The sequence below is a fragment of the Aegilops tauschii genome, chromosome 3 (assembly GCF_002575655.3).
Source record: "Aegilops tauschii subsp. strangulata cultivar AL8/78 chromosome 3, Aet v6.0, whole genome shotgun sequence".
In the NCBI taxonomy this organism is placed as follows: domain Eukaryota; kingdom Viridiplantae; phylum Streptophyta; class Magnoliopsida; order Poales; family Poaceae; genus Aegilops; species Aegilops tauschii.
Window position 1 is genome coordinate 444,855,217 of NC_053037.3, and position 144,179 is coordinate 444,999,395.

The following is a 144,179-nucleotide window of genomic DNA, read 5'->3' on the forward strand; positions in this document are numbered from 1 at the left end:
TCTCTGTTGCAAGAGGGCTAGTTGCTGTTATCTTCTGGTTCTTAGCAGAACTTGGAGATTTGTCATTTTTGTATCATTTAATCTGTGCATGTTATGGGCATGAGCTCTACATGTGTTTTGTTGTATGCCATGCCATCTTTCCAAGGGTGTATGCCATGTATTTTTGTGATCTCTGTGGTGACTAGCACAAGCATGCAAACTAGGCTCCGTAATGTTTCTGATTTCAGGGACTGATTTCTCTAAGTCTTTGTCTGCTGTTATTTTGTTGTCATATAAACTTGATGCTACAGAGAGATCCATGCATATTTTGAGATGTTCAGTAAGGATGTTTTGTAGATATAGTTGTAATTGATCTATTCCTGCCCTTTTTGCAATTATGGAGTGCCATAGCATGACTCAATCTTGCTCTACTTTTGCTACAAAATATTTCTGGCAGATTCTTAACATGATATGCAATTTTGCCAAGCTTGTTGTAGTTGATCCATACATGCTATGCTTTTGTTCTTGCCATGGTTAGCTTCATAAAAATGCCATCTTGATGTAGGTATGCTTGTTTTGTCATTCATTGCTTTGTGGTGAGTGCATCAAGCTCACCAACATGCCTTCATATTATTATTTCTGCCATGCTCTGTTTTCTGCCAAGTCCGGAACCTGATAACGAAACTTGCTATGTTTACATGCTTGCCATCATATCTTCTGGTTCTTTTTTGCTTATGGTCATTAAGGGACTTTTGTCATATGCATTTAGTAGAACACTTGCATGCCTTGTTTTGCTATGTTAAATTCCTGTAGCATGTTGATTTCGTGATCTGAACATTGCTACCTGATGCTGTTCTCTGCCATGTCCAGTAATTTCACCGTCTGTGAACCTGTTATCTTTTGCACTTTTGTCATGCTTGTTTGAGCTTGTTATGTTGTGAACTAGCCGTAGCTCAGTGTTCATCTTTTGTCAAGCATCTTCTGTAGATTACTGACATATGCTTTGTTGCTATGTTGGAGTGCTGTAGCTTTGTTATTTGTTGCATTTTAAGTGCTATCATGCTGTTAAACACAGATTCGTGTCATTCTTGTTTTGCTTGCCATTTGCAAACCGTGCATCCGTTTCCGGTGATCTTTATATCGATTTCGACCGAAATCATATCATCTTTCCAGTGGCATGCTTGGTTTGCCAAATTACTGCCTTGTTCATCTTTTTCCTTCCGGAGCACGCATATGCATCGCATATCATATCTCGCATATCATACATGTTTTGCATCATGTTGCTTGTGCATTTCTCGTGATTGATTGTGGTTCCGTTGCTTGTGCTCTTGTCTTGGGTAGAGCCGGGAGACAAGTTCGTGAACGAGGAACCTGTTGAGTACGCTTACGAGGATCAAGCTTTCGACAACTCTGAGAACCTTGCAGGCAAGATGACCACCCCTCGAAATCACTTCTATCTTTGCTTTGCTAGTTGTTCGCTCTATTGCCATGCTGTGCTACCTATCACTTGCTATATCATGCCTCACATATTGCCATGTCAGCCTCTAACCATCCTTTCCTAGCAAACCGTTGTTTGGCTAAGTTACCGCTTTTGCTCAGCCCTTCTTATAGCGTTGCTAGTTGCAGGTGAAGTTGAAGTTGTTCCATGTTGGAACATGGATATGTTGGGATATCACAATATCTCTTATTTAACTAATGCATCTATATATATTTGGTAAAGGGTGGAAGGCTCGGCCTTATGCCTAGTGTTTTGTTCCACTCTTGCCGCCCTAGTTTCTGTCATACCGGTATTATGTTCCTTGAGTTTGCGTTCCCAACGCGGTCGGGTGATTTATGGGACCCCCTTGACAGTTCTCCCTGAATAAAACTCCTCCAGCAAGGCCCAACCTTGGTTTTACCATTTGCGACCCAAGCCTTTTCCCCCGGGTTTTCTAGAGCCCGAGGGTCATCTTTATTTTAAACCCCCGGGCCAGTGCTCCTCTGAGTATTGGTCCAACCTGTCAGTCGCCGGTGGCCACCAGGGGCAACTCTGGTCTGGCCTATCGGAAGCTTGGACAATCCGGTGTGCCCTGAGAACGAGATATGTGCAGCTCCTATCGGGATTTGTCGGCACATTCGGGTGGCTTTGCTGGTCTTGTTTTACCATTGTCGAAATGTCTTGTAAACCGGGATTCCGAGACTGATCGGGTCTTTCCGGGAGAAGGTTTATCCTTCGTTGACCGTGAGAGCTTATGATGGGCTAAGTTGGGACACCCCTACAGGGTATTATCTTTCGAAAGCCGTGCCCGCGGTTATGAGGCAGATGGGAATTTGTTAATGTCCGGTTGTAGAGAACTTGTCACTTGACCCATTTAAAATACATCAACTGTGTGTGTAGCCGTGATGGTCTCTTCTCGGCGGAGTCCGGGAAGTGAACACGGTTTGAGTTATGTATGACGTAAGTAGGAGTTCAGGATCACTTCTTGGTCATTGCTAGATGACGACCGTTCCGTTGCTTCTCTTCTCGCTCTCTCTTGCGTATGTTAGCCACCATATATGCTTATTGCTGCTGCGCTCCACCTCATTACACCATCCTCTCCTATAAGCTTAAATAGTCTTGATCTCGCGGGTGTGAGATTGCTGAGTCCGCGTGACTCACAGATTCTACCAAAACAGTTGCAGGTGCCGACGATGCTAGTGCAGATGATGGGATCGATCTCAAGTGGGAGTTCGATGAGGAACGTGGTCGTTACTATGTGTCTTTTCCTGATGATCAGTAGTGGAGCCCAGTTGGGATGGTCGGGGATCTAGCATTTGGGGTTGTCTTATTTTCATTTGGATCTTGACCGTAGTCGGTCTATGTGTGTATTTTGGATGATGTATGGATTATATTTATGTATTGTGTGAAGTGGCGATTGTAAGCCAACTCTTTATCCCATTCTTGTTCATTACATGGGATTGTGTGAAGATGACCCTTCTTGCGACAAAACCACTATGCGGTTATGCCTCTAAGTCATGCCTCGACACGTGGGAGATATAACCGCATCGTGGGCGTTACACTCGGTCATGTCTACATAGTTCTCGAACCCGTAGGGTCCGCACGCTTAAAGTTTCAATGATAGTTATATTATGAGTTTATATGTTTTGATGTACCGAAGGTTGTTCGGAGTCCCGGATGTGATCACGGACATGACGAGGAGTCTCGAAATGGTCGAGACATGAAGATTGATATATTGGAAGCCTATGTTTGGATATCGGAAGTGTTCCGGGTGAAATCGGAATTTTACTGGAGTACCGGGAGGTTACCGGAACCCCCCGGGGGCTTAATGGGCCATAGTGGGCCTTAGTGGAAGAGAGGAGAGGCCGCCAGGGCAGGGCCGCGCGCCCCTCCCCCCTAGTCCGAATAGGACAAGGAGAGGGGGGCGGCGCCTCCCCTTTCCTTCCTCTCTCCCTCCTCTTTCCCCCTCCACTCCTAGTCCAACAAGGAAAAGGGAGGGAGTCCTACTCCCGGTGGGAGTAGGACTCCTCCTGGCGCGCCCCTCCTGGCTGGCCGCACCTCTCCCCCTTGCTCCTTTATATACGGGGGCAGGGGGCACCCTAGAGACACAACAATTGATCGTTTGATCTTTTAGCCGTGTGCGGTGCCCCCCTCCCCCATAGTCCACCTCGATAATATTGTAGCGGTGCTTAGGCGAAGCCCTGCGTCGGTAGAACATCATCATCGTCACCACGCCGTCGTGCTGACGAAACTCTCCCTCAACACTCAGCTGGATCGGAGTTCGAGGGACGTCATCGGGCTGAACGTGTGCTGAACTCGGAGGTGTCGTGCGTTCGGTACTTGATCGGTCGGATCGTGAAGACGTACGACTACATCAACCGCGTTGTGCTAACGCTTCCGCTTTTGGTCTACGAGGGTACGTGGACAACACTCTCCCCTCTCGTTGCTATGCATCACCATGATCTTGCGTGTGCGTAGGAATTTTTTTGAAATTACTACGTTCCCCAACAAAAAGCAACCAAACAAACACCGTAGAAATAGTTATATATATGGTTGAACGCGTGAGGGATCGCACCTTCACGTCGGATGAAGCTGAGCTTGGATGAAACGAACAACAACACCAAACACACAATTGACAAATGACGATGAAGTGCACTAACCTGGCTAACAGTGAACAAATATGAGCATAAAGAGGGGCAACCGTGCTTGCGTACAATTGTAGTTGGATAACATGGTTGTGCATCAGCATATCACACTACAAAGAACAAAAAAGAAGAATAACATAGGATAGGCTTTCGTTGGTTTTCTGTTAGTTCAGATGCAGGATCATCACATGCCAACTATTCTTGATCATAATTAAACATTAACATCAACTAAATTCTGAGACTGTTTCAATCATAAGTATTAGTTGTCGTAGAAATGTTAGAAGCCCTAGTGCACAGAAGTAATGAAATCATGGTTTTGCACATAAGTACAGAACTATGGCCTATATCATTACATCAAATTTTGAAGGGGACACGACAAGTGCTACAAATGCTGGATGAAAGACATTTCTTGTTCTAATTAAACTTGAATATATGACATGGATGATAGGTCTCCAATAATCATGTGTACACTTGCATCTATTTGACAATAAATTACACCAGTATGATGGAATGGAAAAAACAGAAAGAAAATGGAACAATATGATGGAATGAAAAAACAGAAAGAAAATGGAACAAGTGCCATGGCACACAGACTGGTCTCGGGTGTATGTTGCATACCTTGATTTACAAACTCTTTTGGCTTGCTCCTACTTCTAGCTTCATGTCGAAGGTTCTGTTTTCCAAATTGCATGCCTCCTTTATTAGAAAAGGCACCATATTCAAACTATATAAACAAATTTCTAGAATATGTAGGTTGTCACTTTAAACTGATAACTAGCTGACCCAAGAATACATATGAACTAAGATGTTTTGGAGGTACCTAGTGGATGATTTTGTCATTGTGGATGGAGTGGTTGATCTTCACCTCAAGCACAATGCATCCATGTAGTATCTAAAAGGTGTCTATAGGAGGTTGAATAGACAACTAGCAAGAGCCAACAAGCAATTTTAACATGTTTGACACATAGATAGATTTTGGCACAAGCTAGAGTAGACCAAGCACGCCCTACACATGCATATCTAGAGTATAGGAAGTGGAAACTAAAGGACATGCAAGGGCAAGAATTTAAGGAGTAGAGTTTAGGACATTCGCAAACGCAATGGTGACATGAAAGGTTTTGGCATGGTTTTGATAGGTGGTGCTATCGTACGCCCATGTTGATGGAGGCTTCAGTCTCAAGGATCCAATATCACAAGGATTAAAATTTTGGATTCCACGGAGGAATCTAATCGCTGGAGGGGCTCACACCCACAAAGGGTCCACGAAGAAGCAACCTTGCCTATCCCACCATAGATTACGTCCACATAGTGTTGATCTTCACGAAGTAAGCGAGCCCTACATGGACGTAAGCCATGGTGGGGTCTGCAAGGTTTCTTCTTAGATCCTTCATGGAATCCGTAATCGTAATCGTTGTGATCTTGGATCCTTGAGATTGAAGCCTCCATCAACGTAGACGTACAATCACTACCTATTAGAAGCACGAGCCAAAAATCCTCTGTGTTTGTGAATCTCCTAAACTCTATTCCTTACTTTCTTGCATGTGCATGATCTTTACTTTCCGCTGCCTATAATCTAGATATGCATGTGTAGGGTGTGCTTGTTGTAATCTAGCTTGTGCCAACATCTGCCAAGATTTTAAAGAACTTAAAATTACTCATTGGATCTTGCTTGTTATCTATTCACCACCCTAAAGACATACCTTTCAATCCTACAATTCATAAATACAGTAAGCTAGCTGAAACCATTAGAGGTGGTAGTAGATTTAACTTTGGGGAGTAGCACTTAGCCGTAGACCTGGCTAGATGATGGATTACATATACGGTAGTTGGTTCAAAAGTCAGGCAAGGAAATTTGAATTATAGAATACACGATAGAAAATTATATGTTGCACAAACTTTCAATACAAGTTACTGAAAGAAAGATTTAAACTGATCACATTTCCAATTAGGCCATTAGTTCCAGAAGTTGGTCGAGGTTCTCTATTGTATTCCTCACTTTGACTATTTGTTGGAGCAGATATCGTGTAGAAGCACTTGACTGATAGAAGTAACTATGAGCAAGCTGATAAGAACCTCTCTAGCCAGATGAATAACCATTAGCACTACATTCAACATGAAATAAACTCCTCAAATAAGATTCTTATTTGATAAAAGCACAACCTCATGTATCCCACAATCGAGAGACCATTTGATGGATTGCCCATCTTCTCCCCATGATTATTGTGAATAGCATGCAAAAGAAAAGAGTGTTTAACACGTTTAAGGAATGATTGACATAATGCAATGCTCCGTGTGATATCCAGGCTATGAAATATGCTCGAAAAGCATTTACTATTCAATGAACTTGTACAAAAAATTTTAGAATAATAGTGAAATATAGGTGGAGTTTTGTAGACTAAAATTTATTATGCTCTTTAATATGATTAGTTTCAGCAATTACTCCAGTTTTAGGTGTAGCTTTTATACAAATAGTAACTAATGAATGCATATAATAGAGCAAAACATAAAACATGTTTATGCTCGCCTTTCTTTACTTCGATTGGGTGAGTGCATATCTTGATTTTTTTTTGTCTGTTTCAGTTGACAAAGAGCATGTGTCTCCAGAAATTAGCATTCTTGAATGATTGATCCTCAAATCAGCGGTGAAGGTTAAAATATATTTGTCGAGGAAAGTTAGCCAAGAAACCAACAAAAAAACTAAAAAAAATAAGAGGTCTTAACCTTGCCGTCTAGAGTAAAATATCAAGATCCACACATAACTGTACCTTCAGTGATATACTTGGATGCTCTCTCCAAGTTAGTGAATACATATTCATAATTGTTATGTTAGGATCAATTGTCTTCCAAAAATTAACATTCCTGAATAATTGATCCTCAAGTATGCTATGGAGATTATAATATATTCGTTGAGGAAAGGTAGTCAGGAAACCAGCAAAAGATTGAATAGGTGAGGTCTTGACCTTGCCATCTAGAGTAAAATATCAAGATCCACACAAAATTGTACCTTCACTGAAATACTTGGATGCTCTCTCCAGTTAGTGAATACATATTCATACGCAATCATAGAAACTCAATTCTCCAGGATTTGTCAATATAAAAAGTGCAGAATTTTGCATTTTATATGGAACCCTAGTATCTGGAGTATGAATCATATGAGCAAAGGATCCATCCGTTTGAGGTCCACTTGTGACGCCCATCTTACTGACTTAGATGATTCCACAATAAGAACCTACAAGAGAATACAATTTGTTTCACTGAACAAGGTAATTTTTTTCACACACAAGCTCTAAAAAAATACATTGTACCTCGCATATTTTTTTATGCTCAGAAAAGTAACTTGCTAGATACATGATACACATATATTTGTAGGGCAAAAGTCCAGATACATAGTTGCTCACATCTGAAGAAAACATATCTACCAAGTGGTTTCGACTTCCAAATTGAATGCCTCTAAGGCATACACTCGTGTCCTACCCTGTGTACACATGTAGACATGCAAATTGATTTAGTCGCTCTACATTAACATATCATGTAGCCAGATGAGCCAAATGTGAGTCTTCTAATTAAGTTCAGAGGTGTTAGAAATTGTTTCTTGTAAGTTGGTTAAGGAGCAAACATAACTTGAGTACATTTTTTGATTTGATCCATGTTTACTCGTCTAAGTTCATAGTTCAATGTATGATATGTGGTGTCCCCTCGAAGCTGAGGTTTCCTCATAGAGTTCCATGAACCAGCCCCTTTCTATATGCTACAGTCATGTCATCATCCTGGATTACAAGAAAGCAGGCTAGTTAATTCACTCAACGGCCTAAATAGCAGCAAATCGAGCAGCATCGACTAATACATAGCGTCCAGGCAAGCATCAATGTTCTAGTATGACATTCTTAGAAATAAGAGTGTGCACTACAAATCATGCCAAATCAAGCAAGAGATAAATGGTGTCCACTCTCATGCGCGATCCAAGACAAATCCGAGGGCGGGGACATTGGATTGAAATAGGAAGACGGGTTGGATTCGATCTCACCTTCTCCTCCCTCTCGGCGTCGTGAGCCTGAGTGGAGGTCGACGTAGATGAGGAGCTCACGCATCTGCCGCACGACGTCGGTCGGCGTCCACGACTTCGACTTGAAGAGGTCCTTCATCTTGGTGTTGTAGTCCGCTGCTGCTATGGCGGTCGCGTGCGACGACGAGGGCAAGGGTACGGCGGACCTCATATGCCCCGCCGACCCAAAGGCGAACCAACCACGGAACGGCACCACGTCCACCGAGCTAGCCGTGCGATGCCCCTCCTAGGACGCCTTCCTCCTCCTCCGCTTGGGGGCGGGCGTGGTCCGACAGGACCCTCCTGCCAATGGTCGTGAATAGGGAGAGCCAGATCGTGGGAATGAGAGGTTGCCTGTTGGGGAGAGAAAGGGGAGAGGGAAGGAGAGATGAGTGGGGCTCAAGGCGTGGGGTAGTGAAGGCAGTTACGACCAATCCCTTATGTTCTGGCCACAGTAAATCAATCGTCGCTCTGCATCGCTTTGCACTTACGTGGACATCGTGAGAGGCCCCCCTTCTCTATGATCTTATTATGTTTGATTGTGTTTGATGTGTTAAAATCACCAGCATGGACGTGGTGCACCAGTAACACGAAACTAGTAACGCATAGAAGCCGATCGTGCTCCACGAGGTCGCCCATGCAAATCACTCTGTTGTGGCCAAAAAATCTTCTACACTATACACTCCTACGTAAGTACATACAATATACATTCGCAAAAAGTACATACTGTGTGTGTGTGTGTGTTTTGTGAATGAAGTACATACTATATAGGTATATCCTTTCACATCTACACAAGAAAATACAACCAATTATAGAGGCATTTGTTTCTAGTGTATGTATTAAACAAATGATCGGTTCAAATGGTATTGAAGTAAATTAACGGTATGCGTACAAGTGAAAGACATAGAGAAAAGATGAAATTGGTGCATGTGGTACATATATGTGAAAATGTGGAACGGTAGATTTCTATCTATGTAGAAAGAGACAAAAAAATGGAAAAGGCTAGGAAAAAAGTTTGAAAATGACCTTGGATGTACACATGTGCCATACATATTTTCCCCCTTTCTTTCTTTCTTTCTTTCCTTGTATCGACTAGAATTTATGTATTAAATTAAGTTTACCGTGACTAGTCGTGATTTTTTGTATTGCTTCATGCAAGACTTTGGGCCAGTTCTTTTGGTGGCTGCTTATTTTAAAAGTAGGCTTTTAGAAAAATATTTTTGATTGGACTTCTAGAATAAGCTAGGTAGTGGGTAGTTTATTCGAAGCCTGCAAAAGAAACTGACATGTAGTATTATAGATGATTGTATTTATTAGATTATAGCCTTATTTTACTTTAAGTTGCGTTATGTTACATTAACATATTATATGTACTTCAAACACCTCATGGAATGTGCTATGTCTGATTGGGATTCACCGAGCTGAGGGAAGCTGAATTTCGGTGATTAGATTCGTTTCCAAGCGGCGGAAGTCGCCAGTCATCCTTCCGTGACACGTCTGGCTAAGAGGCATGACACGTGTGGTAGATCAAGGTGAGACCGGCATAAAATGTCCTCCGCCAACAGTTCCGGCAAAAACTATGCCAGCAGCTGATCCGCTGCCCGTGCTCTGCTCTGCTCTGCTGCCGTTGCCGCCGCTAGTCCGAGTACGAGTACAGAGATGATCCCGACGCGGCTGCTCTGCTGCTGCTACTTGCTGTCGTTCATCTTCATCGCCGTCGCCCCGCGCACGACCGATTCCAAGCTGGTGACCAGCCTCCCCGGCTTCGACGGCCGCCTCCCCTTCCGCCTCCACACTGGGTGGGTACCTTCGTCTCCATCTCAAGCTCCACGAGCTAAGGTCTATCTACTTCTTGGATTCCTATAAATCGACATGTCCATGAATGAATTGAATCGCAAGGTACGTGGAGGTGGACCCGGGCACGGAGCTCTTCTACTACTTCGTCGAGTCGGAGGCCGGCGGCGAGGGCAACCCTTTCCTTCTCTGGCTCACCGGCGGCGACCGCTGCTCCGCCTTCAGCGGCCTCGCCTACGAGATCGGTCTCTCTTTTCATTCAGTTAACTATCATTAATTGCGGGGTCGATCGCCTCTACAGTCTCCATCTGCAACATGATCACATCATTCATGTATAGTGCAGGTCCCGTCAGGTTCGTCCTGCAGCCCTACAATGGCAGCTTACCACGCCTGCACATCAACCCAAACTCATGGACAAAGGTCTTCCAAGCTTCTCGTTCCATCTGAATATGTATGTACGCATGCTACTTGCACGCTAATACTAAGGTAATGTCCACCGGCGCAGGTGGCACACATCTTGTTCGTCGATTCGCCGGTCGGTGCTGGATTTTCCTTTTCCAAGCAACCCAAGGGATACGAGGTCGGGGATGTGTCCTCCTCGTTGCAGCTCCATAACTTCCTCATCAAGTGGTTCAGCGACCACCCCACATACCTGAAAAATCCTTTCTATATCGGTGGAGATTCCTATGCCGGAAAACTTGTGCCATATATCGCACACATCATTTCACAAGGTACATATATATATACCCCGTGCCCTGTTTGGCAACTCCATCTGTGTAAATCTGTGTGCAAACTAGTACATGATCAATTGTTTCAATTCACTATAAGCTCTATCTGAAGTTCTGAACTGTATATGAATTCATGCTCACTAGCTTCCCTCTTCAGGTATTGAAGCAGGAAATAGTCCCCACATTAATCTTAAGGTACCACAATGACATAATCATCGCTGGTTGTTTTAGCGATAACACTAAGTATCATAAGTCATTATCATATACTCCCTCCGTTTCAAATTACTCGTCGCTGAAATGGATGTATCTAGAACTAAAATACATCTAGATACATCCATACGTGCGACAAGTAATTCGGAACGGAGGGAGTATGTATGTTTGTTGATTTCAGGGATATCTAGTAGGCAACCCATCGACTGGTGAAAGCATCGATATAAGCTCTAAAGTGCCATATGCTCACGGAGTTGGTATAATATCAGATCAATTATATGAGGTAACTAGACTCGAGCCTCCTCGCAGCTATGTATATAGTCCATTTTATCGCAATCAAAGGGGCCATTAATATGTTGTTTGCTGATGATATATGTAGACCATATTGGGGCATTGCCAAGGACAGGACTACATGTTTCCGACAAATGATTTGTGCGCCCAAGCTCTGGATGATTTCAATCATGTAAGAAGAAGAAAGAAACATCTTATGCTAGAATTGACTTGACCGTTCGCAATGCAATTTTTGCAGCTTTTGTCCGAAGTTCAGCAGGCCCAAATTTTGTTGGACACCTGCGTTTTTGCGTCCACTCCAGCCCGGCCAGAAGCTGATAGTGGGACCGAGTACTCGGGTGGTGCTGGTAGGAGGATCCTAGTTGGAAATCCACCACCTCGCCCTCCATTTGGATGTGTTGTAAGTAGTAATGTCTCCATTCCTCATGTAGTACAATGCGAGTTACTCCCTCCGTTCGTAATTACTTGTCGCAGAAATGGATGTATCTAGACGTATTTTAGTTTTAGATACATCTTTTTCCGAGACAAGTAATTCTGAACGGAGGGAGTAGATAGTTTTCATCGCTTTTAACAATTTATTGCTCCCTCTGTCACAAAATAACAAAGTTGAGTCACATTTTTTGAAACGGAGGGAGTAGTAATTAGCCAAGAAAAATGCAACTTATACCCAATATTGTGTAGACTTATGGGTACTACCTATCGTATTTTTCCATCACTTTGACAACTTACAAGTAATTACCCGAGAATAAAAGTAACTTACTAGTGCTATGCATACCAATATTGTGGCAGACTTACAAGTACTACCTATCGTATTTCTGGGCAAACGCGGAGGTGACCCGAAATGCTCTTGGGATCAAGGAGGGGAGCGTGGGGGAGTGGGTGAGGTGCCACAACGCCGATCTGCCCTACACAATCGACCTCAGGAGCAGCATTGAGTACCACCGGAACGTCACGGCCAATGGTGGCTACCGTGCGCTTGTATACAGCGGCGACCATGACGCAGTGGTGCCGCACCTGGGGACACAGGCGTGGATCAGGTCACTTGGCTTCCCTGTCGCCCACCATTGGAGGGCATGGCATCTCCATGGCCAGTCTGCTGGGTACCCACACCATCGTTGCTAGCTATTATCGCTATTTCTTGCTTCATGCTTGCTGTATATCCTTGTTGATGCATGTATTTCTTGCAGGTTCACCTTAACTTACTCCAACAACATGACATTCGCAACCATCAAGGTAACACTTGCCTTCTTAATCTGCCTGGATGCACAAGCTGGCTCTAATCAAGTTCCATTCGGTTGCTGCAGGGTGGCGGGCACACCGCGCCGGAGTACGAGCCCGAGAGGTGCTTCGCCATGTTCAGCCGATGGATACTCGACAAACAACTCTAGTACTCCTAACAGCCACGATCAAGTAGAGAAGGAGGCAAGCCAGACGATCAGAGTATTGGGTACCTCCCCACTCCACTATTCAGTGGTTTCGCCTACATATCAACTATACTGCCTGGCAATATAGTTCGTACTAGAACATATAGGCGCGCGATGCCCTCCGTCTATATTGGAGAAAAACACTTAATATATTTTAGAAAATACGGATACTACAAATATCTTGTTAAGTATGGTACAGATATATGAGACAAAGAAAATTCTAAGAAGATACAATAAATCTGCATTTTGGTGCAGCAGACAGATTTTACAAATGCAGGGTTCAGAGGGATCACACCGATGCTATTGCTATGTGTTAGGATTTAATTAATCCTATTAATCCATGCTTAAGGAATAGATCGCGGTTGCCATATGGAAACCGACGTTTTCCTAGCGCCTTCTGGAACAGACACCTTTTCACTTGGTGTCTTTTGTAACTCTATATATAGATGTATTCATCATCAATAAAGATTACCCCGATTCATTTGTTCGACTCTCTTGTTCGTTTACAATCGATCCTTCACACTATGTACAAATTGTCGTCATGTTTACATACGCTACTGTTCAGAACTAAAGATACAGTGATCTCACATTAAATTAACACATGGCTATGGCTGTTGCTTTTCCAATTTCAATTAAATTGACATATGGTTATGGCCATTGCTTTTCCAATTTCAGTGCCGCCTCCTTGCACGCCATATTTAAATTGACACACGCGACCTTAGGTCGCATTAACGAGGCCCCACGGCTTTCTTATTCAGATGAAAGAGCATTTTGTGTGTCAATTCCCTAAGGCCAACTCCACCGCGCCACCCTATCCTGTCCGGCCCCGTTCGTTTGGGGTAAAAGGGACAAACGAAGCGGCCCAACGCGCGACGGCCCGGACCCATCTTATCCATTTTGTGTCCGGACCGACTCATTTCGAGCGCAAACTTGCGCCGGGTTTGGGTCGCGGCGAACACCAAACGGACGCGCGCCTCGTCCGCGTCGGGGCCGCGTGCAGGTGGCCACCTACCTCCCACCCGCCCACATCAATGCGCACGAGCGGGCGGCCCCACCTGTCATCCGCACATCGAAGGGTCGCCGTCCTTCCTTAAGTGGGAACCATGGACCGGTCGTCGTCCACACTGCCCCACGCCATCCCGCGGCCTCCTCGAAATCCGACAGCGCCGAACCCTAGCCCTTCCTTGTCCTCGAGCTCGCCGGCCGGCCACCTCGAAGCCATGGGCTTCTGGAACCGCAAGGGGAAGCACGACCGTGAGGCCGGCTCCTCCTCGGGGCGCCGCCGCGGCTCCGTGAAGAAGGAGGAGCCCGCGTCACCGCCGCGCTCCTCCCGTCGAGCCCCCGCGCCGGCCCCCTTCACCATCAGCCCTAGGCCCGCCGGCGAGCGCGACCGGCAGTACCTCGCGGCGGACGTGTGCCGGCGGTACTGGGATACGAGGACGCCGGTCCCGTGGAGCGACGCCCACCTCCCCAACGGATGGCACCTCAGCGCCGACCGTGTGCCGATCCCGCCGGTGCCGGCGAGCGGCCGTGCGCGCCGCGATGAGATCGAGCGCCGCCGCCGCCTCCTCCCCGACGACCTGTTCTACGACGACAGGTACGGCCCCGACTCGGTGCTCTGGGACACATGGCTCCAGGACGAGCACGACACGCGCCGCGTGTCCTACTTCGCCGGCACGGTGTCGGGGCCGCGGCGGCCACGTCGGGAGGTGCGCGGGCGTAAGCGGGTGCGCGGCCTCACGCCCACGCCGTCGCCTTCCCCGTCTCCGTCACCCTCTCCACCTCCTTGTTGGGGAACGTAGTAATTTCAAAATTTTCCTACGCACACGCAAAATCATGGTGATGCATAGCAACGAGAGGGGAGAGTGTGTCCACGTACCCTCGTAGACCGAAAGCAGAAGCGTTAGCACAACGCGGTTGATGTAGTCATACGTCTTCACAATCCGACCGATCAAGTACCGAACGCACGGCACCTCCGAGTTCATCACACGTTCAACTCGATGACGTCCCTCGAACTCCGATCCAGCCGAGCTTTGAGGGAGAGTTCTGTCAGCACGACGGCGTGGTGACGATGATGATGTTCTACCGACGCAGGGCTTCGCCTAAGCACTGCTACGATATTATCGAGGTGGATTATGGTGAAGGGGGCACCGCACACGGCTAAGAGATCCAAGGGATCAATTGGTTGTGTCTATGAGGTGCCCCCCTGCCCCCGTATATAAAGGAGCAAGGGGGAGGCGGCCGGCCAAGGAGGAGGGCGCGCCAAGGGCCGGGAGTAGGACTCCTCCTTTCCTTGTTGGAGTAGGAGAGAAGGAAAGAGGGGGAGAGGGAGAAGGAAAAGGGGCTGCACCCCTTGTCCAATTCAGACCAGAGGGGGGTTGCGCGCCTCCTTCCTTTTGGCCTCTCTTCTCTATTCCCGTATGGCCCAAGAAGGCCCAATACTTCTCCCCGGCGAATTCCCGTAACTCTCTGTTACTCCAATAAATACCCGAATCACTCGGAACCTTTCCGAAGTCCGAATATAGTCGTCCAATATATCGATCTTTACGTCTCGGCCATTTCGAGACTCCTCGTCATGTCCCCGATCTCATCCGGGACTCCGAACTACCTTCGGTACATCAAAACACATAAACTCATAATATAACCGTCATCGAACTTTAAGCGTGCGGACCCTGCGGGTTCGAGAACTATGTAGACATGACCGAGACACGTCTCCGGTCAATAACCAATAGCGGAACCTGGATGCTCATATTGGCTTCCACATATTCTACGAAGATCTTTATTGGTTAGACCGCATAACAACATACGTTGTTCCCTTTGTCATCGGTATGTTACTTGCCCGAGATTCGATCGTCGGTATCTCAATACCTAGTTCAATCTCGTTACCGGCAAGTCTCTTTACTCGTTCCGTAATACATCATCCCGCAACTAGCTCATTAGTTGCAATGCTTGCAAGGCTTATAGTGATGTGCATTATCGAGTGGGCCCAGAGATACCTCTCCGACAATCGGAGTGACAAATCCTAATCTCGAAATACGCCAACCCAACAAGTACCTTCGGAGACACCTGTAGAGCATCTTTATAATCACCCAGTTACGTTGTGACGTTTGGTAGCACACAAAGTGTTCCTCCGGTAAACGGGAGTTGCATAATCTCATAGTCATAGGAACATGTATAAGTCATGAAGAAAGCAATAGCAACATACTAAACGATCGAGTGCTAAGCTAACGGAATGGGTCAAGTCAATCACATCATTCTCCTAATGATGTGATCCCGTTAATCAAATGACAACTCGTGTCTATGGCTAGGAAACATAACCATCTTTGATCAACGAGCTAGTCAAGTAGAGGCATACTAGTGACACTCTGTTTGTCTATGTATTCACACAAGTATTATGTTTCCGGTTAATACAATTCTAGCATGAATAATAAACATTTATCATGATATAAGGAAATAAATAATAACTTTATTATTGCCTCTAGGGCATATTTCCTTCAGTCTCCCACTTGCACTAGAGTCAATAATCTAGTTCACATCGCCATGTGATTTAACACCAATAGTTCACATCATCATGTGATTAACACCCATAGTTCACATCGTCATGTGACGAATACCCAAAGGGTTTACTAGAGTCAATAATCTAGTTCACATCGCTATGTGATTAACACCCAAAGAGTACTAAGGTGTGATCATGTTTTGCTTGTGAGAGAAGTTTAGTCTATGGGTCTGTCACATTCAGATCCGTATGTATTTTGCAAATTTCTATGTCAACAATGCTCTGCACGGAGCTACTCTAGCTAATTGCTCCCACTTTCAATATGTATCCAGATTGAGAATTAGAGTCATCTGGATCAGTGTCAAAACTTGCATCGACGTAACCCTCTACGACGAACCTTTTTGTCACCTCCATAATCGAGAAACATATCCTTATTACATTAAGGATAATTTTGACCGCTGTCCAGTGATCTACTCCTAGATCACTATTGTACTCCCTTGCAAAAATCAGTGTAGGGTATACAATAGATCTGGTACACAGCATGACATACTTTATAGAACCTATGGCTGAGGCATAGGGAATGACTTTCATTCTCTTTCTATCTTCTGCCGTGGTCGGGCTTTGAGTCTTACTCAATTTCACACCTTGTAACACAGGCAAGAAACTCTTTCTTTGACTGTTCCATTTTGAACCACTTCAAAATCTTGTTAAGGTATGTACTCATTGAAAAAACTTATCAAGCGTCTTGATCTATCTCTATAGATCTTGATGCTCAATATATAAGCAGCTTCACCGAGGTCTTTCTTTGAAAAACTCCTTTCAAACACTCCTTTATGCTTTGCAGAATAATTCTACATTATTTCCGATCAACAATATGTCATTCACATATACTTATCAGAAATGTTGTAGTGCTCCCACTCACTTTCTTGTAAATACAGGCTTCACCGCAAGTCTGTATAAAACTATATGCTTTGATCAACTTATCAAAGCGTATATTCCAACTCTGAGATGCTTGCACTAGTCCATAGATGGATCGCTGGAGCTTGCATATTTTGTTAGCACCTTTAGGATTGACAAAACCTTCTGGTTGCATCATATACAACTCGTTTTTTAATAAATCCATTAAGGAATACAGTTTTGTTTATCCATTTGCCAGATTTCATAAAATGCGGCAATTGCTAACATGATTTGGACAGACTTAAGCATAGATACGAGTGAGAAACTCTCATCGTAGTCAACACCTTGAACTTGTCGAAAACCTTTTGTGACAATTCTAGCTTTGTAGATAGTAACACTACTATCAGCGCCCGTCTTCCTCTTAAAGATCCATTTAATCTCAATGGCTCGCCGATCATTGGGCAAGTCAATCAAAGTCCATACTTTGTTCTCATACATGGATCCCATCTCAGATTTCATGGCCTCAAGCAATTTTGTGGAATCTGGGCTCATCATCACTTCCTCATAGTTCGTAGGTTCGTCATGGTCAAGTAACATGACCTCCAGAACAGGATTACCGTACCACTCTGGTGCGGATCTCATTCTGGTTGACCTACGAGGTTCGATAGTAACTTGATCCGAAGCTTCATGATCATCATCATTAACTTCCTCACTAATTGGTGTAAGCATCACTGGAACTGATTTCAGTGATGAACTACTTTCCAATTTGGGAGAAGGTACAGTTACCTCATCAAGTTCTACTTTCCTCCCACTCACTTCTTTCGAGAGAAACTCCTTCTCTAGAAAGGATCCATTCTTAGCAACGAATTTGCCTTCGGATCTGTGATAGAAGATATATCCAATAGTCACCTTTGGGTATCCTATGAAGACGCATTTCTTCGATTTGGGTTCAAGCTTATCATGTTGAAACTTTTTCAGATAAGCATCGCAACCCCAAACTTTAAGAAACGACAACTTTGGTTGCCAAACCACAGTTCATATGGTGTCGTCTCAAACGGATTTAGATGGTGCCCCTTTTTACGTGAATGCAGTTGTCTCTAATGCATAACCCCAAAACTATAGTGGTAAATCGGTAAGAAACATCATAGATTGCACTATATCCAATAAAGTATGGTTATGATGTTCGGACACACCATTATGCTGTGGTGTTCCAGGTGGCACGAATTTGTGAAACTATTCCACATTGTTTTAATTGAAGACCAAACTCGTAACTCAAATATTTGTCTCCGCGATCAGATCATAGAAACCTTATTTTCTTGTCACGATGATTTTCCACTTCACTCTGAAATTCTTTGAACCTTTCAAATGTTTCAGACTTATGTTTCATCAAGTAGATATACCCATATCTGCTCAAATCATCTGTGAAGGTCAAAAAATAACGATACCCGCCGCGAGCCTCAACACTCATCGGATCGCATACATCAGTATGTATTATTTCCAATAAGTCAGTTGCTCGTTCCATTGTTCCGGAGAATGGAGTCTTAGTCATCTTGCCCATAAGGCATGGTTCACAAGCATCAAGTGATTCATAATCAAATGATTTCAAAACCCATCAGCATGGAGTTTCTTCATGCGCTTTACACCAATATGACCTAAACGGCAGTGCCACAAATAAGTTGCACTATCATTATTAACTTTGCATCTTTTGGCTTCAATATTATGAATATGTGTATCACTACGATCGAGATCCAACGAACCATTTTCATTGGGTGTGTAACCATATAAGGTTTTATTCATGTAAACAGAACAACAATTATTCTCTAACTTAAATGAATAACCTTATTGCAATAAACATGATCAAATCATATTCAAGCTCAACGCAAACACCAAATAACACTTATTTAGGTTCAACACTAATCCCGAAAGTATAGGGAGTGTGCGATGATGATCATATCAATCTTGGAACCACTTCCAATACACATCGTCACTTCATCCTTAACTAGTTTCTGTTCATTATGCAACTCCCGTTTCGAGTTACTACTCTTTAGCAACTGAGCCAGTATCAAATACCGAGGGGTTGCTATAAACACTAGTAAGTACACATCAATAACATGTATATCCAATATACCTTTGTTCACTTTGCCATCCTTCTTATCCACCAAATACTTGGGGTAGTTCCGCTTCCAGTGACCAGTCCCTTTGCAGTAGAAGCACTTAGTCTCAGGCTTAGGACCAGACTTAGGCTTCTTCACTTGAGCAACAACTTGCTTGCCGTTCTTCTTGAAGTCCCCCTTCTTCCCTTTGCCCTTTTCTTGAAACTAGTGGTCTCGTCAACCATCAACACTTGATGTTTTTCTTGATTTCTACCTTCGTCGATTTCAGCATCACGAAGAGCTCGGGAATTACTTTCGTCATCCCTTGCATACTATAGTTCATCACGAAGTTCTACTAACTTGGTGATGGTGACTAGAGAATTCTGTCAATCACTATTTTATCTGGAAGATTAACTCCCACTTGATTCAAGCGATTGTAGTACCCAGACAATCTGAGCACATGCTCACTGCTTGAGCTATTCTCCTCCATCTTTTAGCTATAGAACTTGTTGGAGACTTCATATCTCTCAACTCGGGTATTTGCTTGAACTATTAACTTCAACTCCTAGAACATCTCATATGGTCCATGACGTTCAAAACGTCTTTGAAGTCCCGATTCTAAGCCGTTAAGCATGGTGCACTAAACTATCAAGTAGTCATCATATTGAGCTAGCCAAACGTTCATAACGTCTGCATCTGCTCCTACAATAGGTCTGTCACCTAGCGGTGCATCAAGGACATAATTCTTCTCTGCAGCAATGAGGATAATCCTCAGATCACGGATCCAATCCGCATCTTTACTACTAACATCTTTCAACATAATTTTTCTCTAGGAACACATCAAAAATAAACACAGGGAAGCAACAACGCGAGCTATTGATCTACAACATAATTTGCAAAATACTATCAGGACTAAGTTCATGATAAATTTAAGTTCAATTAATCATATTACTTAAGAACTCCCACTTAGATAGACATCCCTCTAATCCTCTAAGTGATCACGTGATCCATATCAACTAAACCATGTCCGATCATCACGTGAGATGGAGTAGTTTCAACAGTGAACATCACTATGTTGATCATATCTACTATATGATTCACGCTCGACCTTTCGGTCTCCGTGTTCCGAGGCCATATCTGTTATATGCTAGGCTCGTCAAGCTTAACCTGAGTATTCCGCGTGTGCAACTGTTTTGCACCCGTTGTATTTGAACGTAGAGCCTATCACACCCGATCATCACGTGGTGTCTCAGCACGAAGAACTTTCGCAACGGTGCATACTCAGGGAGAACACTTATACTTTGAAAATTTAGTGAGGGATCATCTTATAATGCTACCGTCAATCAAAGCAAGATAAGATGCATAAAAGATAAACATCACATGCAATCAATATAAGTGATATGATATGGCTATCATCATCTTGTGCTTGTGATCTCCATCTCCGAAGCACCGTCATGATCACCATCGTCACCGGCGCGACACCTTGATCTCCATCGTAGCATCGTTGTCGTCTCACCAATCTTATGCTTCTACGACTATCGCTACCGCTTAGTGATAAAGTAAAGCATTACAGGGCGATTGCATTGCATACAATAAAGCGACAACCATATGGCTCCTGCCAGTTGCCGATAACTCGGTTACAAAACATGATCATCTCATACAATAAAATTTAGCATCATGTCTTGACCATATCACATCACAACATGCCCTGCAAAAACAAGTTAGACGTCCTCTACTTTGCTGTTGCAAGTTTTACGTGGCTGCTACTGGGCTTAGTAAGAACCGTTCTTACCTACGCATCAAAACCACAACGATAGTTTGTCAAGTTGGTGCTGTTTTAACCTTCGCAAGGACCGGGCGTAGCCACACTCGGTTCAACTAAAGTTGGAAAAACTGACACCCGCGAGCCACCTCTGTGCAAAGCACGTCGGAAGAACCAGTCTCGCGTAAGCGTACGCGTAATGTCGGTTCGGGCCGCTTCATCCAACAATACCGCCGAACCAAAGTATGACATGCTGGTAAGCAGTATGACTTATATCGCCCACAACTCACTTGTGTTCTACTCGTGCATATAACATCAACGCATAAAACCAGGCTCTGATACCACTGTTGGGGAACGTAGTAATTTCAAAAATTTCCTACGCACACGCAAGATCATGATGATGCATAGCAACGAGAGGGGAGAGTGTGTCCACGTACCCTCATAGACCGAAAGCAGAAGCGTTAGCACAACGCCGTTGATGTAGTCATACGTCTTCACAATCCGACCGATCAAGTACCGAACGCACGGCACCTCCGAGTTCATCACACGTTCAACTCGATGACGTCCCTCGAACTCCGATCCAGCCGAGCTTTGAGGGAGAGTTCCGTCAGCACGACGGCGTGGTGACGATGATGATGTTCTACCGACGCAGGGCTTCGCCTAAGCACTGCTACGATATTATCGAGGTGGATTATGGTGGAGGGGGCACCGCACACGGCTAAGAGATCCAAGGGATCAATTGGTTGTGTCTATGGGGTGCCCCCTGCCCCCGTATATAAAGGAGCAAGGGGGAGGCGGCCGGCCAAGGAGGAGGGCGCGCCAAGGGCCGGGAGTAGGACTCCTCCTTTCCTTGTTGGAGTAGGAGAGAAGGAAAGAGGGGGAGAGGGAGAATGAAAAGGGGCTGCACCCCTTGTCCAATTCAGACCAGAGGGGGGTTGCGCGCCTCCTTCCTTTTGGCCTCTCTTCTCTATTCCCGTATGGCCCAAGAAGGCCCAATACTTCTCCCCGGCGAATTCCCATAACTCTCCGTTACTCCAATAAATACCCGAATCACTCGGAACCTTTCCGAAGTCCGAATATAGTCGTCCAATATATCGATCTTTACGTCTCGGCCATTTCGAGACTCCTCGTCATGTCCCCGATCTCATCCGGGACTCCGAACTACCTTCGATACATCAAAACACATAAACTCATAATATAACCGTCATCGAACTTTAAGCGTGCGGACCCTACGGGTTCGAGAACTATGTAGACATGACCGAGACACGTCTCCGGTCAATAACCAATAGCGGAACCTGGATGCTCATATTGGCTTCCACATATTCTACGAAGATCTTTATTGGTTAGACCGCATAACAACATACGTTGTTCCCTTTGTCATCGGTATGTTACTTGCCCGAGATTCGATCGTCGGTATCTCAATACCTAGTTCAATCTCGTTACCGGCAAGTCTCTTTACTCGTTCCGTAATACATCATCCCGCAACTAGCTCATTAGTTGCAATGCTTGCAAGGCTTATAGTGATGTGCATTATCGAGTGGGCCCAGAGATACCTCTCCGACAATCGGAGTGACAAATCCTAATCTCGAAATACGCCAACCCAACAAGTACCTTCGGAGACACCTGTAGAGCACCTTTGTAATCACCCAGTTACGTTGTGACGTTTGGTAGCACACAAAGTGTTCCTCCAGTAAACGGGAGTTGCATAATCTCATAGTCATAGGAACATGTATAAGTCGTGAAGAAAGCAATAGCAACATACTAAACGATCGAGTGCTAAGCTAACGGAATGGGTCAAGTCAATCACATCATTCTTCTAATGATGTGATCCCGTTAATCAAATGACAACTCATGTCTATGGCTAGGAAACATAACCATCTTTGATCAACGAGCTAGTCAAGTAGAGGCATAGTAGTGACACTCTGTTTGTTTATGTATTCACACAAGTATTATGTTTCCGGTTAATACAATTCTAGCATGAATAATAAACATTTATCATGATATAAGGAAATAAATAATAACTTTATTATTGTCTCTAGGGCATATTTCCTTCACTCCTCGCATGACAGCGGAGGAGGAGGCCCGGCTCGTGCAGCGTGTCATGGATGACTCCATGTACACCCACGACGAGCGCCAATGGGACGGCTTGGAGGAGGCGATGGCACTCTCTGCCGCCGGCGACGTCGCCTTCCCCGAGCTGCAAATGGTGGCCGTCAAGGAGGAGGAGAGGAGGGAGGAGGCGATGGAGGAGGAGCCGGTGGCCTCGTTCCACCTGGGCCTGGTGGGCCAGGGGTGGGGCTGGTCGTGCACTGCACAAGAGATGGCCGACGCCGTGGGGTGCGTGAACTGGCGCCCCACGCCGCCGCGGTCACCGGAGCGGGAGGCGTCGCCACGGGAGGAGGTCATGCAGGCACCTCCCGCCGCCCAGCCCGCCCCCGTCTACCACGCACTGCCGGCCCACCTCTGGACGCCGCCGGCCTACGTGGACCTCGTCAGCGACGACGACGACGCCGGCGGCCACTGAAGACGGCAACGGCGACGGCATCGACGGGCACGGGCAGGAGCGCGCAGGCGGCGGCCCTTTTTATTTTCCTTTTTATGTTTATTATTAATTATGTCAAATTCGACGTGAAAACTGGGCCGTTTTGTGGCCGTGACCCCCTAACTAAGTTTTAAGTTTATTAAACTGCATTTATTTACTTTTTTAAGTCATTTTATTTACGTTTTGCTATATTTTTAAATCATGTCCAACGCGGACGTGATTTGGGGTGCGGTCGCGCGGGGGCGTACACACGACCCAACGGACAGAGGCGGACACGGGCGAACCCATTGGCGCCCCAAAGGGACAAAATCCGGCCAAAACGGACGTTCGTTTGGGGTCGCGCGGTGGAGATGGCCTAAGGGCTTGGCTTGAGGTCCTGAGCTGGAGCTACATGGTCTTTTCAAATTGCTCCTTTATAGCACGATTCCAGGAAATAAAAAGTACAAATAGGAGTGAGTTTCCAGAACATTTATGTAATGTTTTTGTTGTAATTGTTTTAAATATTTATACAAGGTAGATTACTGTTGGACTTAAATTTGAACTGAGTGTAGAGAGCGTAGATGAAATTCCTATGTTCACCATTTCGTATGGATCGAACACCCAATCCTACAAAATTCCTATGTTTCCACAATCTCATGTTTTGCGCATAAAATCCTATTAAGTTTTAGACATACAATCCTATTATGTTCCTGTGTTTCTATCCCTACTTTTCGGAATCCTACAAATCAAAGAAGCCTTTATTCTTGTCCATTGTTTGTCCATCCATCAGCCCAAAGCAGGTGTGCACTCCGTTCATGGGAGATATTAGTGTCCCTCAAAAGACTTTTAGTATAATTTTTTAGATGATTAGAATCCCTGGCAACTTCTCCTATTCAACAATTTGATTTGATTTGTAGGATTGAGTTAAAATTTGCGAAGGATTCATTTGTACTACAATCAGTAGGACATTTAGCATCAACTCCAAAAAAAATCCCTTTGATTTCCTATGATGCAATCACACAAATCTTGTACTCCCTCCGTAAACTAATATAAGAATGTTTAGTTTATAGAGGGAGTAGGATTTTTTTCTTTCCGAAATGGTAGTATTCCTACATTTATTAAGAAAATCTTGTAGGATTTTCATGGGCATGACATTGCAAATCCTACATATTTCCTATTCATGTACTCCCTCTGTAAATAATATAAGAGCGTTTAGATTACTAAAGTAGTGATCTAAACGCTAGTTTACAGAGGGAGTATTTCGAATGAATGGAAGAAGCCATTACCGTTCGAGTCTTACGTCAGTCGAACTTCAAAGCAGATTCTGTTTAAAACAAAAACTGGAACAGTTCAACCCATTATCAGTGCTGCAGACCCGCATAGCGAGACACCAGCGCCGATCGAGCGGTTGAGTGTTAATCTATTGCTACGGACGCAAATACCTGACAAGGTCCAAATTGGTCAGAACCGCTCGATGAAGCATTCCTTCCAGAAAGACAAGCAAATCCGGCCAGCAAAATCATCGTATTACAAACAAACCCGACAATTCATGCAAAATAAGTTAAAGAGGATGGAAGTAATATGACCGATAAAGACAGAAATACAATGGCACGCAGCAGATGAGTGAACGGGTATAAACGGAAGATCCGAGTATAGAAGGGAGAAATGATAAAGCATCACCAGCCATCAGCATCAGGCAAGCGAGCAGATAACCGCTTCGCTGTTTATGCAAATAGAGAAGTTGCGTGACACGGAGGAAAGGAAGACATAATACCACTTCAGATCAAAGAGATAGTAGGCCATCACTCGCATGTCAAAGTGCATTCTGACTGGGCATCAACAATCCAGTTCCATACTCCACAACGATGCTATCTATGTCAGTCCTATCACCAAATGGCTCCCAGCCTCCCATGTTCTCAGGCACCATGTTTTTCTTTCTTTCTATTTGGAGAAAATTCACCACTGATATGTGCCTCACTATCTTGTGCTGATCCATAGATAGATAGAAGAAACAAAAGGTAGCACAATGGTCATGCACGACGCTCCTACCACCATCATGATGGAGAATTAATCTTACAAACCACTCTCCAATCCACACAACTTTATGGATAGGATTTTGAAGCTCGCATACTACACCACTTTATGGATAGGATTTTGAAGTTTGCATATGGTCAGCAAGTTCAGTTATCTTAACAATATGAATCAAACATGAAGAATGAGGGAACCAAAATAAACCATTATTGTTGGTTTCATGAAAAGCCCGGTTCCAATTAAGCGTAGTTACAACTTCCTGGTACCCTCTTTACATAAAACCATCTTCACTCATCCCTAGATAGCTGGTTTTTGCCCTATGATTTGTCCCACCCTCTTTACATAAAACCATCTTCACTCATCCCTAGATAGCTGGTTTTTGCCCTATGATTTGTCCCTGGTACCCTCTTTACATAAAACCATCTTCACTCATCCCTAGATAGCTGGTTTTTGCCCTATGATTTGTCCATTGTCACGCCATTCAGTCAGCCCTAGTGTAATGAAAATGACCAGGCTCTAATGACACATACAAATCTTGCAAAATTATACTAGAATTTTGAATACCATGTAACCAAGTTAATTTCTGCAAGCTAAGGCAAGAAGACATCATATTGATATTTCTTCATTAGTTTCAACAGACCAAAACAAATCCTAGAAACAGCATATATCTAGACATAAAATCGATTCAATTCAATCAAGTAAGCAACAAACTGGCAACATGGCATATTTTACTAGCACGGTACAAGAGAGCGTGCATTCATTTCAACAAGCTTTGCTTCCTAGCACGGTGATAAAAAAACATAACAAGGATGACTTCTAATGGTTGCAACTTGCTACAAGTATACCAAATTAAAAAGAATAAGATCACTGGTAAAGAAACAATGTTATTACAAAACAGGAACATACTGATTTTCACAACTACTTCAGAAACATATTCCAACACAATTGAGTATAGAAGCTGAAAGGAATGCATCAGTAATGGTTTACCATGCACTCTTCCTCAAATTTTACCCATCTCTTTCTCTAACAACAAAGCTAATTGTGCACATTTATTAGATATTTCTCTGCCTAAATTATAGAAGTGCATAACAGGACCAGTCCTGTAACATGAAAATAATAGTGCAGTTTATCTCCCAAACTCCCACAAAAAACTGGTCATCTCCACTCCAACCATGCTTAAGAAATCAAAATTGCATCTGCACGATTGCTTTTCTAAGTGTCACGACAGTCATCATCAATTCTACTACCTCTGTCCCACAATATAAGAACGTTTTTTACACTAGTGTAGTGCCAAAATCGTTCTTATATTATGGGACGGAGGGAGTACATGGTTGCTTTTCTAAGTGTCACGACAGGGGAAGAATAAGAGCATCAACAATCATGAACTCCTCAAACTGGTAAAGAGAATAATAACTCGATATCACAATGCTAACCTCCACTCTTACCACTAAATCACTAACCATGAGCCAAGAATGATAGGTAGTATAACAAACACAGTAAAGAAGAACAGGATTTTGCAGCAGAATGAGAACTTCCTTTATGTTGCATACCACAGATCAGTCCATACTGCGCATTATTGTTAATTACAGATTACAACAGGCAAGCACAATAAACTAGAAACAAGAAAACTAAATAAAATCCTGGCAACGCCATGCTCTTCTTTAGAACAAGATCCAACAGCACAGCTAGTATTTGGAAGGAGCAGGCGAGTGAGCAGCTTACGAATCTCACAGGTTCTCCATCTGGATATTGCTCTTGAGCGGCACGTACTCGCCAAGGTAACCGCCGAGGTGCTCGTACAGCGCGGTCCTGTCGATCTCCTGGTTGTGGTAGGCCTTGCAGGCGTAATAGAAGACGCTCTGCGCGAGCAGCCCCAAGAGATTGACACAGACGAGAACAGAGACGAGCAGAGCGCCGACGCCTATCCGGCCGGCCAAGCTCATGTCGAGGCTCCCCTCCTCGCCCCGCGCCTTGACGACAGCCGAACGGAACATCCCCGTGATGAGCCCGCAGATGGCGAAGTAGGAGAAAACGAGGACCGCGGCGGTGCGAGTGCGGCCCTGGAGGAGCTGCCTGCTCTTGGACATGGCGGCGAGGCCGCAGAGGGGCTCGAGCACGGAGATGACGCTGGCGAGGTGCCAGAGCGCGGAGATGTAGACGTGGATGGCGAGGAAGAGGAAGGCGACGGCGAGGAGGGCGAGGAGGAAGGAGAGGGGGGGCGGGGTGGAGGCGGTCATGGGCGGGTCGAAGAGGAGGATGAGGAGGACGACGGTGACGACGAAGCCGACGTGGTAGGCGAGCATGAGGAGCGAGACCCAGAGGAAGGTGCGGAGGAGGCGGGGCAGGATGGGCGGCAGCGCGGAGAGCGAGGAGGCGATGGAGGCCGGCTTGGCGGCGTAGAGGGAGGCGACGGTGAAGACGGCGGCGGCGGTGGAGAGGAGCGAGAAGGTGAAGAGGAAGATGAGGTAGAGGAACTGGTAGGCGAAGAGCGCCACCCACTGCGCGGAGGTGGCGGTGTAGTCGGAGGTCCGGATGCGGCGGAGGATGGGGTGGGTGAAGAGGGAGTGCGCCAGCACGGCGAAGGAGAGCGGGAAGACGAGGCAGGCGGTGAGCAGCGCGAAGGTGCGCGGCGCGGCGCGCGGGATCGCGGCGGAGACCCGCACCAGGTCCGCCGCGCCCAGCGCCGCGAGATCGCGCGTCGCCAGCTCCATGGGCGGTGGAGGTGGAGGGGGATCCGGCGATTGATTTGGTTCGGGCCCGCCGGAGCTGCGGTGTGGTGGGGAAGGCGCGGTCGGTGGGGTGGGGGCGTCGGGCTCAACTCAATCAAATCGGGGAAGGGATAGGTGGAAACTTGGCAGGGTGTTTGGGTGGATGGATGGACCCCGTGTCGAGCGTGTTGTGTACGCGCGTGGCGCCAGGCGACGAGGGCAGGCGGTCCGGGATGGATGAAGATCCGCGAGGCGCACGGGAGGCGGCATGGCTTGGGCTCATGTGGTAATCACCCGCGCTGCGCGACGGACCACGAGTGAGGGCCGCGGCAAAAAAAAAAATGTGAGGGTCGCGGGTGACTTCGACGCCAAGTATCACCAAACGGGAACCACGTGGGGGCGCTCTAGCGATTTTCTATGACCCCTACCTGAAAAAATGTCAAAATAAATTGAAGAAATATTACTCAAAAAGATTCCCTAAGGTCCCTCCTAGTATTTATATTTAGAGAAAGGTGGGTGTCGGAGTAAATGGCACGGGTAGCCATACCGACTACCCCTGGCTCTTCGGAAAATTTATCAGGCCTTTGGGCCTTCAAGCACTCCAAGCATTTGTGCCGCCTTCTCTGGCCGGCTACCACTAAAGCCGACTCCCGGAAGGCGACCCAGCCTCACCGACTCCTCCCCAGGACGACTACGGGGTGGCCGACTCCAAGAAGCCGACCAGGAAGGACGCCGACTCCTAGGAGCCGGCCAAGATCACAACCGCCCCTCCATAACGGCGACGTGACGGGGTGTGGCCACAGTGCGGCCCATGACCCCCGAAGCCCGAGGCGGGCATGGCTACAGGAGGCCGTACGGGAGGGACGTCTCCCGTGCGGCTCGGCACTGTAGCCACGCTAGCCTCGACGTCATCCACGACCCACTCCTGTACGGCCCAAGGACTGCGGGCCCCTTCAGCCAGAGAGAGGCGTGAAGGCGGCCCGGCTTTTCCTAGTCGGCCAAGAGTATAGCCGGCCTCCAGAAGCCGACTACTCCCTTCCTCGAAGCAGGAGCCCCATTAAGGAGACAAGACGAGGTGAGGCTACAGTGATAGCCCCCGAGGCGGCCCACTGTAGCCACGCTCACCTCGTCTAAGCCCTCATCATCAGAGGCGCGGCTACAGTAAGCAGCCGCCGACAAAACCCTAGGCGGTGGGACCGGCCTGTCGACCAAGTAGCCGGCAGCCGGCGGGACCCACCAGCCGGCGGGACCCAGCAGCCGGCGGAGAAGCCGGCGAGCGTAGACACTGACGGCTGGGACCAGTTCCCAGTCGGATTACCATTGTACCCCCGGGGGTAGGCAAATATAAACCCCCCGGAGCACCCATGCAAAGGGTTGGCTTCTAGGTTAACACCCACGCATAGCACACACACCATAGATAGAGAGAAGCAAGAGCTAGCCTTGTTCTTCTTCTCCCTTGATCTCAACAGCTCTAGGAGCGATTGTAGCTACCCTTTATCGATCTAGTGATCATGCGGAGACCCCGCAGAGCAGGACTAGGGGTGTTATCTCCTCGGAGAGCCCCGAACCTGGGTAAGATTCGCCGGCGTGCATGTCTTCGCCTCATCCCGTTTCCGGGCACCGGCGACGTTTTATTGGCTCCCACAATGATAAGCCATCCCTGGCATATGTCGCACCAACCACCCGACATTTGGCGCCCACCGTGGGGCCAGGTGCACCGTCGTCCGGAGACCTGTTCTGGACGGGAACCCTCTTCCTCCCCCGCGAGCGCAGCCAGCCTGCTGCGCCCGATGGCGTTTGCCTCGACGCGCTGCAAGGCGTCGACGACGCCTGCGCAGCGAGCCGCCTCGCCGATCTGCTCGGCGAGACTCGCATCTCCGACGAGCCTGCGTCCGACGCAGGCACCGACTACCCCGAGAGCCGCCTCGTCAGCCTCCTCGACCAACTTCACGTCTCCAGCGAGCCTGCTGCGGACATGGAGTCGGTCGGCTCCACCGACCCGATGCTCGTCGACTCCGACACCGCGTCGCTCGACGCCTACCCCTCCGACGTGGTGGTCTTCGACGACCCCCTCCCTCGAGCTGACAGCGGCAGCAGCGCTGTCACCGAAGTGCTGGTCATCAGCCACGTCTCCAACTCGGGCGAGAACGCCCGCGACGCTCAGCAAGCGGCGATGCACGACCTGTCCGTCCCCACCACGGCCGACGCCGACGCCGAGACCCTGGAAGCACGCCGCCTTGCCCTCATCGCGGAGGGCAAGAAGATAGCCTCGATGAGACGCCTCACCGAGGCCCACCAGCGCGAAGTCGACCGCGTCGCCTTCGGGACGCCGCCGCCTAGCGGCCCGAGCCGAGCCGGCTTCGTCCAGAAGCGCGGCGCAACCGTTGCCAGCATGCTGGGCGCAGATCGCCCCGTCTACGCCACCCCGCTCGAGAATCTGCGAGCCGCTCAGGCGGCTGCAGAGGAGCTCAATGGGCTGGGAGCCGACGAGCTCCCCTACATGATAAGACGGATCCAGCAGCTGATCGACGCGGCTGCAGAACGGCACGAAGCCGGCGCCCGAGCTGATAGCCATCCCCGCGCCGGGAGCACGCCGCGACGTCCCGCTCGCCAACTGCGAGCGGCGCGCGCCAGAAGAAAGACAAGGAGCCGGCTGCCAGCCGCAACCGGACTCGCATTATCATCGAGCGCGACGCGGATGGCCGCCCTCGAGCTGTAGAGCACCAGGGAAACCTGCCTCCTCCCCCGCCTCGAAGAGAAAGACGCCTCACTCCACCGCCTGTCACCCATCCGACTCTTGGCGACCGACTCGGCCGCCGAGAAGGAGTCGGCGAAAACGACGCCCGCCACAGGATCGACCGCCTTGCTCGATCCTTGGCGCTAGAAGAAGAAGACGATGTCAGCCCGCCATGCTTTGGCCCCCACATCCGCGACGAGCCCTTCCCCAAAGGGTTCTCGCTTCCCAGAGACACACCCAAGTACAACGGCTCGGTGAAGCCGGAAGATTGGCTCATCGACTACTCCACAGCCGTCAGCATCGCCAACGGCAATCGGCGCGTCGCCGTGAAGTACGTCCCCCTGATGTTGCAGGGCACGGCGCGCACATGGCTCAACAGCCTCAAGCCCCACAGCATCAACAGTTGGCTGGACTTCACCGAAGTTTTCGTCCGCAACTTCACCAGCACCTACAAGCGGCCTCCCAAGCCTCGCCAGCTCTCCCTCTGCGTCCAGGGGCCCAACGAGTCGACCCGCGACTACCTCACGCGATGGGCCGAGCTCCGCAACTCCTGCGAGGGAGTGCACGAGGTCCCGGCCATCGAGTATTTCACTGCCGGGTGCCGAGAGGGCACCCTCCTCAAGCACCGACTCCTCTGCGACGAGCCGGCTACCCTCGATGAGTTGCTGATCACCGCCGACAAGTATGCCACTGCCGACTCCTCCATGAAGACCGAGCTCCGAGTGGACGCCTCGGGGAAGGTAATTGCTCCGGCTCCCAAGACGCCGGCTGGCGACCCTAACCGGCGCCCCTACCAGAACGACCACAAGCGCAAGGGCCCCATGCCGACTTCCTCCAGTCGGCAGGTGGCCACCATTGAAGACGAGCAGCCCGAAGAGCGGCCCGCTCCCAAGAAGAAGGGTGGACGGCCGCCTTGGCAGCCGTCTTTCTCCTACGAACAAGCACTTGATGCTCCCTGCAAATTCCACAGCGGCGCGAAGCCGTCCAACCATACGACACGGAAATGCCACTGGCTCACCCGCATCACCAAGGGCGAAGGGATGGTGCCGCCTCCGCCTCCCGGCCCGCCGCCTCCAGCTCCCCAGCAGCCGGCGGCCCGGCCGGCAGTCGGCGCCATCCAAGACGAGTTCCCCGAAGCGCACGACGCCTACGTCGTCTTCACAAGTCAAGTCGACGACAAGCGCAGCCGACGCCGGCAGCACCAAGAAGTAAACGCAGTCGCCTCTAGCACCGCCGAGATCATGCACTGGTCGGAAAAGCCCATCAGCTGGAGCCAGGCTGACCACCCAGAGGTGATGCCTTCGCCTGGCTCCTATGCTATGGTCTTGGACGTCACCCTTGCGACGGAGAGGCGAGCTGCACAATTTTCCCGCGTCCTGATAGACGGCGGAAGCAGTATCAACATACTGTACCGCGATACCATGGACAAGCTGAACATCAAAGCGAAGCAGCTCATGCCAAGCCGCACCGTCTTCCATGGTATCGTACCCGGCCTATCTTGCTCTCCAATCGGCAAGATCAAGATGGATGTTCTCTTCGGAGACAAAGATCACTTTCGCCGGGAAGCAATATGGTTCGAGGTGGTGGATTTGGAGAGCCCCTATCATGCACTGCTTGGCCGACCTGCGTTGGCCAAGTTCATGGCCGTGCCCCACTACGCCTACCTGAAGATGAAGATGCCGAGTTCGAAGGGGATCATCACGGTAGCCGGCGACTACAAGAAGTCCATCGAGTGTGCCATGGCCAGCAGCCGGCTGGCCGAGTCCCTCGTGGTGGCCGAAGAGAAGAAGATGTTGGATCGGGTTGTGGCCATGGCCGGCAAGCAGCCGGCCTTGTCCCCCAACCCCAAGGACTGTGATGCGCAGGGCTCCTTCCAGCCTGCCAAAGAGACGAAGAAGATACCTCTAGACCCAGAGCACCCGGAGAGGTTCGCCGTGATTGGGGCGAACTTGGACAGTAAATAGGAAGGCGAGCTCGTCGACTTCCTCCGTGAGAATCGAGACATCTTTGCATGGTCCCCAAAGGACATGCCGGGTGTCCCGAAGGATTTCGCCGAGCACAAATTACATGTCCGAGTTGATGCGAAGCCGGTCAAGCAACCCCTCCGCCGACTATCAGAAGAGAAGCGAAGAATCGTGGGAGAAGAGATAGCCCGGCTCCTTGCAGCCGGCTTCATCATGGAAGTGTTCTTCCCAGAATGGCTTGCCAACCCAGTTCTGGTTTTGAAGAAGAATAACAAGTGGCGCATGTGTATAGACTACACAAGTTTGAACAAGGCCTGCCCAAAGGATCCGTTTGCTTTGCCACGGATTGACCAAGTGATAGACTCCACAGCCGGATGCGAGCTGTTAAGTTTTTTGGATGCATACTCAGGGTATCGTCAGATCAAGTTGGACCCGGCTGACCGCCTGAAGACTGCCTTCATCACACCCTTTGGAGCTTTCTGCTACCTGACAATGACATTCGGCTTGAGAAACGCCGGTGCCACTTTTCAGCATTGCATGCAGAAATGTCTCTTGAAACAACTCGGCAGAAATGCCCACGTCTACGTAGACGACATTGTGGTGAAGACAGAGAAGCGCGGTACCTTGCTGGAAGACCTGAAGGAAACATTTGCCAACTTGCGCCAATTCCAGATCAAGCTTAACCCCGAGAAGTGCATGTTCGGAGTGCCAGCCGGCCAGCTGCTAGGCTTCCTGGTCTCCGAACGCGGCATTGAGTGCAACCCTGTCAAGATCAAGGCCATTGAGAGGATGGAGATTCCCACCAAGCTGCGAGATGTGCAGAAATTCACTGGCTGCTTAGCCTCCCTGAACCGTTTTATCAGCCGACTAGGAGAGAAGGCTCTCCCCCTGTACCGACTCATGAAGAAGTCCACTCACTTTGAGTGGAATGATCAAGCCGACCAAGCCTTCCATGAGTTGAAGAAAATGTTGACCACTCCGCCTGTCCTGGCCGCGCCGACTGAGAAGGAGCCCATGCTCCTCTACATCGCCGCGACAAGCCGAGTCGTCAGCACTGTTGTTGTGGTCCAGCGCCCGGAGGAAGGCCGAGCCCAGCTGGTCCAGAGGCCGGTCTACTATCTCAGCGAAGTACTGTTCAGCTCAAAGCAAAACTACCCGCACTACCAGAAGATGTGCTATGGGGTGTACTTCGCTGCCAAGAAATTGAAGCCCTACTTCCAAGAGCACCCCATCACGATCGTGTGCACTGCCCCGCTCGCCGAGATCATAGGCAGCCGGGATGCATCCGGCCGGGTGGCCAAATGGGCCATTGCCTTGGCGCCCTACACGATTTTCTATCAACCCCGCACCGCCATCAAGTCGCAAGCATTGGCCGACTTCCTCGTCGACTGGGCCGAGACCCAGTACTTACCGCCGGCTCCTGACTCTACCCATTGGCGGATGCACTTTGACGGGTCCAAGATGCGCACCGGCTTGGGAGCCGGCATTGTCCTCACCTCTCCCAAAGGCGACAAGCTCAAGTACACGCTGCAGATCCACTTCGCCGCCTCCAACAACGTGGCCGAGTACGAGGCGCTCGTACATGGGCTCCGGCTAGCCAAAGAACTCGGCATACGCCGGATCCTGTGCTACGGCGACTCAGACTTGGTGGTCCAGCAATCATCTGGCGACTGGGACGCCAAGGACGCGAACATGGCGAGCTACCGTTTCCTCGTCCAGCAGATGAGCGGATGCTTCGAAGGGTGCGAGTTCCTTCACGTGCCAAGGGCCGACAACGACCAAGCAGATGCCCTAGCACGGATCGGCTCCACCCGACAAGCCATACCGACTGGCGTCTCCCTCCAGCGCCTCCTCAAGCCGTCCATCAAGCCGTCTCCAGAGTCGGATTCCACCTTCATACCGCCTGCGCCAGAAACAGCCGGATCCGGCTCAAGAAATCCCGCAGGCGGCACGGGGACTTCGACGACTGCCCCGGGGACTGACGTAGTCGCACCCGGCCCAGGGACTTCAGAACCCGGCCCGGGGACTGCAGCAGTCGGCCCGGGGACTGCAACGACACAAGAAGCGGTGGTCGACTCCAATGCAACACCCAACCCACCCACCCGAGTCATGGTGGCCACATTAACAGCGGAAGAAGTCACAGCTCCCTCATGGGCCCAGCCTATCCTCAAGTTCCTAGTCAGCAGAGAGCTGCCGGCTGATGAGATCACAACAAGACTAGTGCAACGACGAGCCGCAACATACACAATAATCAACAGGGAGCTCGTGAAGCGCAGCGTCACTGGAGTCTTCCAGCGTTGTGTCGAGCCAGAAAAAGGAGTGGCAATCCTCAAAGACATCCACCAAGGCGAATGCGGCCATCACGCCGCCTCAAGATCCCTCGTGGCCAAGGCTTTCCGCCATGGGTTCTTCTGGCCGACTGCCTTGGAGGATGCTAAAGAAATAGTCAAGAGCTGCAGAGGATGTCAAGTCTTCAGTTCCAAACAACACCTGCCGGCTTCTGCCCTCAAGACCATTCCCCTCACCTGGCCTTTTGCCGTCTGGGGACTGGACATGGTGGGCCCTTTCAAGACAGCCCGCGGTGGCTTGACACATCTACTCGTTGCGGTGGACAAGTTCACAAAGTGGATTGAAGCCAAGCCAATTAAGAAGCTGAACGGGCCGACTGCCGTGACATTCATCACCGACATCACTACTCGGTACGGCGTGCCGCACAGCATCATCACCGACAACGGCACGAACTTCGCCAAAGGCGCACTGGCACGTTTCTGCGCGATGCAGGGCATCCGACTGGACTTAGCGTCCGTTGCCCACCCACAGTCAAACGGCCAGGTCGAGCGAGCAAATGGACTTATCCTCTCCGGCATCAAGCCCCGACTGGTTGTACCACTGGAGCGATCGGCCGGCTGCTGGCTCGAAGAGCTGTCGGCTGTCCTCTGGAGTCTGCGCACTACACCCAACAAGTCAACCGGCTTCATTCCATTCTTCCTTGTGTACGGTGCCGAGGCTGTCATCCCAACAGACATCGAGTTCGACTCGCCTCGGATCACCATGTACACGGAGGAAGAAGCCAAAGAAGCAAGAGAAGACGGCGTCGACCTACTGGAAGAAGGCCGGCTGTTAGCCCTCAGCCGGTCCGCCATCTACCAGCAAGGCCTGCGCCGCTACTACAACCGCAAAGTCAAGCCAAGATCCTTTCAAGAGGGCGACCTTGTGCTCCGGCTGATCCAGCGAACAGCCGGCCAGCACAAGCTCTCGGCCCCTTGGGAAGGCCCCTTCGTCGTCAGCAAGGCACTCGGCAACGACTCCTACTACTTGATCGACGTGCAAAAGCCAAGAGCACGCAAGAGAGATGACTCCGGTAAGGAGTCGGAGCGACCATGGAACGCAAACCTCCTAAGACGATTTTACAGCTGAAAAGCAGTATGTATCACGTTCCCCTTTTTTGTATTAAGTACAAACCAACAGGCCCCCCGACCAGTACTCGGGGACTGCCTTTTTGTTTATCTATGAATGACGAGTATCATATCCATGAATGTATTATTACATTTTGAATTCTTGTATGGCACCGGGTCCGACTAGTCGGCCCTGGGACTGGCCGCCTTGAGCTATATTCAAAGTTCTTCCCGAAGTCAGCAAAGTAGTGCGCCGGCTCCCAAGTCCTCTCTTGTTGAAAGTCGCAGCTCAAAGAACTGACTGTCCGACTAGCAAGAGAGAAGACGGAAAGGACGCCCACACGAAAAACGGCTAAGGAACAACTAACCTATATAGCAAAGAGACGGCCTCCAAATATGCCTGCCGGCTGTCAAAGCAGCCGGCTGGCCGGCTTCCTAAAAAAACTTAGCTTAAGTCCGGCAGAGCTAAAAGTACTTCCCCCTCCCCAATCGGCCAGGCACCCCCCGGCCACAGATTGCAGAGCAACTGTTTGACTGGGGAGGCGGCAACCAAGGGAGGGCGGCAAAGGAAAAAAGCAGAAGGACAAAAAGCGAAAGTACAAGGAAAGACCGATTGCATAACTTATATACATAAAGCCGCCCACAGGCCGGCAACAGACTTGAGTTTGAATACACCCAGTGGGTGGAATTGTGCAGACTTAACCAAACATTGTTCAAAAGTAACAAGACAGGAAAACAAAAGAAAGAAGACTGAGGCGCGACAGGAAGGCCGAGCTGGTCGGTGAAGGCGGCCTCGCCGGCTGAAGGAGTGGCCGCCTAGCTGGTCCCGGCTTGACCACCTCCCGCGGCAGGAGACGCACTCGCACGCGACGTAGTGCTGGAGGCGCGGTCAGGCTGGCCAGCTACTCCGCCGGCCGGCTCGGCGTCTTCACCCTCCTCCTCCTCCTCTTCGCCCTCGTCGCTGGAGTCGATCTCCTCCGCCGAGTCCTCGCCGTACGCCGGGTCCAGCCCGAACCAATCTTCCGGCTGGGCGACTCCATTTTCGTCCACCTCGGGGGCGAAGACGTTGGTGTCGGTGTAGTCGGCGATCGCTGAAGCCCGCCGAATGATAGCCGGCCGCGCCGGCTCCAGCTCCGTGTCGGCTTGCTGCCGCCAGGTAGCCAGCTGGTCCAGGTTCAGGCCGGGATACCAGGCCTTGACGAACTCCAGCGCCCGCCTGGCGCCGGAGCGAGCTGCTGACGCCTTCCAAGCCTCGAAGCGGCCGACTGCCACCTCCAGCCAGTCGGCGGTCCGACTGGGGGTGCGAGGGACCACTTGGCCGGGCCAGAGGGCGACCAAGACCTGCGATCCCGCGCGCTGAAGCCGGCAGAGCAGCCTGTGAGCCGGCTGGATGCGAGCCTGGATCGCCAGGAGCTGTTCTTCCAGCGAGCGGCCGGCGGTTGGCGAGATCTCAAAGCCGGCTTGCCTCTTCGCCTGGCGATGGGCTTCGATGGCCTGGTTGGCGGCAGTTGAGTAGCCAGGGAAGTACTCTGCGTGAAGGAGAAAAGAAAAGAAAAACACCGAAATCAGAAAAACAAGCCAAAGTGGTAGATGGCAAGAAAGGACAAAGGGGTAGACGACTTACCGTCAACTAGATCCTCAATCTGGCCATAGCCGGAGACCAGAGTCTGCCTGGCCTCTGCCCAGCCGGCCGCCTCCGTCTCGAACTCGGCCTCGAGGGTGGCTTCGCGATCCTGCGCAGCCTTCAGCGCCGCCTTGTGGCCTTCCTCCTGGTCGGCCAGCCTCTTGACCAGGCGGTCGCGCTCCTGCACCAAGGCGGCGAGCTCCGCGTCCTTGGCACGAAGAGCAGTCTGGGACTCCCCCAGCTGTGCCCTCAGACCGGCGTTGGCCGCTGCAGAGATAGAAGAAGAAGAAGAAGAACAATGAGAAATCATCAAGGAAGATCCGAGCCGACTGCTCAGCAGTCGGCCCGAATCTCGGGGACTACACCCAGTGGGTGCGCTGACGCGCCCCCACATGAGATAAAGATCAAGTCACATACCTCGGCTCTCAGTAAGATCGGCGGTCTTCTGAGTCAGCTCCCGAGCCTGGGAGTTGAAGGCGGCCGCTCGGAGGTTGTGGTAGTCCTGCAAGACGGACAGAAGACCGAAGTGAGAACAAAAGCAGCAAAGACAAAATCTCCAAGAAGTTCCAAGCCGCCTGCTCAGCAGCCGACTCGGAACTCGGGGACTACACCCAGTGGGTGCGCTGACGCGCCCCCACGAGAGAAATCAAGATCAAGAAGAGAAATCAAGATCAAGAAAGAACAAGATAGGAATACTAACCCGGATGGCTGCCCACGTTGCGAGGAATTCGTCGGTGAACTGCCTCAGCGCCGCGGCTTGGCTTTGGAGCCGGGTCCGGACGTCTTGTGCAGCGACGTTCACCACGGCTGTTCCTCCGCCCGGCGTCCACCCCGAGGTAGCGCTGGCCGCCTCCGCGTCTCGGGCCGACGAGCTGGAGCCCACGGCCGGCTGTGGCTCCGACGCAGCCTTCTGCGGCTCCGATGCGGCCTTCCCTGCACGCCGGCTTGGCGGAACCCGGACCGCCACCTCAGCTCCCGCGGCCGGCTCGCCCTCCGCCGACTGTGCGGGCGCAGGCTCAGGCTGGCCGCCTTGGGCCGCCCTAGTCGGAGGAGTCGGCCCCGGCACCTCCCCCAAGATGATGACGTCGTCGCCGCTTCCTCCCAGCCCCGGCTGGGAACCGCTGGCTCCCCCTGGCGAGGGATCCACGTCCCCTGGCGCCATGGTGCGCAGGGGGGTGACCATCAAAGCGTCCCCTGCCGCCGCCTCGGCCTCGGCCTCTGCCTGGGCCTTGGCTGCGGCCTCGGCGAGCGCCTTCGCCGCCTCCTCCTCCCGAGCTGCCTGGGCGGCGGCTGCCCTCCGTGCCTCCGCCTCCCGCGCTTCCTGCTCCTCCCGCACCTCCCGCGCGTTCCTTTCCGTCGCCTCCAGGAGGGCGGCGCGGGGATCTACGCGGTGGGTGGTGCTCCCAGAGCCCCCTGGCGACTCGACGACGGAGCCGGCAGCCGCCCGCTCAAGTGACAGCGGAGCTCTGACCGTTGAAAAAGAAGACGAAGGTTCAAGAACCACCAAGAAAAGAAAGAAGGAGAGTACATAGAAAGAGAGAACTTACGCCGACACAGTCTGCGGCTGCTTCACCACTTTGCGGAAGCGAGCCGCCTTCGCGGCCGCCTCTTCCCGCCTGGTGGCTGCCGCCCCACCCCTGGGCTTCTTCGTCCGGCTGCCGAACATGCCCTGGGCGGCGCGACGTTTCTGGCCTCTACCCCGAGCAGGCTGCGCGCCGGAGGAGCCCGCGCCGCGTCCGGATGCCGGCTGGCGGTGCAGGACGGCTTCGGCTTCGTCCTCGTCCGGCCAGTCGTCGAAGGTAGCGGTGAACCCGGAGCCGCCTGCTTCGCCGCCGGCTTGGGCACCGGCCGGCTCGACGGCATCCTCCATATGGACCGCCCCTAGGTCGGGGTGCTCCTGGTCGTGTTCGGTCCGGTCGGGGACGAAGCGGCGCTCCACGTCTGTCCCGCCGGCCGGCCGAAGCAGAGGACTCTGTCAAAAGAGCAAGCCGACTGAGTTAGAGTCGGCCCAGAGGAACTCGGCGACAAAGCTGAGAGAGAGAGAAAAAAAGAGACGAGGGGAGCGTACCGTAGGCGGAGGATTGGCACGGCTATATGGCTCCTTGCCGAATTGCCAGTCTTCGGAAAGTTGGCAGTTGGCGAGGTAATTCACCATGTCGGCGGCGTCGTGCTGCGGCATCTCCTTGGTGCACATTCGGCTCGGATCGAGCTGGCCGCTCATCTGACAGATCAGATGAGGCCGGCTCTGGAGCGGAAGGACCCGACGCGTGACGAACGCGGCCAGGAGGTCGGGCCCCGTCAGGCCCTCCGACTGGACCATCACCCGCAGGCGGGCGATGGCGGCGTTTCCTCCATGCGACAGCGTCACGGCCCGGAAGGACCACTGGGGAAGCCTGCCCGCCGGTGGGCCGGCTACGTAGGCCGGCAAGTTGAGGTAGTCGCCCCGGGGAGCGATGCTCCGCACGTAGAAGTATGACTTCTGCCGCTTCTTCACCGATTGGATCAGTGTGATGATGGGGAAGGGGTTGTCGGCGCCTGATCTCCGCGACGCGATGAAGGCGCCGGTATGAGCCGGCACGCCCCGCACGCGCGTGCCCAGCTTCGACTGGAAGAACTCCCCCCAGAGCTCGAGGGTGGGGAGGACGCCAAGATAGCCCTCGCACAGGGTGACGAAGGCCGACAGCAGCACCACCGCGTTGGGGGTGAGGTGGTGCGGCTGGAGCTGATAGAATTCCAGCCAGGAGCGGAAGAAGGCGCTCACTGGCAGGCCGAAGCCGCGCAGGAAGTGCGAGCGGAAGACCACCCGCTCGCCCTCCCGCGGCGCCGGCCTGATTTCCTTCTCCGGTGCGAGGCGGACCTCCACTTTGTCCGCGCTGGGCAGACGCCGGGTGTCGCGGAGGAAGTCGATGTGGTCGTTATGGACGATGGAGCCGTCCCAATCCCCGCCAAGCTGCTCTACGTGGGGAGGCATAGCGGAAGCTAGCACGGCGGCGGAGGAGCGTGCGGAGGAAGAGCGCGGCGGCGAAGCGCTGTCGCGAGAACGAGCAAGGCAAGAAGACGGGGGAAGTAGGAGGAGCGTGCGAGGGCCTGCCGCCCTCCACCTCCCCCTACTTATAGCCTCACGCGGCCGAAGAGGCCGGACGTGGGGGGGAGACGTGGGATTAACTGCGCCCACTCCCCCCACGTCTCGCGTTTATTACGCATAAGTGCGAGCCGAAACTGCCGCACGGAACGTGCGGGCGATTTCGGGATACAAAGGATCCGCGCCTGGGCCGGGGCGCGGACGTGGCGGGCCCCCTCCCTGCGGCGACGTCCCGTCACGCGCGTGGGCTGGCAGGCTTTCCGGCCACGTGGCACGCCAACGGCCCGAGGCCGGCCCGCGGCCCGGTGCACGTGCTTGCGGGTTCCCGCCCCCCGGCTCCAGAAGAATTCGACTAAGGCGGCGCGCCTGACCAAGGCCGGCTCCCAGCTGCCGGCTTGTCACGATAGGAAGCTGATCGAGCTTCTTGAACCCCACTCCACCTCGAAGCCCAATCAGCTTCGGGGACTACTGTCGGAGTAAATGGCCACGGGTAGCCATACCGACTACCCCTGGCTCTTCGGAAAATTTATTAGGCCTTTGGGCCTTCAAGCACTCCAAGCATTTGGGCCGCCTTCCCTGGCCGGCTACCACTAAAGCCGACTCCCGGAAGGCGACCCAGCCTCACCGACTCCTCCCCAGGACGACTACGGGGTGGCCGAATCCAAGAAGCCGACCAGGAAGGACGCCGACCCCTAGGAGCCGGCCAAGATCACAACCGCCCCTCCATAACGGCGATGTGACGGGGTGTGGCCACAGTGCGGCCCATGACCCCCGAAGCCCGAGGCGGGCATGGCTACAGGAGGCCGTACGGGAGGGACGTCTCCCGTGCGGCTCGGCACTGTAGCCACGCTAGCCTCGACGTCATCCACGACCCACTCCTGTACGGCCCAAGGACTGCGGGCCCCTTCAGCCAGAGAGAGGCGTGAAGGCGGCCCGGCTTTTCCTAGTCGGCCAAGAGTATAGCCGGCCTCCAGAAGCCGGCTACTCCCTTCCTCGAAGCAGGAGCCCCATTAAGGAGACAAGACGAGGTGAGGCTACAGTGATAGCCCCCGAGGCGGCCCACTATAGCCACGCTCACCTCGTCTAAGCCCTCATCATCAGAGGCGCGGCTACAGTAAGCAGCCGCCGACAAAACCCTAGGCGGTGGGACCGGCCTGTCGACCAAGTAGCCGGCAGCCGGCGGGACCCACCAGCCGGCGGAGAAGCCGGCGAGCGTAGACACTGACGGCTGGGACCAGTTCCCAGTCGGATTACCATTGTACCCCCAGGGGGTAGGCCTATATAAACCCCCCGGAGCACCCATGCAAAGGGTTGGCTTCTAGGTTAACACCCACGCATAGCACACACACCATAGATAGAGAGAAGCAAGAGCTAGCCTTGTTCTTCTTCTCCCTTGATCTCAACAGCTCTAGGAGCGATTGTAGCTACCCTTTATCGATCTAGTGATCATGCGGAGACCCCGCAGAGCAGGACTAGGGGTGTTATCTCCTCGGAGAGCCCCGAACCTGGATAAGATTCGCCGGCGTGCATGTCTTCGCCTCATCCCGTTTCCGGGCACCGGCGACGTTTTATTGGCTCCCACAATGATAAGCCATCCCTTGGCATATGTCGCACCAACCACCCGACAGTGGGGTAAAGGGCATTGTTCAGATCCTCTTGAGCTTCAACTCCACAAAGTCTATGTGCGAAGCCTGAGCTTCATGAATCGGTGCCTTCCTACCCTAAGAGCCTTTTTGGGACTGCTTCACACTATAAAATTTAGCTCTGCACTAAAAGATACAAGCCAAACAGGCCAATCCCATAAAAATAATTACTACCTCCGTCCCATAATATAAGAACGTTTTTGACACTAAACGTTTTTTACACTAATATAGTGTCAAAAACGTTCTTATATTATGGGACGGAGGGAGTAGAATCTAGGGTACAACTCTCTGTTTTTTTGAAACTCTTCAAGAGTGCTCCAGAAACTCTAGAAACTGGAGTTGGAGGGAATTACCAACCACTGCCACCAGTAGGTGGGCACCCCTTAATTTTTTCGCATATCAGCTAATCAAAAGATCATTTCCATCAAATTTCTTATTCTTAAAGCTGGAAGCCAACATGATAAATTGCTCTTTGATGGAGTTGTAACTCCTGTATGAGACTGCTCCAAAGTAAATTTGGTGGAGTGTAGCTAATTTTGGTGGAGCGGAGCAGTCCCATACAGGCTCTGAAAAAGGGGAAAACGCATACCTTGACATCTCTCACGAATCTCTACACCCATCTCCCTTGGCAGTTCTCCCTCTCATAACCCTACCCTCATTCCGCGATGTCAGTCCCCGCCACCACGACCAGCTCCCCCCCCCCCCCGGTCGCCGGCCCGTGAGCCTCTCAGTCGGTAGATCGGGCCATCCCAGCCTCTTCCCCGCCGGATATTGTCCCTTCAGTGCAATGCCCTCGCTGACAGCCGGGAGCATCGAGCTCACCTAAAGGAGAAAGCCTACCCTGATGTGGCGAGGGCATTGACCTCCAAGCCCCATCACATGAGCCAAGAGCAGCATCCTGAACTGGGGTGGTTCTAGCAGGCCAACAGTCTCCCCAGCTGGGCTGTCAGCCGATGGTGGCGCTGGGAGAAGTTGTGCTCGGTGTTGAACGGGCTGGATTCGCCAAGTGAAACTGCCCCATCTCCACTAATGATGTTTGCTTCCTGCGCTGCCATTCCCTCACTCCTCCCCGCCCTGTCACCAGGGGCGTAGACAGGCCCCAGGACACCCTGGCCTTGGCCCGGGGCGTGAGGGTAAAACCTAGGCTTGATTACTGCTACAGTTGTGTACTGTAGCCACAGTGCCCTGAAGCTGGCCCGGGGCGTGCCGATATGCTAGCTACGCTACTGCCCGTCACTGACATAGTTGCTATCCCTGACCCCACATCATGGTTCCCAATAGCGCGCATATATGTCTTCGAAACACATCACTTGTCCACCCCGACTCCGCCTGTCTCTACATGTTGGTGCCCTGTCTCCCAGCTTCTTGCCACTCGAGGCAAAGGCTTGGAAGAGGGAGGTGCATGCCACACTCGCAGAGCTAAAGGCTGGGATAGACGAGGAGGACATTGTCGAGGTCGTGAAGGGAAAGGCCATCATGGAAATTTTCTTCTTCGACACTGCCAGCAACCCAAGCTATCATTGCTAGCTAATTGCCCGTGTGGTACAATGGGGCCATACATACTCTAGTGGTTCAACACCAATCATGTCTCATATTTGTTTTTTTTGTGAGATTTGGTTTGAGTATGGGTGGGAAGGCAAGGAAAGTTTTGATTTGGTTGAGGTTTGGGTGAGATTTGAATTGATTTGGTTATGGGTAGGGAAAAGCAAGGAAAGTGTTGATATAGTTTAGTTGAGGTTTATTTTGATTTGGGTATGGATAGGAGAATGCAAGGAAAGTTTCGATTTTAATTGAGATTTTGGTAAGATTTTATTTTATTCGATTTGAGTTGGTTTTCATAAGATTTGATTGAGTTAATAGAGAGGAAAGGAAAGCATTGATTTAGTTTGGATTATTCCAAACCAAGGGAGAGAAGGGGAGGGAACGAAATCACATTCCAGGCGGCTAATGTGGGGGACATTGCGAGTAAGGAACAGAAGAGGTGGCTCGACTTGTTCGAGCTAAAGATGGAAGTAGGGTGCCATGGTTTGACTAGAAAATTATGCTTATCATGCCTTTGACTCCATGTTAGGTCTGAATTTGAATTTGAATTTTTTTGAAAAATATACATTTTGAAATGTTGTTGAATTGTCTGACATTGAAGCATTAATGTCAAATTGGAGTTGAAATAGAGTTCATATGCATATAAGATACCTATTGGAAAACTACCGAGGAAAAAATATACTAGTTAGATACTAATCTGAAATAGCAAAGGGCTACAAAACCTCTAAAATAGTTTTAGAGTCCAAGACCACTCTAGAGGGTGCCCTTCTAAAGAGTCTGCCAGAGTTGAACGAATCAATTTAAAACTGCATGTACACAGTATACACGGGTACACATTACAAAACCCACTGTGGTCGGCATATGACAAACAGGGGAGATGAAACACCAGTCCGACCGATCTTACAGCGTTCCTCGTAACGGGCGTACTCCCCTAGCTCAGCCCTTCATCATGCTAAGTTGCTAGCCATTGTAAGTTCAGATTCAACTTCCTCTGAAGTGTTTGCGATTCTTCGTCTTCGTTTTGTGGAAGAAAACCAAGGCCAGTGACATCTACCGCATATGCGTCCTCACAGGAGTGGCGGAAATGTACTCGTTCAGTAAACTCTTGTATTGCGCCTCCGCCTGCTGAATTTGGAGCCTTAACTGTTGCTCCTGGACACGCAAGAAAATTATAAGTTCGCAACTTCCATCAGCAAAGTGCGGTTTAAAGCAAAAATGTTTGTACTACTGATGACCATGGCAATACCTTGAGCAAAAGCTCCTTCTCAGCCACCTCCAGCTCCAAGCACCTAGAAACAACAAATTTCATGAAATTTAGCCAAAATTACCACTGTTTGCTAAAAAAGGCAGCAGGTGGTTTTCGTACTCACTCTTCATGGAGCTGCTGATTCTCAAACTTCAAGTGCTCGAACTCATTCAGATCCCGTTCGGTCATGCGTTGGCAAATCTGTGGCATTCAAAGGCAGAAGTACAAAGTTGTAAGTTAATCAAGTGCCATTGCAGTGGTAGGCAGAGAACACCTCTGTCAAGATGGATCATCCACGGAGGCACAGGATCGACCAACGCCGTAAGCCTGTAATCAACTAGCAATAGAACGTAGACTGACCTGATTATCGACCTCCAAACTCTGTATGGCCTGCCTCTTGCACGGATCCATCTGGACATCATCCTCGTTTCTCCTTTTTCTTGTCTCCGCTGAATCAGTGGCAGGCACCATCTGCGCAGCTGGCATGGAGCAAGGTGCGTGCCCGCTGGTTCCGGCAGGAACCGACAGATGCGGAGGAGCAAAGGCAATCGGAATAGCACTCGCGGGGTGATCGCGGGTGCCGCCTCTCCAGGGGGCAACTGAGAGACCGGCACCGACTGCGTTCCTCTCGGACGGTTCAGCAATGGTGTCTGATGCTGTAAGCATTCCAGGAGGGGTGGGAGAAACGGATGCACGGGGCTTCTTTTGGTATCCAATCAGGTGACTATGTAAATCCCTGGAAGCAAGTGGAAATACTAATTACAGAACAGAAGCAGACTTTGGTGGTTGTGGATTTGGAAGAAACAGAAGTGAAAACAGGAGTTACCAGTACTCAGTTGTCATGTCTTTCAAGCGAATGATCAGCTTCTGATACAGCTGCGACTTCTCAAAGTCTTGCTTGTCATGAGTGGGCTTGATAAAGTTCGCCTCCAGCACCCCAGCGACGCCTCTACCTTTACTGCTTGCAGAACTCAACACTCGATGGAAAGGCTGAACAGAGTTAATTTTAATGTAAACAATCAGATAAATGTTTGTTTGAACCGGGCTCGGCCCCTTTCCAAACAATCAGATAGATAAAGATAATAAGGATGTGATTAAGTTGAGCTTGTTTTGATGTTTATATGCCCATTGATCATCTTGAAACAAAGTCAACACGGAGAGAATTTGAGGCTCACCAATATAAGGCGATTCCTATGGTAGATATTAAATCCATGCACACTAATTGTTGGAGCACCGTTCAAGAATCCGATACTTGTAACAACCTCACCCTGAATTAAGCAAGTGGACGCAAAAATGAGCAATGTAAACATGTGGATGCAAAAAGGAACATTGAATAAATTTAATAATTCCATGTTGACATGATTATAGTAAATGAACGGGCAATGTGGGAGAAAGACGTGAAACTTGGAAAAATAATGGTGTATTTCAAGACAAACCTCCTTTTTTCGTAGGAATTCTAGGGGTGTATAAGAAACAGCTTGACGGTATATGAGGTCAGTCGCAATGCTGTGGCGCTGAACTTCTTGTCCCCGAAGTATGATCTTGAAGTACCCGGGCAGCTGCAAATATAAGACAGAAGCATACACCTGCAAAACGCTAATTCAGCAATTTTTCATGAGCATCGGAGGTAAATGATTAGCCGTGTGATAAATACTCACCCTAAGAGAATAGCGCAGTTGATTTGACAGATGGTTTTCGTTCGTTCTTTTGACAGCATTAGTTGTTTCTGCTGGATTTGGCGCACCACTAATCATAATATCCTGGTGAAAGGGAAAGAGAACTTCATGACTATGAATGCCACTTCAACAACACAAAAAATTATACAAAGTCATTTAAGAAATAATATAAACATCTGATGCTTACTTCCTCCTTGGTGTCAAAATCGAGCTCCAGAACACCATCGTCATTAGACCACAAATTGAACACTATAATCTTTGTGCCATGTGGACCAATGTCACTGAACTGTTCCTCATCAACCATAAAATTAAAACAATCATTAGTACACTGAACTGGTGATAAGCTACTAGTAGGTAGTAACTACTAAACGAAATAGTACTAGCTACATGTTTTGTTTGAGCTTGATTGTTCCCCCCTTTGCAACCAATTGTGCCGTTTATCTCGAAGACAATCAGACGAAACTTCTAGCTTTGAAAGGTCTAAGATTTGCATGTTTGGTAAAATCATTGTCTTCTAAGGGTGTAATAAAAAGATAGTATCTACAGAACAGCAGCCAATAGGAAGGACGTCTAACTTACATTGCCCATCAGATCTTCTTCTGTTGCAAAAGGGGACCATTTTAATAACACGGACAGATTTGAGCAGAACTGATCTGCACCATGTCGCTCATACTGTATAGCGTCCCCTGTCAATAAATCGTACTTGTAGTCCACCTAATGAAAACAAAAAATATCATCAGAACCATCAGCATATTTTGATCACTGTCGTGCCAAAGAAATCGGTTCACATAGCATACCATGGGAACTACGACATCCTTTTGACCGGTTTCCGCCAAGAAGGTGTAAGAGAGAAGACCCACCGATTGTGTAGGTCCACTGAAAAACCAGTAGTAGTTTGGCATTAACTCAATACAAAGTAAGGCACAAAGATAACAAGTTATTGCACTAAAGCAAATAGAAGTGACTTTATACCTGCCCTTCATGCAACGACTGAAGACGATAGCGTCTGCCCCTAGCCGCATTGTGCTAGTCTTGAAACCGTTGCCATCTGTCAGGAAGCCAATTGCCAATACATGAGAAGTTATATAGTTTTGGGGACAGAATAATTAAGTATGAAACTGAGTTAGTAGAACGTACATTGTCCAATTGAAGAACCCGATTGCTTGTCGGAAAATCCAAAGCTCATGCAACGCCTCATGGAATCTGGGTCCATGCCTCCGCCATCATCTTTTTTAACAAAAAGCAAATTCATAAAAACTATTTTAGTTTTCTGCAGCATTTATGAGTTAGGATACTCTGGTGTTCGAACTCAATGTAATGCAAGATTTTCCGATATTTCTTTTAGTAGTTATATCTGAATATAGTGTCAGATTTACAGATATCGCCTGCCATTCTGAAGGAAGAAAACATAGTACTACGTACAAGATTAACAGGGTTACCTTGAACAAGTAAAGCTGGCGAGCCGTTTCGCTTGTTAACGATTTTGTCCACCACGATTCTAGTAGCACCAGTTTTGATCTGCCATCAAACAAATCCAATCAGACATACGATCCCAAATTACGTACAAAATGCGCTCCTATTCATCCCGGAAACGCAATGGAAACAATGAAGCTACTGAATTAAATTACCTCGTCGACCGCGTTATCCAGCAACTCTGCAACGGCTGCAATTAAGGCAGAAAGAAGGTGTAAAGACGCAAATGCACAAGCAAAATATTAACTTTTGGCAGCAAACGAAGAAATTAGAGCAGCCGCGTAACCGCTCACCTCCAAATGGCCATTTATGCGAGGTCGCGTTCGAGTGGAGGAACTTGGGGTGGACGCACATTCGGCTCCCCACATCTGCCGAGGGAGGGCAAGCAAGAACGGACGGTGAGAAAGCATGCGAAACGGCGAAATTGGCAGGAAAGAACCGGGACATTGCGGCGTGCTTACTTCGAGGCGGTTGCGCGGGGCTCCCGCCGGCCGCGTCGTAGTCGCCGGCGCTCCAGAACTTCCTGCTGACCCGCGCGGCGGGGAGAGGAGGAGGAGCGGGGCCGCGAGCCGGGGCGCCCGCCGCCTCGACGTCGAGCCTCCCGTCGCGGCTGCAGCCGCCTTCCGGCTCGAGGGAGGCGGCCCGGTTGACGACGCAGGCGGCCTGCTGCGGGGCCGCGGAGACGCGCGCGCCGCGGCCCAGCGGCGTCGGCGCCGCCTGGCAGACGCCGAACCCGGGGACGCCTCGCTGGCTGTGGCTGGTGACCGGGGCCAAGAAGGGCTTCACGTCCCGCCGCGTGTCCATGGGGTCCGTCGTCGTCCCGGTGTGGCGGTTCCCTGTGCACATGTCAGACACGATGGATCAGTGGCGCGATATGGCCGTGCAGTTGCGAGATCACGTCCCTGATTAACCGAGAGAAACCAGCAAATTCTCCACAGCAGAAAACAATCAAAGAAGTGTGGGCAGAGAAAATATAGCAAAAGTAATTTTCAGCCCTGATGATGAAAGGTTTAAGGCAAGAAGAGTTTGGTAAACCTAATTTCAATACCTTTTGATGAAGCACCACAGATTCAATCTTAAAGTGTATGTGCCCCTTTAGGCTATCTACATGGGTATATATATACTTGAATAGAAGTGGGGGAGGGGAGGGGAGGGGAGGGAGTCCGATTTGTACAAGACTTGTTTGTTGAATCAGAGGAGGAAACCAATCTACTCCTATTTGTATGCCTACCCTTGGGTATCCCTAGCTTTTAGGAGACAACTGGTAGTTTAGATTTGGTATTGGTAGTTATCCTTCCACTTTTTTAGGAAGAAAGAATATTGGAGAGGACTCCTCCAAGATCTATACCATGTGAATAGGACAAACCAAAACAATCTCTTTTTTTTATGTTTATCCTTTTATTCATGTTGATTTTTTTGCCAATGCTAGAAAACTCATCCTCCCTGTAAAAAAATATATCCACATCTGGTTGGACAACACATGCAAGTCCACTCAATTAATTACCTTGTTATCTTATTCATAAGAAAAAATGACCTTGTTATCTGAACAGTCTCTCTCTCTCAATTTTTGTTTTTTGGCGATTTACGTTGAATTGACTATCTCTACTACGTTCGTCTCACCTCCTTTTGTCGCCCCTATGTAATTTTTTCTATACTAGAATAATGCCCATGCGTTGCAACGGGATATAAATATTCTAGTACGTTAGATTATGATTTACCTGTCAATAATACTGCGATTGTGTAAATAAATGTTTATCAAATTCTGACCGTGAATTATCTTATATTTTGATTAGAAGTTTGGCAAGTAAATTAAAGTGGAACTAGTTCAGAAGGTAAGTAAATTAAGGCGATTGATTATCATATACATGGAAGATTGGACAAAGAGGTGGTGAGAAGAAAGGTGAAATGGAACCTTACGTTCTTTTTAAGTAGCCGAGATTGACTCAATCAAATCAAATCAAAATCTTACAACCTCGACTAAATCAAAAAGTTCCTTACCTTCTTCTACCCATATGAAATAATCAAATTTTACCAGAACATCAACTAAATCAAAACTTTCCTTGTCTTCCCCACTCAAACCAAATCAGATCTTATCAAGGCATATGATAGGAGTAAGATTTATGTCGAACACGATTGCTAAACCACTAGAATATGTATGCAGCCCTTGCAATGCATGAGTAATTAGCTAGTAACACAGTAAAATTCCTCGAAGGCTAGGTTTTCTTAACAACCAAGAGCAAGTATTTAATCTTACCCCTTTTTCCGGTGCTCCGGCGGGCTTACGCCGGCCTGAACCATTTTCATCTTAAATAAAAGTGAGATAGAACACAGCGGGTACGACAGATAGTACCCAACACAACACACGCGAGGAGTTACAAAGAACAACAGAGGCGACAAGAGAATAATTAGGAGTGAGTCGCGACAAACAGCCTACACCGAGAACTACACGTTGTAACTACGGGACAAATATTCTATGCACAATTACCGTAATTTGTCGAACATTTTATTATGCATACAAAAATAAAATTCTAGCTATAAATTAAATCAATCCTTATTGTCATTTTATTTGGTAAGCCAATAAGACGTGGGTTAGTTGAGGTGGTTTTCATGGTAAACTTTGTCAGACAAAATCAACAAATCTGAAAACTGCATGAGCAGGCTGAGGCAAAAAGAGGCGGACGAAAGAAAGGAACGTAAGACAAAGCCCTGTGTATATTTTTAGTAAAGATATATTCAAGATTTTTGATAGTCGTATAAAAACACAAGAGTTTTTCGATAGGCTATGATCCTCCAAAAATATTCAAACAAGCTCACAATCGATCTAGATGCAAAACTCAAATAAGGCCCTAATGGATCTAGATCCAAAAATCAATTGTTTTTCTTTCTTAAGAAAGTTAAATTGCCTGATGTACCACAATACACAAGTAGACAAAGTATCTCACCAAGAAAATCCTTTGGACAGTACAACACAGGAAGAGGAAAACCTTGAATATGTTTAGAAGCTCAAGATACTTACGTGTGCCTGTGGATTCACAAGTCGAGTTACTTTTCTCTTGTCACCTATCCACTTCCGCGGTGGTTTCTTGGATCAGATCAAGCGACCTTGATGTTGGATGCTTTTTGGGAATTGATGAGGTCTCTTAATTTGTCAATAACTTCTGTTGGAAGTTCCTTCAACTTCAGAAGCTTTTGCCCTGCCCTTGATGACAGTGCCAAATCCTAGCAATTGGGGATCTGCAATCTAAGGTGTTAGTACAATGAAACCCTCCTCACATATTTATATGCCAAGAGAATATCCCTGAATCTTTAGGCATTGGTCCAAAACAGAGTCATGTACATATTTTGAAGGAAGGAAATATGTCTAGGAACATATACTGGGCAGGTACCCAGTTTTCTTCTTCTTTTGAGACAAAGGTACCCAGGTAGAAGTCCTAACTCCAACACGTGATTAACAAAATAATCCTTCGGTCAAAACAATAGCCTGACCAGCAGAGTCCTTGTAGGATAAGCCTTTCTTGTTTGATATTCCAAATATCCATGCCTAGTATAACTCTAACGGTTTTGCTGAAACTCATTCAGCTGAGATTTTTTTTTGGTCTCATTCACTTTTTAAACCGTAGGATTCAATCACGTCGCGGTTCATGTTTTGTCGAGGAGGAAAGCTTCATAGCGAACAAGGCGCAGCCTATCAGTTCGGCTCGCAGACCATTTAGGTAGTTTCAAAAGATATGATGTGCTTGGCTGTTATTGTTTTAGTGTGTGCTTCTCACCTGCTGTAAAAGGCCAATTCGGGCATTGTAGCTGCTCCAGTATTTGATCTTCATATATTTTGCTTTTGCAATATCCTGTTCTAACACCTGAAAATGGAATACTTTAACAATATAATCTTCCTGACTTTCTGCAACTCATTTTTGCTGTAGTCCAAAATTATATGTTTATGTTTATTGCCTTTTTAGTGTGTTGATATTTGAAAGGGGAACAGGGCAACGTGTTGCACTCTTGCTTTTGTTAGAGCACTATCCTTTTTTTGTTTTTTTTTGTCGCACCATTTTTCGTGTCCCACGCTGGGTTTTAGCCCGCTGGGCATGTGTGGGCTTGTGACCTGGGTCCGGTGTCCTAGGCTACCGGGAGATAATACGGAAACACGAGGCGTTTTTTTTTTTGCATTTTGTTTTTCTTTGCTGTTTTATTTTTTATCCATTATTCCTATTTAAGTTTCAATTTTACCTGCCTTTTTCTTTTGTTTTAATTTTTTTGTTTTCATTTTTTGGTTGGGAGAGAACATGTAAAGATTTTTGAAACTTATTTATACTCAAATGAGATTGGGTTAATTTTTGAAATGTACTAGAAGATATTTTTTTATACTTTTATTTTGTGTTCGTGGTTTTTTTTCTCTCATTTGTGTTTTCTTTTTTATGATTATCAATATTCATATTTTAGACCCACAAAGAGGATGACAGCTAGATCCATTCTAGAATCGAAGAGAGCGTGAATGAAAGTAGTGGTTCCATTGATTTTTTTATCTCCTCCGATTGCATTACAACGGGAGTAGTAGTGGTTCTAGATTTTTTTTCTGTTTTTCATTGAAAAATTTGGATTTTTGTTGTTGTTCTAATTTTTTGCAAGTTCATATTTTTACTCGTGCTTCCGTTTCTCATTTTATTTTTTATCTCCATTTTTTTCATTTTTGTTCTTGCTATTTTTTCTTCTTCATCTGTCGAGGGTCCCCAATTGCATGTCGACCATCGACTCGCAACTAGTGTGTTTGTGTGTGCGTGCGTGTGTGCGTGTGTGTGTGTCGAGGCCCCCGGTTGCATGTTGACCATCGACTCGCAACTAGGGTGTATGTTTGTGTGTGTGTGTGTGGAGGGTCCCCAGTTGCATGTCAACCATCGACTCACAACTAGGGAAGTGTGTGTTTGTCAAGGGCCCCCAGTTGCATGCCGACTCGCAACTAGGGGTGTGTGTGTGTTTTGTCGTGGCCCCCAGTCTCATTTCAACCATCGACTCGCAACTAGGGGAGTGTGTGTTTGTCGAGGGTCTCCAGTTGCATGTCGACCATCGACTCGCAACTTGTGTGTGTGTGTGTGTTTGTCGAGGCCCCCAGTTGCATGCCGACCATCGACTCGCAACTAGGGGTGTGTGTGCGTTTTGTCGTGGTCCCTAGTTGCAACCCGACCATCGACTTGCAACTAGGTGTGTGTGTGTGTGTGTGTGTGTGTGTGTGTTTGTCGAGGCCCCTAGTTGCATGCCGACCACCGACTCGCAACTCAGGGTGTGTGTGTTTGTCGAGGGTCCCCAGTTGCATGTCAACCATCCACTTGCAACTAGGGGAGTGTGTGTTTGTCGAGGGTCCCCAGTTGCATGTCGACCACCGACTCGCAACTAGGGTGTGTGTGTGTGTTTGTCGATGCCCCCAGTTGCATGCTAACCATCGACTCGCAACTAGGAATGTGTGTGTGTGTGTGTGTTTTGTCGTGGCCCCAGTTGCAACCCGACCATCGACTTGCAACTAGGGTGTGTGTGTGTGTGTGTGTTTGTCGAGGCCCCCAGTTGCATGATGACCAGCGACTCGCAACTCAGGGTGTGTGTGTTTGTCGAGGGTCCCCAGTTGCATGTCAACCATCGACTTGCCACTAGGGGAGTGTGTGTTTGTCGAGGGTCCCCAGTTGCATGTCCACCATCGACTCGCAACTAGGGTGTGTGTGTGTGTGTGTGTGTGTGTTTTCTATGCCCCCAGTTGCATGCTAACCATCGACTCGCAACTAGGAATGTCTGTGTGTGTTTTGTCGTGGCCGCCAGTTGCAACCCGACCATCGACTTGCAACTAGGGTGTGTGTGTGTGTGTGTGTTTTCTATGCCCCCAGTTGCATGCTAACCATCGACTCGCAACTAGGAATGTGTGTGTGTGTTTTGTCGTGGCCCCCAGTTGCAACCCGACCATCGACTTGCAACTAGGTGTGTGTGTATTTGTCGAGGCCCCCAGTTGCATGCTGACCATCGACTCTCAACTCAGTGTGTGTGTGTGTGTGTGTTTGTCGTGGGTCCCCTGTTGCATGTAAACCATCGACTTGCAACTAGGGGAGTGTGTGTTTGTCGAGGGTCCCCAGTTGCATGCCGACCATCGACTCGCAACTAGGGGTGTGTGTGTTTTGTCGTGGCCCCCATTTTCATGTCAACCATGGACTTGCAACTAGGGGTGTGTGTGTTTTTGTCGAGGCCCCCAGTTGCATGTCGACCATTGACTCGCAACTCAGGGTGTGTGTGTATGTGTTTGTCGAGGGTCCCTAGTTGCATGTCAACCACCGACTTGCAAGTAGGGGAGTGTGTGTTTGTCGAGGGTCCCCAGTTGCATGTCGACCATCAACTCGCAACTAGGGTGTGTGTGTGTGTGTGTGTGTGTGTGTGTGTTTGTCGAGGCCCCTAGTTGCATGCTAACCATCAATTCGCAACTAGGGGTGTGTGCGTGTGTTTTGTCGTGGCCCTAGTTGCAACCCGACCATCGACTTGCAACTAGGGGGGGGTGTTTGTCGAGGCCCCCAGTTGCATGCCGACCATCGACTCGCAACTTAGGGTGTGTGTGTGTGTGTGTGTGTGTGTTTGTCGAGGCCCCTAGTTGCATGCTAACCATCGACTCATAACTAGGGGTGTATGTGTGTTTTGTCGTGGCCCCCAGTTGCAACCTGACCAACGACTTGCAACTAGGGGGGGTGTTTGTCGAGGCCCCCAGTTGCATGCCGACCATCGACTCGCAACTCAGGGCGTGTGTGTGTGTGTGTCGAGGGTCCATAGTTGCATGTCGACCATTGACTCACAACTAGGGGGTGTGTGTTTGTCGAGGGTTCCCAATTGTAACTCCACCCACGATACACAACTAGAGCCGGACCCATTTTTTGTCCCAGTTGTAACTCCACCAACGACATGCAACTGGGGTCTCATCTATATTTGTCTTAGTTACAACTCCACCACCGACATGCAATGGGGGCCCGCCTTTTTTCTTTTCCTAGTTGCATGTCTACCATCGACACACAACTGGAGCCCAACCTATTTTCGTTCTGGTCTGCATTACACCCTGACATGCAATTGGGAGCCCCACATTTTGTATCCCAGTTGCGAGTCCTGCACGAGTCTGCAACTGGGTGCTCGACTAATTTTGTTCTAGTTGCAATGCCATCCTCGATATGAATTAGGACCCGACCCATTTTTTCAGTTGTAAGTCCACCCTCGACAGCACCTCGACCCAACCTGTTTTTGTCCCAGTTGCACGTTCACCCTCGACATGCAATTGCATGCCACAATAAGATAACAATTAAGGTCAGGAGGAGAGTTATCAGCCATTTGCATCTCCACATTTTAAAAAAATATTCATCATTTTTCCTTTTTATTGTTTTCATCTTTTTTTAATAAAAGTCATGACATTTTCATAAAATTGTTTACATTTATAAAAAGCATGGTTTTTTTAAAAAATATTTTTATTTTAGAAACATAAAGAGTTTTAAATTTCACAAACATATTCTGTATTCACTAACTTTTTTGAATAGTGTGTATGCATGCATGCAAAGGCAAGGGATGAGCAACTAAGCTCGTGGATAAAATGAGTGCCTGCGCAAGTTGGTTTGCATGTGTACAAGTGATCAAGCCAGTGATATGTAGCTAGCTTTGACGGTGTACATGAAGACATGGACGATGTGTGACATATATAGAAGTTGTAAAAGTAATACTAGGTCCAACACGAGAAAGAGAAAAACTAGGTTGAAAAAAAGTAGCAGCGAGGCCCTATCAACCTGTTTTTGTTTCCATGAATGATTGAAACAAACAAACAAATTGTATGACGTCATCAATATGTCATCTGAATGAGACCAAATTGTGTCTCATTCAGCTGAGTTCCAAGCGCTCCCTAACTCTAATCTACGCTACCTAGGCCTACTTGAGTTGGCTCAGCATAAACAACAAGAGATTAGAACGTAATATAACAGAGATTTTTTTTATAAAAAAAATCAGAGATATAATATTTGCTCAAAAGAAAAGAAAACAGAGATTAGAATAGATAACAATTTTGGAAACCTCACGCGGCAAGGAATCCAGTCGGTTCTCTGCGTACTTGAAAACAAACCTGAAGGTAGAAAGAATCTGACTCATATGTGGAGGATACCAAATTCCAAACCGAACGTGACCGACAAAACTAGAGAAACCAGAAACGAACATGTTAGCTATTAAAAAGCACTATTCTAAAAAAGCACTATTCTAAAAAAAGCTATTTATTTTAGGGAAAAACATTGCTATTTTATTCATTGTTCATAGGGCAGTGATCTGCGCCGGTGAGCCGGCCGAACGATTCGGCCGGTCGCCTGCCCACCGTCAGATCAGTTTGCCTGGGGCCGTTAGATCACGCCCTTCAATCGCCCCCTTCCTCGCACGCACGAACGGCAACAACACCCTTCATCCACCCGCCATGGACGCTGCGAGGCCTGACCTTGAAGTATCACCAGCTTGCCGCCGGTCGCCGCCCTCACCCCCGGTCGCCGTCCTCGTCGCCCCCAGCCGCCGTCCTCGTCGCCGCCCGGTCGCCGTCCTCGCCCCCGGTCGCGGCCGTCCTCGCCGGTCATCGCCCGGCTCCCCTGGTTGTTTTTCCTTCCGCCAGTTGAAGCTTTTCCACTGCCGCTTGAAGCTTTTTCCACCATTGAAGCCTTTTTCCCGCGGTGGAAGATTTCTCCTCATGCCGCTCTGAAGCTTTTCCTCTAGCCGGATGAAGCTTTCCCACAAACGGTTCAAACATTTTCTCCTGGGTGGAATCTAGACACTTGATTGGTTCCAGCAAATAAATATGTCGCTAGTAGCAAATTTATACACCGGTTGTAGCATTTCTCCACCCTGGTTGCAGCTTCTGCCGCGTTGGCGTTCGTAGCGGACAGTCGACTGGTTCCAGCAAAAAACGATGCCAGATGTAGGAAAAATAGATGCCGGATGTAGCAAAAAATTGCTTGTCCAGCAAAGAACAACTTTGATGGAAGCATTTTTGGGTACTACTTCCAGCAAAACACTGCGCCGGTTCCAGCAATCCTGATCCGTGGTTGCAGCATCACACCACCCACTCCTAGTCCAACTTGTCGGGTGATTCCAACAGCTCGTCGGAGTGAATCCTGCAGCTCGCCACCGTTGCTGGTTCAAGCAAAAACAGTACGCGGTTGCAGCTCCCTCCCCAGCCGGTTGTAGCATCTGTGCGCTCCCACTTCCGTGGTTGCCGGTCGAGGTAGTAGCTCATCCCGTTGATTCTCGCCGTCGGCGCCCTGAGCAGCTGAAAAAAAGCAGTGGATTGGGTTGAGACCCGCATGGTGGCGGCGCCCTTCGGCGACCGGCCGGCGAGGCGGCGGGGCCGGGCGACGAGGAGGCGAGGCGCCGGGCGACGGGGCTCGTGTGGGGCGCGGCTCGTAGGCGCGCGCGGGCTGCCTGGGAACGACGCAGGGAGGGATGGATAAGATGAACGAGCCTCACATCGGGAAGACGTGGTTGTATGCGCGTGTGTTGTGCGTGACGAGGCAGGAGCGGCCGAAGTTTCGGCCGGTGCGCCGTATCTAAATGTTTACCTTGTTCATAGCCCCCTCTACGGAGATCTCCAAGCTAACACAATCCGGAGTCACAAGGAACCAAGTTTTACATAACGACTTACAGCAACCTTTCCTAGCAAGTATATGCGCTACCTTTTGCGGAACCACGCACCCATACCACCCTGGAATCTTGAAACTGGGCTAGGAGTTCCTTAATCTCTTGGACAACTTGTCCGTTCATTGATAAGTCCCGCTGCTGGCTGGTGATCTTACCCACAGCAGTCTGCGAGTCCATCTCCACCGTTACCTTTTGGGCGTTAACTTCCTGCGCTGGAAGAATACCTCGATGACAAGCAAATAGCTCTGCAGTCTCCGGATCGACAGCAGCTAGGAAAAAATGGCACACTCCTGCCACAAACATTACATGGTAGTCCCGAAGAACAGCTCCACCACCTCTTGATCCGCCCCGCTTAGCCAGTGCCCCGTCCGTATTGACCTTTGTCCAGCCCTCCTCTGGTTTCCTCCAGGATTCCAAGGTCCGGCGCACAGGTGGGTTTGTTGGAGACTCTCTGATCGCTCTCCACTCTTCACCAACGCGAACAACTCTCTCGGAGACCGAGCCCGGATCCTCAATCCGGCTGCTCTCCCGCGCACTGTTGCGCGCAAGCCACAGCTCATACCACGCCCTCATAACAGTCCGTTTCTCCTCATCTGCTGCACACACAAACCAGTCTAGTACCCATGATAGCATGTTGTCCATCAAATCTATGTGTTTAGGTAGCTGTGGCAATGGGACCCCTATTTCTTTACTGAGCAGTCTCCAGAACTGAACCAAATGGGGGCAACGCCACACCCTGTGGACAATGGTCTCCTCTCTCCCACATGAGATACACAAAAAACTCTGGGATTAGAAAGCACTAAGGATGGCAATGGGTAGGGTATGAGCAGGGTAGAGCAATACCATACCCATACCCGTATAGTCAGTGGGTACAAAATTCTATCCATACCCGTACCCATGGGTATGAAACTTTACCCATACCCATACCCGACGGGTACCCGTACCCGTTGGGTACCCAGCGGGTAGAACAAATAGCACACGAGTTGTTCACATTTTACACTCATTGATAGCACATTTGACAAAAAACAAATATCTTAGCTCAATAACAGGTAGATGAGTACAACATACTCATAACTCAATAGGAGTAGAAAAGTCACATGAAAAATTAATGATTAATTGACGACAACTTAATATTAGTTCACAAGCAGGCGGGGTATGGGTATACCCGCGGGTACAAGATTATACCCGTACCCTACCCATGACTTAACGGGTAGGGTATGGGTACTACCCATGGGTATAAAAGTGTGCCCATACCCTGCCCATATGGGTACCCGCGGGCACTCGTACCCATGGGTAAAATTGCCATCCTTAGAAAGCACCAAACTCCAGATCAGGCGTGATTGAGTCTACCTAGTGAAAACGACGTGCTTGCGCCGCAACCTAGTGACACCAAAGTACAATTTACTTCGATGTTGTTTAAGACTGGGACATCCACATTTTAAGGTCTACATCAGCGACTTCTCTGTCGATGTTTGTACAAGCTCTTGGGTCTAAATAAGTTTGCTCCGTTGAGGCAGAGGTCCAAAGAAGGCAACGAGCGTTGCTCATGACAAACAGCCGGTGCATGCAGAAGGAAGAATACTTGGACACCCCAGGAATTTGAATGCGTTTCTTAATAGTGCCTTTTTTAAGGTCTGTGTTACTTAATACATCACCTTTTGCCTTTTTTAAAAAAGTGTATATTATTTATATATATTCTATTAACTTGTAAGGTGCGCAATGGACCACCAGTAGGCCACCATAGAGTGAAAAGAGCATCCTTATTCCGGTTTAGAGGGTTGGCTTGCAGTTTCTTGTAATTTCTTTTCTTTTCGGTACATACCATTTTAATTTAATATATTTCTTGGTAAGCTAAATTATCTATAGTTATCGTGAAAAAATACATGACAAATGTTGTTGCCACCTCATCTAGATTGGTTTAATTCAGATCTAGTCATTGTGTTATATTTCTTTTTGCCCATTGGTATCCCCAGAGGAGTCACAGCCTGATCCAACATTCAATCATGATAACATTGTGTTGGCATCTGTTATCATCATTCGCCACCGTCAGGTGTGTGCAATGTAAACAAGGGGTTGAACTAACAGTGTTTAGATAGTGATAGGAAAGACCTATAGTCAAACGAAACGAGAAAAATATTGATGAGGAGGACGAGGGAGTAAGGGTGTTTTTGAAGGTGGAGCATATTGTCTAGCAGAAGCAACCGCGGTGTGTTGGTTTTGATGAAGCCAAGACAATGAATCCTCAATATGGATTTCAGTGGAAATGAATCAACATAATGTCAAGACATAAAACCCACAGGTAGGTGAAACAAGAATCTACGGTATAATACCAGAACCGTCCATGTACCAACATATTTTGTGGTAAATGATTGTAATCTAAACAATACATACAATTGGAACCTCAAGATCCTCAAATTGATAAACATCACAAGTGTAAAGTTCCGCCAAAACACATTTTAATGCCTTACCTTTATATTCGGGCCGCAATCCACGCTCTTACTCCAAGGTGATGCAGAGACCGAAGTAACCAAATTCAGCACCTCTTTGATTCTGCATATTTGAAACACAAAAAAAGAAATTGCATGAACACATGTATGTCAAAGCAAAAACACATGATTCACAAGAGGATGGAAATGGATGGATATATTCATATGAAGTCCAGTGCAAATGAATCATAAGTAAAGAAAACCCGTATGGATTGTAATCATACGGATCAAACAACCTTCGTTGGGATATTTTCGAAGGATTAAAAATCCTCTACAATTCCTTAGTCCCTTTGAATCTATGAGGACCTTAGATCTAGATCTATTGGTATTATAGACCCGAGATTTAGGATGGACAACAATCACAAGCGGTGGGTGGATCAAGGAGGCGGCCATGCGCATGACTAGTGGGCTAGGCATCGGGCAGCAGGAAGTGAATCTTATATCAATGATTTGGTGAAGATAAGAAAAGATGTTATGAGACGACGTCAGTGTTGAATTTGGAAGAAAGATAAGAGACAAGTGTGACGAGAACGCCTTCAAAGTCGTGTGGATGACTATGATATCCCATCTTTCAGATCTAGTCTAGCTGGCAATTGCCATATATTCAGATGATATTCTACCTTTGTTCCTTTTTTCTTTTGTAAGAGAGTCCGGGCATTTCTTTTTCCTATTTTCCGGTCAAGCAATCTTTTTATGAGGAAACAATCAAGCAGACTATAAAAGGAAGGAAAAGGTGTTGGATACTTACAAGTAAGGCCACCGATGAGGAAAATGTTATTCGACGCTTCACGCGCCATATATTAGTCATTTGGTAGAAAATGCACACTTGAGATTGCACACCTTTGACTGGCCCATATAACGAGCTAACAGTTCATGTTTTCTGGTATTGGGAACATTCGAATGTTCCCTCGTCTATTTTTCTTCCTTTTCCATGTTTTTCATCTACCGTTTTACCGATGCCTTTTCCTTTTTCCCTATTATTTTCCCTTTTTATTTTTTCATATTTAGTTTGAGAATATTTTTCAAATGCGTGAATATTTATTGAAATTCATGAATACTTTTATATTCATATATTTAATAAAACACTAATATTTTTCAAAATATTGATTATATTTATACCGTGAATATTTTACAAAATTCTTATATTCTTAAATTCATGAAAAAATAAATTTATACCGTGAATATTTTTTAAATAAAACTGTAACGTTTTTTAAATAGTTCATATTTTCTGGAAATGCATGAACATTTTTAAAATTTCTGAAAATTTATACATATCCAAAATGATTTTTAAAAATCTTTAAAAATTATTGGTTTCACCATTCAAAAGAATCAAACGAGCCGATCGAGCATACTAGCAGCGAGCGAAACTTTCATGGTTTGAGGACTAGTGTGCGCTTCAGAGGCATCTTTGGCGTCTTAACCGCTAAATTGGGGGAACGACTAAACCGAGGGTAACCCATGCAAGGTCACTCCACCTGCAAAACCAGAAAAAAGAACAGGTATAAAATCAAATTTTTCCATAGTGTGTTCTTCACACGAGAAAAAATGATTCTTTTTAAAAGACCTAGAAAATACCAAACAAAATACTATTTTGAACACAAACAACCAAGCCAAATCCAAAAGGTAAAAAAAACCTAGGACCCCCCCCCCCCCTCCAAAAAATGCATGCACAAAAAAATATGCTCCCATGGATGCCCCTTACATGCGACACATGATGATGGTTGGACGCACCATGCAGCATCTGCTAGCGTGGCGTGTGCCCTGCGCCGCACACTGGGAGGCCAAAGCAGGGGTACCCGCTAGCTAGTCAGTCCCTATTATACATCATCTTGGAGAATTTGCTAATTTTTTTCTTTGAGGGGTAAATCCAAGTTTTATTGATCAAAAATCATGAAATGTGGGACACAATTCATGTCATGAGGTTGGCCAAACCACATGTGGCGTCCTGAACTAGAGTAAGCAAAAACTTGGCTAGACTATGTGCTTCATAGTTCACAGCAGATTCTTCAAAAGTAAAAGTGCAAATAGTCCGTCCTATTTTACATCATCTTGGAGATTTCGCTAAATAGTAAAAAAGAGAGTAGAATTTTGACTTTTTTTTTAGCTGTAGCAGAATTTCACTCTTTCTTTGAGGGGTAGAATTTTGCTATTTCTTTAGAAGATAATTTCGCTAAATATTTTTTTGGAGGTAAAGATAATTTCGCTAATTTTTTTTAGGGATGAGAATTTCGCTAATTTTTTTTGAGGGGTGAGAATTTCGCTAAATAGTAGCACCCCATCGATGATCTTCTTAAAAGAGCCCATGAAAAAATCGAGCAGGCTTTCAGCAGTACAGCCTGCTTCACTACGTGATCCGAAAGGGCCCAACTTGCTCGACCGAGCCAACGCCTCGCCGAAGCAGGAAGTTTCACGGTCCAGCAGTCCCACCCCAATTCCAAACCGAAGCGGCCGCGCCGGCGTCGCACCGCTCACGACGCCGGACCCCTACTCCCCATGTCCCTTCCTCACCACCTCGCCGCCGGCGAACTCCTCACCGCCCTCCGCGGCGCCTCTTGCGCCTCCTCGGCCCTCCGATTGTACCACCTCCTCCGCATCCGCCTCCCCCCCTCAGATCCCTGCTCCTTCGCCGGGCGCGCCGCCGTCTTCGCCCTCAAGCCCCTCTCCGCCGCCGGCTCCCTCCCTCTCCTCTCCCACTTCCACGCGCACCTCATCAGGTCCAACCTCCTCGCGTACCCCCAGGTCGCCTCATCCCTCCTGCGTTCATATTCACTCCTCTCCCCCGCGGCCGCCCACCACCTGTTCGATCAAATACCCCCTGCCACCTGCAACCTGTTTGTTGTCAACGTCATGCTTTCGTCCCTGTGCCGTTCCTCTGACCTCGCCTCCGCACGCCTATTCTTTGACGACATCCCCGACAAGGACATCGTTTCTTGGTCGACTATGCTCGCTTGCTATTTCTCCAATAGGAGCGTAGCTGATGGCCTTGCCTTCTTCCGCACAATGACATTCACCACCACACTTGCTCCAGATTATGTAATGCTCGTTACCGTCCTCACAGGATGTGCGTCGGCTGGCTTGCTGCAGCCGTTATGCAGATCCATTCACGGGTATATTGTGCGGCGCCAGGCAGTCAGTATGCACCTCGGGACATCGCTTATTGATTGCTATGCAAAGGTTGGCCGCCTCGATTATGCTTCCCGTGTCTTTGCGCGGGTGCCCTCCAGGAAAGTGATGCACTGGACTGCAATGATTTGTGGGATGGCTATGCATTTGCATTATGACGAGGCTATCCAGCTGTTTGAGGAGATGCGCCGGCAAGGAGCGCGACCAAATGAGATGACATTCACTGCCGTGCTCAGTGTATGCGGGCATGCTGGACTGGTGGAGCAAGGGAGAGAGTTCTTTAAACTTATGGTTGAGGAATATGATCTTGAGCCAACTGTACATCACTACGGGTGCATGGTTGATATCTTTGCAAAGGCAGGTCAGTTGGAAGATGCTTATGAGGTTATCAAGACCATGAGAGTGGAGCCAAATGTCATCATCTGGACTTCGTTGCTAGCGGCTTGCAAGAGGTTTAAGAATTTTGACATTGCAATGGAGGGACTAGAGAAAGTATTGGCAATGGAGATATCTGATGAAAATGGTGGATTATATACTCTTATATCTGACCTGTATGCCATGGGTGGGCGGTGGGATGATGCGTTGAAGGTTAGGAGATTGATGGAGGAACATAATGTGCGGAAAAACAGAGGGTCGAGCTCCATTAAGGCGCGCGAAGCACCTGGCTTGATTGTTCCTGCAGTCAGTTGATCTTTTGCACAGTTCAACATCTGCAAAGTTTTGGGCTGAATTGTTGGATGATACTCTTTTTGTTAGACTTGCCACAGATGTATTCAGCGGATAGCTCCACACGTTGCTTGATGAAATCCAGCTGAGGCCTTGTGGGAATCAGCGGGATGAATACAAATTTCCGGTCTATTCTCCTGCAATTATGGGTTGAGATATTAGAAGAATGATTTGGTCTCAACACAGGCGATTCACGCGCATATGATTGTGTGATCATGTGTTATGAGCAAACCAAACTCATCACTGGATATCCTCGTGGTCATGTACTGATTTCCATCTTCTTCATTGTGCCCATAGGACTGGAGATAAGGGATACAGATTTCTTTGATTTGTTGCCATTTCGGCCTTTCAGAGAGGACCGAATGCAGACTAACAATGGGGTGTCAGGTCAGTGGCGGAAAATGCCATTTGATTCTATACTAGTATTTGTCAGGCTGTTGCTAACAAACAATGTGCAGCCCTGAGCGTTTCAAATAAATTCTTCAACATCGGGTCCTGGCAACGTTGTTGATCATCTGTTATTTTGCTGAACGGTATGGCAGATGAAATCTTTGTAGTGCCTACATACACAGGTAATCCTGGTGCGCTCTGTTAAAGCTCTTTCAAAACCTGTTGTATTCGAGCAAGAAACTGTGCTCTGATGTAAAAGGAGCTTCGATGTAAAAACATGTTGCTGGGATCATGGAACTGAGTTCTTCTGTAAAAAAAGAAGAGAATATTTTGCCATGCCTGTACTTTATGATTGCCATTGCCATTGCCTTGCTATAGTACCATGTAATTCACCTGTGATTAATTGCTTTATGGGGAAGCGTCTGAACCATTTGAATGTTTACCTCATAGTACACACATAGATATGGCTTGCACTATGGCGTGACGCCCTAGTCTACGCCGCGGCCCGGCTGACGCGTGAGCGGGACAGTTGACAAGAACCGACGGAAAACTTTTACGCCAAGTGACACTTTTAATCTTGATGTTACCAGCCGCCTGAAAGTTCCCAACATCACCAGAGGGATATACTGTGCTACTGGCCGAGGTATCTTGAGATCATCAGGGCAATTTGTATCGTCCCGCGCGATCCAAGAGCATATACCGTGCTTCCTGAGCTCTCTGAAAGTTCCGTGTCCGCTGTGCTCCACAGCTCTCGCTGTCAGCCAGACGTCGCAATAACGGTGGCCGTTCCGCCCAAGCGACAGCGCGGCGGCCGCGGGCGTCCGACGCGGTCGGGTCTCGATCGGAAGCCTTGCGAGCGATCGCGGACAAACAGACGAAAGCGCTTGGCTTGGCTGCCCCCGCCCGTTCCCTCCCCGCCGCGGCGTGCGTACGTACAGGCGTGCCGCTATAGCTTCCTCCTCCCGCCCTCGGTCGCTTTCGGGGACGACGCTGCTGTGCTGATATCCCAATGCCCCCGCCCTCTTCGTTCTCGTCCCCACACTGCTCGTCAGCTCGTGTATCGTTGGTGTGGCCGTAGCCCCCTTGGCCCCCTCCGTTCCCCACCGCCATAGTACGTTGCCAGTATAAGCTGCAGGCCTCGTCCGTGCAGCGTAGAGCGTATCACTCACTGTGCGTACGCGGGGAGGGGGCGGTTCCGGGCGATGGGTTTCGCTCCTTCCCTGCGTGCTGGTTTCCTCCTCGTGCTTCTCGGCCTCTGCGCGGCGCTCCCGCCGCCGGCGCCGCCGGAGATGCTGCACGAGAGCTTCGCGGGGAAGTCGGAGTTCCGGACGGTCAACCGGAGGCCGCTGGAGTCGTGCCGGAACCCGAGCCCGTACCTGTCCATCAATGTCAGCACCGCCGGGCCGCTGCCCGACGAGGCGTTCGTCAATGTCACCGTCGGCGGCGTCTTCAGGCCCCGTGGCTCGCACTGGGTCGCCATGATCACGCCTTCAAACTCCAGGTACGTCCATCTGATGTTCTTGAAACTTACATCGCTGCGATGTTTTGTTTTATCTTCCTACATATCTAAGCTTGGGAAAAAATGTGATTTGATTCGTTTTCCACAACGTACGTACATAGTGTTCACGATCGTTTTGCCTTTTGATGATGGACCTGCATGTGAATCATTTACTAACAATAGTCTCTGTGCATGCCGCGGGCGCAGTGTTTCCGGATGTCCACTGAGCGGCGTGAACTATTTGGAGACCGGCGACACGGCGAAGCTCCCTCTTCTCTGCCACTACCCTGTGAAGGTGAGAACCTTTTGGCTTTTGCATGCACTACTTGCCAAATTGACAGTTAGCTACCGCTTCGCCATAGTAGAATCTAGTTTTTTTTTGAGAAACCACAGTAGAATCTAGTACTCCCTCCGTTCCTAAATATTTGTCTTTCTAGAGATTTCAAATGGTCACCACATACGGATGTATATAGACATATTTTAGAGTGTAGATTCACTCATTTTATTCCGTATGTAGTCATCATTTGAAACCTCTGGAAAGACAAATATTTAGGAACGGAGGGAGTAGTTGCCACAGAAACGATCGATCCTCTCACTGCGAGTCTCGCGTACGCTTTCATGTTTTAGCGGCAGCCATCAGTACGTACGTACATGCACTCGATATATGTCGTACTAGCACGGCATGTCGTCACGTGAACAACTCCGATCCTGTACACCATTGCTCAAGTTTCCCGCCCTCCATTAAGAGGTTGTTGTGTTTACAGAAAGGCAGTGATATGATTCGTTAGCCGGTCCAGTCATGTTGCGTTAGCCTCGCCGGAAATGGCCATCCTTGAAGCATGCCAAGCTCTCAAGCGTGCTACACCGGCTATATCCGTATGGGCAGCACGTGCGCTCACGGCGTATGCTGTTGCATGTATCAATGCATGTGCGCTGCTAGCGTAAATACATGAACAACAATTAATCTCTCGGACCTTCGTTTTCTCTTTCTTTTTTCTGAAGAAAAATGAAAGCGAATGTTGGCCCAATTAATTGTCAAGGCCTGCTTAGCGGGCTGTGTGATAGATACTTGACACGACGAGCCTGAATGCAGGCCCAGCGGGTGAAGAGCGACCCGAGCTACCTGGGGTGCAAGAAGGCGGCGTGCCAGAAGCGCGACGCGTCGGGCGGCTGCCAGGTCCGGACGTGCGGCGCCACGCTGACGTTCCACGTCATCAACTTCCGCACGGACGTGGAGTTCGTCTTCTTCGCCGGCGGGTTCCAGACGCCGTGCCTCCTCAAGCGCTCCGGTGTCCTCCGCTTCGCCAACCCGGCCAAGCCCCTCAACGGCCACCTCTCCAGCACCGACTCCACCGCCACCTCGGTACGTACCTACGTGATCGAGCGCCCACCGACGCCGAGCATTTAGCGGTGGTTAAATTTCATCTGCAGTGATTTTTCCCATGGTGCTGGTTTGTGTTACCAGATGAAGCTCACGTGGGTGAGCGGCGACGGGAGGCCGCAGCAGGTTCAGTACGCAGGAGGCAGGGCTGCTGCTTCCGTGGCTACGACGTTCACTCAGAAGGACATGTGCAGTGAGTGGTCGTCTGCTTGTCGATCGTACCAAGATTATATAGTATACCCTCTGTAAACTACTCCCTCCGTTCCATAATATAAGAGCGTTTTTAACACTAGTGTAGTATCAAAAACACTCTTATATTATGGGACAAAGGAAGTAATATAAGAGCATTTAGATTACTAAAGTAGTGATTTAAATCTTTTTATATTAGTTTATGGAGGGAGTACATTTCAAAAGAAAAAGAAAAGGATTATAAATTGTACGAGGAAGAGTTGACCTTCAGTTGCCATTCGGTTTTGCCTGTACGCGTGCAGGTGCTCCCCTGTTGCCGAGCCCGGCCAAGGATTTCGGGTGGCATGACCCTGGCTACATCCATTCGGCCGTCATGACCGGCCTCCAGCCTTCTCAGTCCTATGACTATCGCTATGGAAGGTGAAGTTCATACCATCACTACAATTCCGTGCTTGTCTGGGGCTATTTTGTTTTCCTGGTAAAAAGGAAGGCAAAGCAGTGCTAATTAAGATGCTTCATGGATAATCCGGAGTCGATTGGTAATATATATTTTGTCTGTGCAGTGATTCTGTGGGTTGGAGTGACACTGTCAAGTTTAGAACCCCTCCAGCTGCAGGGTTAGACGAGACGTCCTTTGTGATCTATGGCGACATGGGGAAGGCTCCACTAGACCCATCGGTGGAACACTATATTCAGGTACCAAAATCGAAAACGTCTTATATATTTTTTTGAAACGGAGGCGTAAGATTTGCCTCATTAATTAAATAAGAAGAGAATAGAGTTTAGAGTTTTACAACACCCACAAATACGGCATGGCAATTACTCGCCCATAAAAATATCTCCTAATTTCTTTGCGCCCGCGGTCACCTAAAGCTTGGCCTCGTCGACAATGGCAGTGAGAAGAATGGTCGTTGGCGCACTCTTATGATGAAACACCCATGCATTTCTTTCATTCCAAATGATCCAGGAGACAAGCATGGTGAGAGAGGCCAAAGCTTGCCGGTTGGGGTTGCGATTGTCGGTTCTATTGTCCCACCATTCGTAGACGGATTCATCCGTGTGCCACTTGGAATATTTAGGAACAGATATACGTACGTTTCTATGTGAGATGCATCCTTTCCGATGCTAATGCCCATCTCGTCGTCACAACGTCGATCTGCAGCCGGGATCGATCGCTGTGACCAAAGCAGTCGCCAAGGAGATGCAGACCGGGAAGGTCGACTCCATCTTCCACATAGGAGACATCAGCTACGCCACGGGGTTTCTGGTCGAGTGGGACTTCTTCCTTCACCTCATCAGGCCGCTCGCTTCTCAGGTCTCCTACATGACCGCCATTGGGAACCACGAGAGGTGATTGATTTCTGAACGGAGAACGCTGACCTTGCGCTCTTCACCGCCAATTTATCTCGAGCTAACAATAGCTGATGAAGGAAATGTTATGTGTACCTTTCCAGGGATTATGCAGGGTCTGGGTCTGTGTACGTGACCCCGGATTCGGGCGGCGAATGCGGCGTCGCCTACGAGTCCTACTTCCCCATGCCCGCTGCTGGCAAGGACAAGCCGTGGTATTCCATCGAGCAAGGCAGCGTCCACTTCATCTTCATGTCCACCGAGCATTCCTGGTCGGAGAAGTCGGAGCAAGTAAGTTTTTCTTTTACCAGCAGTCGCACATTCCTATTTCAGACTTGGCTAAATTGTTTGCATGCTGATGTTACTGTGTAACTTCGATGCATTGTGTGAGTAGTATAACTGGATGGAGAGGGATTTGTCGTCGGTCGATCGATCCAGGACTCCATGGGTGATCTTCATTGGGTGAGCTTCTGAAGATCAAACCAAAGTTGTTTTTTATTTTCTGAACCAAGTGAGTTGTTCTTGCCTTGTTGACGTGCCTGCAAGTAACACCTGACATTTTGATGACCATTACAGGCATAGACCAATGTACTCATCGAATGTGGGCATAATTCCCAGCGTGGACCCGGACTTTGTTGCCTCTGTGGAGCCACTCTTGCTCACCAACAAGGTAAGTGGAAGATCACACTGCAACGCATCATGTTCACTACTCTAGGCAAGAAGCTGTTTGCCTGACATATGGTAACAGGTGGATTTGGTTTTCTTCGGCCATGTGCACAACTACGAGAGGACCTGCGCAGTTTACAAGGGCAAGTGCAGAGGCATGCCGAGGAAGGATGCCAGTGGCATCGACACCTACGATAACAGCAACTACACTGCGCCAGTCCATGCCATCGTTGGAGCAGGAGGGTTCAGCTTGGACGGCTTCTCTCTCATTGTAAGAGCTCAAACAACGAAATTTTAACAATGGATTGTAGGACCTTGGAGATAACTGGGAATTGGTAATCTTGTCTTGCATTAGCACCTGATATGTGTGGTCCTCTGACAACCACTTGTTGATGTCGTCCATATTTCAGCCGCAGAGCTGGAGCGTGTCGAGGATTTCAGAGTTTGGCTATGCCAGGGTGCACGCCACTAAGACCAGTGTGTTGGTTCAGGTAAGCTTCACCTTCTTTTTTTCTTCTCTTGGGGAGTTTTGCATACGAAGTTAACAATTGATGCTCAGTTTCCTCAACGAAAAACAACAGCTGATGCTCTGTTTTCTTCAGTTTGTAAGCTCAGGCACAACGGAGATCCGGGACCAATTTAGAATTGTGAAGGGAGGCAGATGATCCAAGTGCTGTTGCAGCCTGCAGCTTGCTCGAGGCAGATATGAAGGGAATATATATAACTGGTTTTCTCTCACTTGTGATGTACTGTAAATACTGATGAAAGACGAACGCTGAAGTGCAATTAACACGTCAGTGTATAGCTGTGTACGGTTACTGTAAGATTTATATCAAAATGTGTTCCTTTCATACTCCCTCCTTTCCGGTTTGAATGGCTCAAATATGAAATCTTATCAACCAAGGTAGATTGTGAGTGGATGGCACAAGTTTGTGGATATAAAACTGTCCAATGAAATATTTCTCACATATTCGATTCCCGAAGCAAGAAGTATAGCACCCTTTCTCTCACTGAACTTGCATGATGCATGTAGAATAAGATGCATGCGGCGTTTCGGTTCCCAGGCTCATCTGCACCCGGCCAGGAAAAAAATCAAAACAAATACTAATTTTTTTAAAAAAAATTCCATTTTTTGTGTGTGTTAGATAATTTGATGTGTGAGGTTCTCTCTAATTTTTAGATCATTTGGACACATGAGCTGCTCTGAGCAAAAAGGACAAATCGGGTCAGAATAGTGCGTGAACAGTTAACATTTTTACAGACCCCGAATTTGTCTTTTTGCCGAGAGCTGCTCAGATGTCCAGATGACTTGAAAATTGCAACTAACCTCACGCACCAAATTATCTACAACCGATTTTTTTTTGAATTTTTTTGAATTTTTTAATATTTGTTTTAATTTTTTTTGTCAGCGCGGGTGCAGCTAAGCCTGGGCTCAGAAGTGGATTACCGGCATGCATGACCCTCTCTTTTATCTCTATGATTAAATGTGGCGTGAGACTCAAAGCGCTTTAACTCAATTCTACTCAAAGTGAGCCTAAGGCAACTCCAACGGGGCGACCCATTTCGTCCGCTGGCGTCCGTTTGGGTCGGCGTGGACACAAAAGCCGGCCCAACGCGCTGACCCAAACGGACGCGAGTCTGCTTGGCGTCTGCACGCCGACCCATTCCCGGCCCATTTTGAGCCGGATTTGCGTCGGCGCGGACACGAGACGGACGCGTGCGCGCCTACTCCTCGCCTCGGGCCCGCTGGTCGGTGGCAGCCTCCACCATTTCCCTCCATTTGCCCCAAAACCCTCCCGCCCGCCCGCGCGCGCTCCGCCCCACCCCCGTCATGGACGACGACCTCGACCTCGACGCCGCCGCCGGCCTCGCCTCCCTCGCCTCGTCCGGCATGATGACCGCCCCCTCCGGCAAAGGCAAGCCTCGCGCCCCCCGCAAGACCGCTGCCGCGGCCAAGCCAAAGAAGGCGCCGACGCCCGAACAACGGCCAAGGGAGTCGGCCAAGAGGAAGGGCCGGAGGCACGCCACGGACACGATGGATGAAGCCATCACGACTGCCGCCGCCGTCCAGCAGGAGGTCACCAACGCCCGCGTCGCGGCGGCAACGAGGGAGGCGCTCTATATGCTAGGGTTAAATCCTAGCCAGCATGGCCTCGTCAACGCCGCCGTGGCCGCGGCCAGCACCGGCTCATCCTCGTTCCCTCGGATGGTGCTGCCCGACTCGCCCCGCGCATCGGCTTGCACCTCGATGCCCGGCTTCCACGTGTACCCGCAGGCATCCCGCCTCTTCGGGGAGTGCTCGCCCGACGTGAGCGTGGTGGCGCCTTCCACGCCCGCGCCCGCGCCCATTGACCTCAACGCCACACCGGTGGCCGGTGGCTCGTCATCCGGAGGCGCGAGGAAACGCGCGCGGCAGATGCCGGCCGACGTGCTGCCGGACGCCCGCAACCTGTTTGACGGAATGCCGGCCGCCGGCGAGGAGGACTACATGCAGAACCTGATCTTCGAGGGTGGTGCGCCGGCTGCTGGCTACGATCCCGACGAGACACAAAGCCAGGACAGCCAAGGGGCATTCACGCCAACCGCTGGCTACGATCCCGATCAGGCGGCCTTCATGCGTGATCAGGTCGGCATGGACCTGGATGGCTTCCCACTTGACCACGAGTTTCCGGACGACTACGGGCAAGAGGAAGAGGACGAGTGCGACATCGAAGGGGAGCCTTTGTTCGAGGACAAGCTCGCCAACCAAGCCGCCGGGCCGAAGCCGAAGCGCAAGAGCAAGCGGACTAAGGCATACACGGCGGCCGAGGACAAGCTTCTTTGTTGGAGAGACATTGGACAAGACCCCAAGACGGGCTTCGAACAAAAGCATTCAACTTTTTGGATTCGTGTCCACCGGGAGTTTCATGAGCGCAAGAAGTTTCCACCTTACCAAATAGTGAGCAGGCGCGGGTGGGTGTCCATTTCGAAGTGATGGAGGGTGATCCAACAAGAGTGCAACAAGTTTTGTGCCACTCTTGAGAGCGTCAAGGCCCGCCCCGAGAGTGGTATCGGCATGCAAGACATGGTATGCTAGCAAGCCGCCCTCTTTTGTGTCTTCAAGTTTATGCTTGTGTGTTCATTTGCATACCGTTTGCCAATATGCTTGCATGAAATACATTTGTAGGCATTTCAAGCTTTGGAGGCATTCAAGGTCCAACACAATGGCAAGTGCTTTAACCTCTCCCATTGCTTTAGGGTCATCAAAGACGAGGAGAAGTTCAAGGCGCAATATGCGGCCCTCAAGTCGCGCGGGGGGGGGGGGGGGGAGGGGGGAAGCAAGCCGTGGGGGAGGTTGGAGACGGCGAGAAGGCACGGCCGCGGGGGAAGACCAACTCCAAGAAGGAGGATAAGCGGGATGTGGCATCGAACGCCTTGATCGCAAGCGTGGAGGGCATGATGAACAAGAATGACTTAAGGGAGGAGGAGCGCCGGCGTTACAAAGAAGGGCAAATGAACGCCTTCATGGAGATCCAAAGGAGGAGGCTTGAGATGGACGCGGAGAAGCAAGCCAAGATGCTTGAGATGGAGGCGGAGAAGCAAGCCAATATGCTAGAGATCGAGGCCGCCAACGCCAAGACCAAGGCGAAAGAAGTGTCTCTCGCGAGCATGATGATCGGGGTGGAGATCATGAAGGTGGATCTCAACACCGTGTCGCCAAGGAAGAGGCCGTGGTTCGAGAAGATGCAGGACGACATGATCAAGTTCACTGATGAGTGATCCCGTGGCGGCGAGCGCCATCTTTTTTTTTGTATGCCGACATGTGTGCTAGCATGACCACGGGGTCACGATGGCGTGATCGAACTCAAGTCCCACCCCTTTTTGTGTGCTGGCATGTGTGCCGGCCGTTGGCGAGTGCGCCAGCATGAACTGTGTGGTGATATTTTGAAGATGGCATTGTATGCCGACGCTGGCATGGTGCCGACATGAGACATGGCCGCTGGCATGATCTATGGCCGCGGGCCTTTTTTAAAAATTGAGTGCGAACATGAAATTGGTCGGTGCGTTGGGCGCACTGCCGACCCAAATGTAAAACAGGGCGGACGCCAGGCGGGCGGCCGACCCAAATGGACAAAAAGCGGACAAATGCGCCGTCCGTTTGGGTTGGCCCGTTGAAGTTGCTCTAATATAATGGAAATATGAAATTTTCGAATAAGCCTTTTAAACCAGAAAGGAAGGAATATGATTGTGAGTTAGCATCACTGATTTCCGCACGCATTTATGTGCATTGTATATTTTTGATGCTACACTAATAAGGCTACTCATAGTGGGGAGTATCTACTAGTATCATGCACATGATACTAGTGTATGATACTACCTTCATAGTGCATTGTATCATAGAGTAGTATTATAGATGATCATATTTATTGCCATGCATGACACAAAGTAACATGTCATTTAACATGATACGGTATCTACCTATTTTACTCTAACCTCCTCTCCCTTCTTTAATTCTCTGCCACATCAGCATGTTTGCTATTCCCGAGTGCATGATACCAGCTAAGATACCACCGCTATGGCCAGGCTAAAAAAGTTCACCGAATTAGGGGACGTCCAACGCCATCCATCAAAATGCAGACCTGTCCGGACGTCCGAATTCCTGCAAACCAGAAGCAAAGCCAAAGAAGTTTTGTGGGTGTCCGGACGTCCGAATTCCTGCAAACCGGATGCAAGGCCGAAGGAATTTTGTGGGAATTCGGACCTCCGCCACCTAGGCGTCCGATACCCCCGACCGACACAACCCCCCTATCTTGTTCCGATTCAACCGTTACTCTGCTCCTCCCGCCACATTTATGCTGATCCAGAATGGATGCGACCGGTCACTGGCCCATGCCAGCCGAACGGCACGAGATTCACACTGGTGCAGCTGTCGAGGCGTCTGCTCTGGCCCGCCTCTTGCAACACGTGCGCTCGCTCTCCCTGCCGCATTAATATCGGTTCAAAAAGGATGTGACCGGACGGGGCGACGAGATGTTCCTACCGCATTCAAGCGGGTTGACCGTCCATCAGCCTACCTGGCACTCCCGCTAGCGTGGCGAACGAGAAGCCGCCGCTCCACCAACATGGGTGCCCACTATTTAATAAGCGCCGACCACGACACAAACCCGCAACACCATGGAGCCCATCTCCCTTCGTCCAAACTCCGTTGGTGCACCACCTCTTCCCTTCTTCCTTCTTCGACCTTTGTGAGCAATGGTCGGGACCAACCATGGCTGGTGGAAAACCCTTTGATTGCGACGCCGCCTTGGTGGAAGTCACGGCCTTGATGGCCGCATGGTGTGCCTGGCATGCAGCTTGTATCATGGTGGAGAGCCTCCGAGCTCTTTGAAGGAGGAGAGCTCGAACAAGGTGGGCAAGGAGGATGCAGAGGAGGAGGAGGAGCAGGTATCCCGTACCCGAGCCAGCTGTCATGTTCACCCTACAGCAGTTGGAGGTGCACTACAATGTCATCATGGCGGAGGAGTAGGCACCACCAGTCTTTGCGTTCTTGATGTTGTAGGAGAAGCAATGGTACAACCTGCAGCCCGACGAGCACCACCGGCTCACGAAGGGCCATATGGCCGATGAGTAAGTGAACAAGCAGGCCGTCGCGACCATTCCATGAGCAGCAGGCATCGTACGAGTCTGTGTGCAACGCTCTCACCATCCGCCATGAGCGCTGCCAGCTCTGCGATAACAAGGCGGAGCATGATTGCCTGTCTGAGGAGATGGCGACACAGGCGGACACGAAGGCTGCACAGGCGGTGGCGGACAGGAATGCTGCCAACATCGCGAACTCTGCGTAGTTCATGTTGGGCCAAAATGACTACGAGGTTGGATCATCCACGTCAATCATCGACCTCACCTCCACGTGGGACGTCCTTGATTAGGCAGCGGACTCCGTCGAAGAATAGGACGTGGAAGACAGATGTGCCCACGACCGACAAAGAGTAGACTTGGGTCGGTTAACTTTTGCGATGTAAAAAGATCCTAAGTATTAATGAGAATGACGTGTTCACATTTATTTGGTGTAGCGGGTTGGATGGCGGGCTACGCTACCGCTGACTGCGGACGTTTATGGTGTCCGTTTTGATGGACGGTGTTGGAGATGCCCTTACTGCCACTCTACACCCGACGGTGCACAATACAGAAAAAATCCCTACGTGTCTAGCGTGCATTTCACATTGTGTGGAGCAACATCTGATTTTGCTGATTTTCTGCTAGCAATTACCGAGTTTTGCTTACACTCGTTGCTAATACATTACAACATTATTAGCAATTCAATCCTTTCAACAACAAATCAAATATTAAGACTATTAATACAATGATAGGTTGATACGTCTCAAATGTATCTTTAATTTTTTATTGTTTCATACTATTATATTATCAATCTTAGATATTTTATATGCAATTTTATATCATTCTTGTGAACTAACCTATTAACTCAATGCCCAGTGTCAGTTCCTATTTTCTGCATGTTTTTTTACAGGAAATCAATCAAACAAAGTCCAAATATGATGAAACTTTACGATGATTTTTCTCTGGACCAGAAGGGACCCTAGAAACTTCAGGAGGAGGCAGAAGGCATATGGGAGAGCCAAAAGCTCACATGGCGTGCCCTAGGGGGGCACCTAAGCTTGTGGGCCCCACGTAACTCCGTTTGACCTAATTCCACTTCTATAAATTCCCATAAATCCCAAAACCAACAAATAGCTACCCAAAACAATTTTTCCACCGCCGCAAGCTTCTGTTCTTCCGCGATCCCATATGGAGGCCTTTTTTGGTACTCCGTCGAGGGGTAATCGATCACGGAGGGCTTTTACATCAACCTTGATGCACCTCCGATGATGTGTGAGTAGTTTACCACGGACCTACGGATCCATAGTGATTAGCTAGATGGCTTCTTCCCTCCATTTGATCTTCAATACAATGTTCTCCTCAGAGTTTTATTCCATGTAATCTTCTTTTGCGGTGTGTTTGTTGGGATCCGATGCATTGTGGGTTTATGGTTGGAATATTCTTCGAGAGTAACTGAGTCTTTGCTGAAATTTATTATGCATGATTGTTATAACTTTGTATTCCTCTCCGATCTATCCGTTTGGTTTGGCCAATTAGATTGATTTATCTTCAACAGGAGAGGTGCTTTGTAGTGGGTTCAATCTTGCGGTGTCCTTACCCAATGACAGAAGGGGTAGCAAGGCTGAAAGGATCAATATAGTTGACTAGAGGGGGGGGGGTGGTGAATGGGCAACTAACAATTTTTAGCTTTTCTTTACCAAATTAAACTTTGCATCAAAGTAGGTTGTCTAGATATGCAACTAGGTGAGCAACCTATATGATGCAACAACAACAAGCACACAAGCAAGCAAGGGATATAACACAAATAAGCTTGCACAAGTAAAGGCACGAGATAACCAAGAGTGGAGCCGGTGAAGACGAGGATGTGTTACCGAAGTTCCTTCCTTTGAGGGGAAGTGCATCTCCGTTGGAGCGGTGTGGAGGCACAATGCTCCCCAAGAAGCCACTAGGGCCACCGTATTCTCCTCACGCCCTCACACAATGCGAGATGCCGTGATTCCACTATTGGTGCCCTTGGAGGCGGCGACCGGACCTCTACAAACAAGGTTGGGGCAATCTCCACAACTTAATTGGAGGCTCCCAACGACACCACAAAGCTTCACCACAATGGAATATGGCTCCGCGGTGACCTCAACCGTCTAGGGTGCTCAAACACCCAAGAGTAACAAGATCTGCAAAGGATTAGTGGGGGAATCAAATTTCTCTTGGTGGAAGTGTAGATTGGGGCCTTCTCAACCAATCCCTAAAGAATCAACAAGTTTGATTGGCTAGGGAGAGAGATCGGGCGAAAATAGAGCTTGGGGATGGAAGAGGTAGTCAACTCGGAGAAGAAGACACCCCCTATATAGTGGAAGAACAAATCCAACCGTTATCCACCAACTTAGCCTGCGAAGCACGGTACTACCGCACCGGCGATGCGGTACTACCGCACCGGCCACGCGGTACTACCGCAAGGCACCGCGGTACTACCGCCCGTGCAGCAGAAACCAAAGCAGCCCTGATGCGATGAGGCAGAGGGCGGTAGAACCTCTGGCGCGGTACTACCGCTCCCCCTTGCGGTACTACCGCAAGGCAGGGATAGTCCAGATTTTGGGAAGGCACGGACATATAAAAATACATCCGTGGCAACTTCCGCTGAGTTGGGATCTATGCAAAAATCCGACACGGTAGTACCGCAAGCCTGGAGCGGTACTACCGTGTAGGGTGCGGATGTAAAAAATTGCATCCGCCCCTACTTCCGCTTATGTTGCCGCGCCTGCCCAGAGCTCGCGATACTACCGCACCTGAGGCGCGGTAGTACCGTGTAGGGCGCGGATGTAAAAAATTACATCCGCCACTACAACCGTTCGAGCCGCTGGGCCTACTCTGGGGCCACGGTACTACCGCCCACAATGAGCAGTACTACCGCGGGCACTTGCGGTACTACCGCAAGAGCCTGCGGTACTACCGCTCTGAGGAGCAGTACTACCGCATGCCCCAGTTCAGCAACACTAGGAGTCCTTCATTTCGCAGAGACACGTAAAAACGGAGGATGATCCAAAGAGCCAAAGGAAAGGTGGTGCAAAAGGAGTAGACGTGTACGTGATGATTCCACCCAAACCTTTCCAAAGCGGACCCCCTCTTAATAGTACAGCTTTCCTATGACTCAAATCCACCGAAAAGAAACGTAGAGAAACGCCGTCTTCAATAGTCTTCGAGGGGCACCAAATCGTCTTGTGCCTAGTCATGATATGTCTGAAATACTCAATGCACACGATTAGTCCGCAAAAGCATTGTCATCAATCACCAAAACAACTAAGGGATTAATATGCCCTTACAATCTCCCCCTTTTTTGTGGATTGATGACAATACGGGATTTGCACAAAGGGAGATAACATAGAACATGGGCAAACCCCACATCTCTAAAATATAGATGGGCTCCCCCTAGATGTGTGCTATCTAGAGAAGTGCTTTGGACTGCACGACACACATACTAGGATCAACACTCCCCCTGTATTTTATAGACAAGGCATATCTTGCAACAATAAGGCTAACACTAGGCAAGATAATAACTAAGAGCATAAAGTAAAGATCACAAGATAGCATAGGCTCAACAAGGTATGCTAGAGTGCATATGTCTTACACCATATGATAGAAAGGTCTCACAAGCACAAACCTAACCAAAGCAAACAAAGTTCAACGAAACGAGAGCAAAGCGATAAGACGAAAACACGACACACGACTCGCAACTCCTACACTCTCTCCCCCTTTGGCATCGAGACACCAAAAAGGCAGAGAAGACACCTATGACACAAGTGGTGGCTCAAGCTAAAGGGATCACTCGTCATGCTCCTCGTCGGTCTCAACAGCGGGGATGGGCTCCTCCTCAGAATCAGTCCACTTGTAGCCCTGTTTTGCCATCCATGTAGCCTCTGGAGTGATGTGCTTCTCGGATCCGCTGGAAATGTCCTCTCCAAAAGTCCTCAAGATCCTCTTGTCGCGGCAGCGACTCTCCTTGGAGGCAACGTGAGTCCGGTACTGCCCCTATGCTTGCATGCAGAACAAGGCCTTCATCTTGGCCTTCAGCTTTTTAGCCCATGAGGGTTCAGAAGAGGGAGGAGCATACCCAGCAGAGCTGTCCTCATCTGCGTCCTCCTCCTCAATCTCCTCCTGATCGACATCCATCCTAGCAGCCTCTGCCTCAGCATGAGTAGTAGTGTTAGCCCACTGAGGCTTGATGCGGAGCCTGATGGGGTCGTGACGGATCCAGTTAGGGGCCAAAAACTCATCCTCCGGGTAGAGCTTCTCCCAAATCCTCGTGATCAAGAGAAACAGGTAAGGTCCATAGATGGGTACCTTGCGGTTGAACACCGCAAACTGAAGCTTGCACCACATGATGTGTGAGATGTCAAGAGGTTGTGTCTGAGAGTGACGCGCCTCCTCACAAATGAGCATCATATCCACAAGATAGGCATGCACCTTGTCCTTCTCACCAATGCGGGGAAAGAGGGAGTTGCGGAAGATCCGCTGCATGATGTCAAGGAATGGGTTCAGCACCCACGTCTTCTTGTCATTGGGAAGCTTCTTCTCAACATAATACTGATGGAGCTTGTTCTTGCTAGCGGACTCGGGGTTGGCATGAGGGCAAACGCCAACAACCGTGTTGAGCCCCTCATCAGGCACCTGTAGCAAAGCCATGAAGTCCTTGCACTTAGCAGTCATCTGCCGTCCATTGGTCATCCAGGTCATGGACCGTTCCTCATCAGGATGGAAGTGGAGCGAGGCAAAGAACTGGGCCACAATCTCAGGGTCAAAGTCCAGATGAAAAGAGATCACGTCCTCAATGCCAAACTGCTCTATCAGGTCCAAAGCCTCACCAAAATAGTCACGGTGCTTATCCTGCCTCATGTGATTCATGTCAATCCAGTGCACGTCCACGTAGATGTTCTGCTTGGCCTTGATCACATCCAGATAGATAAGATTCTGCTGCTTTGTCTAGAACAGATCATCCCCTCTGAAGTTTGCACAGGGATTCACATAGGGGTTGATCTTCCTTCGAGTGACAAACTCAGCAAGTGGTATCTCACCCATGCCCATGGTGGGCTCCTTGTGCTTGGTGGCAGTGGTCTTGGTTCTGCGTTGGGGGGCATTGGAGCCCTCTGGAGCTTCATCTTGGTTGCGCAGGCGCTTGGAGCCCGTGTCGCAAACGGGGTTCGAGCGACGGGCATTGAAACCGGAGCCACCACCTAGGACACACAACACAAGAACACGCAAGACAAACAAGAAGGATCAATGCAAAGACCACAACAAAACTGGTGAAACAAGTAGAACTCGCACTTGGTAAATGCCACTTGGGAGATTTGACACCAACGGTAGTACCGCATGGGTGCGTGGTACTAAAATTTTAGTGCTGCTCCTAGCCACGGTAGTACCGCGCCAGGGTGGCACGGTAGTACCTTGTCTCGGAGCGGCAGTAGAATTTTAGTGCCGCGCCTCGCGCGGTAGTACCGTACGAGCGGTAGTACCGCACCGGAGATGCGGCAGTACCGCACGGTGTCAGATCCGAACCTCAAATGGATCTGAGCACAACCGTGACAATGAAGCGGTACTACGGTTGATCAAATCTACCATGGGGCAACATATCAAGTACCATCTCTATGCATTACTACTCTCCTACATCCTACTCTTGCAAAGATTTGGCCTAAAATCTCAAGAACAACATGCATCTCCCCAAAAACCTAGAAACGAAAGAACGAACCAAAGAGAGAGGGATTTGGGGAGAAACCTTGTTCCATGGCAAGAGGAAGTGGTGGGGAACAATCCCACCGGACGGAATGCGAGGAGAGCGGCCAGAGACGGAGATCCGGCGAGGGTCTCCGGCGCCGTTCTAGGGCAGGAGAGAGAGAGAGACGACATGGGGAGAAAGAGTTGAATGTGTATGGGGGAGTTGGAACTCCCCCTGCCCGCTCTTAAACCCCCACGCGCTCTCGACTGCGCGGTAGTACCGCATGTCATCGCGGTAGTACCGCCTGGGCGGAAGTACCGCACCGTGGGCGGTAGTACCGCTCCCCCAGGCGGCAGTAAAAAATTACTACCGTGCTGGGTGCGGTAGTACCGTGCGCAGCTCCTGCGGTAGTATCATGGTGAACCACGGTAGTACCGTAGACCCAAGAAAATGCATGTTTCGAAAAAGAGAAGAAAAGGGGCCTTTGCAATGCAACCTTCAAGCGAACGGACACACCAAAGAGCTAACCCACGAGACAACAAGGACTAAACACGCAACGCAACCTCTCCAAAGAGAGGGCAATGGCCGGAGCCACCTATGTTTGAGTCAATTGGTATGGCACCGCGAAGAATTATCCTTGGGCCCATGACCAAAACTCGTCTTTGAAGCACAAGTACCATCAACAATGGCTAATGTGAAAGAGTTGATCAATTTATGCATAATGGGGGGAGGGAGAGTTCATTGAGAGAACAACACTTTGTTGGCTAATGTCCATGCCTACACCTAAACAAGATAACAAGTTGAGTATGGTGGGGTGTGCAAGGGTTCAAGCAACATTGCTCGAATCAATGATATTTAGCTCATGCCTTAACTCGCGTAGTCTTGCTTCATCCAAGGGCTTCGTGAAGATATCTGCAAGGTTATCATGAGTGTTGACATAGTTGAGCTTGATCTCCCCTCGCCTAATATGATCCCGGATGAAGTGATACCGAATCTCAATATGCTTCATCTTGAAGTGTTGAACCGGGTTGAGAGAAATCTTGATGGCACTTTCATTATCAAACCAAAGAGGCACTTTGTCACAAATGACACCGTAGTCCTTTAAAGTTTGCCTCATCCAAAGAAGTTGTGCACAACAATTACCGGCCGCCACGTACTCCGCTTCGGTGGACGAGAGAGACACACAACTTTGCTTCTTAGAAGACCAACTCACCAAAGAGCAACCAAGGAATTGGCACCCTCCGGAAGTGGACTTTCTATCCACTTTGTCTCCCGCCCAATCTGAGTCTGAATAGCCTACAAGCTTGAAGTTTGCTCCTCTTGGGTACCATACGCCAAAGTTTGGGGTATGAGCCAAATATTGAAAGATTCGCTTGACCGCCAAAAAGTGGCTTTCCTTAGGTGCGGCTTGAAACCGTGCACAAATTCCCACAGTCAACATGATATCCGGTCTAGATGCACAAAGGTAAAGCAAGGAGCCAATCATGGAGCGATATACCTTTTGATCCACCGCTTTACCATTGGGATCTATGTCAAGTTGGCATTTGACGGGCATTGGAGTGGAAGCCGGCTTGACATCACTTAGCTTGAATCTCTTGAGCATGTCCTGAGTGTATTTGGCTTGGTTGATGAAGGTTCCTTCTCTTCGTTGCTTGACTTCAAACCCAAGAAAGAACTTCAACTCTCCCATCATGGACATCTTGAACTTTGAGGTCATGAGAGTGATACGTCTCCAACGTATCTATAATTTATGAAGTATTCATGCTATTTTATCTGTTTTGGATGTTTATGGGCTTTACTAAACACTTTTATATTATTTTTGGGACTAACCTATTGACCCAGAGCCCAGTGCCAGTTTCTGTTTTTTCCCTTGTTTCAGTGTTTCGCAGAAAAGGAATATCAAACAGAGTCCAAACGGAATGAAACCTTCGGGAGCGTGATTTTTGGAACGAACGTGATCTAGGAGACTTGGAGTTGAAGTCAAGGAAGCTTCAAGGTGGCCACGAGGCAGGGAGGCGCGCCTGCCCCCTGGGCGCGCCCCCACCCTCATGGGCCCCTCGTGGCTCCCCTGACCGACTTCTTTCACCTATATATATCCATATACCCTAAAAACATCAGTGAACAGAATAGATCGGGAGTTCCGCCGCCGCAAGCCTCTGTAGCCACCAAAAACCAATCGGGACCCTGTTCCAGCACCCTGTCGGAGGGGGATCCCTCACCGGTGGCCATCTTCATCATCCCGGCGCTCTCCATGACAAGGAGGGAGTAGTTCACCCTCGGGACTGAGGGTATGTACCAGTAGCTATGTGTTTGATCTCTCTCTCTCTCGTGTTCTTGAGGTGGTACGATCTTGATGTCTCGCGAGCTTTGCTATTATAGTTGGATCTTATGATGTTTCTCCCCCTCTACTCTATTGTAATGGATTGAGTTTTCCCCTTGAAGTTATCTTATCGGATGGAGTCTTTAAGGATTTGAGAGCACTTGATGTATGTCTTGCATGTGCTTATCTGTGGTGACAATGGGATATTCACGTGATTCACTTGATGTATGTTTTGGTGATCAACTTTCGGGTTCCGTGACCTTGTGAACTTATGCATAGGGGTTGGCACACGTTTTCGTCTTGACTTTCCGGTAGAAACTTTGGGGCACTCTTTGAAGTTCTTTGTGTTGGTTGAATAGATGAATCTGAGATTGTGTGATGCATATCGTATAATCATACCCACGGATACTTGAGGTGACATTGGAGTATCTAGGTGACATTAGGGTTTTGGTTGATTTGTGTCTTAAGGTGTTATTCTAGTACGAACTCTATGATAGATCGAACGGAAAGAATAGCTTCCTGTTATTTTACTACGGACTCTTGAATAGATCGATAAAAAAGGATAACTTTGAGGTGGTTTCGTACCCTACAATAATCTCTTCGTTTGTTCTCCGCTATTAGTGACTTTGGAGTGATTCTTTGTTGCATGTTGAGGGATAGTTATATGATCCAGTTATGTTATTATTGTTGAGAGAACTTGCACTAGTGAAAGTATGAACCTCAGGCCTTGTTTCAACGCATTGTAATACCGTTTGTGCTCACTTTTATCATTAGTTACCTTGCTGTTTTTATATTTTCAGATTACAAAAACCTATATCTATCATCCATATTGCACTTGTATCACCATCTCTTCGCCGAACTAGTGCACCTATACAATTTACCATTGTATTGGGTGTGTTGGGGACACAAGAGACTCTTTGTTATTTGGTTGCAGGGTTGCTTGAGAGAGACCATCTTCATCCTACGCCTCCCACGGATTGATAAACCTTAGGTCATCCACTTGAGGGAAATTTGCTACTGTCCTACAAACCTCTGAACTTGGAGGCCCAACAACGTCTACAAGAAGAAGGTTGTGTAGTAGACATCAAGCTCTTTTCTTCCGCCGTTGCCGAGGAGGTGAGTGCTTGAAGGTATATCTTTAGATCTTGCAATCGAATCTTTTTGTTTCTTATTTTATTACTAGTTTAGTTTATAAAAGAAAACTACAAAAAAATGGAATTTAGTTTGTCTCATACGCTTCATCTTTTTAATATCTTTCGTGAGAATGATGGAAAGGAAAATTGTGCTCAAGTGCTAGGAGAAGAAATCTATAAAATGTTTGGCACTAGATCTTTGAATGATGAGAATGATTGCAATGTTGTTAGTATGAACTCTTTGAATATCCATAGTACTAATGATGATTGCACTAGTCATGATGAAAATGTCTCTTATAAGCATGTCGATTTTTGTGGAGTGCATAGAGTTTGCAAGTACACACCAAATAGGGAAGATAGATTTTGCAAGAGGCAGAAGTATTTAGAAACTAAATGGTTACAAGAAAGGCTAGATGTTAGTGCTGAAAATTTAAAATATCTTTACCGTACTTGTGAACTTTGCAATGAACATGGTCATTTAAATCTCCGATGCAAATTGTTTCATGATCGAATCGTATCCAAAAATTGTGATGATTTGATTTCCCTTGCACATCATAATGAGCTTAGTTTGCTTTTGGGTTATGAAGAAATGAAACGTGCAACTGAGGGTATTCCAAAATTTAACCTTGAGAAATTCCTTGATATTGATCTAGAGGAAATTTATATGTATTGTGCGGTGAATTGCATTGAAAATCCTTATATTGCCAATTACATAAAGAAGAGAAAGCAAATAGAAGATAAAGAGAATACTAATGAAAGGGAAGAGACTTCCCAATATCCTCCTATTATTTCTTATGAGGAATCAGGTAATGAGGAGGAGCTTTCTATTCAAACAATCTCATTAATTAGGAGCTCAAAGAAGAGGGTTAAACCCACACATGAGGTGAAGAAGAAAAAGAAAAGAGAGAGAAGCAAAGGCAGAAAGGTATCCCTCCCAAATGATGTTGCTCCAATTACTCTTTGTGATGATGATAATTGCTATACTATTGGTGCTATCCATACTATTAATGATGAGAGTGATTATGCTTATGATATGAAAAGGCCCAAGCTTGGGGATGCTATGTTTGATGAGAATGACATGTTTGAGAATATATTTGCCACAATTAATGTTTGTCCCAAGCTTGGGGAAGCTATGTTTAATAAAGATGATATTTCTAGCCTCCCACGTATTGATGAGCAAATTTATTATGATGATAGCATGCCTCCTACTTATGATGATTATATTTATGAAAGTGGGTTTGGAGGAGTGTCAACTTTAGGAAGTAATGATCCCACTATTTTGGAGGATGTTGAATCTTATTGTGATAATTATGAAAGCGGATTTGGAGAGGTCATGACTTTATTTAGTGATGAATCCACTATTTCGGAAGAGGTTTCAATTGATTATGATGAGAACAAAGTTGCTACTTATGATGATTATTGTGATGATACTTATGCTATAAAAAGCAGTGATGATTATATTTATAAAACTTGTCATGATTATGATTACCCATTTTCTGAACATTATTCTTTTAATTTGGAAACAATTTATAGTATTCGAGTCTCTTATGATACTCCCACTATTCCGAATGAGAAGAATTTTGCTTATGTGGAGAGTAATAAAATTTCTATGCTTGTAGATCATGAAAAGAATGCCTTAGGTGCTGGTTATACTGTTGAATTCATTCATGATGCTACTGAAAATTATTATGAGGGAGGAATATATGCTTGTAGGAATTGCAATAATATCAAGTTTCCTCTCTATGTGCTTAAAATCTTGAAGTTATGCTTGTTTTGCCTTCTTATGCTAGTTGATTATTATTCCCATAAATTGTTTGCTCACAAAATCCCTATGCATAGGAAGTGGGTTAGACTTAAATGTGCTAGTCATATTCTTCATGATGCTCTCTTTATGTTTCAATTCTTATCTTTTATGTGAGCATCATTGAAATCATCATGCCTAGCTAGGGGCGTTAAACGTTAGCGCTTGTTGGGAGGCAACCCAATTTTATTTTTGTTCCTTGCTTTTTGTTCCTGTTTAGTAATAAATAAATCATCTAGCCTCTGGTTAGATGTGGTTTTATGTTTTAATTAGTGTTTGTGCCAAGTAAGACCTATAGGATCTTCTTGGATGATAATTATTTGATCTTGCTGAAAAAGACAGAAACTTTCTGCTCACGAAAACAATTGTTAAAAATCATCAGAACATGATAAAATACTGATTACAATTGAATTAGATCAATAAAAAAATTATCTAGGTTGTTCTATTTTGGTAGATTTTTTGAGTTCCAGAAGTTTGCGTTAGTTACAGATTACTACAGACTGTTCTGTTTTTGACAATTTTTGTTTTTCGTGTGTTGTTTGCTTATTTTGATGAATCTATGGCTAGTAAAATAGTTTATAAACCATAGGGAAGTTGGAATACAGTAGCTTTAACACCAATACAAATAAATAATGAGTTCATTACAGTACCTTGAAGTGGTGTTTTCTTTTCTTTCGCTAACGGAGCTCACGAGATTTTCTGTGAAGTTTTGTGTTGTGAAGTTTTCATGTTTTGGGTAAAGATTCGATGGACTATGGAATAAGGAGTGGAAAGAGCCTAAGCTTGGGGATGCCCAAGGAACCCCAAGGTAATATTCGAGGAAAATCAAGAGCCTAAGCTTGGGGATGCTCCGGATGGCATCCCCTCTTTCGTCTTTGTTCATCGGTAACTTTACTTGGAGCTATATTTTTATTCACCACATGATATGTGTTTTGCTTGGAGCGTCATTTTATTTTGTTTTGCTTGCTATTTGAATAATATCCCAAGATCTGAAATTCTTAAATGATAGAGAGTCTTCACATAGCTACATAATTATTTAACTACTCATTGATCTTCACTTATATCTTTTTGGAGTAGTTTGTCATTTACTCGTGTGCTTCACTTATATCCTATGAGTAAATGGTTGAATGAATTGAATATCATAAATCTGAAATTATATATGTTGCATATGCTTATCCCATGGGGATTAATGACTTTACATATAATAAGTAGAGGTGGTAAATTTATTGAAGGTTAGCAAACATTGTATTGGTCACTTGAACAATTCATGAAAGAATATTGAAGGAAGAGAGATTTCACATATAAATATACTATCTTGGACATCTTTTGTAATTGTGAGCACTCATTAAAATATGACATGCTAAAAGGTTGATGTTGGACAAGGAAGACAACGTAATGGGTTATGTTTTCTTATATCCGAAATAAAGTATATTGTCATGGATCGCCCAACACGTTGAGCTTGCCTTTCCCCCTCATGCTAGCCAAATTCTTTGCACCAAGTAGAGATACTACTTGTGCTTCCAAACATCCCTTAAACTAGTATTGCCATGAGAGTCCACCATACCTACCTATGGATCGAGTAAGATCCTTCAAGTAAGTTGTCATCGGTGCATGCAATAAAAATTGCTCTCTAAATATGTATGATCTTTTAGTGTGGAGAAAATAAGCTTTATACGATCTTGTGATATGGAAGAAATAAAAGCGACGGACTGCATAATAAAGGTCCCTATCACCAGTGGCAATATAAAGTGACGTTCCGTCGCATTAAGATTTTGTGCATCCAACTATAAAAGTGCATGGCAACCTCTGTTTCCCTCTGCGAAGGGCCTATCTTTTATTCTTTTCTTTTACCTTATGCAAGAGTCATGGTGATCTTCACCTTTCCTTTTTACATTTTATCCTTTGGCAAGCACATTGTGTTGGAAAGATTTTGATATATATATATATATCCAATTGTATGTAAGGCATCATGAGCTATTATTGTTGACATTACCCTTGAGGTAAAAGGTTGGGAGGCGGATCTATAAGCCCCTGTCTTTCTCTGTGTCTGATTAAAACTTTGAACCCATAAATATCGTGTGAGTGTTAGCAATTATGAACGACTAAATGATAGTTGAGTATGTGGAGTTTGCTAAATCAAAGCTCTGACATAGACTCTTCCTGAAAATAAGATGAATTGTAATTGTTTGATGACTAATAACACGGTTTGTTAGTTTTCAAGAAAGTTTATGATCTATACTTTAACATGTGAATAGCTTGTTACTTGATCATGAGAAGCTTTATGAGATGAGCTACTATTATGATATATAATGATGCTAGAAAAGGTGATTGAAATTATCATTGATCAAACTTGTGCACCTGCTAGCATTCACACTTCATAAATTATTTATTTTATCATTTACCTACTCGAGGACGAGCAGGAATTAAGCTTGGGGATGCTGATACGTCTCCAACGTATCTATAATTTATGAAGTATTCATGCTATTATATTATCTGTTTTGGATGTTTATGGGCTTTACTAAGCACTTTTATATTATTTTTGGGACTAACCTATTGACCCAGAGCCCAGTGCCAGTTTCTGTTTTTTCCCTTGTTTCAGTGTTTCGCAAAAAAGGAATACCAAACGGAGTCCAAACAGAATGAAACCTTCGGGAGCGTGATTTTTGGAACGAACGTGATCCAGGAGACTTGGAGTTGAAGTCAAGGAAGCTTCGAGGTGACCACGAGGCAGGGAGGCGCGCCTGCCCCTGGGCGCGCCCCCACCCTCGTGGGCCCCTCGTGGCTCCCCTGACCGACTTCTTTCGCCTATATATATCCCTATACCCTAAAAACATCGGGGAATAGAATAGATCGGGAGTTCCGCCGCTGCAAGGCTCTGTAGCAACCAAAAACCAATCGGGACCCTGTTCCGGCACCCTGCCGGAGGGGGGATCCCTCACCGGTGGCCATCTTCATCATCCCGGCGCTCTCCATGACGAGGAGGGAGTAGTTCACCCTCGGGGCTGAGGGTATGTACCAGTAGCTATGTGTTTGATCTCTCTCTCTCTCTCTCTCTCTCTCTCTCTCTCTCTCGTGTTCTTGAGGTGGTAAGATCTTGATGTATCACGAGCTTTGCTATTATAGTTGGATCTTATGATGTTTCTCCCCCTCTATTCTCTTGTAATGGATTGAGTTTTCCCCTTGAAGTTATCTTATCGGATTGAGTCTTTAAGGATTTGAGAACACTTGACGTATGTCTTGCATGTGCTTATCTGTGGTGACAATGGGATATTCACGTGATTCACTTGATGTATGTTTTGGTGATCAACTTGCGAGTTCCGTGACCTTGTGAACTTATGCATAGGGGTTGGCACACGTTTTCGTCTTGACTCTCCAGTAGAAACTTTGGGGCACTCTTTGAAGTTCTTTGTGTTGGTTGAATAGATGAATCTAAGATTGTGTGATGCATATCGTATAATCATACCCATGGATACTTGAGGTGACATTGGAGTATCTAGGTGACATTAGGGTTTGGTTGATTTGTATCTTAAGGTGTTATTCTAGTACGAACTCTATGATAGATCGAACGGAAAGAATAGCTTCGTGTTATTTTACTACGGACTCTTCAATAGATCGATCAGAAAGGATAACTTTGAGGTGGTTTCGTACCCTACAATAATCTCTTCGTTTGTTCTCCGCTATTAGTGACTTTGGAGTGACTCGTTGTTGCATGTTGAGGGATAGTTATATGATCCAGTTATGTTATTATTGTTGAGAGAACTTGCACTAGTGAAAGTATGAACCTTAGGTCTTGTTTCAACGCATTGTAATACCATTTGTGCTCACTTTTATCATTAGTTACCTTGCTATTTTTATATTTTCAGATTACAAAAACCTATATCTATCATCCATATTGCACTTGTATCACCATCTCTTCACCGAACTAGTGCACCTATACAATTTACCATTGTATTGGGTGTGTTGGGGACACAAGAGACTCTTTGCTATTTGGTTGCAGGGTTGCTTGAGAGAGACCATCTTCATCCTACGCCTCCCACGGATTGATAAACCTTAGGTCATCCACTTGAGGGAAATTTGCTACTGTCCTACAAACCTCTGCACTTGGAGGCCGAACAACGTCTACAAGAAGAAGGTTGTGTAGTAGACATCAGAGAGCGGAAAATTCCTCATTGAAAGCTTTGTTAGGAGAACCAAAGATAATGTCATCAACATATAGTTGGCACACAAACAACTCCCCTTTGACCTTCTTAGTAAAAAGAGTGGGGTCGATTTTCCTGATTTCAAACCCACGATCTTGCAACAACTCGGTAAGGTGGTCATACCACGCACGTGGGGCTTGTTTAAGGCCATAGAGTGCCTTATCGAGTTGGTACAGATGATCGGGGAAATAGGGATCCTCGAACCCGGGGGGGTTGCTTGACATATACCAACTCATTAATGGGACCATTAAGAAAAGCACTCTTCACATCCATTTGTTGCAACTTAAAGTTATGATAAGAAGCATAAGCAATCAACATGCAAATGGATTCAAGGCGAGCAACTGGAGCAAAGGTTTCACCATAGTCGATACCCTCGACTTGGGAGTAGCCTTGTGCTACCAAACAGGCCTTGTTGCGAATGATAATTCCATGAGCATCTTGCTTGTTCTTGAATATCCACTTGGTTCCAATGACATTATGGTTCCCCGTTGGCCTTGGCACCAGTCTCCACACCTTGTTGTGTTCGAAGTGTTGAGTTCTTCATGCATGGCATTAAGCCAATACGGATCCTCGAGCGCCTCATAGACCTTTTGGGGTTCAACACAAGAGACAAACACGTGATGTTCACAATAGTTTGCCAATTGTCTACGAGTGCTTACCCCCTTTCGAATGCTTCCAAGCACATTTGTCATGAGATGACCCTTGGTTGTGAGCTTGGATGCGATCTTGGCGGCACGACACTCTAATTCCTCCTCCGGAGTGAGTTGAGAAGCGGTCACTTGATCATCTTGAGCGTCGTCTTGAGCTTGTTCTTGATCTTGAGCTTGATCTTGATCTTGAACTTGCTCGGAGGAGAGAACTTGACCTTGGGCATCACTTGGTGATTCAACACCGTCTTGAGATTGATATTGCCCTTGGTCTTGTTCATGAGGTTGAGGGCCTTCACTTTGTTCTTCGGAAGCGTGTGGGCCTTGGGTTGGTGATGGCTCCACTTGAGTGGAGCATTGTACTTCTCCTTCGGCCACAAGGGGTTCCTCAATGGGTAGGATAAACCAACTCCCATTCTTCTTATGGCTTGGGTAGGAATTTCATCACCTACATCACAAGTGCCACTTTGCTCCACTTGGGAGCCATTATTCTCATCAAACTCCTCGTTACACGTCTCCTCAATAAGTCCCGTGGATTTATTGAGGACACAGTAAGCATGAGAGTTTGTAGCATAACCAACAAATACTCCCTCTTGAGCTCTAGCCTCAAATTTAGACAAACGAACACCTTTCTTGAGAATGAAACACTTACACGCGAACACCCGAAAGTACTTGAGGTTGGGCTTGTTACCGGTGAGTATCTCATATGGAGTCTTGTTCAAGCCTTTGCGGAGATAGAGCCGATTTGATGCATGGCACGCAGTGTTGATGGCTTCGGCCCAAAAGTTGTATGGAGACTTGAACTCCGCCTTCATGGTCCTTGCTGCATCCATCAATGTCCGGTTCTTCCTCTCCGCTACACCATTTTGTTGAGGGGTGTATGGTGCGGAATATTGATGCTTGATCCCCTCATCACTAAGAAACTCATCCAAGGTGTAGTTCTTGAACTCGGTGCCGTTGTCACTTCTTATAGTCAAGATTTTTGCATTGTGTTGACGTTGGTGCAAAATCAATGACGGTTTGTTGGGTCTCGCTCTTCCTTTCGAAGAAGTATACCCAAGTGTATCTTGAATAATCATCCACAATCACCAAGCAATACTTTCTACCCCCAAGACTATCAAAGGATGGAGGCCCAAAGAGATCCAAGTGAAGGACCTCCAAAGGCCTCTTCGAGTAAATGATAGTCGTGGGAGGGTGAGCCTTTTCATGTAGCTTTCCTTTGATACAAGCACTGAAAGCACGATCTTTAGCAAAACTAACATTTGTTAGTCCACGGACATGGTCCCCCTTGAGAAGACTTTGCAAAGATCTCATATTGACATGGGCTAAACGGTGATGCCAAAGCCATCGCACGTCAACTTTAGCCATTAGGCATGTCGCGGTCTTAGTGGGTCGCTCTGAAAAGTTAATCACATAGAGACCGTTCTTGACATGCCCAACAAAAGCTACTTTAAGAGTCTTGCTCCACAAGAGGGCCACGGTATCAATATCAAAGAAAGTGGCAAAGCCCATGAGTGCAAGTTGATGAACGGAAAGTAAATTGTATGCAAGGGACTCAACAAGCATGACCTTCTCGATCATGAGATCATGAGAAATGACAACCTTGCCAAGTCCCAATACCTTAGAGCACGAGGCATCACCCCACTCGACATTGGTGGTTATAGATGGAATCTTGTGAACGTCCACCACCAAGTCCTTGCTTCCGGTCATATGATTAGTGGCTCCACTATCGAGCAACCATGATCCCCCACCGGAAGCAAACACCTACAAGAGATCAATGCTTGGTTTTAGGTACCCATTTTGTAATGGGTCCTTTGATGTTAGTAACAAGGGTCTTAGGAACCCAAATAGACCATTCAATGTACTCATAAGAAGAACCAACAAATTTTGCATAAACATGTCCATCACTAGCACGACATAACACATAAGAAGGGTTAAAGTCGCCGACTTTGTTGGGAGGGGTAGCATTGCCCTTCTTGGCATCACTACCCTTCACATTGTTCTTCTTCTTCTCCTTAGAAGCACCTTCTCCCTCCTTCACAAAAGTTTGTTTGAGAGGAGGAGGTCGATTGGCCTTGTCATTCTTCTTCTTGTTCTTGGACTTGGGCGCGTACCCAATCCCTTCCTTGGCCACAACTTCCTTTTTATTTCTCAATAGGTCGTTGAGATTCTTCTCGCCTTGTATGCAAGACACAAGGCCTTTCTCAAGTTGCTCCTTCAACTTTGCATTCTCCTCAACAAGATGCACATGCTCACAACATGGGTTAGTAGCATTTGCATTATCAATTAATACCATATGAGGAAAAGTGGCTTTCTCCTTGGTTAGCTTTACTTGGAGTTGATCATGAGATTCTTTGAGGCTAGCATGAGCACCCTTCAAGACCTTGTGAGACTTGTCAAGGAAGTCAAACTCCTCTTTGAGTCTAGCAAGATCAACCCCAAGCGTAGCCTTCTCAGAGGTTAGCACACGAGATACAACAAGAGCATGATCAAGATCTTTCTTTAATTTAGCGTGGTCATCGTTGTATGACTCCTCAAGAGCCAAACGAAGACCTCGCTCTTCCTCAAGAGCATTGGAAAGATCCGAAATCTCATCGGCATAGTCACTACTATGCCCCTCCATCTTAGAGATGGTGTCTTCGTGAGCCTCGATCATGTCATTGGCTTCACCAAGTTGTTCCAAGAGAGCAACGAAGTGCTTCTTGGATTTACCCTTGAGTTTACTCATAAAAGACTCAAATTCATTCTCCTCCACATTAGACCCCTCATGTTCATCAATGCAATCCGTCAAGGAAGGATTATTAATGATGGTAGTTTTGATGTTGGGAGTTACCTTGTTGGTGGCTTTAGCCATGAGGCACTTGGCGGTGATGTTGTCATTGGGCGAGTCAAAGAGAGACACCCATGGAGTTGTCGCAATGGCAACGGAGGCCATGGCAACCGACTCACCGTCTTCGTCATCATCATCATCCTCATTGTACTCTTCTTGTGCCACCAACCCCTTGGGAGGAGTCTTCTTGATGAAGTTGCTCTTGTTGGGGAAGGACTTGGCCTTGTCTTTTCGGATGAGCTTCCCACCATTGTCTTCCCTCTTCTCATAAGGGCATTCCGCGACAAAGTGGCTCACATTGCCACAATTATAGCAAGTCCTCACTCATTGCTTGACCTTCGCGCCACTTGAGTTGTTCTTGTTGAAGTTGGGCCTTGTGTTCTTCTTGCTCCAAAATTGCCTTGAAGCAAGAGCCATGTGTTCATGATAAGCATACTTTGTGTCTTCGGGATTGCTCTCCTCTTATTCCTCTTCGTCCTCTTCTTCCACACTAACCTTGGCCTTCAAGGCAAGGTTGGGCTTCTTTGCTCTTTGAGAATGTACACCGCATTGTCGGCGGTCTTGTCTAAGATGCTCATAGCCACAAACTCATCCAACACTTCACTTGAGGACAAGGTGTGGAAGTCTGGCCTTTGACGAATGATAGAGGACATGGCCTTGTGGTAAGTCATCATGGCTTTGAGGAATTTGCGCTTGATCCAATTGTCATCCGTATCCTTGCTCCCATGATCTCGGAGTGGGACCGCGAGAGTAGTTAATCTTCGGTAAAGCTCACGAGGTTCTTCATCTTCTTTCATTGCAAACTCATCGGCTTCATCTTGCACCACTTCATAGTTGGAGCGTTGAATGCTTGCGCTTTCCCTGTAGAGGGAAACAACATGGCGCCAAGCATCCTTGGCCACAGTGAAGGGCCGGAGATGAGCAAGATCTTCGGGTGGGATTGCATCTTGGATGATGAAGAGAGCATTCTCATTGAATTGATTATCGGCGGCTTCTCTAGGGGTGAAGTTGCTTCGGTCATGCGGATAAAAACCTTCTTCAATGATTCTCCAAATATTAGTATTAACATGGTTTAAATGACGCTTAAAGCGATAAACCCAAGAATCAAAATCCTCATTTTTCACAATCTTAGGGGGAGGACCGGCATGATTCAAATGAGTGGAAGGAATCGGTCCACCATAAGTAAGCGGAGGTTCCACATGGGCAAAGATGCCGTTGCCATTTTTACCACTAGAAGAAGGAGCCTTTTCACTAGTAGCTTCCCCCTTGTCGGAGTTAGCATCCGTCACCTTGTTAGTGGGATCACCCACTTTCATCGGTGCAGTGGATAGTTTAAGCCCTTCTAAGAATTTGTTAAACATGCTTTGAACCTCGGTCGTCATGGAGGTTTTCAATGTGTCCAAATCCACATTGAATTCCTCACGAGAGACCGCGGTTCCCCCATCGGCCGTAGACGAGAACGGATTCACACCGGAGTGCTCCTCCCCACCGTCTACGGTGTCAACCATACTCTTCGGATGGAAAAGTCCTTAATAAAGAGACGAGGCTCTGATACCAATTGAAAGGATTGATATAGTTGACTAGAGGGGGGGGTGAATAGGCAACTAACAATTTTTAGCTTTTCTTTACCAAATTAAACTTTGCATCAAAGTAGGTTGTCTAGATATGCAACTAGGTGAGCAACCTATATGATGCAACAACAACAAGCACACAAGCAAGCAAGGGATATAACACAAATAAGCTTGCACAAGTAAAGGCACGATATAACCAAGAGTGGAGCCGGTGAAGACGAGGATGTGTTACCGAAGTTCCTTCCTTTGAGGGGAAGTACGTCTCCGTTGGAGCGGTGTGGAGGCACAATGCTCCCCAAGAAGCCACTAGGGCCACCGTATTCTCCTCACGCCCTCACACAATGCGAGATGCCGTGATTCCACTATTGGTGCCCTTGGAGGCGGTGACCGGACCTTTACAAACAAGGTTGGGGCAATCTCCCCAACTTAATTGGAGGCTCCGAACGACACGACGAAGCTTCACCACAATGGAATATGGCTCCGCGGTGACCTCAACCATCTAGGGTGCTCAAACACCCAAGAGTAACAAGATCCGCAAAGCATTAGTGGGGGGAATCAAATTTCTCTTGGTGGAAGTGTAGATCGGGGCCTTCTCAACCAATCCCTAAAGAATCAACAAGTTTGATTGGCTAGGGAGAGAGATCGGGGGAAAATGGAGCTTGGAGCAACAATGGATCTTGGGGATGGAAGAGGTAGTCAACTCGGAGAAGAAGACACCCCTTATATAGTGGAAGAACAAATCCAACCGTTATCCACCAACTCAGCCTGCGAAGCACGGTACTACCGCACCGGCGACGCGGTACTACCGCAAGGGCACACGATACTACCGCAAGGCACCGCGGTACTACCACCCGTGCAATAGAAACCAAAGCAGCCCTGATGCGATGAGGCAGAGGGCGGTAGAACCGCTGGCGTGGTACTACCGCTCCCCCTTGCGGTACTACCGCAAGGCAGGGATAGTCCAGATTTTGGGAAGGCACGGACATATAAAAATACATCCGTGGCAACTTCCGCTGAGTTGGGATCTATGCAAAAATCCGACACGGTAGTACCGCAAGCCTGGAGCGGTACTACTGTGTAGGGCGCGGATGTAAAAAATTACATCCGCCCCTACTTCCGCTTATGTTGCCGCGCCTGCCCAGAGCTCGCAGTACTACCGCACCTGAGGCACGGGACTACCGTGTAGGGCGCGGATGTAAAAATTTACATCTGGCCCTACAACCGTTCGAGCCACTGGGCCTACCCTGGGGCCACGGTACTACCGCCCACAATGAGCAGTACTACCGCGAGCACTTGCGGTACTACCGCAAGGGCCTGCGGTACTACCGCTCTAAGGAGCAGTACTACCGCATGCCCCAGTTCAGCAACACTAGGAGTCCTTCATTTCACAGAGACACGTAAAAACGGAGGATGCTCCAAAGAGCCAAAGGAAAGGTGGTGCAAAAGGAGTAGATGTGTACGTGATGATTCCACCCAAACCTTTCCAAAGCGGACCCCCTCTTAACAGTACGACTTTCCTACGACTCAAATGCACCGAAAAGAAACGTAGAGAAATGCCGTCTTCAACAGTCTTCGAGGGGCACCAAATCGTCTTGTGCCTCGTCATGATATGTCTGAAATACTCAATGCACACGATTAGTCCGCAAAAGTATTGTCATCAATCACCAAAACAACTAAGGGATAAATATGCCCTTACAGAGGCACGCATTGTATTGTTGTCATTAAGGTTAAAATGACGGGGTTCAATCATATTGCTTGGTTTTATTCTGTCTACATTATGTCATCTTGCTTAGTGCATTACTCTGTTTGTCATGAACTTAATACCATAGATGCAGGCAGGAGTCGGTCGATTGGTGGAGTAATAGTAGTAGATGCAGGCATGAGTCGGTCTACTTGTCACGAACGTAATGCCTATGTATATGATCATTGCCATGAATATTGTCATAACTATGCGGTTTTCTATCAATCACCCAACAGTAATTTGTCTACCCACCGTGTGCTATTTTCACAAGAGAGAAGTCTCTAGCGAAAATGGCCCCCGGGTCTATTTTAATCATATTACAAAAACCAAAAATACCTTGATGCAATTTTATTTTCTTTCTTTTTTCACTTTGCAATTTATCTATCTACCATTACCAGATTTAATCCTTGCAAATAACGAGTTCAAGGGGATTGGCAACTGACAACCCTCTTGCCCACATTGGGTGCAAGTATTTACTCTTGTGTGTGCATGTACTGCTCACTAGCGTTTGCGTGGTTCTCCTATTGGTTCAATAACCTTGGTTCTCACCGAGGGAAATACTATCCACTACGATATTGCTTCACCCTTCTTCGGGGAAAAATCTCAACGCTGCTCACAAGTAGCATAGGCTGTCCTTTTACATTCCCTATCATTATAAGAATTGGAGAATGTTTTTTTGATAAAAAAACGTTTTCGATGAATTGAAGAGATGTTACTCGTGCTTGTTTTCTATTTTTGTGTGGCTAGTAAGTACACACATGTAATGCATGTTAATATTAGGCATCATATTAATTGACGCGGATATTAGACATGATATCATTTGCATCTTAATTATATGATTAGTCCTATATTTGCTTTGATATTAATTAATTGCACGGTAAACGTGCTAAGCGCTCGCCATTGGAGCAGTCTAGGGCAGTGGACTGATTTAGTTTAATGGTCGAGAGTAGTTGGATCTACCCATTTGGGTCTTTTTATATTGGTATAGATAATTTTAAAACTGCCGAACACCTGTTTTGATTCGAGTACATGTCTAATTGCTAGGGTGGTTTAGGGTTGTGTTGTGGTTATGCCAAGTACTATTTGTTCTTCTTGTTGGAAATATGCCCTAGAGGTAATAATAAATTGGTTATTATCATATTTCCCGTTTATGATAAATGTTTATTATTCATGCTAGAATTGTATTGACCGGATACTTAAATACATGTGTGAATACATAAACTACACGGTGTCCCTATTAAGCCTCTACTAGACTAGCTCATTGATCAAAGATGGTTATGGCTTCCTAACCATAGACATGAGTTGTCATTTGATAATGGGATCACATCATTAGGAGAATGATGTGATGGACAAGACCCAACCGTAAGCTTAGCATAAGATCATATCAATTAGTTTTGCTATAGCTTTCTTAATGTCAAGTATCTGTTCCTTCGACCATGAGATCATGCTACTCCTGGATACCGGAGGAATGCATTGTGTGCTATCAAACATCACTTCGTAACTGGGTGATCATAAAGGTGCTCCACAGGTATCTCCGATGGTCTCTATTGGGTTGCATGTATTGAGACTGGGATTTGTCACTTCATTTGATGGAGAGATATCTCTGGGCCCTCTCGGTAATACAACATCACAAGAAGCTTCATGTGACTGATGAGTTTAGCCATGAGATCTTGTATTACGGAATGAGTAAAGAGACTTGCTGGTGATGAGATTGAACTAGGTATGGAGATACCGACGATCGAATCTCAGGCAAGTAACATATCGCCAGACAAAGGGAATTGCATACGAGATTATCCAAGTCCTCGACATCATGGTTCAATCGATAAAGATCTTCGTTGAATATGTGGGAACCAATATGGTCATCCAGGTCTAGCTGTTATTGACCAGAGAGAACTCTCAGTGATGTCTGCATGATTCTCGAACCCGTAGGGTCGCACGCTTAACGTTCATTGACACTAGAATAGTATTGGGATATGTACAATGGTGACTGAAGGTTGTTCGGAGTCCCGTATGAGATCCCGGACATCATGTGGAGTTTCAGAATGGTCCGAAGGTAAAGATTGATATATGCAAAGTCATATTCACGGTACCGAAAAGTTTGGGTGTATACCGGCATCGTACCGGGGCCACCGAAGGGTTTTGGGGGACCACCAGTGGGTCCCACCACCTCCCCGAGCCACCATGGGCTGAGGGGAGGCACCCTAGCCTAGATGGGCCAGGCGCACCAGTCCCTGAAGGGGAGGAGAGGGACTCCTCCCCCCTTGGCCGCACTCCTTCTTGGAGGAGGGTAAGGGCTGCGCCCCCTGCCCTTGCCCCTATATATAGTGGAGGGAGAGGAGGGCAGCCGCACCCTAAACCCTGGTGCAGCCCCTCCCCCTTCTACCACCATATTCTCTCGGTACGGCTTGGCGAAGCCCTGCCATAGTAACTCCACCACGCCATCATGCTGGTTGAGATCCCATCTACTTCTTCCCCTTCTCTTGGTGGATCAAGGAGGAGGTGACGTCACCGAGCCACGCATGTGCTAAACTCGGAGGTGCCATCCAATTGGCGTTAAATCGGTTTGGATCGTGATTGGATCACGAAGAGTACGACTACATCAACCGTGTTATATATGCTTCCGCTTTCGGTCTGCAAGGGTAAGTAGACACACTCCCCTCTCATTGCTTAACATCTCCTAGATCAGATCTTGGGTGTTTCGTAGGAAATTTGTTGATTTTCATGCAACATTCTCCATCACTTCTTTTCTCCAACAAGATTTTTATTGGTTTCCTGGTTTCCTCTTGGCCGAGGAACATTTTTTCATTTTCTCCATAACAGATGCTTTTTATTGACTAACATCTAGAGGACACAAAACACGATACATATACACCCGACCTTTACATGACTAGGATGCACACAACCAACAGTAATGGACATATACAAAGTATCACAAAAGCAAAAAAAACACAAAGTATTTCAAGACATGATATATGCCTAAACGAAGGAAAACAAAACAAAAGCAAGAGAAAAAAAGAGCAATTATGATCCATACTGAGAAGGTGTTGATGCAATGCAGACAATCTCTAGCGCAATGTAGTAAAAAAATTACTTATGTACAAGACCAAGACCAATACAAAGATGCATACAAGGTTAGATCTGATTGTTACCAACTCGAAATTGCAGCGGACGAAGATTTGGTTAAGATTTTTGGCGTAGATTCGTGCAACTAGGATTTACAACCTCCCAACAGCGAGATTTTTCTCCCCCGGACAAAGATCGAAAAGTACGATCTCTCTGCTGAGTTGCACGCATAGGGTGTCAATGATCCGACAATGCTTTGCCGTCCAGAACTAATCATTGTCGAAGACTAGGGAAGGGTGGAGCAGCCTTATGGCAGAACAAAACTATTGCATTGAGAAACAAGAGGGGGGGGGCAGATCAATGCATGCCGAATGTGGTGCCTAATATGGTGTGCTTTTGATGGTTTCCCTCCTCCTCTATTTATAGATGGAGAAGTGGAGGCGGCATGGAAGGAGGCAGCCCCTAAGGGGGCCCTCTCAACCAATGGTTGCCCCAAAAGCCCCCTCTCCGAAATTGCCATATGCAAAGGGGGTGGGGGGAGCTGCCCCCAAGCCCCCCATTGGCTGCCACATGCAAAGGGGGCAGGGCTGCCCACAAATCCCCTCCTCCATGGCCACCACTTGCAAGGGGGTGGATGCCCCCAAAGACCCCCCTCCATGGCCGCCACATGCAAGGGGGTGGCTTCCCCCAAAGCCCCCCTCCATGCCAAGCGGCGGCCTCTTGGCACCTTCTAGAAAATTCTGTGAGGTCCCAGAATTTTTCCAGAATCCTCCCAATATTTTCATATGCATTCATGAACTTTTCTGGCGTCCTATTTTTTTTGTAGTTTTCTCCGAAACTCTTCCGGTTATTCAGAATCACTTCCGGTTCTCTCTTTGAGACATTTTCAATGTCTCCAAAACTTTTCTAGTGACTTTCCCCAGGCTCGTAACCCACCAGTACTGAGCAGATCGATGGCTCTTAAGCATGTGACCCTACAGGTTCAGTGAAGTATAGACATGACCAGAACTCCTTCCGATCAATGATTAATAGCGGATCATGGACATCCATACTGACCCCTATACCTACATGAATGATATTCGAGTGAACCTGTAGTTACCATGTACTATTCATTTTGCTTCGTGATATGTTAGAAAATCCGAGGTGAGATTTATCGGCATCCTCATGAATCAACAACTTGTTCACCATGCTAGTTCACTTGTCGTCAGTTTTGTTCTCTTTTTCTCGTTCCCGTGTTCCATCATCCCCGTGATCAAATCACATCGTGTGTGGCTTGACAATGATGGATACCATTATAGAGAAAGGTCCCTAAGAATATCTCTCCATTGTTGGAGGAGCAAATCCCAGTCTTGAGCTATCTAGTCCCTTGTCATATCTCTCCGATGAACTCGCAAGTTGTTGTTATGATCACCCTATTACATTTGATGCTTGACGAACCCCAAAGTGCATCATCTACTATGAAGAACTTGATACTCTCATGGTCTAAGGAATTGTGCAAACGTTAATGTCACTGTGTCATTTGGGTTGAAAGGATCTCATAGTATAACAATCATTTGGATCTATTTAACACAAGTGTTCTTCTAACATTGTGTCCTCAAAGTTGTTGACATACTAACGTATGCCCATGATCAAGAAAATAGAACCATCATGCAACACTTGATCTAGTCTTAGAGGCAAGACTTATAATCCATTTTACCTTTATTATTCCACACATGCATATGGGTTTTCCTCTGAGCCTCTTGGAAATACAAACTTGAGAACCATTGCAATTATAGCACATGACATAAACATAATTACGAACACACAAATAAATAATAACATTTATTATTGCCTCTAGGGAATATTTCCTTCACAGTATGTATGTGGACATGACCACGTTACTGAAGATCGTGCAAACATGAAGGAGGTAGTGCAGCCTCCAACAGCTGTCTTTAGAACCAATAGCATCCATCGACGCAGGTCATGAATGAACTAACGAGAAAGCAGGCCACAAAAATTCCCCCTTGGGAACACTTCAACGATCTCATACCAACATCGCAAGTGTACGCAAGTGGTAAATCTAGACAGGACAATCTGCCCCAGACATTACACAACAAGTCGTCACTCATCACCATGGCCACTATCTTTCACCACCAACTCTGTCGAGCATGTTGCTCCATGGCCTGTCCGTCCGCATCATCGACTTGCATCACCACACAACCATCGACGCCACGATGGATCACCGCTACCCTCCGTCATATAAGTATTTCCAATATATGTTGGGCTCCGTCGAACATGAGGAATAAGGCTACATTTAGGCCTAATGAAATCATGCAAACAAAATTATGTCATCTTGCTTAACGCAATTGTTTGCATTTACACTTAAAGTTTGATAGGTGCAGGGAGGGTCTTGGCCTTCAAACGATTATTAGCTATAGATACATGGAGGGTCCCCGTCTATAGAACTATGGACATACTACGTATATAATGTCAACACACATGACATATAATCTAGCATGAGCACGAGACATTTCATTTTGCACTCTCTCACATAACTATGTTACTTGTCCCTTCTATTGTATTGGAGATTTACACTTGGTGAAACTATGAACCCTAGTCTAGCTTTTAGCATAAGAATCACCTTCCAACAACTTTATACGTAGTTTTATTTCCAGTTATATTTTATTCTGAAGTACAAAAATATTATCTATAATAATATATTTCATTTAGCTTGTACAACTAGCAATGTTAGCATGGTTAACATCCTTGTTGATATTGTTGGGGATACAAGTGAAGTTTTATTTGTGTTGTAGAGTTTACCCCCTATTGCGGAACCCATTACCTCCACAAACTGATCCATGGTTTCTCAATGAGGAAAAGTTACTGATTGGTACAACCTCCTGTGCTTAGGATCCAACTCATTTTTGGGCTATTTACCTAGCAATCAACACTTCTCGTCCTAGCTTGAAGGACGCCGCACCGTCGGCATAGAAGAAAGTTCACCCTAGAACCCAAATGAGCCATCATCGAGAAAGATGTCTAGGGGGGCCCAACTGGACTGCCCTTTGCACTAACCAAGCCCCACACTAGACCTACCACTTGCCCACGTCACTGCCGCATGTTGACGCAATCTACTGATTGAAGACACAGAAACTGAGAAGATGCGGGGAAGGCAGAATGACTCATTCACTACGGAAAAGAGCCAGACTTGTTGGAACACCAGGCTCTCAACAACCCAGGCACACCACTATAGCCATAGAGGGGAATCCTTTTCCCCTCTTGCGTAGGCTTGAAGGCGATGACCCTTTGACATATAATGCCGCAAACTAAAGTGATAACCGGATTCCATAGCTCCCGGGTTTATCGCTGTGCAAAATTGATCATGACAATAGAAGAGCCACCACTGACAACCACCTGGATCGCCCCAATTCGACAGACCCCGTACGGTTCATAGAAGGCACCTCCAAGGAGGGAACAACACTGGAGCTTCGTTGTTGAAAAAAACCATTATTTTCACCCAAACAACAAGGGTGTACGGTGGAGAAGCGGACTTAAATAACACATTCATGAAGGTTATGGACACCTATAGCACCGCCATTGTCATGGTCACCGCTAATAGCCAAATGTTTCTGCCAGGCCCGAGCTCCCTAGCACCTCTATCCAACCATCATCTAACTTCGATGTGCAGAGACACTGGTGATCATATCTGGAGGATGAGAGAAAGACACTTGTGGCTGGTCTCCTCCAAAAAGACACATAACTGAAGGGGATCCAAGACACCACAGACTCCAACCATCGGCTCCTCGCCGCCCACATAGACCGAGAGAACCCATGTAAGCACCCGTAGAAGCCTTCTATCGAAGGGACAACACTGCCATCATCATCCGGGGCCGTTTCCCTAGTTTCTAGTATCCCCCATGATGGTGTCCTTGACTAGGGGGTGTGATACATCTCCAACGTATCTATAATTTTTTGTTCCATGCTGTTATAGTATCAATCTTGGATGTTTTATATACATTTACAAGCAACTTTATACTCCCTCCGTCCAGAAATACTTGTCGAAGAAATTGATGTATCTAGACATATTTTAGTTCTAGATATATCCATTTTTATCCATTCCCCGACAAGTATTTCGGGATGGAGGGAGTATCATTTTTTGGGACTAACCTACTAACTTAGTGCCCAGTGCCAGTTGTTGTTTTTTCTTATTTAACTTTGCAGAATATTAGTACCAAACAAAGTCCAAATGCCACGAAACTTTTTGGAGTTTTTTCTGGCAATAAGATACCTTGGAAGCTTCGAGAAGGAACGAGAAGACAAAGGAGTGGCCCACTAGGCACCAGGGCGTGCCAGGGTCCTGGGGCACCATGGTACATAGTGGGGCCCACAAGCCTCCGTTTGACCTAACTCCACCTCTATAAATACTCTAAAATTAGGAAACCTACCAGGGAGTCCACAAAATACTTTTTCCACCGCTGCAAGCCTTTGTTCTCGGGAGATCCCATCTAGAGGCCCTTTCTGGCACTCTGCCAGAGGGGGAAACAATCACGAAAGAGTTCTTAATCATCCTTGCTGCCCCTCCGACGAGGCATGAGTAGTTTACCACAGAGCTATGGGTCCAGAGTTAGTAGCTAGATGGCTTCTTCTCTCTTTTTGATTCTCAATACAATGTTCTCCTTGGTGTTCTTGGAGATCTATTTGATCTAATAACCTTTTGCGGTGTGTTTGTTCGGATCCGATGAATTGCGAGTTTATGATCTGATCTATTTAGGAATATTATTTGGGTTTTCTCTGAACTCTTTTATGCATGATTAATATAGCTTTGTATTTTCTCTCTGATTTATTGGTTTGGTTTGGCCAACTAGATTGATTTATCTTGCCATGGGAAGAGGTGCTTTCTAATGGGTTCCATCTTGCGGTGCTCAATCCCAGTGACAGAAAGGGACATGATACGTCTCCAACGTATCTATAATTTTTGATTGTTCCATGCTATTATATTATCCATCTAGGATGTTTTATATGCATTTATATGCTATTTTATATTATTTTTTGGGACTAACCTATTAACCTAGAGCCCAGTGCCAGTTTCTGTTTTTTCCTTGTTTTTGAGTATCGCAGAAAAGGAAAACCAAATGGAGTCCAATTGACATGAAAATTGACGGAGATTATTTTTGGACCAGAAGAAGCCCACAGAGCACCGGAGATGGGCCAGAGGAGTCCCGAGGCACCCACGAGGGTGGGGGGCATGCCCTACCCCCCTGGGCGCGCCCCTACCTCGTGGCTGCCTTGGGGACCCCCCCGACTTGTTCCCGATGCCAACACCTCTTATATATACCCAAACTTCCAAAACATAACCTAGATCAGGAGTTCCGCCGCCGCAAGCCTCTGTAGCCACCAAAAACCAATCGGGACCCTGTTCCGGCACCCTGCCGGAGGGGGGATCCATCACCGGTGGCCATCATCATCCCGGCGCTCTCCATGACGAGGAGGGAGTAGTTCACCCTCGGGGCTGAGGGTATGTACCAGTAGCTATGTGTTTGATCTCTCTCTCTCTCTCTCTCTCTCTCTCGTGTTCTTGATTCGGCACGATCATGATGTATCGCGAGCTTTGCTATTATAGTTGGATCTTATGATGTTTCTCCCCCTCTACTTTCTTGTAATGGATCGAGTTCTCCCTTTGAAGTTATCTTATCGGATTGAGTCTTTAAGGATTTGAGAACACTTGATGTATGTCTTGCATGTGCTTATCTGTGGTGACAATGGGATATTCACGTGATTCACTTGATGTATGTTTTGGTGATCAACTTGCGGGTTCCGTGACCTCGTGAACTTATGCATAGGGTTGGCACACGTTTTTGTCTTGACTCTCCGGTAGAAACTTTGGGGCACTCTTTGAAGTACTTTGTGTTGGTTTGAATAGATGAATCTGAGATTGTGTAATTCATATCGTATAATCATACCCATGGATACTTGAGGTGACATTGGAGTATCTAGGTGACATTAGGGTTTTGGTTGATTTGTGTCTTAAGGTGTTATTCTAGTATGAACTCTAGGATAGATCGAACGGAAAGAATAGCTTCATGTTATTTTACTATGGACTCTTGAATAGATCGATCAGAAAGGATAACTTTGAGGTGGTTTCGTACCCTACCATAATCTCTTCATTTGTTCTCCACTATTAGTGTCTTTGGAGTGACGCTTTGTTGCATGTTGAGGGATAGTTATATGATCCAATTATGTTATTATTGTTGGGAGAACTTGCACTAGTGAAAGTATGAACCCTAGGCCTTGTTTCCTAGCATTGCAATATCGTTTAAGCTCACTTTTATCGCTTGCTACCTTTCTGTTTTTATATTTTCAGGTTACAAATACTCATATCTATCATCCATATTGCACTTGTATCACCATCTCTTCGCCGAACTAGTGCACCTATACAATTTACCATTGTATTGGGTACGTTGGGGACACAAGAGACTCTTTGTTATTTGGTTGCAGGGTTGCTTGAGAGAGACCATCTTCATCCTACGCCTCCCACGGATTGATAAATCTTAAGTCATCCACTTGAGGGAAATTTCCTACTGTCCTACAAACCTCTGCACTTGGAGGCCCAACAACGTCTACAAGAAGAAGGTTGTGTACTAGACATCAAGCAGTTTCTGGCGCCGTTGCGGGGGAGGTGAGTGCTTGAAGGTACATTTTTAGATCTTGCAATCGAATCTTTTAGTTTCTTGTTTTCTCACTAGTTTAGTCTATAAAAGAAAACTACCAAAAAAATGGAATTAAGGGTGCCTCATATGCTTCATCTTTTTAATGTCTTTCGTGAAAATGATGGGAAGGAGAATTGTGCTCAAGTACTAGAAGAAGAGTGCATTAGAATGTTTGCCACTAAATCTTTGAATGATGAGCATGATTGAAATGTTGTTAGTACGAACTCTTTGAATATCCATAGTACTAATGATGATTGCACTAGTCATGATGAAAATGTCTCTTATAAGCATGTCAATTTTTGCGGAGTGCATAGAGTTTGCAAGTACACACCAAATAGGGAAGATAGATTTTGCAAGAGGCATAAGTATTTAGAAACCAAATGGTTGCAAGAAAGGCTAGATGTTTGTGCTGAAAATTTAAATTTTCTTAATCATCCTTGTGAACTTTGCAATGAAAGTGGTCATTTAATTATTCAATGCAAATTGTTTCATGATTGTATCGTGTCCAAAAATTGTGATGACTTGATTTCCCTTGCATATCATAATGAACTTAGTTTGCTTTTGGGTTATGAAGAAATGAAACGTATAACTAAAGATATGCCCGAATTTGTCCTTGATAAAGTTCTTGATTTTGATCTAGAAGAAATTTTTATGTATTGTGCGGTGATGTGGGGACCCCGACTCATAAGTCGTGATCACCGAATGCACGTGTACAGTGATCCCAGAGATCAATGCTCACTGAACACACAGAAGCTGAATAACAAGAGTCTTACATCCATACATACCGTACTACACAAGTAGGACCATTATGGTCAAGTCTTGAGTATAACTTCGCAGCGGAAATCTTCATCGATAACTTGGACCCATGCCATCTGCCTTAACCCTACAGGCATTCTGACTGGGAAGCGTCCTAGCTTGCATGTTCTTCACGAAGTATTCTTCATCATATCCTGTTCTTTCATGCCTGGCCAATAAAATAACCAGTGGCAAGCCAATGAGTACTTTGAATGTACTCGCAAGCAACCCAAGGGTGATAACAGGATTTATGCAAGGCACTACTGCTGAATTGGCATTTTTGCGGAAAGCTAGTTTTTCTCACGCAAGTATGATCAACATTTATCAAGGGTATGAACGCGTCTGCAACAAGTATCAGGAGGTTACAGACATCAACATCGAGAGAGAGTTGTGAACAACTCATGCTCAAGCTCATCGTGACTTCCTCACGAATCACGTCAACAGATTTACCAAACTATGTTGTTTTCCAGAAACATATGGACGTAGTCTAAGCAACACCACCCAACTGTCCTTGACCGTGGACACAGCTATTCGAATAGTTTTACACTCTGCAGAGGTTGCACACTTTTCCCACAAGATCCGGGGAACTTCCGTGTCATCCACGACCCGCGGTACCTCAAGTACCCAGGGTAAGCACCCGATCACTATCTTTCCCTAGACGACACTAACATAGAGTCCACTCGATTGGTAGTAACCCCCGTGCCCAACATTTCACATCTTAAAATTGTGGAGCCTCGCTCCCATATTCATCACATACCACTGGCACGGGGTACCAACGGTGTGTCCGGTACCCCATAAAAATGTTCTTGGCCGCCCTACCTGGCACGACCCCGTCCCGAGAGAGAGCACCAACTCTCCCCCGTCACTAGTAATGCGGGCTCCAAGCTAGTATCGGCCTAGGTAATCAGTAATGCCCTTTCCCATATAAGGGTAGAGTGGTTGCGCATGTAAGGTTGGGACAGTCGACAAATCTTAAATCTAATCCGTATCTGTAAACAACACTTTTATCAAGCCTCGGTACACTACTTCTCCACCAAGTAGTGACCTAGTTCATCATCATCTCCCAGGGGCATGAGTGGCACCCACTGGGGCTGTTTGCAAGTATGTCAAACCACACTTGTTTCTTTTCATGCATAACCCTGACCCACTTGCGTAGCATCTACTTTAGCATCCTATCTACTCCCACCGGCATAACCCTCATAAGGAGGTAGGGTCATGCACAATGCAAGTATCAACGAGGAAGTAACGGAGGCAACCCATCAAGGTGGTTACCACCTCATCATGATTCCGTTGCAACAACAATATGGTGCTATATGACATGCATAAAAAGGGTTTCATAGACATGGTCAAAGGGCTGCTTGCCTAGTTCATCAGAGTCTTCAAGTCTTCAAATATCTCTGGTCCAACTCCAAGCATTTCGTCTACTTCGTCAACTATCGTCGAAAGCAACCATAATAAGCAACACAACAAGGCAGAAAATAAAAGTGCTCTAAAAATATTAATTTGACTTTTCTAGGACATCTCTGGTTATATGAAAATTATCCAGAGTGGTTTCATTGGAATTTGGTCAGTGGATATTTCTAAACATTTTGATATGATGGAATCAAGGGGTTTATGGATTTGCAAGAAGTGTACAGAAACATATTTTTGAAAAATGAGCAAAGGCACCCATTTAACAAAGGATGATTTTAGAAGCATCTAGGAGTTGGTTTCACTGGATTTGGAGTTCAAATGATTTTCCTATGAATTTGCAAAGTTGACAAGTATGAAGAAATGGCTCATTATTTTGTGTGGCACAGAAAGTATTAAGAAAAATGTTCATAAACCAAGTTATGAACTTAGATACATCTAGGAATTTCAATGACTTTATTTAGATCAAATTTGAGCCCTCTGTGATTTTCTAAAGTTTATGACAGAAATGGAAAAGTAGGATTTCATAAACATTTGTGAAGGAAATGTTTCTGGAAAAATGTGCAAACAGCACCATGTGATAGATAATGAATTTATAAACTAATAGAAATTTGAATCATCAAATTTGGATCTTATTTGAATATTTGGGAGATTTTACAAGTTTTACAGAAAAGAAAAAGGAGAAGGGCTCTGTGCCTGCTGGGCCAGAACAGCTGCAGCGCAGCAGGCCCAGCCAGAGAGGCGGCCCAGCGCACTAGTGCACGCGCGCGCCAGGTTTAAACCTGACGGGCGGGGCCGAGGCATCATCAGGAGAGAGAGGGGCGATGGAGAGGAGAGGCTGACAGGCAGGGCCTGCCCGTCATCCCTAACCCCGCGATAGAGGGTCGACGAGCTCACCGGCGTCGATGCAGGGCACGACGAGGTCGGGCGAGGGTACGGCTGGACTCAGCGTCGAGTCGCCGTTCGGGTGGAGGTGGTTGCGGTCGCCGGGGTGGCCTGGTTCGCCGGCGACGAGGTCACGCGGTGGAGGAGCTTCGGGCGTCGACGGTTCCGGCCATTTCGGGCTGCAAAAGAAGCGGGGGAGAAAGGGGAAATGATCAGGGGTGCTTGGGGGTTCCAGATCGAGAGAGAATGGGGGCGGAGGAGGCCTGTACCGCGCGAACGCCGACGAGCCGAGGCGGCGGAGCTCGAGCTCGATCTCGAGCTCGGGTGGCTCTGGAGACAAATGGATGGATTGGGAGGTAGATTGGGAGTGTGGGAGAGCGACAGGGAGCGAGAGAGAGGCTCGGGGTCGCCTTTTATAGGCTGGCCGAGGTCCACCGTAGGCGCGGCCTACGGGTGCCCGTAGGATCGGCTCGGGTGGCCGTTAGAGAGGGAATGGAGGGCTCGGGGGTGTTCGTGGGAGTGGTCTAGGGTGCCAGGGAGAGAGAGGAGGAGCGGGACGAGTTGCACGCGGCCACAGGAGCTGCACGAGCATTGGCCGAGCCGGGCGGCTCTGGGCACGCACCACAGGAGGTGAGGGAGAGGGAGAGACGAGGGGGCCAGCATGGTGGCGTGTTGCGGACGTCGAGGCACCTCGACTGGCGCGAGGGTGAGGCTCGAGGTGGGGGGAGCACGGCGTCAACGGTCGGGTGCTCTGCCAGGCGCTCCAGAGCGCGCAAATGGCCGGCATCCGCGGCTTTTCCGCGTGCACTCGCGCGTCCACTTGTGTCTAGGGGCTGCAGGGGGAAGTAAACAATGGGAAAGTGGCATGGGATGCCCAGGGGAGCCAGTAGAGTAGAGGAAGGGTCGGGAGAGAGTGAAAATTGCTGCTGTCCAAAGAAGAAAAATGGATCCCTGCCCCCCTTCATCATTGCCTCTCGGACAGGGAAGCACACCAGAGGTAGAGGGGGACTAGGAGAGGTTGGTGGTAAAAAGTAGAACTCATGGAGATTAGTGGAAGTGGTCAAATTGGTGTTTTTAGAAAAATGGCAGAAGGTGTTTGTTGTTGATTTGGGAAAGAAGATGAACTCCTCTTGTCATAAGGCTTGACAGGGCCAAATGGCATGAGAAAACAAGTGGTTCCACCAAGATTAAGTCCATTTGGGCAAAGTTGCCAATGCAACTTTTGTAAACCCTAGAAATCAACAGAAATGGACTTTTTTCAAGATTTAGTCATGCAAAGCTATTCTCCCTGATGCACCACTTGGTGTAGTGTCATCATTTGAGGTTCTGAACATGTCCACAAAAGTTGAGATCAAAAGGAGAAAGTTACCAATGTAGAGTTGTTCAAATTTGGTTCTGGACAGGAAGGGTTTTGGGGCACTTTGATCAATTTAACTTGTTCTCTAACTTGTGCCACTTGGTATAGATGAATAAATAGACCATTTTAGCATGTTCACAAGGTTTGTGAACATTTGGACATGTTTGACAGTGCAAAGTTGTTCAAACTTCAAAATGGACAGAAATGGTTTTGAGGGGATTTGATGATGTTATATTGTTCTCCAAGACATAAGACTTGGCAAGATCATCAAACATTTCATATGTGACATGCTAGAATTTTCTTGGAATTTTTGGGTAATATTTCCCTTGTAAATATTTCAAAAGCTTGAAATATCCAGAAAGGGGTTTTGAGGGATTTGACCAATATTTTGAACATGACCATGTGTTGAAACTCTTATATATGGAAAATATATGTCCACTGAGTTTCCCTAGTTTTTTTCCCAAATATTTCTAAAGCATTAAAATAATTTTAACCTATTAAAGACCATTTCTGGACTTAAGAAAAAGCCTTTAAATAAAATAGGAAAATAACTTCTAAAATTATATTTTTGTGGTTTCTAGGTGTCCTATATCTAATAGGAGTCAAATATATTTTTGGAAAGATTTTTACTGCCCTTAATTAAGTACTTGCAGTGCAAATCTCAATTCAGGGGTTTTTGGAAAACTAATTTTTGAAAATACTTTTTGGCCAAATTATTTTTGTAAGAAAATTCTATCAGGTACTATACACATGGCATGATCATTGGTTCAAGAGTTTGGAGCAAGGAGAAGGAGTATAAGAGTTGGAGGATTTATTTGATTTTTAGAGCACTAGCAAACAACAGTCAAACATTCAATCATAGCAAAGACAAAAACACTCAAAAGTTTTTGTCAAACCACATTTTAGCATGATTTATTGACTTCAGTGTTGTGGCATGAAAATCAGGGTGTGACAGGTGACTTGAATTGAAAATCCTTATATTGCCAATTACATAAAGACAAGAAAACAAATAGAAGATGAAGAGAATACTAATGAAAGGGAAGAGACTTCCCAATATCCTCCTATTATTTCTTATGATGAATCAGGTAACGAGGAGGAGCTTTCTATTCAACCAATCTCATTAATAAGGAGCTAAAAAAAGAGGGTTAAACCCACACATGATGTGAAGAAGAAAAATAAAAGACGAGAAGCAAAGGTAGAAAAGTATCCCTCCCAAATGATGTTGCTCCTATTACTCATTGTGACGATGATAATTGCTATACTATTGGTGCTATCCATAGTATTAATGATGAGAGTGATTATGCTTATGATATGAAAAGGCCCAAGCTTGGGGATGCTATGTTTGATGAGAATGACATGTTTGAGAATTTATTTGCTGCAATTAATGTTTGTCCCAAGCTTGGGGATGCCATGTTTAATGAAGAGGATATTTTTAGTCCCCCAAGTTTTGATATGCAAATTTATTATGATGATAACATGCCTCCTACTTATGATGATTATATTGATGAAAGTGGGTTTGGAAGAGTGTCAACTTTAGGAAGTAATTATCCCACTATTTTGGAGGGTGTTGAATCTTATTGTGATAATTATAAAAGTGTATTTGGAGAAGTCATGACTTTATTTAGTAATGATTCCACTATCTTGGAAGAGGTTTCAATCGATTATGATGAGAACAAAGTTGCTACTTATGATAATTATTGTGATGATACTTATGCTATAAAAAGTAGTGATGATTATATTTATAAAACTTGTCATGATTATAATTACTCTTTTTCTGAACTTTATTCTTTCAATGTGGAAACAATTTATAGTATTCGAGTTTCTTATGATACTCTCACTATTTCGAATGAGAAGAAAATTGCTTATGTGGAGAGTAATAAAAATTCTATACTTGTTGATCATGAAAAGAATGCTTTATGTGATGGTTATATTGTTGAATTCATTCATGATGCTACTGAGAATTATTATGAGGGAGGAATATATGCTCGTAGGAATTGCAATAATATCAAGTTTCCTCTCTATGTGCTTAAAATCTTGAAGTTATGCTTGTTTTGCCTTCCTATGCTAGTTGATTATTGTTCCCATAAATTGTTTGCTCACAAAATCCATATGCATAAGAAGTGGGTTAGACTTAAATGTGCTAGTCATATTCTTCATGATGCTCTCTTTATGTTTCAATTCTTATCTTTTATGTGAGCATCATTGAAATCATCATGCCTAGCTAGGGGCGTTAAACGTTAGCGCTTGTTGGGAGGCAACCCAATTTTATTTTTGTTCCTTGCTTTTTGTTCCTGTTTAGTAATAAATAATTCATATAGCCTCTGGTTAGATGTGGTTTTATGTTTTAGTTAGTGTTTGTGCCAAGTAGAACCTTTGGGAAGACTTGGGTGAAGTCTTTATGATCTTGCTGTAAAAAACAGAAACATTAGCGCTCACGAGATTAGCTGCCATTTTTTACTGGAGAGTGCTTTTTGGTTGATTCTTTTCGAAGGTGATTAATAGACAAATTCCTCAGGTCCACCAATTTATTTTAGAATTTTTGGAGTTCCAGAAGTATACGTTTGATACAGATTACTGCAGCGGTTCTGTTTTTGACAGATTCTGTTTTCACTGTGTTGTTTGCTTATTCTGATGAATCTATGAGTAGTATCGGAGGGTATGAACCATAGAGAAGTTGGAATACAGTAGATATTACACCAATATGAATTTAGAATGAGTTCACAACAGTACCTAAGTGGTGATTTGTTTTCTTATACTAACGGAGCTTACGAGTTTTCTCTTGAGTTTTGTGTTGTGAAGTTTTCAAGTTTTGGGTAAAGATTCGATGGACTATGGAATAAGGAGTGGCAAGAGCCTAAGCTTGGGGATGCCCAAGGCACCCCAAGGTAATATTCAAGGACAACCAAGAGCCTAAGCTTGGGGATGCCCCGGAAGGCATCCCATCTTTCGTCTTCGTTCATCGGTAACTTTACTTGGAGCTATATTTTTATTCACCACATGATATGTGTTTTGCTTGGAGCATCATTTTATTTTCTTTTGTTTTGCTTGATGTTTGAATAAAATACCAAGATTTGAAATTCTTAAATGTTAGAGAGTCTTCACATAGTTGCATAATTATTCAACTACTTATTGATCTTCACTTATATCTTTCGGAGTAGTTTGTCATTTGCTCTCATGCTTCACTTATATCCTTTTAGAGCACGGCGGTGGTTTTATTTTGAAGAAATAGATGAACTCTCATGCTTCACTTATATTATTTTGAGAGTCCTAACAGCATGGTAATTTGCTTTGGTTATGAAATTAGTCCTAATATGATGGGCATCCAAGAGGGATATAATAAAAACTTTCATATAAAGCGCATTGAATACTATGAGAAGTTTGATACTTGATGATTGTTTTGAGATATGAAGATGGTAATATTAAAGTTGTGCTAGTTGAGTAATTGTGAATTTGAGAAATACTTGTGTTGAAGTTTGCAAGTCCCGTAGCATGCACGTATGGTAAACGTTGTGTGACAAATTTGAAGCATGAGGTGTTCTTTGATTGCTTTCCTTATGAGTGGCGGTCGGGGACGAGCGATGGTCTTTTCCTACCAATCTATCCCCCTAGGAGGATGTGCGTAATGCTTGGTTTCTGATGACTTGTAGATTTTTGCGATAAGTATGTGAGTTCTTTATGACTAATGTTGAGTCCATGGATTATACGCACTCTCACCTTTCCATCATTGCTAGCCTCTTTGGTACCGTTGATACGTCCATTTTGCATCATGCTTTTATATCGATATTTATTGCATTATGGGCTGTTATTACACGTTATGTCACAATACTTATGCCTATTCTCTCTTATTTTATACATGAAGAGGGAGAATGCCGGCAGCTGTAATTCTGGGCTTGAAAAGGAGCAAATATTAGAGACCTATTCTACACAGCTCCAAAAGTCCTGAAACTTCACGGAAGTTATTTTTGGAATTAATAAAAAGTACTGGTGAAAGAATCCACCAGAGGGGGCCCACACCCTGGCCACGAGGGTGGGGGGCGCGCCCTACCCCCTGGGCGCGCCTCCTGCCTCGTGGGCCCCCTGGCAGGCCTCCGGTGCCCATCTTCTATTATATGAAGTCTTTCATCCGAGAAAAAATCATAAGCAAGATTTCGGGAGGAAACTCCGCCGCCACGAGGCAGAACCTTCGCAGAACCAATCTAGGGCTCTGGCAGAGCTGTTCTGCTGGGGAAACTTCCCTCCGGGAGGGGGAAATCATCACCATTGTCATCACCAATGATCCTCTCATCGGGAGGGGGTCAATCTCCATCAACATCTTCACCAGCACCATCTCCTCTCAAACCCTAGTTCATCTCTTGTATCCTATCTTTGTCCCAAAGCCTCAGATTGGTACCTGTGGGTTGCTAGTAGTGTTGATTACTCCTTGTAGTTGATGCTAGTTGGTTGATTTGGTGGAAGATCATATGTTTAGATTTATTATGCATATTAATACCCCTCTGATTATGAACATGAATATGGTTTGTGAGTAGTTACGTTTGTTCCTAAGGACATGGGAGAAGTCTTGCTATAAGTAGTCATGTGAATTTGGTATTCGTTCGATATTTTGATGAGATGTATGTTGTCTTTCCTCTAGTGGTGTTATGTGAACGTCGACTACATGACACTTCACCATTGTTTGGGCCTAGAGGAAGGCATTGTGAAGTAATAAGTAGATGATGGGTTGCTAGAGTGACAGAAGCTTAAACCCTAGTTTATGAGTTGCTTCGTAAGGGGCTGATTTGGATCCATATGTTTCATGCTATGGTTAGGTTTACCTTAATACTTCTTTTGTAGTTGCGGATGCTTGCAATAGGGGTTAATCATAAGTGGGCTGCTTGTCCAAGAAAGGACAGCACCTAAGCACCGGTCCACCCACATACCAAATTATCAAAGTAACGAACGTGAATCATATGAGCGTGATGAAAACTAGCTTGACGATAATTCCCATGTGTCCTCGGGAGCGCTTTTCTCTATATAAGAGTTTGTCCAGGCTTGTCCTTTTCTACAAAAAGGATTGGGCCATCTTGCTGCACCTTGTTTACTTTCATTACTTGTTACCCATTACAAATTACCTTATCACAAAACTACCTGTTACGGATAATTTCAGTGCTTGCAGAGAATACCTTGCTGAAAACCGCTTATCATTTCCTTCTGCTCCTCGTTGGGTTCGACACTCTTACTTATTGAAAGGACTACGATAGATTACCTATACTTGTGGGTCATCAAGACTCTTTTCTGGCGCCGTTGCCGGGGAGTGAAGCGCCTTTGGTAGGTGGAATTTGGTAAGGAAAATTTTATATAGTGTGCTGAAATTTACTGTCACTTGTTACTATGGAAAGTAATCCTCTGAGGGGCTTGTTCGGGGTATCTTCACCCCGACCAGTAGAGCAAAGAGTTGCTCCTGAACCTACTGAACCTACTGATGTTTACTTTGAAATTCCATCGGGTATGATAGAGAAACTGCTAGCTAATCCTTTTACAGGAGATGGAGCATTACATCCCGATTTGCACCTAATCTATGTGGATGAAGTTTGTGGATTATTTAAGCTTGCAGGTATGCCCGAGGATGTTATCAAGAAGAAGGTCTTCCCTTTATCTTTGAAGGGAGAGGCATTGACATGGTTTAGGCTATGTGATGATATGGGATCATGGAACTACAACCAATTGAAATTGGAATTTCATCAGAAGTTTTATCCTATGCATCTTGTTCATCATGATCGTAATTATATATATAATTTTTGGCCTCACGAAGGAGAAAGCATCGCTCAAGCTTGGGGAGGCTTAATTCAATGTTATATTCATCCCCCAATCATGAGCTCTCAAGAGAAATGATTATTCAAAATTTTTATGCTCGACTTTGTCTCAATAATCGCTCCATGCTCGATACTTCTTGTACTGGCTCTTTTATGATGAAGACTATTGAATTCAAATGGGATTTATTGGAAAGAATTAAACGCAACTCTAAAGATTGGGACCTCGACGAAGGTAAGGAGTCAGGTATAACACCTAAGTTTTATTGTGTTAAATCTTTTGTGGATACCGATGTTTTCCGTGAATTTAGCACTAAATATGGACTTGACTCCGAGATAGTAGCTTCTTTCTGTGAATCCTTTGCTACTCATGTTGATCTCCCTAAGGATAAGTGGTTTAAATATAATCCTCCCATTGAAGTAAAAGTAGTTGCACCTATTAAAGTTGAAGAAAAGACTATCACTTATAATGATCCCGTCGTTCCTACTGCTTATATTGAGAAACCACCTTTCCCTGTTAGAATAAAGGATCATGCTAAAGCTTCAACTATGGTCAACAAAAGTAACATTAAGACACCCAAACCCCCTGAGCAAATTAAAGTTGAACCTAGTATTGCTATGGTTAAAGATACCTTGGCTAATAATATTGATGGGCATGTTATTTACTTCTGTGAAGAAGCTGCTAGAATTGCTAGACCGGATACTAAAAATAAACATAGACCTGTGGTAGGCATGCCTGTTATATCTGTTAAAATAGGAGATCAATGTTATCATGGTTTGTGTGATATGGGTGCCAGTGTCAGTGCAATACCTTACACTCTATATACATAAATTATGCATGATATTGCACCTGCTGAGATAGAAGAAATTGATGTTACAATTAAGCTTGGCAATAGAGATACTATTTCACCAGTTGGGATTGTTAGAGATGTTGAAGTCTTGTGTGGGAAAGTTAAATATCCTGCTGATTTTCTTGTACTTAGCTCCCCACAAGACAACTTTTGTCCCATTATATTTGGTAGACCCTTCTTGAATATTGTTAATGCTAGGATAGACTGTGAAAAGTATGTTGTTACTATTGGTTTGGGGGATATGTCTCATGAGTTTAATTTTGGTTAAATTTCGTAGACAACCTCGTGATGAGGAATTGCCTAGTAAAGATGAAATTATTGGTCTTGCTTCTATTGCCGTGCCTCCTAATGATCCTTGAGAACAATATTTCCTAGATCATGAAAATGATATGTATATGAATGAAAGAAGGGAAATAGATGAAGTATTCTTTAAACAAGGACCTATTTTGAAACACAACTTGCCTATTGAAACCCTAGGGGATCCTCCTCCACCCAAGGGTGATCCCGTGTTTGAGCTTAAACCATTACCTGATACTCTTAAATATGCTTATCTTGATGAAAAACAGATATATCCTGTTATTATTAGTGCTAACCTTTCAGAGCATGAAGAAAAGAAATTATTGAAAACTCTGAAGAAGCACCGTGCTGCTATTGGATATACTCTTGATGATCTTAAGGGCATTAGTCCCACTTTATGCTAGCACAAAATAAAATTGGAGAAAGACGCTAAACCAGTTGTTGATCACCAGCGACGGTTAAATCCTAAGATGAAAGAAGTGGTAAGGAAAGAAATTCTAAAGCTTCTGGAGGCAGGTATAATTTATCCCGTTGCAGATAGTCAGTGGGTAAGTCCTGTCCATTGTGTCCTTAAGAAGGGAGGGAATACTATTGTTCCTAATGATAAAGATGAATTGATCTCACAAAGAATTGTTACAGGTTATAGAATGGTAATTGATTTCCGCAAATTAAATAAAGCTACTAAAAAGGATCATTACCCTTTACCTTTTATTGATCAAATGCTAGAAAGACTATCCAAACATACACATTTTTGCTTTCTAGATGGTTATTCTGGTTTCTCTCAAATACCTGTGTCAAAAGAGGATCAAGAAAAGACTACCTTTACTTGCCCTTTCGGTACCTTTGCTTATCGACGTATGCCTTTTGGTTTATGCAATGCACCTGCTACCTTTCAAAGATGCATGATGGCTATATTCTCTGATTTTTGTGAAAAGATTGTTGAGGTTTTCATGGATGATTTCTCCGTATATGGAACTTCTTTTGATGATTGCTTGAGCAACCTTGATCGAGTTTTGTAGAGATGTGAAGAAACTAACCTTGTCTTGAATTGGGAGAAGTGCCACTTTATGGTTAATGAAGGTATTGTCTTGGGGCATAAAATTTCTGAAAGAGGTATTGAAGTTGATAAAGCTAAAGTTGATGCTATTGAAAAGATGCCGTGTCCCAAGGACATTAAAGGTATAAGAAGTTCCCTTGGTCATGCTGGTTTTTATAGGAGGTTCATTAAGGACATCTCAAAAATTTCTAGGCCTCTAACTAATCTCTTACAAAAAGATATTCCTTTTGTCTTTGATGATGATTGTGTAGAAGCATTTGAAATACTTAAGAAAGCATTAATTTCTGCACCTATTGTTCAGCCACCTGATTGGAATTTACCCTTTGAAATTATGTGTGATGCTTGTGATTATGTTGTAGGTGCAGTTCTAGGGCAAAGAGTTGATAAGAAATTAAATGTTATCCCGTATGCTAGTAAAACTCTAGACAGTGCCCAGAGAAATTATGCTACTACTGAAAAAGAATTTTTAGTAGTTGTATTTGCTTGTGATAAGTTCAGACCTTATATTGTTGATTCTAAAGTAACTGTTCACACTGATCTTGCTGCTATTAAATATCTTATGGAAAAGAAAGATGCTAAACCTAGACTTATTAGATGGGTTCTCTTGCTACAAGAATTTAATTTGCATATTATTGATAGAAAGGGAGCTGACAACCCTGTTGCAGACAACTTGTCTAGGTTAGAGAATGTTCTTGATGACCCACTACCTATTGATGATAGCTTTCCTGATGAACAATTAGCCATCATAAATACTTCTCGCACTGCTCCATGGTATGATGATTATGCTAATTATATTGTTGCTAAATTTATACCACCTAGTTTCACATACCAGCAAAAGAAAAAGTTTTTCTATGATTTAAGACGTTACTTCTGGGATGACCACACCTTTATAAAGGAGTAGATGGTGTTATTAGACGTTGTATACCTGAGCATGAACAGGAACAGATCCTACGCAAGTGTCACTCCGAAGCTTATGGAGGACACCACGCCGGAGATAGAACTGCACATAAGGTATTGCAATCCGGTTTTTATTGGCCTACTCTCTTCAAAGATGCCCGTAAGTTTGTCTTATCTTGTGATGAATGTCAAAGAATTGGTAATATTAGTAGACGTCAAGAAATGCATATGAATTATTCACTTGTTATTGAACCATTTGATGTTTGGGGCTTTGATTACATGGGACCGTTTCCTTCCTCTAATGGGTATACACATATTTTAGTTGCTGTTGGTTACGTTACTAAGTGGGTAGAAGCTATTCCAACTAGTAGTGCTGATCATAACACCTCTATTAAGATGCTTAAAGAAGTTATTTTTCCGAGGTTTGGAGTCCCTAGATATTTAATGACTGCTGGTGGTTCACATTTTATTCATGGTGCTTTTCGTAAAATGCTTGCTAAGTATGATGTTAATCATAGAATTGCATCTCCGTATCACCCACAGTCTAGTGGTCAAGTAGAATTGAGTAACAGAGAGCTCAAATTAATTTTGCAAAAGACTGTTAATAGATCTAGAAAGAATTGGTCCAAGAAACTTGATGATGCATTATGGTCCTATAGAACTGCATATAAAAATCCTATGGGTATGTCTCCGTATAAAATGAATTATGGAAAAGCATGTCACTTACCTCTCGAACTAGAACATAAGGCATATTGGGCCATTAAAGAGCTTAATTATGATTTCAAACTTGTCGGTGAGAAGAGGTTATTTGACATTAGCTCACTTGATGAATGGAGAACCTAGGCTTATGAGAAAACCAAACTGTTTAAAGAAGAAGTTAAAAGATGGCATGACAAAAGGATACAAAAGCGTGAGTTTAATGTAGGTGATTATGTGTTCCTATTCAACTCTCGTTTAAGATTGTTTGCAGGAAAACTTCTCTCTAAATGGGAAGGTCCTTACGTTATCGAGGAGGTCTATGGTTCCGGTGCCATAAAAATCAACAACTTCGAAGGCACAAATCCGAAGGTGGTGAACGGTCAAAGAATCAAACATTATATCTCAGGTAATCCTATAAATGTTGAAACTAATGTTATTGAAACTGTAACCCCGGAGGAATACATAAGAGACACTTTCCAGAACGTTTCAGACTCCGAAAAAGAATAGGTATGTGGTATAAGTAAACCGACTCCAAAACAGTTCTAATGGCAATTTTCTCCGTTTTGGAATATTTAAGAAAATAGGAAAATAAGAAGTAGTCCGGGAAGGACACGAGGCTTCCACGAGGGTGGAGGGCGTGCCGTACCCCCTGGGCGCGCCCCTGCCTCGTGGGCACCTCGTGTGCTCTTTGGACTCCGTTTTCTTGCACGATACTTCTTTTGGTCGGTAAAAAATCATTATATAATCTCCCGAAGGTTTTGACTACCATATCACGCAAATACCCTCTGTTTTTGTTTCGAGCTGTTTCTGTAGCAGGTTTGGAGCAAGATCTCTTCTCAAGAGTCGGTCGGGGAGAGCCGGGTGTCTAATTCGACACTGGGACCAAGAGCAAACAGTGATGCTGACCACTTTGGGCCATCAACGGAGGAAGAGATGGAGGCCGACTTGAAATGGATAGATTCCATGGAGGAGGATCAAGAAGTTACTTCCCGTTTCCGAGCTGGATTCACGATGGGGAAACTACAGAGCTCAGCCATCCCAACCTCGGTCATCCCTTCCAATGTTAAATTTCTCTCTTATGAAAATATGAAAAAGAGTGTTACTTGTTCTCCCGCAGCTATGCAACATCCATGGGTGCAAGGAGCTTTATCTGTCACGGGTAAGCTCCGCAAGGAAGTAATGGATCTCAAGCAACAAGTCAATAAGCTCGAGGAAGAGAATCGTATCCTGAAGGGAATCATCACCAAGAATATCACATCACCACCTCCGACGAAAGAGACATAATCACATGGGTATGGGCACTCCCCTTGGCAACTGCCAAGCTTGGGGGAGGTGCCCCGGTATCGTATCACCATCACACTCCTATCTTTACCGTTTTCTTAGTCCGATCCTTTTGGTAGTATCTTGATATAGTAGAATAAAGTTTTAGTGTGATTTAGTTTTGAGTTTTGCTTTATGATCCTTCTATGTAATCGAGTCCGTGAGCTATATATAATAAAGATTAGTGTTGAGTCAAGGGCTTGATTATCTTGCTATGATCGTGAGGGAATTAAAGAAAAAGAAAGAATAAAAAGAAATAAAGAGATCATATTGATCTTATGGAGAGTAATGACTTCACATATAAGGAGTATGATGAATAAAAGTTGTTGAGAGCTGACAAACATAGTTTTGGTCATCGTTGCAATCAATAGGAAGTAATAAAGAAAGAGAGGTTTTCACATATAAATATACTATCTTGGCCATCTTTTATTATTGTGAGCACTCATTAAAGTATGACATGCTAAAGAGTTGATGTTGGACAAGGAAGATAACGTAATGGGTTATGTTTTCTTATATCTGAAATAAAGTATATTGTCATGGATCATCCAACATGTTGAGCTTGCCTTTCCCTCTCATGCTAGCCAAATTCTTTGCACCAAGTAGAGATACTACTTGTGCTTCCGAATATCCTTAAATCCAGTTTTGCCATGAGAGTCCACCATATCTACCTATGGATTGAGTAAGATCCTTCAAGTAAGTTGTCATGTTGCCTGCAATTAAAATTGCTTTCTAAATATGTATGATTTATTAGTGTGGAGAAAATAAGCTTTATACGATCTTGTGATATGGAAGCAATAAAAGCGACAGACTGCATAATAAAGGTCCATATCACAAGTGGCAATATAAAGTGACGTTCTTTTGCATTAAGATTTCGTGCATCCAACCATAAAAGCACATGACAACCTCTGCTTCCCTTTGCGAAGGGCCTATCTTTTATTCTAGTCTCTTACTTTATGCAAGAGTCATGGTGATCTTCACCTTCCCTTTTTACATTTTATCCTTTGGCAAGCACATTGTGTTGGAAAGATCCTGATATATATATATATATATATATATATATATATATATATATATATCCAATTGGATGTAAGTTAGCATGAATTATTATTGTTGACATTACCCTTGAGGTAAAAGGTAAGCCCCTATCTTTCTCTGTGTCCGATTAAAACTCCATACCCATAAGTATTGCGTGAGTGTTAGCAATTGTGAAAGACTAAATGATAGTTGAGTATGTGGACTTGCTGAAAAGCTCTTATATTGACTCCTTCCGATGTTATGATAAATTGCAATTGCTTCAATGTCTGAGATTATAGTTTGTTGGTTCTCAATGAAGTTTCTGATTCATACTTGACGTTGTGAATAGATTATTACTTGAGCATAAGAAATAATATGGCAATATCCATATATGTTGCTGTTATAAGATTGATCTCACTACAAAAAAAAGACACATCCGTGACATTTTGGGCCGAACGATTTTTTTCTGTCATACTTATGACACTTCTATGATGATAATTGTGACAAAACCTGGTATCATCATAGATGTGGTGGGGTCCTACTTCTATGACAAAAAATCATGACAGAAAATGGGCTTTTCGTCCTGGGCGGGCCGGAGACGCAGCTGCATGACATTCTTTGGGCCGTCCATGATGGAAAAAACCGTGGTAGAAGCGAGGGCGAGGAAAATATCGGGGTGTTCCCGGTTATGGTGTGTGGTCGGGGCCTAGCGATGCGCGTTTCTCTCGTACACGCACGCGCGTGGGTGCGAGGCGTTGGGCTCTAACTGAACCCGAGCGATTGCACTGCAGGCTACGCGTTATTGAACCCGAGCGATCGATCGATGGCTGTTAACTGAACCCGATCGAGCGATTCCTTCGCTACTGCTGCTAACTGAAGCCGATCGATGCTGCCTCTGGATGAACAGCGAGTGTTGCTGGGGGGGGGGGGGTTTGGATGAACAGTTCCCGGTGGGGGTGGATGAACAGGACCCCGTGGTATTGCCTCTGGATGAACAAGACCCCGATCGATCGAGCCGGTTGGGGCTGGATGAACAGGACCCCGTGGAGGGCTGGATGAACAGGACCACCCCGTGGAGGGCTGGATGAATAGTAGACGGTGGAGGGCTGGATGAACAGTAGCCCGTGGAGGGTGGTTGAACAGGAGCCCATGGAGAGGGCTAGTTGAACAGTAGCTGGTGGAGTAGCGGGCGGTGGAGGCTGGATGAACAGGAGCCCGTGGATGAACAGTCACAGGTGGAGGCTGGAGGAGGTCGACAGTGGATGAATAGTAGCCCATGGAGGCTGGTGGGGGTCGACGGTGGAGATGAACAGTATCCCGTGGAGTCCCGTTTTGCGGTACGCCACACCCCCCCGATGAACAGGACCCCCCTTTCGACCGTAGCGCTCCAACACAAGTCCGTTTCCTCCGTTTTGCGGTACGCCACACCCCTCCCGATCAACAAGACCCCCGTTTCGACCGTAGGAGGTCCGTTTCCTCCATTTTGCGGTACGCCAGACCCCTCCTGATGAACAGGATCCCATTTCGAACATGGCCGGTCGAACACAAGGCCGTTTCCTCCATTCTGTGGTACGCCAGGCCTCGTTTCCATCGGCTGTTCCGTCCAAGCCGGTTGGCTCCCACGCGTTCCGTTGCCTCCCGATGAACACGACGCATTCCGTTGCCTCCCCATGAACACGACAACGATGCAGTTTCTCCGTTCCAACCCAGCCATGTACACGAGCCCTGGCCGTACGTGCGCGTGAGTAGGCGTTCGAGACCCCGCCCGTATGTACGTACGTGGCCGTATTTACTTTCTTGCACCCTGGCCGCTGTACGTACGTGTACATGCTACGTGCGCGCCTCTACTACGACACGTGCGCGCCTCTACATCGACCAGTATGTACATACACGTTCGCAACCAGAATGACAACGCTACGTACGCTTCGACCAGGTGGGTCCCGAATGTCAGGCACTTCCTTGCGTGCGAAGATGTAGCTGGTGGGTTCCAGCAGTCAGGGGGGCGAATCATTTTTTTTTGCCCGGACGCACTTCCTTGCGTGCGAAGATGTCGCTGGTAGGTCCCAGCAGTCAGGGGGGAAACGTTTTTTTCACGAAATACGGTTGCCCATCCGATGGGTCCCTGCTGTCAGGTGGAGGAATCATTATTTTCTGCATAATAAGTAGGCACTTCCTTGCTGCGGTCGTGGACCCGGCTGTCAGCCTCTCCACGTACAGTCCACGTCTGATGGAAGCCGTTCCTTGACCATGTTGACCATGCCACGCCGAGAGCACCAGGGCGTTGGACGACGGCGAGGCCTAGGAAGGGGACGACGCGGAGCCGGGGAAGACGCGGCAGTGGATGCCCACGCGTAGAGGAGTATGAGGGTTCACTGGTTCGCTGTGGTGTGAGGCTGCCGTCGCCACGGAATAATAGGGGGTGTGGGTGAGTAGAGGGATGGCCTGGCCAGCGGTGGGAGTAGTAGGGGATGGTGAGGCCTCCGCGACAGCGCAGCCGGCCACGGGAGGCAGGAGCACGAGGCACGACCGGCGCTGCTTTGGGCGGCTGGAGCAAGAAGACCAGAGGTTGAAGAAGCACTATGGCCGTTGGATGGACATCGTACGGTCACTGGAGCTAGAATCGTTCATATTGACTAAGCTGACAAAGCCCTCTGTCCCCATCAACTTAGTTGGCCCACAAGTGAGCCTCCCACTATTGTGGGTCCCAGCTAGCAGGGGGTATTCATTTTTTTGTGCATAATAAGGAGGCACTTCCTTGCGTGCGAAGATATAGCTGGTGGGTCCGACCTGTCAGCGGTGGGAACGTTTTTCACGAAATACAGAGGCCCTTCCGGTGGGTCCCAGCTGTCAGGTGGAGGAATCATTATTTTGCGCGTAATAAGGAGGCATTTCCTTGCGTGCGGTCGTGGACCCAGCTGTCAGCCTCTCCACGCACAGTATACTTCCGACGGTGTCGTTTGTTGACCATGTTGACCACTCCGCGCCGAGCGCATCCAAGGTGGTGGACGACGGCGAGGCCCCGGACAGCAACGAGCCGGAGATGGGAAGACGCGGGAGTAGAGTCGCAGACGGAGAGGTGTACGAGGGTTAACTGGTTCTGGTGCGGTGTGGTTCGGCAGTCGGTGAAGAAGAACAGGAGGTGTGGAGGGGTGGAGGGATGGCCTGGCCAACGGTGGAGTAGCGCTTCACAGCGAAGCATGCTAAGCAGAGCTGCTAGCAGCAGGAGGCAGGAGCAGGTGGCCCCGACAGCGCTGGAGGAAGAAGACGAGAGATTGAAGATGGATGCTGGTCGTTGGATGTAAATCCAACGGCTAACGATGTCAGAATCATTTGTTGACTAAGTTGACAACGACTTGCATTGGTTTCGACCTATTGGCCCACATTTCAGCCTCCAAAAATGTGGCACGTATTCAACCCATTTTTTTTCAGAATTTGCAGTCTTTTTTTTGCGGGGTAGAATTTATAGTCCATTTGATCTTTTTTTTGAATTACAGTCCATTAGCTGGGCTGGGTGAACAAATAATGTAGCGTCCATGCGGCCCATTTATGTTTTTCCTAAAAAATTACAGGCCATTTGCACTTTCTCGAAATACACGATTTTGCTGGGCTTATTCTAATTATAATGTTGGGGTGGGCGCAATAATGTTATCAAAAAATAAACAGGGGCTGAGCATTATATATATATATTTAAATAATAAGTGATTTATTATTACATTGGTCCTTAAATATTACCAAGCTTTTGTACACAATCACCAGGATTTTCATTGCCAAAAAAAATCCAGGATTTTATTGTTAAGAATTTTTTTATAAGTTAATAAGATGTGGGATATTGTTTTCTTACATATGTAAGTATTTGTTAAATATATGATGACAATAACAATAATATATAATACCATATAAAATAATTTAAATATATATAATATAGTTAGAAGGGAAACATAAGTTGGACCAGGCGTTCCTATTCTTATATAGAAAATATAATAGACCTCTGCATTTTTTTCAAAAAAAATATACATAAATTGGGCTGCCGATGTTTCAGGAAAAATAAAGCCTCCGATGGGAGGTCCATAGGCCGGTCGATACATGACGGCCCTCAAGACAATACAAATAGGCCAATGGACCTCCTGATACGTCTCCGTCGTATCTATAATTTTTGATTGTTCCATGCCAATATTATTCAACTTTCATATACTTTTGGCAACTTTTTATATTATTTTTGGGACTAACATATTGATCCAGTGCCCAGTGCCAGTTCCTGTTTGTTGCATGTTTTATGTTTCGCAGAAACCCAATATCAAACGGAGTCCAAACGGGATAAAAACGGACGGAGAATTATTTTGAAATATTTATGATTTTTGGGAAGTAAAATCAACGCGAGACGGTCCAGAGGGGGCCACGAGGCAGGGGGGCGCGCCCTGGACCCTCGTGGGCACCCCGTAAGGCGGTTGATGCTCTTCTTTTGCCGCAAGAAAGCTAATTTTATGAGAAAAATCTGGGCGAAAGATTCAACCCAATCAGAGTTACGGATCTCCGGATATAAAAGAAACGGTGCCAGGGCAGAATCTGAGAGCGCAGAAACAGAGAGAGACAGAGAGATAAATCCAATCTTGGAGGGGCTTTCGCCCCTCCCACGCCATGGAGGCCAAGGATCAGAGGGTAAACCCTTCTCCCATCTAGGGAGGAGGTCAAGGAAGAAGAAGACGAAGGGGCCCCCTCTCCCCTTCTCTTCCGGTGGCGCTGGAACGCTGCCGTGGCCACCATCATCATCACCGCAATCTTCACCAACAACTTCACCGCCATCATCACCAACTCTTCCCCCCTCTATGCAGCGGTGTAACCTCTCTCTTACCCGTTGTAATCTCTACTTAAACATGGTGCTCAACGCTATATATTATTTCCCAATGATGTATGGCTATCCTATGATGTTTGAGTAGATTCGTTTTGTCCTATGGGTTATTTGATGATCGTGATTGGTTTGAGTTGCATGTTTTATTATTGGTGCTGATCTATGGTGCTCTCTCTGTCGCGCAAGCGTGAGGGATCACCGCTGTAGGGTTTGCAATACGTTCATGATTTGCTTATGGTGGGTGGCGTGAGTGACAGAAGCACAGACCCGAGTAAGTAGGATGTTTGCGTATGGGATAAAGGGGACTTGATACTTTAATGCTATGGTTGGGTTTTACCTTAATGAACTTTAGTAGTTGTGGATGCTTGCTAGAGTTCCAATCATAAGTGCATATGATCCAAGTAGAGAAAGTATGTTAGCTTATGCCTCTCCCTCAAATAAAATTGCAATAATGATTACCGGTCTAGTTATCGATTGCCTAGGGACAAATAACTTTCTCGTGACAAAAAGCTCTCTACTAAAACTAACTTAGTTGTGTCTTCATCTAAACAGCCTCTACTTTTTATTTATGCGCTCTTTATACTCTTGCAACCTATCCTACAACACCTACAAAGTACTTCTAGTTTCATACTTGTTCTAGGTAAAGTGAACGTTAAGCGTGCGTAGAGTTGTATCGGTGGTCGATAGAACTTGAGGGAATATTTGTTCTACCTTTAGCTCTTCGTTGGGTTCGACACTCTTACTTATCGAAAGAGGCTACAATTGATCCCCTATACTTGTGGGTTATCAAGACCTTTTTCTAGAAAATAGTCTTGATAACCCACAAGTATAGGGGATCGCAACAGTTTTCGAGGGTAGAGTATTCAACCCAAATTTATTGATTCGACACAAGGGGAGCCAAAGAATATTCTCAAGTATTAGCAGCTGAGTTGTCAATTCAACCACACCTGGATAACTTAGTATCTACAGCAAAGTATTTAGTAGCAAAGTAATATCGAAGTAACGGTAACGGTAGCAAAAGCAATATTTTTGGGTTTTGTAGTGATTGTAACAGTAGTAACGGAAAAGTAAATAAGCGAAGAGCAATATGTGAAAAGATCGTAGGCATTGGATCGGTGATGGAGAATTATGCCGGATGCGGTTCATCGTGTAACAATCATAACATAGGGTGACACAGAACTAGCTCCAATTCATCAATATAATGTAGGCATGTATTCCGAATATAGTCATACGTGCTTATGGAAAAGAACTTGCATGACATCTTTTGTCCTACCCTCCCGTGGCAGCGGGGTCCTAATGGAAACTAAGGGATATTAAGGCCTCCTTTTAATAGAGTATCGGACCAAAGCATTAACACATAGTGAATACATGAACTCCTCAAACTATGGTCATCCCCGGGAGTGGTCCTGATTATTGTCACTTCGGGGTTGCCGGATCATAACACATAGTAGGTGACTATAGACTTGCAAGATAGGATCAAGAACTCACATATATTCATGAAAACATAATAGGTTCAGATCGGAAATCATGGCACTCGGGCCCTAGTGACAAGCATTAAGCACAGCAAAGTCATAGCAACATCAATCTCCGAACATAGTGGATACTAGGGATCAAACCCTAACAAAACTAACTCGATTACATGATAAATCTCATCCAACCCATCACCGTCCAGCAAGCCTACGATGGAATTACTCACGCACGGCGGTGAACATCATGAAATTGGTGATGGAGGATGGTTGATGATGACGACGGCGACGGATTCCCCTCTCCGGAGCCCCGAATGGACTCCAGATCAGCCCTCCCGAGAGAGTTCAGGGCTTGGCGGCGGCTCCATATCGTAAAACGCGATGAATCTTTCTCTTTGATTTTTTTCTCCCCGAACACGAATATATGGAGTTGGAGTTGAGGTTGGTGGAGCTCCAGGGGGGCCATGAGGCAGGGGCGCGCCCAGGGGGCAGGCGCGCCCCACCCTCGTGGACAGGTGGTGGCCCCCCTGACCTTGATTCTTTCGCCAGTATTTTTAATATTTTCCAAAAATAAGTTCCGTGGAGTTTCAGGTCATTCCGAGAACTTTTGTTTCTGCACATAAATAACACCATGGCAATTCTGCTGAAAACAGCGTCAGTCCGGGTTAGTTCCATTCAAATCATGCAAGTTAGAGTCCAAAACAAGGGCAAAAGTGTTTGGAAAGTAGATACGACGGAGACGTATCAACTCCCCCAAGCTTAAACCTTTGCTTGTCCTCAAGCAATTCAGTTGATAGACTGAAAGTGAGAAAGAAAAACTTTTACAAACTCTGTTTGCTCTTGTTGTTATAAATATGTAAAGCCAGCATTCAAGCCATATTCACAATAACACTTAGGTCTCATGGTTACTCATATCAATGGCATAATCAACTAGCGAGCAATAATAATAAATCTCGGATGGCAACACTTTCTCAAAATAATCATGATATGATATAACAAGATGGTATCTCGCTAGCCTTTCTAAGACCGCAAAACATAAATGCAAAGCACCTTTAAAGATCATGGACTGACTAGACATTGTAATTCATGGTAAAAGAGATCCAATCATAGTCATACCCTATATAAGTTAATAGTAATGGATGCAAATGACAGCAGTGCTCTCCAGCTAGTGCCTTTTAATAAGAGGGTGATGACTCAACATAAAAGTAAATGGATAGGCCCTTCGCAGAGGGAGCTCGATTTTAAAGCAGAGATAAATAATATTTTGAGCGGCATACTTTCATTGTCAACATAACAACCGAGAGATGGCGATATCTTCCATGCTACACACATTATAGGCGGTTCCCAAACAGAATGGTAAAGTTTATACTCCCCCTCCACCAACAAGCATCAATCCATGGCTTGCTCGAAACAACGAGTGCCTCCAACTAACAACAGTCCTAGGGGGAGTTTTGTTTGCAATTATTTTGATTTGATTTGCATAAAGCATGGGACTGGGCATCCCGGTGACCAGCCATTTTCTCGTGAGTGAGGAGCGGAGTCCACTCCTCTTCAGAATAACCTGCCTAGCATGGAAGATACGGACATCCCTAGTTGATACATGAGCTATTCAAGCATACAAAACAGAATTTCATTTGAAGGTTTGGAGTTTGGCACCTACAAATTTACTTGGAACGGCAGGTAGATACCGCATATAGGAAGGTATGGTGGACTCATATGGAATAACTTTGGGGTTTAAGGGATTGGATGCACAAGCAGTATTCCCGCTTAGTACAAGTGAAGGCTAGCAAAAGATTGGGAAGCGACCAACTAGAGAGAGACAACAGTCATGAACATGCATTAAAATTAACCAACATTGAGTGCAAGCATGAGTAGGATATAATCCACCATGAACATAAATATCATGAAGCCTATGTTGATTTGTTTCAACTACATGTGTGAACATGTGCCAAGTCAAGTCACTTAAATCATTCAAAGGAGGATACCACCCCATCATACCACATCACAACCATTTCAATAGCATGTTGGCACGCAAGGTAAACCATTATAAACTCCTAGCTAATTAAGCATGGCATAAGCAACTATAATCTCTAATTGTCATTGCAAACATGTTTATTCATAATAGGCTGAATCAGGAACGATGAACTAATCATATTTACAAAAACAAGAGAGGTCGAGTTCATACCAGCTTCTCGCATCTCAATCAGTCCATCATATATCGTCATAATTGCCTTTCACTTGCACGACCGAACGATGTGAATAATAATAATAGTGCACGTGCATTGGACTAAGCTGGAATCTGCGAGCATTCAATAAACAGGAGAAGACAAGGCAATATGGGCTCTTGGTTAAATCAACAATAATGCATATAAGAGCCACTTCAACAATTTAATCATGGTCTTCTCCTATCGACCCCCAAAGAAAAGAAATAAAACTATTTACACGGGAAAGCTCCCAACAAGCAAAAGAAGAACGGGAAATCTTTTTGGGTTTTCTTTTTAATTACTACTACTACACCAAGAAAGTAAACTAGCTGAAAGTTACAACTAATTTTTTGGTTTTTCTTAAGGTTTATCAAACACACAAGAAGAAAGCATAAAAAGAAAATAAACTAGCATGGATATTACACTAAAAGAGTATGAGCACTGACATCTAGCAATGAGTGTGTGAACATAAATGTAATGTCGGTGAGAAATACGTACTCCCCCAAGCTTAGGCTTTTGGCCTAAGTTGGTCTATTGCCGCGGACGGCCTGACGCATATCCCTAGTTGTAGTTGGGGTCGTACTGAGAAGAAGCCTTGAATTGCCACTGGTTGGCAATTGCCTCCAGGTCCCACTGGTAATTAGACTATCGTGGAGGATCAAATTGTGGTTCCAGCTCTTGCTCTGTGGCTGATGTAGGGTTCCGGCAGGCGTGAATGGCCGCCAGCGGAACGAGATACTGGCCTGCAGATAAATCAAACAAGGAAGGAGCAAGCAAGGTAATAGTCTCAGGGTGATGTTTGTCAAAGAACAATTTGTATTTAAACGCCCCTTCCCTATTCTTAACAATAAATTCATGCGCTACGATACTCTTATAATCTAAATAAACAGTAGGCAGCAATTTTTCTTCTTTTTCATAGTGCCTAATAGGTATGTTATAGTATGCAGCAAGGCGTGAAGCATAAACACCTCCAAAGATGGGGCCCTTTGTACGGTTCAGACTTAACCGTTTAGCAATAATACTGCCCATACTAACAGAGTCATCACAGAATAAACCATGGAACAAAATAATAATATCAGGAACACTAAGGTTTCCACAGTTTCCGTGACCGATTAAGCAACGACTAGCAAATATTGCAAAGTAGCGTAAAATAGGAAAATGTATGCTAGTGATTCTTGCATCGGAAACCTTCCTAGTTTCCCCTACAGTAATAGTATCAATAAACTCGTCCACATCTTTACGATGTGGTTCATCTAAGCTACCCTCGAAAGGTATTTTGCAAACCCTGCAAAATTCATATAGTGACATCTTCTTAACCACATCATATAAATTAAAATCTACTGAAGGAGGTGATTCCTTAGGATAATAGTAGAAGTTTTGCACAAAAGTATTGGTGAGTAAGAGATACTGTTCGTGTTAGTCGCGGAGGAAGTCGGTGAGGCCTGCATTCTCAGCCAATTCATGAAAATCATCATAAATCCCGGCCGCTCTCAAGAAATCATCGGAAGGCCATTCACATGGCCGAACCTCCGCGGTGTGAGGCAGATTATATTTGGGCCTCTCTGCTTCTTCACTTTGCTTTTCCTTCGAGCTTCGGCTCGATGAGCCCCTCAAAAATCTCTTCATTATTTTATGAAAATTTCTGAAATTTTTAGTAACTTCAAATAAAAGTAAACCAAGCTCAACAAACTTGATAGCAACTACTCCTACAAGTGCCTAGAGACTATATCATGCATTAGAACTACTTGGAACCATATAAATTTGACATGCAAGCTCAAGAACATGGTCACCTAGGCAGCAGAAATTTGCAATGAATAAAGCACTAGAACAAAAACTAATTGGACCAATGGAGGAGTCACATACCAAGGAACAATCCCCTAAAGCAGTTTGTGAGATGTGCTTTGAGCAAGGAGATCGAAAATCGCAGCAAAATGAGCTAGAACTCGTGCTTGAGCTGGATGGTGATTTTTTTGGGAGGAAGGTGTGTGGGTGCAGGAATAAGTGGAGGGGAGCCACCATGGGCCCACGAGGCAGGGGCGCGCCCTGTAGGGGTGGGCGCGCCCTGGACCCTCGTGGCCAGGTGCTTGCTCCCCTGCTGTGTTCTCAGTGCCAGATATTCTCAAATATTTCAGAAAAATCATATTTCAATTTTGGGGCATTTGGAGAACTTTTATTTTCGGGGTATTTTTATATTGCACGGATAATTCAGAAAACAAACAGAAAAATACTATTTTTTTACTTTATTTCAACTAAATAACAGAAAGTAAAAGGATGGTACAGAAGGTTGTGCCTTCTAACTTCATCCATCTCATGCTCATCAAAAGGAATCCACTAACAAGGTTGATCAAGTCTTGTTAACAAACTCATTCCGAATAACATGGAACTGGAGAAATTTCGAATAACACTATGTTACCTCAACGGGGATATGCACACCCCCAATAATAAGAATATCATATTTCTTCTTGACAGTGGGAAGAGGAAATTCAAAACCTCCAAAAATAATCGAGGGGATTTTTCCAATAGAATTGATACTGTGGACTTGAGGTTTTTTCCTCGGAAAGTGTACCGTATGCTCATTACCATTAACATGAAAAGTGACATTGCCTTTGTGGCAATCAACAATAGCCCCTGCTGTATTCAAAAAGGGTCTTCCAAGAATAATAGACATACTATCATCCTCGGGAATATCAAGAATAACAAAGTCCGTTAAAATAGTAATGTTTGCAATAACAACAGGCACATCCTCACAAATACCGATAGGTATAGCAGTTGATTTATCAGCCATTTGCAAAGATATTTCAGTAGGTGTCAATTTATTCAAGTCAAGTCTACGATATAAAGAGAGAGGCATAACACTAACACCGGCTCCAAGATCACATAAAGCAGTTCTAACATAATTTCTTTTAATGGAGCATGATATAGTAGGTACTCATGGATCTCCAAGTTTCTTTGGTATTCCACCCTTAAAAGTACAATTAGCAAGCATGGTGGAAATTTCAGCTTCCGGTATCTTTCTTTTATTAGTAATAATTTCTTTCATATACTTAGCATAAGGATTCATTTTGAGCATATCAGTTAATCGCATATGCAAAAAGATAGGTCTAGTCATTTCAGCAAAGTGCTCAAAATCCTCATCATCCTTTTTCTTGGATGGTTTCGGAGGAAAAGGCATGGGTTTCTGAACCCATGGTTCTCTTTCTTTACCGTGCTTCCTAGCAACAAAGTCTCTCTTATCATAACGTTGATTCTTTGATTGTGGGTTATCAAGATCAACAACAGGTTCAATTTCTACATCATTATCATTACTAGGTTGTGCATCGACATGAGCATCATCATTAACATTATCACTAGGTTCATGTTCATTACCAGATTGTGTTTCAGCATCAGAAATAGAAATATCATTAGGATTCTCAGGTGGTTCAGCAATAGGTTCACTAGAAGCATGCAAAGTCCTATCATTTTTCTTTTTATTCTTTTTAGAAGGGCTAGGTGCATAAATATTATTTCTCTGAGAATCTTGCTCAATTCTCTTAGGATGGCCTTCAGGATACAAAGGTTCCTGAGTCATTTTACCAGTTCTAGTAGCCACTCTAACAACATAATCAATATTATTATTATTCAATTCATTGAGCAAATCATTCTGAGCCTTAAGTACTTGTTCTACTTGAGTGGTAACCATAGAAGCATGTTTACTAATGAGTTTAAGTTCACCTTTAACTCTAGACATGTAATCATCCAAGTGTTCAGTCATATAAGCATTTTGTTTCAATTGTCTACCAACATAAGCATTGAAGTTTTCTTGTTTGACAATAAAATTATCAAACTCATCTAAGCATTGGCTAGCAGACTTATAACGGGGAATATCACCTTCATCAAATCTATAGAGAGAATTTACCTTTACTACCTGTGTCGGGTTATCAAGACCATGAGTTTCTTCAATAGGTAATGGATTAAGATCATATATTTCTTCAATAGGCGGTAAATTAAGACCATGTATTTCTTTAATAGGAGGTAAATTCTTAACATCTTCAGCTTTAATACCTTTTTCTTTCATAGATTTCTTTGCCTCTTGCATATCTTCAGGACAGAGAAATAGAACACCCCTCTTCTTCGGAGTTGTTTTAGGAATAGGCTCAGGAGTTGGCTCAGGAAGTGTCCAATTATTTTCATTGGTCAACATATTATTCAATAGAATTTCAGCTTCATCCGGTGTTCTTTCCCTGAAAACAGAACCAGCACAACTATCCAGGTGGTCTCTGGAAGCATCGGTTAGTCCATTATAAAAGATATCAAGTATTTCATTTTTCTCAAGAGGATGACCAGGCAAAGCATTAAGTAATTGGAGAAGCCTCCCCCAAGCTTGTAGGAGACTCTCTTCTTCAGTTTGCACAAAATTATATATTTCCCTTAAAGCAACTTGTTTCTTATGAGCAGGGAAATATTTAGCAAAGAAGTAATAAATCATATCCTGGGGACTACGCACACAACCAGGATCAAGAGAATTAAACCATATCTTAGCATCACCCTTTAATGAGAACGGAAATATTTTAAGGATATAAAAGTAGTGAGTTCTCTCATCATTAGTGAATAGGGTGGCTATATCATTTAATTTAGTAAGATGTACCGCAACAGTTTCAGATTCATAGCCATAAAAAGGATCAGATTCAACCAAAGTAAACAGAGAATTCATAATCCTTATCAGTAACGAAGATAGGTGAAGTAGCATAAGCAGGATCATATTTCATTCTAGCATTCAGAGTTTTTTGTTTCAGCTTAGCTAATAATTTCTTAAGATCACTTCTATCATTGCAAGCAAGCAAGTCTCTAGCAGTTTCTTCATCCATAACATAACCCTCAGGCACAACAGGCAATTCATATCTAGGGGGAATCTTCATCATCACTTTCATCAACATTACCAGTTTCAATAATTTCATTCTCTCTAGCCCTAGCAAGTTGTTCATCAAGAAATTCACCAAGTGGCACAGTAGTATCAAGCATAGAAGTAGTTTCATTATAAGTATCATGCATAGCAGAAGTGGCATCATCAATAACATGCGACATATCAGAATTAATAGCAGAAGAAGGTTTAGGTGTCACAAGCTTACTCAAAACAGAAGGTGAATCAAGTGCAGGGCTAGATGGCAGTTCCTTACCTCCCCTCGTAGTTGAGGGATAAATTTTGGTTTTCTTGTCTTTCAAGTTTCTCATAGTGACCAGCAGATATAAATCCCAAGTAACTCAAAGAATAGAGCTATGCTCCCCGGCAACGGCGCCAAAAAATAGTCTTGATAACCCACAAGTATAGGGGATCGCAACAGTTTTCGAGGGTAGAGTATTCAACCCCAATTTATTGATTCGACACAAGGGGAGCCAAAGAATATTCTCAAGTATTAGCAGCTGAGTTGTCAATTCAACCACACCTGGATAACTTAGTATCTGCAACAAAGTATTTAGTAGCAAAGTAATATGGAAGTAACGGTAATGGTAGCAAAAGTAATATTTTTGGGTTTGGTAGTGATTGTAACAGTAGTAACGGAAAAGTAAATAAGCGAAGAGCAATATATGAAAAGCTCGTAGGCATTGGATCGGTGATGGGGAATTATGCCGGATGCGGTTCATCCTGTAACAATCATAACATAGGGTGACACAGAACTAGCTCCAATTCATCAATATAATGTAGGCATGTATTCCGAATATAGTCACACGTGCTTACGGAAAAGAACTTGCATGACATATTTTGTCCTACCCTCCCGTGGCAGCGGGGTCCTAACGGAAACTAAGGGATATTAAGGCCTCCTTTTAATAGAGTATCGGACCAAAGCATTAACACATAGTGAATACATGAACTCCTCAAACTATGGTCATCCCCGGGAGTGGTCCTGATTATTGTCACTTCGGGGTTGCCAGATCATAACACATAGTAGGTGACTATAGACTTGCAAGATAGGATCAAGAACTCACATATATTCATGAAAACATAATAGGTTCAGATCTGAAATCATGGCACTCGGGCCCTAGTGACAAGCATTAAGCATAGCAAAGTCATAGCAACATCAATCTCTGAACATAGTGGATACTAGGGATCAAACCCTAACAAAACTAACTCGATTACATGATAAATCTCATCCAACCCATCACCGTCCAGCAAGCCTACGATGGAATTACTCACGCACGGCGGTGAGCACCATGAAATTGGTGATGGAGGATGGTTGATGATGACGACGGCTACGGATTCCCCTCTCCAAATCCCCGAACGGACTGCAGATCAGCCCTCCCGAGAGAGTTTAGGGCTTGGCGGCGGCTCCGTATCGTAAAACGTGATGAATCTTTCTCTCTGATTTTTTTCTACCCGAACACGAATATATGGAGTTGGAGTTAAGGTCGGTGGAGCTCCAGGGGGTCCACGAGGCAGGGGGGCGCGCCCCCCACCCTCGTGGACAGGTGGTGGCCCCCTGGCCTTGATTCTTTCGCCAGTATTTTTAATATTCTCCAAAAATAAGTTCTGTGGAGTTTCAGGTCATTCTGAGAACTTTTGTTTCTGCACATAAATAACACCATGGCAATTCTGCTAAAAACAGCGTCAGTCCGGGTTAGTTCCATTCAAATCATGCAAGTTAGAGTCCAAAACAAGGGCAAAAGTGTTTGGAAAAGTAGATACGACGGAGACGTATCACCTCCCATCCGAGGTCGTGGGCTGCGCATGTTAAAAAAGAAAGCCTAGACGAGGTAGCCCAAAACCCAGCTGATACTTGCTGCTCCAGTGATAATAAATGATACATGCCAGCTCCCCGGCTTCATTGTGAATTTATCTCCTATAGTAACTACGTTGAAGCACCTAAAAAAATGTAACTATGTTGACAAACCCGTGGGCCCCAACGTCAGTATAGCATTATTGACATGTGGGTCCCAATTGTCGTCTACGCACACCACGTCCAACACTTGCCAAAACTTCGTCCCTCGTTTTCTCTGTTTTTCGCACACTCGACATTGTGTGGGCATCTTGAAAATAGCATATCTTTTTGACTGTGCATCATATGAAGATGTGCTATCCATGAATGTTGATCATCATGATGTTAACTGGCTGGTAGTTCTAGTTTCGACCATGAATAAAACTTCTAGCATGATGTTAACCCTGTTTGTAAAGGCCGTGTTAATATAAATGCTCTGCCTCTGAAAGTTGCAGTTTCTTATCTGAAACAGAACTTGGAGTTTCTTATCTGAAACTGAAACTTGCAGTTTCTTCTCTGAGAATCACATTGTCTGCACTTTTATACTCCTATGAAACTACATTTTTTAAGTGCTAAAAATATATCTCTAGAATTAATAAAATACTTCATATGCTCAATACTGCAAATATGAAATTCAAAAGACATTCATATCTGAAAGTACTGTCGAAATACACAACACAAAACCCGCAAATACTAACAAACCTAAGCTCCTCCTGACAATTCACAACCTGCCCGACTATTGGTCTGGGGGGGGGGGGCAATCCCTCCTATTCCTCGGCGGCAGACAGCCGCCCCGTGAGACGATGTGAACGGCGAGGGAGAGGATGGCGGGGAAGCGTCGTCGGGCCAACTGTTTTTCTCCTCTTGTAGTTGTGTTCAGTCGACGAAGACTCCACTGGCTCGCTCTGGCACGACACCCTCACAAACGGCACCCTGTAGATGCTCGATCCTTCAATCTCTGGTGGATGCTCCATCTGGGATCGATACTCCCACCACCGCTCCCTCACGATCGGATTCGGTGAATCTGTTTGCTCCATGGCCCAGAGGAGCAGCTCTATGTACTCCCGCGCGACTCCCTCCAGGAGTATCGCCGCCTTTTCGCTTTGTTGCAGATATTTGTCCATGGATGTCGCCGTCGCCGCTAGTTGGTCCTTGTTGTCAAACCAAGGCTGTATCTCCAACATCCTAGCTAGCTTCACATCTACTTCTCCATAGCACCTTCACTCATCGGCGATGGTTTTTGAATGGAAGAGGAGCAGCACTGGTTTTGGTTTAGAACGGGAGAGGAGCAACGCTGGTTTTGGATTGGAACAGGAGAGGAGGGGCGGTGCTTTTGAAATGGAAGAGGAGAGGAGCGGCGCTGGATTTAGATTGGAACAGGAGAGGAGCGGCGGTGGTTTAAGAGGAGAAGAGCGGAAGAGCGGCACTGGTCTTGGAAGTATTTTTTGTTTTGCATATTTTGGGTCAAAGTTTGACCATGTACTGTATTTGACAAGCAAAATGTGAATGCATGTCACCAAAAATTGTGTCGTTTGGTTCGTATCTAAATGTACTTTCAAATTATATTATTTTTGCAACGTATAACATATATTTTATTTGCGATAATCATGGCCAATTATGACCCAGAATAAAAGGGAGACTAGTTAATGTGGGGTCGCTTTCTTAATTGAAGAGTAAATTGATTTTGATTTTGATCCAGCCACAGCGCGCCGGCCCTCCCGTCCAATCCTAAATCACTGCTGCATGCTCCTCTCCCTCTTCTCCATTGCAAAACCACCTCCTCTCCTCTCCATCATCTCCATTCCAAAACCACCGTGTCGCCTCTCCCTCTTCTCCATTGCAAAACCACCTCCTCTCCTGTCCATCATTTCCATTCGAAAACCACCGTCTCGCCTCTCCCTCTTCTCTATTCCAAGACCACCGTCTCTCCTCCCATCTTCCAAAGCTAGCACCGAATCAGGCAGATCACCGGCGGCGACCAGGCAAAGTTAGCCAGGTTGAAGGAGATCCTTACTTGGTTTGACAATGAGTGGGAGATTTCGAGGACGGTAGGGTTTAAGGTAAGCTTCACACTAACCTAATCTTCCACCTGCTCATGCTTACAATCAGTGTGGCAGCTAATGAAAATCATGGTTACAATCAGTCTCCGAGTACTACCCCAATCACCCTTAAATAGCTCTGGACCTTTGGGTCAAAGTTGTGACACTGTGTACAAATAAACAAAAATTGATTGGTGCTTCTTTCAGAAAAGAGTACTCCCTAGAAAACTGCCAATATAAGCTACTAGTATTTGGTTAGAGGATTTGCTGCCGAGAAAGACCCGTTCACAAAGAGCGCCACACATCCCACTGGTGGTGGTGGATTCCAATGCGTGCATGGAGCATGGTTGGTGTCGGTAATTTTTACTTGACACACCTCGCACTCTGCATATATGCCGGTTCCATCCGTACATTTGTGCAGTTCCACCAAAATGCAGCTGAATAACCCTGTTTGCACAGATAATGAAAAAGCGTGATTACATTATAGTGGCACTAGTTGATGAAACACGCAAAATAAATAGAAGAAAATATTGCGATAGTATCATAGTATGCCATGCTGCGAGGGCGAGATGGGCCCTGCGACGCCTCATACGGTACGCCACGCCTCATACTGGAAATCGTCCTAAGTCTCCCCGATACACCTTCTGCCAGTGATGAACATCAGTGTACAGCGGTAGTACAAGGAGGGGCCTTGAGACATTCAAATCTCTATTTTTGTGCAGATCAACTAAAATTAAGCACCCCAGTTTGCAGAAACGCTTAAACATTAACAATGGGACTAGTTGATGAAACATACATTAACAAAGAGAAGCACTTTCTTTATCTACATTGGAAATGAAATGATAGAGAGGACACTCGCTCTATTTTAACTATTTATTACTTCATTTTATCAGTGACACTAGGGTCGAGCAGGTGGCAAACGAGGTTGTAACGCCCCGGATCCGATGCGCCAGGTGCCATCCAGTTATTCGTCGTTGTTGCCATGTCATTTGCTTACATGTTGCATTTTGCCATGTCATCATCTACATTTCATCTGCATGTTTTTCAAAACTTGCATCCGGTCTTCTTCCCCGTTGCCCGTTTCATGTTCCGACACCCCACACGCGCCCGTCGCCCCTCTCAGACCTTGTTTCGTGAGCGGGAGAAAAATGTTCTCGGAATGGGCCGAGATTTGCCGAGTGGCCTTGGTATATCACCGATAGGCCGCCCGTCAAATTTCGTTCCATTTGGAGGTCGTTTGATGCCCCAACGGTTAACCGTGTAGCCCGAAACCCCTCTCTCTTTGCAGCCCAGCACCCCTCCACATCATCCCACTAACCCAGCAAAATCCCCTCCATGCTCTCGGTCGTTCGATCACGATCGTGTGAGCGAAAACCACACCTCATTTGGACTCTCCTAGCTCCCTCTACCTATAAATATGTGACTTCCCCCGAAAATCCCGGATGAAACACTAGCCTTCCTCTTCCTCGCGCTGCCGGACACATCCTCCCACCGCCGGACATGTCCGCTCCACCGCCCCCGACCAACCGCACGCTGGCACGTGTCCTGCGTCGCCGCCTCCCGTCCCGCGCGCCGCCGAGGCCCGCCGGGCCCAGGCGCGGCCCTCCCGGCCCGAGTTGCCCCGCGCCGCCCCGCACGACTCTCCGCCGCCGAGCGCCGCCTCCCGCCGCCACACGCCGGCGCGCGCCTCCGCCGCCCGCGCCTCCTCATCCCCACCGCCGGACCTCCCGCGCCGCCGCAACCCACCTCGGACCCGCGTCGCCCTCCGCCGCCTCGTCACCGGTGCCGCCCCGCCGCCTTCAGCGGCCCCGCCCCGGAGCCGCCGTCCGCGCCTCGCCGCCGACCTCCTCCGGCGACCTCGCCGCCGGCGACGTTCGCCCCGTCCCAGATCCGGCTGGGTGGGATGAGATCCACCCGGTCCCGGACCAAACACGGCCGCCCCATCCCCGGATCTCCTCGTCCTGCACCGCTCCGTCCTGATTCCCCGAGGTCGTTTTTCTGCTAAGTCCCTGAAAACTCATGATATGTGTGCATCTTTGACCTGCTGTAACTTCATGTTCGGTGCTCCGATTTGTGCTTATAATATGTCAAAATGTTCATCATGAGATGCTCTTCATTTTGTTCCACTGTTTCATGCTTGTTTGAGTTCATCTTGATGCCCTAATCATCGTTGCAAGAGTGCTATATGCTGTTAACTTCTGTCTGTTATCAGTACTTGGTGATTTGTCTTTTTTCATTGCATTTTGTGTGTGCATCCTATGAGCATGAGCTCTACATGAGTCTTGTACTAAATCATTCCATCTTTACAGGGGTGCTTGTCTTGTATTTTTGTGATCTATGTGGTGACCAGCACAAGCATGCAAAATAGCCTCCATGATGTTGCTGATTTCTGTGACTTGGTCATTTCTGCTAAGTCTGAGTCTGTTATATTTTGTTGCCATGTAAACCTGCTGTCACCATGAGTTGTATGCATAATCTGGAGATGTTCAATAAGTATGTTGTGTTATAAATGTTATGCTCTATCCATCCATGCCCTTGGTTTCATTTATAGCCTTCTGTAGCTTGTTGCAAACTTGCTCTCAAATTGCTAAATAATGTTGCTGTCAGTCTGTTAACATGAAGTTCAGTTTTGCCATGTGTTTTGCTAGTGATCCATGCAGCCTATGAACTTGCTCTTGCCATGCTTAGCTTCATAATTATGCCATCTTACTTTTGTATGCCTTCACATGCCATGAAATGCTTTGTGATGAGTGATTTGAGCGCGCAAAGATGCCTTCATAATTCTGTTTATGCCATGCTCAGTTTTTTTGCCAAGTCTGAATCTATTTATGAAACTTGCTATGTTTACATGGGTGCCATCATATCTTCTGTGCCTTTTTGGCTCATGTTCATTAAGAGACTTTTGTTCTATGCTTTGCGTAGAATCATGCCATGCCTTGTGTTGCCTTGATAAGTTCATTTAGCCTGTTGTTTGATAGCACTAAACTTTGCAACCTGATGTTATTTCTGCCATGTCCAGTGATTTTCTGCCAAGTCTGTGAACTGTTATTATTTGCAATCTTGCCATGTCCTTTTGAGCATGTTCTAGTGATTTCTGGAGATAACTCAGCGTTCATGTTTGTCATACTTTACCTGTACATCACGTCCATGCCTTTTGCTCTCATGTTAGGATGCTGTAGCATATTGTTTTGATGCTTGCTAGATGCCTAGTTGCTGTTTTGGACAGTTTGTCCTTTAAACTTGTTTCATGTGTATGTGTTGAACCGTTGCTCCGTTTTGAGTG

General features: G+C 46.4%; 6 protein-coding genes across 7 annotated transcripts; 4 read left to right on the plus strand and 2 right to left on the minus strand.

Moving 5' to 3' along the window:
* The first annotated feature begins 9,658 nt into the window (after positions 1 to 9,658).
* On the plus strand, positions 9,659 to 13,080 carry LOC109779817 (serine carboxypeptidase-like 18). Its single transcript, XM_020338437.4, has 11 exons — positions 9,659 to 9,942; positions 10,043 to 10,182; positions 10,281 to 10,357; positions 10,443 to 10,668; positions 10,823 to 10,860; positions 11,057 to 11,158; positions 11,255 to 11,338; positions 11,405 to 11,566; positions 11,956 to 12,266; positions 12,354 to 12,399; positions 12,471 to 13,080. The coding sequence occupies exons 1-11, from the start codon at positions 9,803 to 9,805 to the stop codon at positions 12,552 to 12,554; spliced, it is 1,410 nt and encodes a 469-aa protein (XP_020194026.1). The 5' UTR covers positions 9,659 to 9,802; the 3' UTR covers positions 12,555 to 13,080.
* A 13,822-nt stretch (positions 13,081 to 26,902) lies between these two features.
* LOC109779816 (uncharacterized) lies at positions 26,903 to 28,398 on the minus strand. The gene has a single exon (XM_020338436.4). It carries the CDS (start codon positions 28,099 to 28,101, stop codon positions 27,118 to 27,120), a length of 984 nt encoding a protein of 327 aa, XP_020194025.1. The 5' UTR covers positions 28,102 to 28,398; the 3' UTR covers positions 26,903 to 27,117.
* Positions 28,399 to 44,764: 16,366 nt separating this feature from the next.
* LOC109779815 (protein MICRORCHIDIA 6) lies at positions 44,765 to 51,613 on the minus strand. Of its 2 annotated transcripts, XM_045234958.2 has the most exons (18): positions 51,497 to 51,613; positions 48,942 to 49,316; positions 48,774 to 48,848; positions 48,636 to 48,670; positions 48,447 to 48,525; positions 48,145 to 48,234; positions 47,980 to 48,055; positions 47,805 to 47,883; positions 47,587 to 47,721; positions 47,195 to 47,293; positions 46,990 to 47,091; positions 46,768 to 46,917; positions 46,507 to 46,599; positions 46,158 to 46,321; positions 45,692 to 46,067; positions 45,456 to 45,532; positions 45,332 to 45,374; positions 44,765 to 45,237 (listed from the first exon to the last, which is right to left on the minus strand). In XM_045234958.2, exons 2-18 carry the CDS (start codon positions 49,282 to 49,284, stop codon positions 45,136 to 45,138), a joined length of 2,118 nt encoding a protein of 705 aa, XP_045090893.1. In that variant the 5' UTR covers positions 49,285 to 49,316; positions 51,497 to 51,613; the 3' UTR covers positions 44,765 to 45,135. The 2 variants fall into 2 exon arrangements, with proteins under 2 accessions (XP_045090893.1, XP_040260232.1); XM_040404298.3 differs by lacking the exon at positions 51,497 to 51,613 and having other exon boundaries at positions 48,942 to 49,419.
* Positions 51,614 to 63,029: 11,416 nt separating this feature from the next.
* On the plus strand, positions 63,030 to 65,286 carry LOC109779793 (pentatricopeptide repeat-containing protein At1g33350). Its single transcript, XM_020338414.4, has one exon. The coding sequence runs from the start codon at positions 63,123 to 63,125 to the stop codon at positions 64,440 to 64,442; it is 1,320 nt and encodes a 439-aa protein (XP_020194003.1). The 5' UTR covers positions 63,030 to 63,122; the 3' UTR covers positions 64,443 to 65,286.
* A 561-nt stretch (positions 65,287 to 65,847) lies between these two features.
* Positions 65,848 to 70,805, plus strand: LOC109779814 (nucleotide pyrophosphatase/phosphodiesterase). Its single transcript, XM_020338434.4, has 13 exons — positions 65,848 to 66,369; positions 66,574 to 66,661; positions 67,460 to 67,729; positions 67,832 to 67,940; positions 68,239 to 68,356; positions 68,500 to 68,632; positions 69,099 to 69,286; positions 69,391 to 69,577; positions 69,681 to 69,748; positions 69,863 to 69,956; positions 70,035 to 70,223; positions 70,363 to 70,443; positions 70,555 to 70,805. The coding sequence occupies exons 1-13, from the start codon at positions 66,071 to 66,073 to the stop codon at positions 70,615 to 70,617; spliced, it is 1,887 nt and encodes a 628-aa protein (XP_020194023.1). The 5' UTR covers positions 65,848 to 66,070; the 3' UTR covers positions 70,618 to 70,805.
* Positions 70,806 to 72,200: 1,395 nt separating this feature from the next.
* Positions 72,201 to 72,926, plus strand: LOC109779799 (uncharacterized). The gene has a single exon (XM_020338418.1). It carries the CDS (start codon positions 72,201 to 72,203, stop codon positions 72,924 to 72,926), a length of 726 nt encoding a protein of 241 aa, XP_020194007.1.
* Positions 72,927 to 144,179: the final 71,253 nt, after the last annotated feature.

Excerpts from the sequence above, each read along its gene's own strand:
- LOC109779814 (XM_020338434.4), top strand. The coding sequence starts at position 66,071 with ATGGGTTTCGCTCCTTCCCTGCGTGCTGGTTTCCTCCTCGTGCTTCTC. Across the intron at positions 67,941-68,238 it reads CACTCAGAAGGACATGTGCA|GTGCTCCCCTGTTGCCGAGC; the intron begins GTGAGTGGTCGT and ends GTACGCGTGCAG. Across the intron at positions 68,633-69,098 it reads CGGTGGAACACTATATTCAG|CCGGGATCGATCGCTGTGAC; the intron begins GTACCAAAATCG and ends GTCGATCTGCAG.
- LOC109779799 (XM_020338418.1), top strand. The coding sequence starts at position 72,201 with ATGCCCGGCTTCCACGTGTACCCGCAGGCATCCCGCCTCTTCGGGGAG.
- LOC109779817 (XM_020338437.4), top strand. The coding sequence starts at position 9,803 with ATGATCCCGACGCGGCTGCTCTGCTGCTGCTACTTGCTGTCGTTCATC. Across the intron at positions 10,183-10,280 it reads CGGCCTCGCCTACGAGATCG|GTCCCGTCAGGTTCGTCCTG; the intron begins GTCTCTCTTTTC and ends TGTATAGTGCAG. Across the intron at positions 12,400-12,470 it reads TGACATTCGCAACCATCAAG|GGTGGCGGGCACACCGCGCC; the intron begins GTAACACTTGCC and ends CGGTTGCTGCAG.
- LOC109779793 (XM_020338414.4), top strand. The coding sequence starts at position 63,123 with ATGTCCCTTCCTCACCACCTCGCCGCCGGCGAACTCCTCACCGCCCTC.
- LOC109779816 (XM_020338436.4), bottom strand. The coding sequence starts at position 28,101 with ATGGAGCTGGCGACGCGCGATCTCGCGGCGCTGGGCGCGGCGGACCTG.
- LOC109779815 (XM_040404298.3), bottom strand. The coding sequence starts at position 49,326 with ATGTGCACAGGGAACCGCCACACCGGGACGACGACGGACCCCATGGAC. Across the intron at positions 46,322-46,506 it reads ATAGGAATCGCCTTATATTG|CCTTTCCATCGAGTGTTGAG; the intron begins GTGAGCCTCAAA and ends AACTCTGTTCAG. Across the intron at positions 45,533-45,691 it reads GTTTGGAGGTCGATAATCAG|ATTTGCCAACGCATGACCGA; the intron begins GTCAGTCTACGT and ends TGAATGCCACAG.